The sequence below is a fragment of the Crassostrea angulata genome, chromosome 8 (assembly GCF_025612915.1).
Source record: "Crassostrea angulata isolate pt1a10 chromosome 8, ASM2561291v2, whole genome shotgun sequence".
Lineage (NCBI taxonomy): Eukaryota > Metazoa > Mollusca > Bivalvia > Ostreida > Ostreidae > Magallana > Magallana angulata.
The window spans coordinates 9,232,885-9,377,063 of record NC_069118.1 but is presented as its reverse complement, the minus strand read 5'-3'; the positions used below and the strand labels follow the sequence as shown (position 1 = coordinate 9,377,063).

General features: G+C 33.0%; 14 protein-coding genes and 1 long non-coding RNA gene across 25 annotated transcripts; 9 read left to right on the top strand and 6 right to left on the bottom strand.

The window, feature by feature from the left end:
* Positions 1-4,025: 4,025 nt before the first annotated feature.
* On the bottom strand, positions 4,026-7,927 carry LOC128157703 (uncharacterized). Its single transcript, XM_052820297.1, has 2 exons — positions 6,440-7,927; positions 4,026-4,194 (listed from the first exon to the last, which is right to left on the bottom strand). The coding sequence occupies exons 1-2, from the start codon at positions 7,696-7,698 to the stop codon at positions 4,155-4,157; spliced, it is 1,299 nt and encodes a 432-aa protein (XP_052676257.1). The 5' UTR covers positions 7,699-7,927; the 3' UTR covers positions 4,026-4,154.
* Positions 7,928-19,072: 11,145 nt separating this feature from the next.
* On the top strand, positions 19,073-26,048 carry LOC128159604 (actin-related protein 8-like). Its single transcript, XM_052822746.1, has 12 exons — positions 19,073-19,207; positions 19,501-19,665; positions 19,930-20,040; positions 20,417-20,521; positions 21,005-21,178; positions 22,704-22,814; positions 23,318-23,433; positions 23,669-23,822; positions 24,182-24,406; positions 24,636-24,894; positions 25,171-25,334; positions 25,677-26,048. The coding sequence occupies exons 1-12, from the start codon at positions 19,151-19,153 to the stop codon at positions 25,818-25,820; spliced, it is 1,785 nt and encodes a 594-aa protein (XP_052678706.1). The 5' UTR covers positions 19,073-19,150; the 3' UTR covers positions 25,821-26,048.
* A 790-nt stretch (positions 26,049-26,838) lies between these two features.
* LOC128159712 (18 kDa learning-associated protein of slug-like) lies at positions 26,839-29,661 on the bottom strand. The gene is made up of 3 exons (XM_052822896.1): positions 29,433-29,661; positions 29,069-29,113; positions 26,839-27,315 (listed from the first exon to the last, which is right to left on the bottom strand). The coding sequence occupies exons 1-3, from the start codon at positions 29,578-29,580 to the stop codon at positions 27,143-27,145; spliced, it is 366 nt and encodes a 121-aa protein (XP_052678856.1). The 5' UTR covers positions 29,581-29,661; the 3' UTR covers positions 26,839-27,142.
* Positions 29,662-29,889: 228 nt separating this feature from the next.
* LOC128159764 (uncharacterized) lies at positions 29,890-35,241 on the top strand. Of its 2 annotated transcripts, none has more exons than XM_052822948.1 (9): positions 29,890-29,951; positions 31,060-31,334; positions 31,483-31,527; positions 31,960-32,086; positions 32,710-32,820; positions 33,132-33,225; positions 33,695-33,830; positions 34,247-34,395; positions 34,769-35,241. In XM_052822948.1, the coding sequence occupies exons 2-9, from the start codon at positions 31,064-31,066 to the stop codon at positions 35,105-35,107; spliced, it is 1,272 nt and encodes a 423-aa protein (XP_052678908.1). In that variant the 5' UTR covers positions 29,890-29,951; positions 31,060-31,063; the 3' UTR covers positions 35,108-35,241. The 2 variants fall into 2 exon arrangements, with proteins under 2 accessions (XP_052678908.1, XP_052678909.1); XM_052822949.1 differs by having other exon boundaries at positions 29,901-29,929.
* Positions 35,242-36,698: 1,457 nt separating this feature from the next.
* On the top strand, positions 36,699-50,838 carry LOC128160083 (dystroglycan 1-like). The gene is made up of 4 exons (XM_052823347.1): positions 36,699-36,775; positions 45,356-45,554; positions 45,754-45,946; positions 47,109-50,838. Exons 2-4 carry the CDS (start codon positions 45,357-45,359, stop codon positions 48,185-48,187), a joined length of 1,470 nt encoding a protein of 489 aa, XP_052679307.1. The 5' UTR covers positions 36,699-36,775; position 45,356; the 3' UTR covers positions 48,188-50,838.
* Positions 40,605-44,727, top strand: LOC128160082 (serine/threonine-protein kinase PRP4 homolog). Its single transcript, XM_052823346.1, has 8 exons — positions 40,605-40,800; positions 40,959-41,075; positions 41,174-41,227; positions 41,341-42,363; positions 42,485-42,654; positions 43,515-43,579; positions 43,708-43,802; positions 44,290-44,727. The coding sequence occupies exons 1-8, from the start codon at positions 40,605-40,607 to the stop codon at positions 44,406-44,408; spliced, it is 1,839 nt and encodes a 612-aa protein (XP_052679306.1). The 3' UTR covers positions 44,409-44,727.
* A 5,283-nt stretch (positions 50,839-56,121) lies between the features above and the next one.
* LOC128159985 (galactoside alpha-(1,2)-fucosyltransferase 1-like) lies at positions 56,122-58,724 on the bottom strand. Its single transcript, XM_052823223.1, has 2 exons — positions 58,462-58,724; positions 56,122-57,594 (listed from the first exon to the last, which is right to left on the bottom strand). Exons 1-2 carry the CDS (start codon positions 58,487-58,489, stop codon positions 56,660-56,662), a joined length of 963 nt encoding a protein of 320 aa, XP_052679183.1. The 5' UTR covers positions 58,490-58,724; the 3' UTR covers positions 56,122-56,659.
* A 2,145-nt stretch (positions 58,725-60,869) lies between these two features.
* Positions 60,870-63,243, top strand: LOC128159247 (ATP-dependent DNA helicase RecQ-like). The gene is made up of 5 exons (XM_052822310.1): positions 60,870-61,197; positions 62,030-62,264; positions 62,364-62,707; positions 62,798-62,994; positions 63,238-63,243. Exons 1-5 carry the CDS (start codon positions 60,870-60,872, stop codon positions 63,241-63,243), a joined length of 1,110 nt encoding a protein of 369 aa, XP_052678270.1.
* LOC128161389 (uncharacterized) lies at positions 63,203-68,847 on the bottom strand. Of its 9 annotated transcripts, none has more exons than XM_052824674.1 (7): positions 68,731-68,847; positions 67,732-68,011; positions 66,617-67,624; positions 66,296-66,418; positions 65,457-65,626; positions 64,777-64,893; positions 63,203-64,453 (listed from the first exon to the last, which is right to left on the bottom strand). In XM_052824674.1, the coding sequence occupies exons 5-7, from the start codon at positions 65,565-65,567 to the stop codon at positions 63,428-63,430; spliced, it is 1,254 nt and encodes a 417-aa protein (XP_052680634.1). In that variant the 5' UTR covers positions 65,568-65,626; positions 66,296-66,418; positions 66,617-67,624; positions 67,732-68,011; positions 68,731-68,847; the 3' UTR covers positions 63,203-63,427. The 9 variants fall into 9 exon arrangements, with proteins under 9 accessions (XP_052680634.1, XP_052680635.1, XP_052680633.1 ...); XM_052824675.1 differs by having other exon boundaries at positions 67,750-68,011; XM_052824673.1 differs by having other exon boundaries at positions 66,617-68,011.
* A 7,433-nt stretch (positions 68,848-76,280) lies between these two features.
* Positions 76,281-84,997, bottom strand: LOC128159973 (GDP-fucose transporter 1-like). Its single transcript, XM_052823205.1, has 6 exons — positions 84,814-84,997; positions 79,804-79,864; positions 79,297-79,437; positions 78,749-78,865; positions 78,369-78,477; positions 76,281-77,898 (listed from the first exon to the last, which is right to left on the bottom strand). Exons 1-6 carry the CDS (start codon positions 84,885-84,887, stop codon positions 77,348-77,350), a joined length of 1,053 nt encoding a protein of 350 aa, XP_052679165.1. The 5' UTR covers positions 84,888-84,997; the 3' UTR covers positions 76,281-77,347.
* A 1,557-nt stretch (positions 84,998-86,554) lies between these two features.
* LOC128159922 (uncharacterized) lies at positions 86,555-89,409 on the bottom strand. The gene is made up of 2 exons (XM_052823149.1): positions 89,272-89,409; positions 86,555-88,479 (listed from the first exon to the last, which is right to left on the bottom strand). The coding sequence occupies exons 1-2, from the start codon at positions 89,340-89,342 to the stop codon at positions 87,309-87,311; spliced, it is 1,242 nt and encodes a 413-aa protein (XP_052679109.1). The 5' UTR covers positions 89,343-89,409; the 3' UTR covers positions 86,555-87,308.
* A 169-nt stretch (positions 89,410-89,578) lies between these two features.
* Positions 89,579-95,895, top strand: LOC128161371 (uncharacterized). Of its 2 annotated transcripts, none has more exons than XM_052824652.1 (7): positions 89,579-89,709; positions 89,902-90,029; positions 90,477-90,721; positions 90,887-91,046; positions 91,987-92,202; positions 92,730-92,874; positions 93,278-95,895. In XM_052824652.1, exons 2-7 carry the CDS (start codon positions 89,960-89,962, stop codon positions 93,528-93,530), a joined length of 1,089 nt encoding a protein of 362 aa, XP_052680612.1. In that variant the 5' UTR covers positions 89,579-89,709; positions 89,902-89,959; the 3' UTR covers positions 93,531-95,895. The 2 variants fall into 2 exon arrangements, with proteins under 2 accessions (XP_052680612.1, XP_052680610.1); XM_052824650.1 differs by having other exon boundaries at positions 89,586-89,687.
* Positions 95,896-97,908: 2,013 nt separating this feature from the next.
* On the top strand, positions 97,909-100,285 carry LOC128159838 (uncharacterized). Its single transcript, XM_052823041.1, has 3 exons — positions 97,909-98,048; positions 98,483-98,713; positions 99,624-100,285. Exons 2-3 carry the CDS (start codon positions 98,502-98,504, stop codon positions 99,811-99,813), a joined length of 402 nt encoding a protein of 133 aa, XP_052679001.1. The 5' UTR covers positions 97,909-98,048; positions 98,483-98,501; the 3' UTR covers positions 99,814-100,285.
* Positions 100,286-104,317: 4,032 nt separating this feature from the next.
* On the top strand, positions 104,318-121,020 carry LOC128159310 (ras-related protein Rab-43-like). Its single transcript, XM_052822366.1, has 4 exons — positions 104,318-104,603; positions 108,568-108,751; positions 111,877-112,022; positions 117,707-121,020. The coding sequence occupies exons 1-4, from the start codon at positions 104,406-104,408 to the stop codon at positions 117,818-117,820; spliced, it is 642 nt and encodes a 213-aa protein (XP_052678326.1). The 5' UTR covers positions 104,318-104,405; the 3' UTR covers positions 117,821-121,020.
* A 14,878-nt stretch (positions 121,021-135,898) lies between these two features.
* Positions 135,899-137,315, top strand: LOC128160171 (uncharacterized). The gene is made up of 2 exons (XR_008240246.1): positions 135,899-136,112; positions 136,324-137,315. It is a non-coding gene; the product is annotated as an uncharacterized LOC128160171 (long non-coding RNA).
* Positions 137,316-144,179: the final 6,864 nt, after the last annotated feature.

The following is a 144,179-nucleotide window of genomic DNA, read 5'->3' as shown; positions in this document are numbered from 1 at the left end:
GTGAGATAGTAGAATACAGTGTACATTGAAAACAAAAGTAGTCATGTCAGACTTAATGGTTCATCATTACAAGCACTGAAACACAGTATTGATATTTCAAAAAGATGATGGGTGGTCAACAAATTAGCCATTAGATATACCTTTTTAGATACGGTTTTTTAATGCTATAAACATTAATTTCGTGAAGAAAAAAGTAATTAATTTTAGCTTTAAATTTAAAACACTTTCCCATTTATAATTAAACAGAGCTCTTCTTCGTAAGGAGTCCCATATAGTTTATATATGGCAACGACCATCAAGCTCTCTTTAACCGTAGTAGTAAACCAGCAAACTTATGTCCTCGTGAACTTGTACGTGGTAATATGAAATCTTCGAGCATTTGTTCCAGTGATAAAGCACAGTTTGATATACCGGTATGGTACATGTTTACTAGTATATGACATTTTAGAAATGCGCTTTTGACGGGTGCAAAATGGGATGGTAGCAATAAAATACACTCTGTAAGTTAGGTGTTAAATTCTGCATTTACTACAGTAACTGTATTAATCCAAGTATCCATTTGAAAACTTTTTGACATTACAATATTCGCCATTTTGTTATCAGCTATCTACATTTTTGAAGAAACTGTAGAAAACCTATTGATAGTAAATCACTCTTTTGCCTTTGCTCGGAAAAAAAATAAATGTCTCCAAATAGAATTAAACACTGATACTATAAGTCTTCATGAACTTACCAGTAATTTTAATTGAGATATTTGATATGTTTGAACCCCAGTAATATCAAGCAATTTTATTCCATGTTTGTTCATTGATTAATGAACTACCAAGCAGGACTGAAGTTATTACCATCCAGGAAAATGCTTTCCAGGGCTCAGAAGACCTCCCAACAGCAATATTGTCTCATTTCCTCAGTGGGTAGAGGGGCGAATCTCTGGGAACATGCCACTTAAGTCAGTTCTCGAGAACCTGCTCCTGTTTTAAGTGAACCTGTGCATGTTCCAACTCAGAACGATTCCTTCCTTTGAGACACTCAAGACCAATACGTTTCTGCTCTTTTAACCTTTCAATCCATTTGTCAAGCTGAAATGACATAGAAGTTTGGATACAAAGCAGTTTCTCATTATTTGGTGATCCATAAAGGGGGTGCATTTTCCTATCATTGCATTGGCGGTATTAATTTTGATTTGAAATAAAAGAAGCAAATTTAGCACTTTGTACATTGAAGTTGATCTCAAAGGTAATAAATGGAGAACTAAAAACCTTATAACGGTATTTAATTGATTTGTAGGTTTTTGAATAATCCTTTTGAACATTTGAAAGACGATGTGGGCAAAGTTTAGGAAAAAGGCACTCAAGATAAAAGGAACCCCCCAAAATTACAGTTCACCACGTGAAGATAGTTATTTTTCTTTGTTCTTAAACTTACAATAAAAAAAATCTACCTCTCAATTGAAGTTTAGCCTTTTATTCTTTTTACGTTGTTTTGATATGATTTTGTTGTTACATCTGTTCATAAGTTGTGTCGAAACTCGTCAAACGAAGTTTTGTTCAACCTGATATGAATAATAGGCTGTGTATTTGTTTTAATTATATAATTGCAGGTGTTGTTGCTACTTAAGCAACACTCCTCGTTTAATAGCTTTATGCACGAAATAAAAAGATTACCATTTTCTTCCATGATTGTTTTGATACTTCGACTCTTGGAACACAGAAGAGTTTTGTTTGCAGATTTGAGTAAATTGTTTTGCATTTATTAATATTGTTTACATGCAACGCAGCAAAACTATGGACTTACAACTGCTTATGCTGAGAAGTTTCTGGTTTTTCTAACAGATTGCCAACGTTCGAGTATATCGTGTGTTTGGTATGTTTTCTTGTTTAGACATCCGACAAAACCTCGTTGTCAAATGTTCTATAAAATGTGCTAAAGCAAAATTTAATTAAATTTCAGATTTCTTTGAATACAAAGAAAATTTGACCATTTTATTAATGTTATTGAAAGAAAAGATGTAGGCTATACTATACATAAACATAATGTAATTTATTCTTACAGTTATGTAAAAATTACATCATTTTTAGAAATATTTTTGTAGAATTAGTCCTTCCATTATTATTACCATTGCTATGATGATAATAATTACATTTGTAACAGAAATATTATCTTTTATTGGTTTAAAATTTATCAATATTTATTGAATTTAAAATAATATCCTCATTCTTAATTAAATCTCTTAACGAATTCATTTCACAACATCTTGACGTTGCTACCTTTATTAATTTATTAATCAATCATTGGTTTCATGGATTTTTGGAGAAGGTTGGATTTTATATTTATCATTTACAAATTCTTTTCACTGATAATAAAAAATTTTAATGTTAAATTGACCAACTCATGTATCCTTTCAATTTTTCCATGTTTGATGGGTTTTTTTTTATTTTGCTGTTTGTGAGTTCTTTGTTTAGAGCTTTGAAGAAGGGTTTCAATGGATTACATGTACGTGTGAAAGTATTGTTTAAGTTTCTGTGGTTTTTTGTTTGTTTGGTTGGTTTTTTGTTCTTTTTTATATAAGCAAGACAAAGTAAGAGTGATTTTTTAAGATGATGAAACGCAGTTATAATGAGTCATTGGCCCTTGCGTTAAATGTTCATCAATGAATGAATATTTACCATACAATTGCTCTTAATATTTGTAGTTTACATCGTGAAATGGTAATAATTTTAATTTAATTTCACTATCTGACTTTGGTTTAAGACTGATTACCGATTCCGAGGCATTGTGAGTCTTCTGACTGTCCGTTCAACATCATGACTGCCTCGGCTTTCTGTGACCTGTTACATCTAACATATATTACTGATACAAGTATGTCTTTTTTTAAGAAGGAAGAGTGTGCTTTTAAAATTACTCTCTTCAAAATGTCAATATGTTTGTGCTAATTTACAATGATTTCGTTGTTAAAGCTAAAAATATTTAATTATTCGTTATATGTTGACAAAAACAAGAACTACACCTTGAAAATAACACGCAATGGACACTACAATGCTTGTTTTGAAAAACTGTGATTAAATGTTACTATTGAAAGTAATGAGATTTAAAATGGAAATAAACAATGCGTTTGTTACAAGTTCAAAAGGAACTTCATATATATATATATATATATATATATATATACATATATATATATATATATATATATATATATATATATATATATATATATATATATATATATATATATATATATATTTTCAAAGTATATGCATATTTTCATACAACCCGAAGTAACAATTTTTCGTACCCATTCCTTTGTTGTTATTTACATTACAGTCATGTGCATATTCAATAACGGAAAGAATTTTATTAATATTTACCTACATGGGTAAGTAATACGATATCACACTTTGTTGACAGTTTTTGCTATATTAATCGCAAAGCGGATTAATAGATAGGGTAAATTGTCTCGAGTTATCTTATACTCGCATAACAACGGTGAACACTAAATTCATTCCTTGTTATGATAACTCTTTACCATTGAGCCCAGAAGTATTATTCATTTAAATCTAAAAAATGATGTTGATTTATGAAAATTATATATCGTTTCGCGTGCGCCTCATATGACGTTGGCAAATTAGATAATTATATGTATGCAACCAAAAAATGCATTAAAAATGCATTGTATCCAGATTTAAAAAATAAAAACTATACAAGACTGACCATAAGAACCTTGTGTAATAGAATAATCTACAATCGGTATTCAATATGGTCCAATATGTATTATACTTGAAACTACAGATAATCTAATATGATGGAGTATGTAATTGGATTAACCGCGCATGCCCACAAGTTAATTTATATTACGTGTGTGATGGGCTTGCTATTTCTATTTTTTCACATTCACAAATATCTTTTCGGATTTATCACGTATGCATTGTATTTGTATGAACAAAATAACTACAAGTTTCTTGTATTTCTAACAATGGATACTTCGTCAATAGTTTGATTGAATCATATGAACATAAAAAGTTGACTTATAATAATAAGGCAATAAATTTATTTTCAATATCAACAAATATCAATAAATGCAAAAATAGAGATGAAGTTGCACTATGATAAAGTCTTTATGTTCATAGAATGAATTGATGCAACGTCCTGTGTTTTCATAAGCCACTTTGAACAAGAGAGGTTGTCGGGTAATTCCTGAAAATAAAATAAGTAGAGTAAGAAAAATCTGTTTATGATGTAAATCTGAACGGGACTGCATATAATCAAAGATAAAATTCCTATCATTGTATTTGTAAGGTATTTCTTTTCATCCTATAATCTGTCTTCTTTTGGTGTAAGTTATCTTCCTAGATTTTCGAAAGTTTATTGCTGTATTTAAGTGTTTATCAATAGTTTGTATACATTGTAGCACATAAAAGAACACGAAAAAAAGAAAATGGGGGAAAATGAGTTTAAAACAATTTATCTACGCACATTTGACAGAATAAAAAATAAAAATCACATAAACTTTTGTATATTTGCTATTTATAGCGACATTTTTAAATCGTGTAGTTTGTTTCTAACAGTTATGAAATGAACGAAATAGTTTTCTGACTATGTACTTTAATCAATCAAAGAATTCTATTAAAAAGATCTTTTTGTCTTACCTCTAATGCACGTACTTTTTGTCTTACCTCTAATGCACGTACTATAATTTACAATCAATTAAGTTTCGCTTTTCCATGTTCTTTGTCTCAATAAAAAATGTTTTAAAAAAATTTTATTCAGAAAAATGCTTCTACTTAGAGTTACCTAGTTTCTCTCTCAAACAAGATTTATTTGAATTATACAATTATGATTACCAAAAGTTGTTCTATATCTAATACTGTGTTACAACTAATCCTGTGTCAGCACGTGTGTATGGTGTTTGTAAACACACTGTAAGATTTTATCTACCGCTTAACACGGTCAAAGCAAGACTGCGACTCGTATCATCTATTATATTAGTTTTGTTTATGTTATGATATTTTGGTTGAAGGCCATATTTGGTATCCCGCTGGTATTTTGTTGGGTAATACTGATGTACCGAAACTTCAAAGGACTATGGCAGCGTAATTTTGCATGGATTGTTTTGTTTCTTAGAATCCATTAGTCTGTCCGCACAGTCAGGGGTAAAATTTTGTCTGATATGTTATTAATTGAATTTTTTAATCATAATCATAAAATTCATGGGTAAAAAAATATCAATTCAATACTTATATTCATATTTCGTTAAAGGTATCGCTCCTATGTAACAAGTGTGTTATGGAATTATTTTTATCATTTTCTCATATATTTGAAAGAACATTTGAAAAATAATATTTTTATCCCTTATATAATTTCAAGTTTTAATAAAAAAAACGATGCATGATCTTCCTTTCAAAGCTTTTAGGCATTGATAAAGTAAATAACGTTGAAGGAAAGCTGTGAAAAATGAAAAAAATAATAATAAAGGGAATCTACAAAAATTTAAAATTGCATTTTATCGGATAACAAAAAAAAATTCAATCATTAAAAATGAACAGTTCCCAAATGCATTTCATTTTAGAAAAGGATATTCCCTACATATATCATTTTTTGCGGGATATCGACATAAATGAATCGGTAGCGCATTGGGTGTCTGGGTGATTGAACTGGAAGAAATTTATCTTATCAGGCAGATTACTGAAATTTGTGTAACGGAACCGCATAGCTCTAGGACCCGGGGTGTCATTCCTGTCCCCTATAGTTACATAACATCAATGGTGTCCAAAACCCCTCGTAATCACTAACCACAAGTTACTTATTTATTATGATACTTCTTTAATAACAAAATGATACAAACATTTCAGTATTTCTTCATTATTTAAAGTTACTGAATTATATTTCTTTTATAATGCAATAAATTTATTATTTCATTAAGCAACATGAATATCATTTATGTACATCAATATACGTCACTATATAAGTTTTTTTTCTTATTTCTTACTTTAAGAATTTGATTTTCGGTATGGTTCAATTCTTCTCCAATTACTAGTAATATGTAGTTTCTTTAATTTAATACTTTTTAAACATATATGTATGTAATGTTGTTTTTATTTAGAAAACAAAATTTATATGAAAACATACAATACAGCTTATAAACATTTAATCAATGTCTTTTCATTTTTATATTTTATATTTTTCGTATTTTTTTTTTATTTTAATTGTATACAAATTGAGTAAGTTTTCATTAAGTTTATTCTTACTTTTATTTCAAACCCCCCCCCCCTAATATTTTTTTTTTACTTTCAAAACTTGATGATGAAAATAAATGCGAATATAGTTATTTAATACAAATGTGTTTACAACTTTTAATTTTTTTTTCCATATTTTTTTTTAGTTTAATGATATTTAACCGGGAGATTTCTTGAAGAACTATTATATTTTTCCGCAAACTTACCGAGACAGGGGTGAGTGGTAGACGGTCTGTGAGGACTGGTCCCCGTATCCCTGCCACTGGGCGGACGTATTGTTGTACATCCCCGTGTTACATCCGCCATTCTGTGCGGGATAGGTTCCATTCGGAACTCCATTGTGGTACCACTTCATGAAAGGATTGTTCATGCTCTGTCGCAATAGAGCTTCATCTAGTCTATATGCGCGGCGCTCAGCTTCTGTGTACGGTGAATAGATAGAGTTAAATGCGGTTGCGGAGGGTGAAAATGGGACACTTGGTGTGAGAGGGCTATATCCGTTAGTTAAATGATACATTCCTAACTCAACCTCCTTCTTCCTTCCACGTCTCCTGGACCTCCTACGTTGCCTGAAATCGCCCCGCATAAAGTCCTGTATGTTGGCGGGGTGTATGGCCCAGTAGTTGCCCTTCCCATCCTCGCACCTGCCCGCCTTGATGAAGCAGTCGTTCAGAGACAGGTTATGGCGTACACTGTTTCTCCAGCCCTGGCCACGGTTCTGGTAGTACGGATAGTTCTTCTCTATCCAGCTGTATATGGAACCCAAACTCAACCTTTTCTGTGATGATTCCAGGATGGATTTTGCAATGAGGGCAATGTAGGATAGGGCTGGTTTGACGTCCGCATTTCCTCGGGCTTTCTCGTCGTGGCCCTTTTCGGGATTTGTCTGGTCCACCGGTTCTATTTTGTCATCTTTTGATTCAGTTTTACTACCGCTGTCATTGTGGGTAAGATGAGTTTCGCTGCCTGGAATGTTTGTCTGTAGTCCTTGCATTTCCGGTTTGTACTCCACGGAATTCTCCAGCTTCACGTTATCCTCGTGACTTGAGTTCAAATCTGTCTCATGCATGAGTCGAGCACCATCTGTATCATACCGCGGGGTAATATCAAGTGAGCCAGTGGTCTGGTCCATAATATCGACTTTCGAAAGAATCTGCTCTCCGCCTCCCCGAGTTATTCCATACTCTGGAATTTCCTGCCGTCCTGTGGACATTTTGTAATAAGACGGACTCGAATTCGGAACGAAACCTGGATGGAAAATTGTTGTAGATTCTGCATAAGATGGAGGGTCTCTTGGAAGAAAATTTCCAGGCGATGAAACGTTGGAGAATAAGCCGTTGAAACAAGGATCGGATGTTTCTGAATAATGGCCATGGTGCAATTTGATTGTCGATCCGTCAAAGTTCGTGGAAGACCCATAGATCCCATTTTGAAAACAACCACTGTCATAATGTGCCGGTTGCATTCTGAAGCTTTGGTATATATCAAGAATCAACAAATATGATCACGAAGTTATTAAAAATATTTACGAGAAAACAAATCTTCTTCAGTCGTTTGTTTTTCTAAACATCCACCGCTCTGGGTAACACACAAATAAATCTACTTGGATTTCAAACTCCAAGCTAAACACTACAAAACTCAACCAAACATTTGTACGTTCTGCCAATATAACGGCCAGATCGCCTTATTTTATATTTCCTAGTACACCGGGTCGCTACCTAAATCGGCTCCATATTTGCGTGTCCACATTGAAAACGATATTCGCTACCAGAACGCCTTCTGATTGGTTGAAATTCGCCGTCGAGAGATTCACGAGATGTCACAAAAGAGCGGGAGGCGGGTACCTTGATATGGTTAAATTGTTTTTAAATTGATAATAGTTGTGAAGTATTTAGACTACGACTTAATAGACAAACAATCTATGATCCGTGGCTAATCATGATGCAGTCATCGATAAGAGTTTGTCAACAGAAGTTGATTGACTTATCGCGGCTTCTGGACGCCATAAGTACCCAGAATTATCTCCGCTTCAGTCAAGAATTTCACTGATTTTTATTTATTCTAGGGAAAAAATCTTTTTTAATTACCAAAGTAACATTTACTATCATACTAGTAGGAAAATTTACATTCATACTAGTAGCTATATTTATAGAAAAAAAACCCAGAAAAATATAGAGAGAAAGAAAGTTACCACTAGCATGTTGAGAATGGCATAGAAAAATATTAACCCTATATAAATATATTTGAAATTCTCTTTAAAGATCAAAACATTTAGAATAAAGGAGGTTGACTAGAATACATTTTAGAGTGTTTTTAAAGAAATGCTTGTTATAATAAAAAGTGTTGATTGCCAGTTGTCAATCAAATTAAAATTTCATTGGGATAGAGAGAAAGAGATGGAGAGAAGAGAGAGATTTCTTCACGTCTGTTGTCTAGACACATCATCTAAGGAACTGTGGGAAGATTCCTGTGAACACTGTGAACACGTATTGGGGCCATCCACGGACAACATCGCCAGCTTTGACGAGGACCCGGGGAATACCAGGTTTTATTTATATATCCAGGGTCCGCGCTTCTCTGTCCCGCTAAATAGCCCAAATCAAGGCACAATACAATCTAATGTAAACACAATGATTAACACAGAAAACAAATTAGGAGTTTTAGGATACCTTCTTAACTTTTTACAAAAGAGTTCGTAACGTTGTTCAAAGCAATGTTCGTTCGGCAGCATCACGATACCCAGCCCTTTATACTGTGTACTCTGGGAGAGTGGGGGGAGATGTTGGTTTTTATTTGGGGTTCGTTACACCGGGTTTGTCAATACTTACTTTTGGAAGAAGTAAGCGGATAGATTGGTTCAGATCAAAGATGACAGAAATGTGTGGGGATTTACATCTATTTTAAACGCATGTTCTAATTCTTCGTGTCTTTATACACCGTGGTCGTGGAAAGGGTTAACTTAAAAGCAAGACTCCAGACTACATTAAACAGTTTTTTCTGAAAAAAAAAATCAACTACAGCTTTAGAAAAAAAGTCTTGGACTTACAGATTATAATGGATTTTACAGAACAAAAGAATTTACGGCAAAATAAAAAAAAGAAGAAAATGTCGCTTTGGTTCCCTTATCAATGTACTTTAAATTTACCGCAATTTGCGATCAATGATGCTTGCCAATACTTGTGGAGAACACATGACGTTGGTTGCAGATTTCTTAGGTTGATTGCATGCACCTGATATTAAGATTTCTCTGCGTTTTCCCCTTACTCCACTTCTTTAACAAAAATGAATGCTCGTTTTTAATAATGAGTTTGCACGGCTGTCTTCCGAGGGAGGGACAGGCGTATTTTATCCTGATTTTTTTTATGGTGGTGGTTTGGGGGGGGGGGATTAGTTGAGGCTACTGTAAGTTTTATTGGAGTTGATAATCATAATACACATAAAGTATATCGTTATTTGCTAAATACGTCTAAATATGCTCTCCATGTCACGCTTACTATTGTTGCTGAATTCTTACTTCATTAGATCACAACAGGTAAATATGTAGGTGTGGACAAGGAAGTCATGGTAATTGAGGAAGTCCAGATTTATTTTTTTAAAGCGTAAAAGTAAAAATGGGAAAGAAACCCATTCCAAATAATCTTTTTATTGCGTTTGTTTATAAATACAATGTACTCGGAAAAAATATCGTAATAATTGAAAGACTCATATTAGAGCAGAACAATTACGAATTTTTTACGTACTTTGGACTGGGTCATTCTATCCACTAATTGTAGTTCTTTTGATAAAGGAGGCTGGACGTCAATAATTTACCGCTCAGATCTACCTTAAAATTTTGTGGTAATATGAAAATTCTAATCCTTAAGCTTTAAAATTCGAATTGTTTCTTTTGTCCTTATACAGAACTCTTGTTTCTAAGGAGATCAATACAGTCTTAAAATAACAACGATCGACCATCTATCTGTCTTTAAAAACAATGGTGAATGTGCAATTCATTCCATGTGTAGGACGGGATTTTTAAAAAAAATATATATTGTTACGAGTGGAAATCACGACTGAAATATGATAAAAAAAAATTTCCTTGGGAGCGGAAGAAAATTCCAAATCCAACTATTTAAAATTGAATTTTATATCTACTTGTACAACATGTCCTTTTGCTCCCCTTTTCTTTGTCTCTTAATCAAAATTCAAATCAATACAAGTATTGTACAGTACATATACGGGTTCACGTACAAAACAATTATGCAAAAGATTTCAAAATTCCTTTGACTTATTTTTTGAAAATTTAAAAGAATTGATTTGCATTTTTTTTTCATTTATCACATGACAAAAGAAATTAAATTTATTTTGATAAATGTCATTTAAAAAGTTGTTTAATTCTGTCATTTTTAAAAAAACGGTTTCTTAGTCCTTTATTTCGTAATTAATACGTATTTAGTTTCGGTAGTCTCCGTTATTATTTTTTTTTATTCTCTGACAATCGTGTTTATTCTATAAAAGAGATTTGCCGGGAAATGTTCGATTAATGAGACATTCGTTATAAAGCATTATTGGCAATTTTGTTTTGTTTTTTTTTTTTGTTTTTTGGTTGTTTTTTTTGTTTGTTTGGTTTTTTTTTTTTGGGGGGGGGGGGGTTGTTTGTTTGTTTTTGTTTGTTTGGTTGGTTTTTTTTTTTTGCTTTCTCTGTCCGCCAAGCACCATCGTGTTTTTGCTAGGAATGGACATAGAATAATTATTAAGGTGATGGTTTAATTTTTTATTTTAATATTGTTAAACTCGTGAAATTTGATTCGTATTGAAACGAATGCAAAATTCTTAACAAATTGTTTTCATCTTGTTTTCAATATATTAGTCTAGAAAAAATATTTATGTCTTTAGTGGCAAATATTGGTAAACCGGTCACTATTCTTGCAGCAAATACTCGTAAGTGTACTTGTTCCGGTTTTTCTGAGTCCCCGAATGAACACCCTCCCCAAACCTTATATTATTCCAAATGTGGTTTGATAAAGGATATGTAACTATGAGAGTGTGATTTGCTGTTTAAATCATATTTGAGTCTTTTCATTTGATTAAGCTTTTTGTGTGCTTTTGCTATTATAATATTAACGTTCTGTATGCGTGATTATTTTCGCCCCGTGTTATTTTCGCCCTTTTTCACTTGCAAACGGTTTCGTCCCATCTTGAATTCGCCCAGACAAAGATGAAAATAAAGATAGTTTGAGACATAGGAATTCGTCCATTCTAAAATTCGCCCGCTGACAATAAGGACGAAAGGGGCGATAATAAAACTGTCAATTTCATTCAGTCAATTCATGAATATGTAGACTTTCTATGAAGCCGAATAAGCTGATCTACGAATCGATCAAATAAAAGATTCTATCTATATAATGTAAAGACACTTGCAAAGCTATGTATACTTGGAACTAAACTATAGTATGAATGTTACATGTATTAACATCATTGATAAACTACATGAACATTTGGTCTGTTTAAATCATTTGTTTTGTGTTGCTTGTTTGTCTGTTTGATAGTTTTTAAGAAGGTCGTCTTCTTTTAAGGGGGAGGAGAGTCAGGGGGTCCTGTTCTAATTCTGTTTTCCTCTTTTCGTTTTTTGAGATAACTCTATTTAGATTATCAAACAAATAAAGTGTTTTCCTTCTATTATCTATTACTACACAAGTCAATATCTACAAACACATGTAGTTACATGTATTCATTTTTATTCACCAACGAAGAAAGACGTTGCATTTACTCAGCATCATTTAACCACGTGTACCCCGTCACATTTGGTGCATTGCAATTAAAAATCAAACCTTGCAGTATTGATCTTGAAAACCCAAAAGTGCAAGTTGAAAAACTCTACCATCTAAACTCTAATAATTTCTAATCAATTCCATATAGCCGTCCTTTAATTTTTATACCATATATGGATACACCTTGTTACCCTTATTTACAGATGCCCTTGATAATCTAGCTTAGAACTTTTGGTTGTTATTTATTATCAGATCCTCAGAAATTTTTTTCAGGGTGAAGGGGAGGGTGGGTAATCATAGTCTCAAGCTTATAAAACTCTTTGAAAATGCATTTTCTCAAGTTCATTTCCCGTGCGCTCTAGAAGCATATAAATGTATCTGGATCTTGAGTTAAGTTTTTTATATAGTTATGGTGCTTTGTGTTTATTTTGTTGCTGGTATAGATTGACCATGCCTTTTTTTAAGGGGTGGGGGTTAAATACATGTACCCGTTTTCAAAATCACTGTGAACGAAATCCTAGGAGAAGGTTAATTAAACCTTGACTAAATTGAATGTTGATCAACCTGAACAATAGATTTTTACTTTATTCCAATTGGTTAATTTATATGTTATTCTGCTATAAGAATTTGATATAAACTCTTTAAGAAGTCAACACATATATTACAGTGATTTTCATTTTTAAATAATTCTCAGACTTTAAAGTACATATTTTTGTAAAACATTTTTTTCCTGTAATTGTTTTGCTGAGTTTACATTGGGGTGATTGTTTATAGTCACAGTGGGAGAATATAATACAAAACAAACTTAAAAAACAATCACGGAAAAAAAAAGAAAGAAAGGAAAACATTTTCTGTGCCTTTTTGTCATTACACCAAGGATTCCAAAATCTTCTAAAAGTTAAGGTCGTACATTTCACCTGTTGTACACATTAATTAACAGTATGATTTAAATTCACAAATTTCTTCGTTCAAATACATGTTAAGTGTTTCAATAATTATTGCCATCCTATCAGCATAATTGAAACATTCATGTTAAAAGAAAACCATTACGTGGGAAGTTGGTCTATTTTTTTGACGGGCAATTACTGCGAAATTTTTTGGAGGATTCAATTGTGTGTAATAGTTCAGTGATTAGGTTAGACTATAACGGCAAGATCCAATGCAGTCTATTTCTCAGTTTTATTCGATATCGCAGAAAAAATTATTTATTTCAAAATAATTTGTTGATATAAAAAAGCAGTTGGAAAATAGTACAGAATTGTCATTAACACAATTATTCTTTATTTTAAAAAAATTGTATTCGTATCAAATCGTGTCGTTTAGTAAGTTGATAAATCTGAACGTGTTTTGCTTAATAAATAAATTCTTTTAATCAATGTAATTGTTTTATGGTTTTATTATATGCGTAAACAAATTTTCATTTGATATTCAACAGATAATCAATTCCTAAATAAAATCTTTAATTAGGTTTTATAAATATGTTTTTCTACTCATATATAAAATCTTTTTTTCTCATATTCTGAGCATAGTTTCTGTTTTGCAACTACGCATGAACGTTTCCTATATAACCAACTCTCCAGCGCGCAGATTTCACACAGATTTAAAAACCAAAATGCAGGAACAATTGCTTTACTCCGGTGCATCTCTGCAAAATGTAGTTAGATTACAAAATAACAAGAAAAATGAAACTTTTCTTCTAAAATGCACTCAACTTATAAGTACTTTTCCTCCCCGTAGAGTGCCTGATGGCGCCAAAGTGCTCGTTACAGAAGTCATGTTCATGGTTAAATTATTTATTTGTATCGTCGGCATTCTGGTCGGGATCAAAGTACTAATCCTATAATCCGGATTGGTCAAAGTGATGACGTAACTAAATCCGAAATCTCATTTAACATAGATCCGAAACAAAACATAGAAAATCGCCGTCTTATCCGCCGATATATTTTTTCCATTAAAACTGACCCGTAAATTCGTGTGTTTTGGGAAAAAATGTTGATATTTGCCGCTAATTGTTCAAACACCAGAATTTACTATCAGGCCTCGTCAAACTAAGTCATTTGCATACATCAGCAGCGGAAGACTTTGCAAAAACATGGAAAGATCGCAGCTGATAAACATTTATGTTGCTTCTTCGGCTGTCAACATTTCGGATCAATTTTTCTGAATCCTTTTAATACAAAGAGTCCAGTTTAGCTTTTTTCTGACATATTGTGTCGGTGGTTTTCCCTCACTTTCATGAAAAGCGTGTGAAAAAAATCTTTATAATCAAAGGTAACTTTTGGCTAAAACAATGGCTAAAATATTGAAAATCTACCTGAGTCCATGGAAACAATAAATCAAAAAGTATAAATATTATTTTTTTTTTTAAATATCCAAGGAAAACCTATCAATTCAAAAACAAAGCATAGTCATTATAATTTTTATTTTAAAATCATGACATTTTATACATTTTATCTAAACAAGAAAAAAGATTTTACTCTTTCTCCTGATAGAATTTTTTCTGTTCAAACATTTGCCATGCATTGATTTAATTACACTTAATATAGTAATGGCAAAAAACAAAAAAAACAATAAGATTTAATTTGATAACATCGATTAATGATATTTTTTAAGTAAAATTGTGCATAAATTAAACACAAAAAGGTTTGGAATTCTTCATCTAATATAAAATAAGAATTTTTTAAAAAATAATTCTTTAGCATTATAATTAATTTAAAAAATATTTAAACAAGACATTTTACAATCTGTTTACCTCCATATGTTTTTCGAATAATTTTAAATATTACTTTGTTTTTAAAAAAAAATGTGCAGCAAAAATATTTATATTTGAAAGTTTTTAATATAATATTTGCAAAGGCGCAAAGGTCATGTGGCTTTTTTTAAATTAAAATAAACAATTATTATTTCTATTTCTAAATTTAAAAAACTTGAATTTGTTTCAAAATATAAGATAGATTCATGACATTACAAACTAAAAACAATAACTTTATTTTTAATTGCACTATAGAGGGTACAGGTAAAAGTTTTTAAAGAATAAAACATTTTGTTACAAGTTATTTTTCATCTTGGAGCTTCATCGTATTTCATGTATAATTAACCATATGGATACATTTTGTTTTAATTCTTTACAAATAATTTCTAAAAGTCAAATAGAATAGTGAACTGGAGTGTTAATTTGATATATATGTTGATTTTGATGATGATGCAAGTAGTTTTATTAAAATCTTTTTGCAAGAACACTTTCACATGAATCTCTTCAACACACGCATGGCATTTTTTAATATCAATACTAACATTCTAAATATGACATATGTCACCAAAAGTCAAAGCAATCTTAAGAACTGCTTAACTATGCCACTATTCAATGACCTAAAATAGATATTTATCGATAACGTAGTGTACTCTTACATTACAGCACGAGGATCAAAATTTTGTTTCATCTTTTGAAGTGGAAAGTTGGAATTCTAGTTCTTACAACTTGAGTACTTTTTCAATAATGTGTGTACCAAATTTTCGAGTTCAAAGACATGCCACAAGAGAGTCTACACCTCATTGAGAGGTGTTACAATGGCGGTATTTTGCAAACGTGGGCTAATAGGCATCAATAAGCTTGTTTACTGCATTCTGACGAGTCGTGGGACCCCATTCTCTGTGGATCGGGTAGAAATCAGTCCGCGGCCAGACAAGTGCGTGTTGGAGCTTATACCAACAACTAAGCGTCCCCAGACAACGCAATCCACCTCGAGGGTCCCGCTACACACAGGCGAACGAGTCAGGGCTTTAGCGAGTCAAGTTGTAGACCCCTATGGTATTATCGCCAAAATCCCAACCAAAGGCTTCAAAGGGAAGCCAAGCAAAATTTTCGCCCGCACTGAAGTGCATTGATTTGAATAAACTTTTCTGTATGTTTTTCGATTACTCCACTCTTTGTAATATCAAAGTTTATCCACTTCTGTTTCAATTTTAGATGGCGTTTAAATTGTTCCCTTATCCCTGCAATGAAAATGAACCCTTTGCTTGTGGTGTGAAATATAATAGATTATTACTGAAGCATCCTTTTCATGAATGCAAATTGTATCAACTCATTGTGTAGGAATTTATTCATGAATACTTTGTTTTTATTAAGGTACTTATATGCAATATAGTCAATTCTTTGAAAAGATCTTTAAATTCGTGGATTTGAACATGTATATGAGGGACAGAGAGTATACATCTAACTGTACTCAGGATGTTAGGCAAAGTCATTCAAAACTATTTTATACTACTTATAGTAATTTACAATCGGCGGTTGATGTGACTTTTCTTTGTATAAACGTAAGATGGACCCTGGTCAGAATTTATTTTTATAGGCGCAGTGACAAAGAAAGACTTATGCCAAGTTCTGACTCATAGAGTTATCTTATTTGATGACATAAAATTTCAACACTTTTGAAATTATGCAAAATGTACAGATAGCAAAAGGTTAATCTATTCAATGAAATGAGATCTTTTTAAGCCGATCACATACTTCACTGCGCACCATATTATTTTTGAATATCTCTTGATAAATGTGTTTTCTTACTCATTATCTATCACCATTGATTATTGGCCATTGTGAAAAATCAAATGATAGGGAAATACATTTTTAAACCGATCAGTGAAGAATGTACAGGTGTTGCCATCTTGGAACAACCTTAGTTATGTGTTCGAAACGATATCAGATTGAACGGAAAATGTATCCCTGAATAATACTGATTAATACATGTACAATATAGTTTATTATACTCTCATATTAAATACTGAAATCTGATTGGTTTGTACGCAGTTTATAATCCGTTCTATTACCCTCAGAGTTAGCAACACACTTAGCAACGGGTAACGCAACGAATTGGTACATGCGCGTAAACTATGCGCGTACGGTTCGCCAAAGAATTCACGTCATTCATATATATAAGTAGTAAAGATTTCTTTAACATTAAGACATTCAGTATAATAAAATAAATAGTGCCCTTTTAGGAGGGTAAGAGTTGAAATTTCAACACTTACCCTCCTGAACGGGCACTATTTATAATAATATTGTTGTATGGTATTTGCGGCATGGCAAGGGCAAACTATCCCTTTTTACCTTTACTGTCAGTTTCAATATTCACGCGGGAAACTGTCTTGAACAAACTGTATTTATTGAAATATATAAACATCCACTGAGTATTTTCCCTTTATTTCTTTAAAATGTCGATTGTTGTTCATTCTATAAAAAATGTTGGTTTTTTTTTCAATTATATATGATAAAAAATGGTAATATTGTTAAATGATGCTTTGTTTTATTCTTTTTCAAATGTTTATTATACGCATATATGCGTGTGTTACTTTGTGATGGGTGAAAACTTTTAGCTATATTTACTGAGAACACGGAATTTACGGACTAACGGAAGACTTTCAAATACTTGTAGGAATTTTCATATTTGGAGGTTCTTCTTTTATACTCGCTTCATAATTTATGAAAAATTAGAAGAGGGGAGTAAATACATGTACAACAAAGATTTAAAAATTTTCTTTAAGTGTTCCATGCTGATTGTGAAGTAAGCGATCATTGCAAAAAAATTTTTATACATATAATCTGCTGACGGAGGTTATAGGTTTTTTAAATCTTCAAAACTCGCAATTTTTACATATTGCATGTACAAACCTGTATAAACCATAAAATGTTTTCTTTTGTGCTTCATGTGGGTCTTAAGTAATTAAGCTAGCATATGCAGAAAAAATACATTACCCGCGTTAGAGGTTATATTTTTTTCTGCAATGATACATATACATACAGTAGTTACATGTACGTTCATAGCCCGACTGAATCACCAACAAAAGCAATGTACTGTTTAAGTATTTACGTCTATCTTTGAATCCTATAATTAATAATCGATAAAAATGAGTTAAGATACGTTGATAATTAATATTTTCAATTAGAACTTTACACAGAAGGAAGAGCCAGTTTTCCATATATGTGAAGGTTACCATGGTGACTACAGCTACGTTGAAGTCTATGGTCAGTCCGTGCAGTTTAGAATATAGAATTTACAGATGAATTGATGTATTATAAACACAAAAGCGACAAGGTGTTGAGCGCCAAAGTGATAAGGAGGCAACAAGTCTTCAGCAATATACTATAGTCTGTCCCAAGTTATTGCTTTCATCAATTTTTGATGATTTTTACTGCATGATAAAAATACACATACCTGTGAAAGAAATGCAGTTGAAATCGATAAAAGGGAAGGAATATAGCCAAGATATCTTCATTGAACAATTATCATTTTTCAGTCATAAAAGTTCTCAGGAACGAAAACAAATTTTTTGCAGATATTTATAATGGAAAATGTTTACGTCTTTTCTCCATTCGGAAGTACTCGGGATACCTCACGCAATTTTTCAACGTTATCATCCGGGCTTCTTAATGGCTGATGCAATGCAAAATCCCCGTAGACTTTCTATTTTTGGATGCATGTGTATTGAAACCTGAAGCGGTAGAGGGGCGTTTGAAAACAGATTATCTGGACATTTTTCATATTTGTGGATAAACGTAGTTTCGGCACAAAGGTATTTATGATTATCAAAATATCAAGCAAAAAGTGGTGGAGGCAAAAACTCGGGACAGAGTATAATTCAAATGGATAAGTGTTGTTGATTTTTAAATAAGCATGGACTATTCACGCAAAAGTTTTGTAATTAAATATTAAGTTTATTAATTTATTTGACATTTCAAACAATTTTTAAATCTTCAAACGAGAGCGGCCATGTGCTTCGTGCCTGACAATAAAATAGGCTAAACGCACGGGCAATAAAAGTTAATTAATATAAATATATTGGATGTGCCTGAAAAAGAAACATGCACATACAGCCGGTATAATTTAGGGCCTATAGTACATAAAAATTCTTCCAGTGTCCGTGGTTGAATCTAACATTGCGTTCCTGTGCCATTGAAATCTAATTATAAAATCGATTGTAAAACATGAAAGATTTATTCGGACATAAAATAAACAGGACTATTTAGCGAATTTCAAGTTGTATAACAGTCGAATATCGAGTGAACGAGTTAATATCAATACAGCGTACTTTCAATTTTATATCGAAAGTAGAATGCCATGTTCCTGTCCGATTGACTATTTTGTTGTTGTCCATGTTGTTTAGATCTCTAAAATGCCCACTAACGCACAAAAGAGATTGTTCATTCAAAATCCAGAGCCTATTACAGAGGTAAGACATTTCCATGTGCTCTGCATTAGTGAAAATACATACTAAAATAAATGGTAATATTCGTGGAGACTAAACTGATTTCAGTTCTGGTGTGTCAGTGATATGTTAGACTGATATAAAGAAGACAGAGTCGGTTTGTTCAGATTAGTGCTTTTCTCAATTTCCTTGGTTTCTTTTCTAACTTAAGTTTTGTTTCAAGTCTAATTGTTTAAAATGAACGAGTTTGTATAGCAGTATACAGGTATAGGTATACAACTGAAACTTTGCATTAATTATCTGTAAATTTATTCCAGCCAGTCCAGACTTCAACCATAGTCATCATACACCCTGGGTCTCTAAATCTCCGGGTTGGCAGAGCATCAGACCCTCTCCCAGTAACGATACCTCAATGCGTGGCTAGGAAGCGGATCTCACGAACAAAGAACTCAACCTCACTCATTCTCAGACCAGAGTGTGTTGTAAGTTTCAAGCACATTGTATGGAGGTGATATTGTTATGACACTGTTCTAATATAAATATTGTTATGTATTGTAAATTTTCTGGGTAAATTGATGAAGATAACGAAGTGAATTTGTCTCTTTGTGTAGATCTTTTCAAAAAATTGGAAATGAAAGTGCAATTACCAAAAATTTATTTCCTGCTTGATACTTTGCTGAAATAATTGGCCAGCTTCATGAAATAAGATATGAGGTTTTAAAGTCAGGCGTTTTCTGTTCATCCAGCATTCAGAAGCCAAGCAGCAGTTTAAGGCTGGACTCAAACAGGCCGAGGATACTGTATCTACCAGGCCAACCTCCACCGGAGAATACAGGCAGACCTCATCCTATAAACAGGTCTGCTCAGACCTCACGTAAACTGATGTAACTAGGATAAATAAAGGACATTAGCGGTGTATGATGAGGCACAAACTCATTCAAAAATCAGTATTGTAAACTAATGCTCGCAGTTTCAGATGTAATGAATACACTCCTGTAAATTGTTTAGGATATCACTAGTGAGATTGAGCAATGCCATAGTAAGCTATAAAAAAATGAATTCATTTTTATTGCAATGTTTTACACTATTTACATAATTGCTTCAAAAACAAGTTAGAACAAATAAAACCTTAACACTTATTGGGAAAACATCAAAATTTGTACAATAATGTATGTAGTTGGAACATGAATTTCTAATGAGTTAAGATGAAAATTATCAGTATTTCTTTTGTAGTTGTACAATTTTAATCATGGGGTGAAAGGTCAGAGAACAGAGGTCATTTGTCAACAGACCTGGACAAAGACAGAGAACCAGCCAGCCATTATTGTGGGTCAAGAGGTCAGAGCAAATCAGATGTAGATGTGGCATATGTTGGTACAGTGGGAACTGTCATAATAATAAAAATAGATATATATTGTCTGCTAAAAATTATGTACATTCCAATTGAATTTGTTTGGATGAATTTATCTGTCATTTACAATACACATGTACATGAACTAGCATATCAGCTGGATAACTTCAAATGACATTTGAGCTTGAAAACTATTATTTTGAAAAACATATACTGGGGTGCGACCAGTTCTCGCCGAGTACCATTTCTCACCAGTACGTTGTGACTTCATTTTTCGTCTATAATTTTATGTGTTGATAAAATGACGTTACTGGCGAGAAATGGTACTGGCGAGAACTGGTTGCACACCAGTAGTGTATAATATAACTATGTGCTATTTGCTTAAGTTAATTTTTATCAGATTTTGCATTTACATCGATGCATTTATTATACAATTTGTGTTGGTTTCACAAATTAATATTTATTTTCAGGCTTTGTATGTAAAGCCCACAGACAATTACGACCTCCACTGGCCAATGAGGCGGGGCAGGCTTAACATCCACCCTGGGCCTGGGGGGACAGTGACAGCCGTGTTAGCCGATATAGAAACCATCTGGGCCACCGCCATACAGAAACACCTGGACATACCACTCAAAGATCTCAAGGTAAAAAACACAGGAATCACTCCAAGTAAATGTCAATCAGTGAGACGATTTTAATTTTGAGGTCACATACTGTAAATTCCTTATATTACACAAGTACTTTATTCCACAATCCCGCTGTTTTGTATCAAATTGCGAGAATATAAAATTTCCAACGCAGAACATTTATCCATATTTCTTATAGTTCCTAACTCTCCGAAAATAATGGCAAGGTTTTAAAATACGAAAGGGGTGCTTCTTGCGATTTTACGTAAATATAAATTCCTCGCATTTAATAAGGAATTTACAGTGCTGAGACAATTAAATGAAAGATTTCAATGAAATATCACACACTGATATATACCTTTGTCACGACAGCCGTCGTGACTGTTCAGTCAAACACAACAGAATTTGTTTTATATTTACAATTTTTATATAAAATAAAACCAAACAAATCTACATATTATAAACAATAAGATATTTAAGTTTTCTGATGTCCATAGTCTTCGTCACAGGCATGTAGAAGAGTAGTGGGTAGATATGGCATGGCGTGAGACAGTGGCAGACAGGTATAACCACGGCGATGGACTGCCAGAAACTGGATAGGGACCTTATTAAATTATACCAATAAACATATTTTGAGTTACATGATTAATATACCTTACATAAACATAGGCTAAGTCGCACGGACTTAAAATATAACATTATGGCAACAACAGCACGCCATACAATAGCACGAAACCACAGCGAATACGATCACTGCATAACGTTAAGAGTATCACACTACTTAACACAGAAAAACCACGTCAAAGCGATATACAAATACTACGTACTACACGGACAATATACAAGTACACCGAACTACACGGCAAAAATACAAGTATATCATGCATTTATATCGCAATATAAAGCACACACACTCGACACGTGACCACACAGGAACACGCGCGAGCAAGCACCTATGTTTAACAGTTCTACCTCGTAAAACCAGTATATCAAAAGTAACAAAAAATACTTAATATAAACTCCACAGTAATATAAAAAGACTGAGCCGTAGTTCAATTACAAAAGTATAAAATAGTTTAACTTACCCCTAATAGGAGAAAGGGCTACTCAAAACCTTAGCTGCTCATACCTGTCATGCGGAAAACGTGGCCACTGTCTGCCAGGTCTGCAATGCGGCAGTTTAAATAAAGTAATCGAACAATAGAAAAGAACTGACCAATACGTACTATAGCTGATACCGTGTCCAGAGAGGTACACTATGGGTAAAAAAAACCAGTTACACTGGAACGTATAAGAGGGTCCCTACAGGATACTAATATGTAAAGAAAAAATATAATACCGGTAGATACTGATTTGTGACAACCTTACTCAAAGCAAGGCAGAGGTAATGCAAGACCACTTAAAGAAATCAAATTATATTTTTAAAGTCATGCAATGACTGATTACCTTTTGCAATTATCTTGTGTATTATTCTTACAAGATCTCAAGGTCAAAGAACACAATGATATTTTTTCTGAATGAATGGTCTGATGACTGTTTTCAGATGTATAAGGCCATTCTGTTGATTCCTGATGTCTTTAACCACAAACACACAAAGCTGCTGGCCAACCTGTTACTGGAGAGACTGGGCTTTGGCAGTGCAATCCTACATCAGGTGTGTACATCTGTAACACTTTACCAAAGATTTTGTTGTGCCATCCTTCAATAGCTGTGCATGTCTTATGTTAATAATGGGTTCTCAACAGGAACAGTGATTGGCTCTAGTGAAACAATTTTTATAATACATTCACCCTTACTTACACATGTTATGAAATAGAACCATTTTAACAGGAGCTTGGACTTTGGGTAGTTGTGTCAAACAGCAATGTGATGTAGGTCTGTCTATTGCATTGTAGGCCACTCAGTCATGGCTCTTTGAAATCAACAAGATTTGTCTGGCTTTTGAGCTAATGCTACGCAATCGCTGTATATTTCGCTTGAAACCAGCGTCATTTTAACTTGTTTTGACCCAAGAATTAGATAGTTACATCCTACTGAAAGTCCAAGGTCTTGTTAAAATGGTTCTATTGCTTGCAATAACAAGGTTTATTATAATTATGCATTTTTATGCAAATACCAATACAGGTGGTGGACATTGACGGCTGTTTATTTTTGTAGGAGTCTGTCTGTGCGTCCTTTGGGTCAGGGGTAAGCAGTGCCTGTGTTGTAGATATTGGGGACCAGAAAACCAGTGTCTGTTGTGTAGAGGATGGAATATCTCACAGGAACACAAGGTGAGGGAACCAAACAATGTGTGTGCCATGATTCATGTCAAGGAAACCTTACATTAAGAAAAGAAATACAAGATAGGGAACCAGACAAGATTTTTGAATCATTCATTGTAAACTAGTCTTTTGAAGAAATACAGATAGTATACCCTTGTATTACAGATTTTACAAACTTTGAAATTGTTTTGATTTATAAATGTACAATGTAATTGTTTCGCTCTCTTCTCTATTTTTTAATCAGGGTGACGATGGACTATGGAGGCAGTGACATCACCAGGTGTTTCCACAATGTGATCCAGCGGTCAGGGATAAATCTACGAGAGCTGGATCTCCAGAACACTGTGGATTGTCTGTTACTGCAGGAGATGAAGGAGAACCACTGTAGTCTCGATCAGGTACAGTCCCACTTATCCATGTACTAAACTCGCGAATCTCTTCTGTTCTTTTATTTTTGGCATAAAAACTAATTTATTGTAGTGCTCTCCATAGACTTTTCACTTGAGAGGCCAAAATTATTAGGTTTTTATGGGAAATACAATGTATGAATACTAAATTTTTCATATGCAACAAATATTTTCAAAGCCGCAAATATTGTTAAGTTGAATATTTTGTCTTAGTGAATTGGCTTTTTTAGATTTATTATTCTAGAATCATACCAAAAGTGACTTTGTGTAAATTATTTGTTTCAACACAAATATAAATTGTTGTCAGCCAATTAGTTCTAATTGTTATGATGTTATTTATTTTGATTTAGGATGACTGGGGAGTAAAAGAGCACTCCATTTTGATAAAGAAGCCGGAGCAGCACATAGTGAAGTATCCCATCAAGCTTGGCGACGAGGGCATCATCACCTCCATGAGCTTCTTCATCCCTGACCTTTTGACCCTACATGGAGACTTGGCACATGTTCAAAAGAGAAGTGAGGGAGATCCAGAGGACCCTCATGATGAGTTCTATCTCAAGATGACCACAAGGGAGGTAATGACAATCTCAAGTTAGCATATTATAGTAAGACATGGAATATGAATAGTTTTAAACTTGACTCAATCCTTGATGCTTATACGACAGTGATATATAATGTTTGCCATGGTTTTGCATTACATGATCTTTTTACATGTATATTCGAATAGATATATAAATCTCGATTTAATTGTTTATTCATGTATTTAAAAAATTCTGAATTTTAGTTTTGCATCCTTCCTTTTAGACCAAGTTAGCAAAAAAGAAAGACAACTCAGATAACAAAGATGCCAACGAGAGCAACATAGGACAATTTGATGACTCGACCTTTCAACCCCAAATGGACGATGACTCAAACGACAACACAGAGTCCCTACAGGTGACGGACAATCAGAAAGGTGGGCGGGGCATGGAGATGGAGGAGGAGCCAGAGGCGGAGTCTGCAGACTCTGAGGTCCAGCTGATGGGGATAGACCAGGCCATCCTACACAGCATTGATAAATGTGGTCAGTGCATATACTGTATACATGTGAACATTTGGGATTTACACACTCTATTGTGATAGGAAATGAATTTTACTTCATTTTTCCTTTCATTTTTTTTTTTATCAATAATCATATGTAATTCCTGGTAGACTAGAAAAATAAGATGGCATTATAAGCCATTATGTTCTTTTGCTAGTTTAATAAAGTACCGTAGTCTTTTTCTAAGTAAAAGACTGACTTAGATTTTAACGTTTAACCTTGTCTTGTAAAATCTCATATTTTAAATTCTGATTTCAGACAATGATGAGACAAAGAAGAAGATGTACAGCTGTATTGTGGTGGTGGGGGGTGGGATGATGATGGAGGGGGCCCAGCAGTGGCTCCAGTACCGAGTGTGGGTGGGGATGCCTCCTCAGTACCGCCTCATGCTGGAAACCATGGACGTCCTCACCAGACCAAAGGTAAAGACTTGAATAACAACATGGTGAACTCAGTGGTATTGACATCGATAACTTCAATGAACTCAGTGGTTGAAGATACTTTTATGATATATTATTGTTTTAATTAGTAAGTCCACTAACTGGATCAATCTGTAGCTATCTATTGATTTTTTATAAAGTAATGTTCCATCTCAAATTAAACATTTTTAAGGTACCATTTTTGTGATTGCACACCATAAAGATTGATTGGGTTTGGTTACCGGTATGTGAATGAATATGAATGATAGTGAACCAAAAGTGTTGTGACCACATGCATTTCTAGATATTTTGTTTATACCATGCCACTTTTCCTTCATGACACAGGATCTGGATCCGCGCATGGTTTGCTGGAAAGGAGCAGCCATATTGGCTTGCTTGGACACCACCCAGGAGATGTGGATTACACAGAGAGAGTGGAAGCAATTCAGTGTCCGCATGCTGAGGGAGAGGGCACCGTTCATGTGGTGAAAGAGAAGGGCAGCAACCTTTCTAAAACAGTGTCACAAATCAAGAGATGTAGCTTTCTTTCTGCTTCCTATACGCCTCGAAGGAGAATATTGCATTGAGTGATTGACAATGAAAAATGGTGAATGTTCAGGGAAGGAAGACTTTGTAATGTGTTCATTAGTGAAATGTATATCACACCATGTGGTAAAAACCTATTGGAGCTGACTGGTGGTATACTAAATAGTTCTCAAAGTTGGAAAGACACAAAAGTATCCATGAAAATCATGAATTCTTTATATATGATAAATTTCCAAGTGCAGTGCACAACGTGGATTTTTTAACTGCATCCTGTACATAGAAACATTTTGTTTGATTGTCATATACATGTAGATGGTGGATTCTGAAAGGAATATCATGTCTTGAATTGCAATTCTAGAAATCCTTAGTTATTACTTTGTAATTGCAAACTGCAAACAGATTACTCTTATATATGTTTAAATAAACTCATAAATGAAATCTGGTTCATGATTGAAATTGCAAACATGACCTTGACCTTCCATCGTGTGATTTCAGATCAGGTTAATATAAATTTAACACATTGTTTAGTTCTTTACCCCCCACTGTTCCAAGTTCTAAAGTTTCTAGGAACAAAGGTTAGGAGTGGACGGTACGTTTCGTTTCTTAAAGGCAATGAGTGGACAGGAATGATTCAATATGCTGTTACCTTGACCTTTTCTGAAATGCATGAAAAGCCATGGACATGGTATTGAGCAACCATTTACATCAAGTATGGGCTTCTTAATTCATTTCTTTAAAGAAAGCTATGGACCAAACAAAAATTAAAATGAGTATAGGCCTATGAACCTAACATTCATTAAGTATATTCTTATCTGTCTTCTGTTAGATCATACAAAGCTGTAATGTGTATGAAATAAAAAAAGCGTGTTAATATGTACTTTGTTGACATCATGACCTCAGACAGATTTGCAACATTTTAAAGATGGTTACTTAGTTGGAATAATTGACATTGGTAACTAAGTATGTGAATTGAGTTGATTTATTGACAACAACAAAAAATAATAAACATGACTGACAGTCACCTAAGCTTGTGCTGACTCTTCTAAAATGTGATATAGTTCAATAAAGTACTGTACATAAGTTTAACAGTTTTCAATGATACAAGTTATAATGTCATCACGACTTTATAGTAGTTCAATGTAATAAAATCACTCTTCCTTGATCAACAATCTATAAGCATTTCTTCTGAGACTATCATCTAAAATCTCACTCTCATTTTAACATCTCTGTATTAATCACAAATTCACAATTGATTGTTTCTTCAATCATCGCTTCTTTTTGGACTTTTGTTTGTTGTCCTTTTTCTTAGCCATTCCTTGAAGTCTCTTTTTGTGTTTTTTGACCCGTCGTGAGTTCATCCACACTGGGTAGTGGCCGTTTTCATCTCTGAGTGTTTTGGGATCTCTGGATTTTTTGTCAACATCCATGCCATCTGAACCTAAATGTATGGTAATTGTTAAAACAAAGGCATTACACACAAACAACAAAAACCTAAATGTATGGTAATTGTTAAAACAAAGACATTACACACTAACAACAAAAACCTAACTGAAGGAGTGACACAGCTTTTGTTTTTTACTGCTAATGAAAAATAAATCTTTCCACTTCTCGATGTAAAGTTTCTATGGCATTTCTCCCAAATTTTAACTTTGGATCACTGACGCCACAGAGAAAACACTATGCTAGATGAAGACACTTGACTGACAATCACTGCCATATATACACAGAGACATAAATTCCTTGACAATTGCTAGTTTTTACTGAACCTCAGTAAACCAGCACCCCCTGTAAACCGGCCAATTTGTCCGGTCTGGCAGCCTGCCTTTAGAGAAGTTTCACTGTAATTGGAGACAAATTACAAACAACTCTCAGATCTACAGGACATCTCTTGTCATTTTGACAGTAAGCATAAGCAGGGGTGAAACATAAGACACTATGCATTCAATTATGGTATAAACTGTAGCAGGCAATTTGTGCCCATCATCTCCAGGACCACTACGCGGGGGTGTTAAGGAAGCATATGGAATCTGAGTTACATGTAATTCCGTGAAATCACAAATCTTAGTTATTATGTACATATTCAAATATATAAGCAACGAAACGTAGACCAAAAACAAATAAAAGATACTGAAGACAATTTTCGCCAGAAATTAGTTTGTATTACGTAGATTTACACATTGATGACGTCATGACTAAAAGTTGAATGCCGTGTGAATTTGATCGGAAAGCATTGTAAACAAATTCAAAATATAACTAATCTAAGAACTCTAATAAAGTATTGTGGTGTGATTTATTGAGAATTGAACATAAGAATACTGGGGGAGATGTTAGTTTCATCAATCATTCGCTAAAAGGTATGTAAATTTGTTTTTATTTCTCGGCCAGGCTTTCCTCTGTCGTTGTTTACGATATAAAAATCCTACTAGAACAACACTGCCCCGTGTATATTGAACTTGAAATTTTATACGTATCGTTAGTTTGATCAATGCTTAAATTGAAAAGTGCTGCTAGAATCCCATGTTGTGTGTTGTTTTAATGCAATTTGCCGTTTTCCGTGCAAACTTTATAAATGTTGGGAAGGTTTTACACCGGATGAATAACTTTTTAATAAGGAAATACATAGGATTCTAGCAGCGGTTTTGATTAAACGGGGATGTTTTGCCTTCACTTGGTATGTTTATTTTATTTTAGAAACCGCGGGGTAGTGTTGTTCTATCTCATTTTATGTTAAGGAATATACGTAAGCTATTTATAGTTGTCACGTGATAATGCACCAATGTGGCAGTGATGTACTACCCGATTTTATTGCACTGACATCTATTTTAAAGGATAATACTAAGTTTTTGATCTTATTCAAAATAATTATTTAATTTCACGATTTTGAATACAACAGTCAAAATAAGACGGCAAATTGCCCATATGCTTCCTTAACACCCCCGCGTACTCTTTGTGAGATTGCAGTAGGTCTTTGTTTCTCCACTACAGTAAAACAAGCTTTTAACGAAGTGCCAGGGACGATCAATTTTGCTTCGTTATAAGCGTAATTCATTATATCCGTCAAATTTACAACATGTAATAAAGTCATGGGGGAATGAAAATCACTTCGTTGAAAGTGTCAATTCATTATAAGCGTGTTCGCTATAACTGTGTTTTACTGTATTACTTTTAAATAAAATTAAATGAATTTTTACCTGATGGTTCACCAGCTGACTTTGCACTTCCAAGGGGTTCTGTCACTAAAATTATATAACACAATTTCATACAATTATAATGCAATTCATATTCAGATCCAATATGTAAATTTTAATACGTTTACACATACCTATAAGTTAAAATCAACTGAAATTAGTATACGGAAAAAATTCCAAGAAAGACACTTAATACCTCTTTTTACATGTTTTATCGATGAAAACGAGGATGTATGAAATATGTATATCAAAAAAGATATATAATAATAGATGGACAAGCTGAAAACATTTTTCTTTGAATGACTACCGTGTGTTCGCCGTCAACAGATCGTCAGGGTTTTGGGTTGTTTTTTGTTTTGTTTTTTACCTGTGTAGAGTTCTTTCATTTCGGTGTCTTTATCTTTTTCCGCTAGAGCCACCATCTCTTTTAATTTTTCAAGATCCTTTTTAGCATATCGTTCTCTCTTTATGTTTCTCAACATCCGTTTTCGCTTACTTCGGATACTTTTTGCCATTTCACTGATCTCAAAATACAGAAATTGTCAACAGTAAATTTTACACACGTGTTGTCAGTTTACAAGTAAGAATCTAGACCGCTAAAGCGTTTCAAAGATGTGTATAATTACAGAACATAACTAAAATCGGTTTCAAGCAGAAAAATAAAAATTATTGAAAATGGAATCGTTTTAAGGTATACGCATGTAAATTAATACTAAAAGTAATGTGTACAATAATAAAATGATTTTTTCTTTTTCTTTTAACGACAGTACATAAATAATTAAATATTCAGGTTCATCAATCGTTTGGTTCATTAGCCCGTACTGCAAGCGTTCAATTGACATTGAAAGAAAAAAAGAGAGCAAGGTTTGATAGCATTGCAGAGCAGGTAATACTAATAATTTTATATCCATGGAAGTAATGATGATGGCGATAAATTCTGATACAAATCCAATCTCAATACACAGCGTGACAATTAGAATGACACTTTTCTCTGTATAAAATAAAAAAAAAAAGTTTTCTGTCATGAATGGTCATTGCCCCAATTTAATCTCACAACACCTCGATAAATGGACAATGGCTCTAGATAAAACATGTACACAAATAACTTGAATACATGTCTGTGTCCAAAGGGGGGACGATGAACAGATTCATTGAAGAATCATTTTATTGTAAAATTTCAAAGACTGTCAATTTAGTTATTAAAAGGTACCGATATCAAACTTTTTGATTTAAAATATTTTATATACTTTTAAAGTTATCTTGAAATTATAATATCAGATTGTGCTTAACCCAACTTTTAAGAATTTAAACTGACATAAATCAGTCTTCAGCCAACTATTTATGTGATTTATTTAATCTGAGTCAACTTTAAAATGTAAGCAAGACATATACTGTATTTAAAGAAAAATAATGAGTGATATTTATTGCGTATTTCAGCAAACATGTAATACATAAAACTATCTAAGAGATTCTATTCATGCATTGTAATTAAAAGAATTTGGGGCTGAGTTGACTAAGGGCCGATTTATTGTGTTAATACCAAGAGTAAAATTGATTTACTTGCTGGTGAGTTTCCCTAAGTGTTAAATTCACTAGGTGCTACATTTTTCAGATAAGTTGTTTACACCAGCCAACTTCTCCCAGGCATACATTTTATCTAGCAATGTGTATTACATGTACCGTAACACAAAAGAAATGTTAAGATCTATCGGTATACACATTTTTTACCCACATGCATACTAGGATAAGATTCTTTTATTTTATATCATATCTTGTGTCATCTTTGCAAGCTAAGGGTTTTAAGTCCACTAACACTAAGCCCCCCCCCCCCCAAGTTTATGTTGACCGTAGAGGAAACTTTTGGCTTGCGAAGATGATCTTGAGTTGTAACTGTAGAACAGTTTAGTCAGCCATTACCAAATACGTATTTTCGTTATAATGTAAGTGATCCGTCAACTTAAGTTTATCATAACAGCTTTATTTTTTTTTCATAGATTTATGGCGTCACTGGGTAGAAAAACATGCAGACTCTTTGGTTGTTGTCACATTAAGAAAAGAGAGACAAAATTCTCACAGGATTTGATATGGAGCCTTTCTTCACGTAAAAGATATTTTCATGAGACCACAGGAGAAGTAAAGGACAAATCAAGAACGCAAAGACAGGACAATGTGTTACTGGATCTGATAAAGTACAATAATGATCTTGTCAGCAGTAGTGATCCATTCTACATGATGAATCATCTCTTGAAGAACAAATTGTTTGAGAATGGTAATCTCTCTCTCTCTCTCTCTCTCTCTCTCTCTCTCTCTCATGAAATATGTGTATATCAGGAGAATTCAATATTCTTCTCACGACTTGAACATTTTTTTTCTAAAACTGTGGCAAATGGCAGTACACCTAAATTTATTATGTTTAGAACACATTGTTGCCTTCAACAAGCCAGCAGGATTTCCAATGACTTGTAAGTACAAACAATATAACGGTATATGTATCACATTAACATTCTATTCTGCAAAATTATGTTAAAATATTAAGATATACAGTAAACCATACTAATTAAAACTCTGTGTTTTCGTCATTAAATTTTATTTTAAAAAAATATGCATTTAACCAGTTACCATTGCAAATTCTTATCTGTATGTTTATAAGGTTGCTTGTGGTTAAAATCAACCTATGCCTTACTGTCAAATTTTTTATCTTAAAAAATTCTTTAGATCATAGTGGTACATTAAAAATATGATGAAATTTAAGAATTCTATTTGAGAACATAGTATGGACTTCATTTTTTCAGATTATGACATCATAAAGTGTTTGTCTAATACCTATACAACTGTCATGATCTGTAAAAATATTTTCATAATAAAAGTACATTTGAAACTTTCCATTTTGATAGATAATCCCCCAAAGAATATAAGGAATTGTGACTTGGTTGACCGTGTTGTAAACTTGGATGGACTTTTACCAGAGTTAGCCGAGCGCTTGCTCTGTACCAAGCTCTATGTGGCTCTACCAATAGACAGGTGGGTGGTTCTACAAATAGTCAGAAAGGTGGCTCTACCAATAGACAGGTGGATGGCACTAGATTTAAGGAACACCAATTCAATTGAATTTCTCTGCTCATATTAACAGAAAATTTCAGGAATGTGACTGTGAATCCAGAGTGTTGATGAAGATTATCAGATTTATTCAGGTCTTTAGCTTAATTTAACCATTAGCATTTTATTAATGATTATAATGAATCCAATTGCCATCAATATTGACTAATATTTAATCTTAATGGGTAGTTGTGTCCTTTGGAATTATGAATTGTTTATGTTTAGTAACTGATTTTGTAAACAGGGAGGTTATTGCATGGAGGAAGTTTTGAATTGACTGATATGTATCACAAAATTCATCACCATTAGAATCATTTCAAAAAGAGTACTGGTATAGATCTAAAAAAGAAGAACATGCAGCATGCTCTGCAATAAACTATGAATAACTTGTTTGGTTCATTCTTTTTTGGCAAAAATGACCCATTTCACAAACATGTTGTTATTATGAAGAAATACCAAAGCTTTACCCTGCCAAAATATTCACATTAATGATATTCAACATTTCCAAAGCTTCAATCTAATGAGATATAAATCTTCTTTTTTTTTAGAATGTGCAGTGGTGTCCTGATTTTAACCAAGTCAGAGGATTATAAAGAGTTCCTTCAGAAGAGGTTTAACAGTCTTAAAACCACCAACCAGTACCTTTATCAGCACTGGGAGTAAGTAAGGGGTATTGTGGGGTTGTAGGGGGTGGGAAGGGGGGTGAGGCAAGGAATTCTTTATTTTTCCCCAAATTCTGTAAATTTCTAATTCAACCTGAGGAATCAATATCCGTGTAAAATCACAAAATCAATTATTTATATCAAATACCTTTGTTTGCAAGTATTGCCTATTTCCTTTCTATTTCATACAAAATAGCAGAATCATGGAATTTAGTACTTGCGTGAAATAAGAAATTTATAGTATATGATTTATATGTAGCAGGAGGATTATGCCTTCAGTCTTTGGTTTTATTTTCCATGTTCTACAGTGCTTTGTGTGTCGGTGTCCCTGACAAACTGCCAGCAGAGAAAGTGAAGCTTTACTACAACAAGGAAAAGTTCAGAGATATATACCTTCCACAAGTATGCAAAGCATCTCAGGGAAAAGTTATATCTGTTGAAATTTGATTTTTTTTTTGCCATTTTGGTGATCATATTTAGACTATAAAATAATAGAGGCAAAACTTAATCCTGTTAATGTGTAGCATGATAAATAAAAAATTAGATACGGTACATATTGTTGATTTATTCATTTTAAAAAAAACTTGCAACAAGCAAGAGAAACACAAACCCATATAAATGTTCACAAAAGTATGAGTTTTAATTTCTGATCAGTAATTACATAGAGAACTTGCAGAAATATGTGGGGTCCTTTATGTGAAAATATGTTTTTCATAAAATGAAAATTTAATTGAATTTACAGATCCAGGCTAAAAATGTTCTCTAACTAAACTTAGATTTCTTTCATTAAGTTTCATGTATCAACATATAACATGTTGTGACATAAAGTTATATCCGATATATATTTATGTTTTGTACATGTTTCTTACAGACAGTTTTCTGTACTCCCAGTATGAATACAAGAAAAAGGGGAAATGTGATGTACACATCGTTATCAGGGGAGATAATCACAAAAAATGAAGAGCGCGGAGCCAGGAGTAGCCATGTTAGGGTCTCTGTAACCTCAGGTATTGCTAATTCTTTTGTTGTTTTGGGTAAAGATATTCATGTTAATTTTGCTGTGAAAAAATTAATTTTATTGATCCCTTATGTCTCAACAAAATACACATATTTTCATTGATGCAGATGTTGTAAAGGGAGATAATAGTATACACCAGCTGGTGTTCAGTTTTCTTAGTATATTTATCTGATCTGACTTGCAACTTTAAGGAATTCTACTTAATATAATTATATACCAGAATAATAATAAAATAATAATATCAGAATATATTTATGATAATAAATATACCAGTTTTCTAACAGACGGAAGTGCAGCTCTTTAGTGCTTCTTCAGAACAGTTTCCAGTGAGCTACAATTCGGCAGTTGAACATGTACATAATTTCATTTCACCTTGGACTATAGTTGTTAAATGGATACTTTCAGCATCCAATCATGTGATTCCTGCATTCCTGAGCGAGAGTTTCGCCCCAATTCTGGGGGATCAGGAGTACTTCTGGAGAGCGGTGTCAGTCATGGGGGTCAAAATGTCAATACTCAAACAGATCCCCTCCTCAGGAATACCCAGGCCACAGGTAGTACAGGACTAAAGCTGTCAACTTCTTCACCCTGTAGTACAGGACTAAAGCTGTCAACTTCTTCACTACCAATAATTCACCTATCTATTGTATGCACACATAGTGTAAATGTAGCTAGATACATTTGTATTATTGCATGACTATACCATTTTTCAGAAATAAATAATAATAATCTCCACTGGATAAATTTATGTCTATTTATGTCAGATTTTATACATATGTACATGTAATACAGTCATGTATTTCTTGCTGATAGAACATGTATTATCTCAGAATTATTTTTGAATTTCACTGACTCTTCCTTTAAACTTCTACTTAAAAATGCATGTTAAACATGGTATTGGTATTATCTTAATTATATAATTTACAGGAACTTTCAAAAGGAATTCTACATAACCTTGGAATCAAGCAAGGACATGTACAGAATTTGCCGGTGTTTCTTCACAGATCTGCAGTTGATATTGTGTTTCCGAAAAACGATCAGCAAGAAAATTTCCAGATAAAGGCCCCACTACCCGACACTTTCCTCCTGGCGAAATATAAACTTCTAAAAGACAATCAGTCAGAGGCGGAGTGTATGGAACGGTTCGCTGGTGGCCATAGACTTAAATACAATCCTTCAGAGGAAGGAGGAACCACAGATGGAGAATTAGGATACAAGGAGTGGGAGAAAAATATCATAACCGATACATCAACAAAAGACTCTTGATAAAATAAAGTTGATATTGTTATTTTGTTCAGTATTATGGTTTGATTTTTGGGAGATGATTTTTAAGATCAATTTTTTGTATCGATCCTTGTGTTTGACAATGATTGAATAATCGGCAAAAAGAAAAGAGTTCTTTTCATGACTAGCTGTCATACTGTCTGTTTTTTTACAGTTAGATGGGGAAAAAAACATATTTGATCTTTGAAATCAAACGTATTAGATACCACCTATTTTGAGACTGATTGGTCACTACTGACATTGAACCATCTTTGAAAGTTTATTATAGAGTCTACGATCCATCTGGCGTCAAAGAATTTAAAACCCCTAAAAGTTTTTTCGACTTACTCTATGTTGCATGATAAGAGATGTTTAATATATATTCCAGTATCCTTGCTTTAAGGCTGCTATCCTTCTGACCATTGTAACTCCAATGTTGGTAGTGACCAATGGAAGGGCATTGTCAGACCCAGTATTGTAGACTCCTGGAATAGGAGATCAAGGTGAAAAATGGAAAATATCCAAAAACATGTATATTAATTTTATGCCCTGCAGGAGATCAAGCTAAATTAATATATAATATGAAAAAATATCAAAGAAAAACAAAATGAAATTGCTGTGGCCTTGACCTTTGACCTGGAAACTTGGTGGAAGGTCACTGCATACTCTTTACCCACAGCACTTATTTTTTGTGACAGTGTAAAGTACCGTAAAGGCAGGATAAGGTCAAGGAGAGTACTTATGGACATTGATTTTAATTTACATCTAGGCCTGCTATGACTTTCAATTCGGCTAGAAATGGTTCAAGGTCACTGCATACCCCTATCCCGGCAGTCGGTGGGAAAGTATACGCCAGATTGGGCTAAGGAGGGAATTTACAGTAATATCGGAAATACAAACGGACAGATTTATTTCTACAAGGTATCTGCAGAGCGGGGTCCTAATTAAAATATAATAAATAAATGCGTATACATAGCCCGAGACTCAAATATTAGCCATGCAGAGGGCTGGAGGCTGATAACGGGTATTATAAACAATGATATGGGGTTAAGTTAGCTGTATCGCATATATATGCAAACAACATGTATTTATTACTATAAGTGTATGAATGTAATAAATGTATCTACACGACAAATAATACAAAGATTTACCACCTAAGATAAATACAACATAAACATTTAATTATTTTTATATGTCTCTGATAGAACTGAAAGAATTTTTGATTATTTATAATAAGTCGTATAAAGGACTATTTTTTAAATCTCATTTATATTGCATGCATGTACATGACATTTAGATCAGTTTTACGATTTTTTTGGAGTCGTAATAACGACTTTTTATCTCGTTATATACTTTGGGGGGGGGGGGGGGAATCACTTTTAATTTATTATTTCTATTTTCAATGTTTTGAACATGCCTTAGATCCAATTTTGGAACAGATAAAAAGGCAAATAGATGAAGAAAAACATACATTAGTGACAAGATTCTAAAAAACTTCATTTATCATCCGTGTACTCGACGCATCCCTAATGACCACTGTAATACGGAAAATGAAAGACCGACATCATTTTTATTTTAGTAACCGAAAATAACCTCCCGTGGTGAGCTGCTGAAGCTGACAAAGAAACTGTTGTTTTCCCATTTTTTGCATCACCTCCGTCCTGTGCCCAGGTAAATTATAAGTTGTAGTTTGACGTAATATGTAACTTTTATTTGTGTATCCATGTTTTGTTAAGATGCAGTGTGCGCAAAGAACAATCTGAAGAACAATAGTCTGTCGATCATCACCCAGCAGGCATACGACGTTGTACCAACGTTGAAAATACGTTGATCATGGTTGACGACGTTGATCAACCAAAATACAACGTTGTGCGACGTTGAAGAAAAAGACGTTATCGACATGACAAATTTTCAACGTTAGTTAGACGTCAGATATTCTGACCAATATCGACCAAATTTCTCATACATATATTTATAAAATTGTATTTTTCATAATTTCGTGTAATTATTGAATTCTGTAATTTGTGGGCATAAAAAGTGAAAAAACATCATCAGTGATGGCAAAAAATCGCACATGTAAAGAATTTACATGTATGCGGAAAGCGCGCGATAGGCATTGATCTTGTAACCCCCCCCCCCCCCCCCCCCCCCCAAATATCTACACAGCTTGAAATGATTTAAGTAACTTTATGAATCATTTATATATATAGTGTTAATGAATAAAACTGTTGATAGTGAAATAAATTCAGTTATGGCGAAAGTTAGCGCATGTAAACAAATTATGCGGCAAGGTGCGCGATAGCCATTGATCTATTGCACATCCTCCATATCTGCTCAGCTTGAAAGCGCATGCTGGCCAGACAAGTATTAATTACTGGCGCGAACAAATTACCGCGCCAACTGAAACAAAGAACCAGTGTCCAGCTGGGGATAAGATATCCTAGCTGGGAAGCCATTTTGAACGCCATTCCAAACTTGAGACCGTGAGGAGCAGCATTTATAAATTCTACATCGACCTTTAATACAAGGACATTTTGGATTTCATCCTCTAAAATAGTAAAGTAAGTGTTTCTTTCAATTATATAATGCATGTTGTATAATGTTTTTATTTTTTTTCCAAGCTAGAAAAAAATGCTTAACCGCATGGCGCGTGCTTTTGAATTCACCACTAACGAACAGAGAATGCATGTAAAAATTGATCGATCTCTAACTTACATTAGTCTAATAATATCAAAGTATTGTTAGCCTTGAAAATGTCTTTAAGTTTTTGGTGTTTTTTGTGGTGTTTTTATTTTTATTTTTCACCACTAACGTTAGTAATGTTATGTACGATAGTTCACACGTATCACGAATGACTCTTTGGACGAGTTAACTAAGAGAATTTCCCATTTACGTACAAGTTTACAGAAGAGTGAAACTATAAATAGAATTGGGATTTTATTGTTGTCGTTGATCTTTGGTCTCCAACATAACGATGCAAGTTTTAATACTCAATAAGTGTACCCAGGCAACTGATCGAAGCCGTTTTGTAATACAGTATATAGAAAGTAATAATCTTATCTTTTACCTTCGATGGTCTTTAAAGGAAAACAATAAATCCTTTAACACTAACAGTCCATATTCAATTCACAGTATTGAAGACAGTACTTTAGGCCTAGTATATAAGTATTTATATTTGTAATGATTATGATGTTAATATTAACTCAAAGTGATGATATTATTTATAATGGTTAATCAATACAAACAATAGAAACAAAAACTAGCTGCACGTGCATGTATTTTTTTGTTCTATTTAAGACATGGCCTATCTCAGAAACTGGAGACGGTACAATACATTTGTTCATGCGCTTGCACAATCAAGCAGCAGTGAAAATGATGTTGAAAATCAACTGCAGGCAGTTGGGGGCCAGCAGACAACTCCTGAAAGGTACACCTCCTCTGTGCAGTCAGATTCTGGGGAAGATCAGCAACAGCAGCACATTAATGAACCAGCAGATTATGACAGTGATTCTTCCATGTCCGTTGTTTTAACAAGTGATGAAGATAATGAAAATGAGCCTGAGGAATGTTTACCATCACAAATTGCAGAATGGGCTACAAAGTTTAAATGCACTAGATCATGCATTAATCATATACTTGAAATTTTTAGAAAGCAAGGCCACAGAGTACCAAAAGATGCACGTACTTTACTTCAGACACCTCAAAGTATTGATATCATTAGAAAATGTGGTGGCAATTATTATTATTTTGGGCTGCTATCAGGACTTACGAAAACTGTGTCATTACATCCAAATCATTTTGAAGATGAAAACTCAATTAAACTTTCATTTAACATCGATGGAGTACCATTATTTAAGTCTTCCTCGGTACAATTTTGGCCAATCCTATGCAGTGTCGATAGTTTTGAACCATTTATTGTTGCTTTGTTCTGTGGAACAAAGAAACCAGACTCAGTTGAGGAGTATTTGCTGGACTTTGTTGAAGAACTTTGTAATGTTGAAAATACTGGGTTTCAATTGAATGATAAACATTTTGCTGTGATCATTGACTCATTTATTTGTGATGCTCCTGCAAGGTCATTTTTGAAATGTACTAAAGGACACAATGCATACTTTGGATGCGATAGATGCACAATTAAAGGTGTATGGCGTGGACGTGTTGTTTTTGAACAACCAGACGGCATGAATATGCCGGAAAAGAGAACTAAAGAAGATTTCAATGAATTGCAGTATACTGATTATCAATTAAAGAGGTCACCTTTAGTTGATATTGGTATCGATTGTATCAAATCGTTTCCGCTTGATTATATGCATCTTGTGTGTCTTGGTGTGATGAAAAGAATTTTGATGTTTTTAAAATCAGGACCACGAGAGTGCAAGCTATCCCATCTGCAAATAGAATTACTTTCGGACAAACTTGTTGCTCTGAATGGGAAAATGCCTCGAGAATTCGCAAGACAGCCACGTTCGCTTGAGGTTCTCGATCGATGGAAGGCAACAGAGTACAGGCAATGCATTCTATACACTGGCCCACTTATTTTCCGCAACATAATGCATGACCAAATGTATCAACATTTCCTAGCTCTAACGGTTGCCATGTCAATATTACTTGACTCCAGAGATGCTTCTAGGAATCACTACCTGAATTATGCAAAAGAATTGCTTGAATACTTTGTCAAGAAAGCACCCCAGATATACGGAGAGACATTTACTACCTACAACATTCACTCTCTTGTACACATAAGTGATGATGTTAAAAATTATGGTGTTTCACTAAATGAACTAAGTGCCTTTAGATTTGAAAACTATCTTCAAAAGTTAAAGAAATTTGTGAAGAAAGCACAAAATCCTTTTGCTCAAGTTGCTAAACGGTTGTTTGAACTGGAAAGAACTACTGTCAAACCATGGATGAATGTTTCAACAACCTATCTTTCCACAAAAAGAAAAGACAGTTGTTTACTTTTAAAAGATCAGTCGTTTGCATTTTTGCAAGAAAAAAGAGAAAATGGAGAATTGATATGCAAAGTTGTTTCACAACAGAGACTGGAAAATTTATTTATTAATCCATGTGAATCGAAATTAATAAATGTTGCCGTTGTGAAAAACACAACATTGCAGAGGCATGGACGGGAAAAAATAATCAGAAAGCATGACATAGATAGAAAAGTTGCATGTTTGCCTTATGATGGGAAATATGTGCTGTTTCCTTTGCTGCATGGAATTGAAAGGCAACATTAGGATAAGGTTGGTTTTTAGCACTATCAAGTATTGTAAAGAGAGATATATATTGCTAAATTAGTTCTACCGGTAATTGTAATTTCTTTAATACTGAATTGGTGACTTTATTATAAAATATATGTCAGATAATAATTTTTTTTTTAAACATTACAACTCAAAGAACTCTTTTCTTGTGACATTGATGACAAAAAACAAACTATGTTATTTATTGAAAAACATAATATGTTTAAGCATTTTGCTTAATTTTGAGTTTTTAAATTAAGATGGACAAGAAGTGGGTAAGAGCTGTGTGGAGAGAGGATGAAAAAGAGATGGAGCTTGCCATACCCAGTGTATGGGTTGAAGGAAATCGCATAAGATGGCCAAATACATCAAATGCAAAATCTGCACTCAAAGAATGCAAGAAACCTGCTGACAAATGGCTTTCATTTGATCTGATAAAGATCAAGTTTTCATCAGGTAACTTCTTAATTTATTGATAAGAAACCGAGTAATTTATGTTTGAAGATGTAAAAAATGTAGGGAAGTCAACAAAGTCAACAAAGAATTTTTTGTATACATTTCTCATCAAGTCAATTGTACCTTCTCTTCATGCATTGTTTCTCTTTTAAATAAAGACGACTATCGAGAATGTGAGGACTATGATGAGACGACAGCGGTGGAATCTGAGTGTGACTCAGAACCGGTAATGAAAAGGAAACCAAAAAAGAAGGTCATGAGTGACTTTATTATGGGTGAGCTTGCAATTTATCTACAAACTTGAAGATTCTTTTATTTGTTATTTACTTTGATATTTTGATTAATGAAATATATATAAATTTTGTTTAATTAGATTCTGCTGAAGACAATTCATCAATAAAAATGCAGAAGAAGTTACCTGTAGCAGGTTAGATATTGTTATGCAAATATATATCCAGATATAAAAGAGGACAATTTATTATGGTAATTCCTTTTTTTTTTTTGGAGCATTTTCCAACAATTTGATATATTATACTTCAGCACCAGTTATGCCGCCAAAACCACCCCAAAAAATCTCTTCTAAAAAAAACCAAGACCAGTCATCACTTCAGTCGTCCAGGTCTCGATCACCTTCACCTTCTACTAGAGATGAAATGGAAACCAGATGTAGCAGGTCTATTACACCAAGCAGGTCCTGGGCTAGTTCAAACAGTCGGGAGAGCTCGATGAATAGGTCGATGTCACCAAGAAGTCCCATTCGCTCAACACAAAGGTCCAGAATTTCAACATCCAGAAGTCCAATTCGCTCAACACAAAGGTCCAGAATTTCAACATCCAGAAGTCCAATTCGCTCAACACAAAGGTCCAGAATTTCAACATCCAGAAGTCCAATTCGCTCAACACAAAGGTCCAGAATTTCAACATCCAGAAGTCCAATTCGCTCAACACAAAGGCCCAGAATTTCAACATCCAGAAGTCCAATTCGCTCAACACAAAGGCCTAGAATTTCAACATCCAGAAGTCAAATTCGCTCAACACAAAGGCCAAGAATTTCAACACCCAGAAGTCCAATTCGCTCAACACAAAGGCCCAGAATTTCAACATCCAGAAGTCCAATTCGCTCAACACAAAGGCCCAGAATTTCAACATCCAGAAGTCCAATTCGCTCAACACAAAGGCCAAGAATTTCAACACCCAGAAGTCCAATTCGCTCAACACAAAGGCCAAGAATTTCAACATCCAGAAGTCCAATTCGCTCAACACAAAGGTCACGAATCTCAAGGTCCAGGAGTCCTGTTCACTCTTTGAACAGCTCAAGATTTTCAAGATCAAAAAGCAGAGACAGGCATCACAATAGGTCAAGGCACTCTATGTCACAAAGCAGTGAAAGGTCAACCCTGAGAAGAGAAAGCCCAAAAAGACTTAACAAAGGATCTGAACATTCCAGGAGCTATGATAGGCCTTGTAGCAGGTTAAGTGTAGAGAGCACCCCAACACTTCCATCTCTTTCTAAGCGAAAGCAGCATCAGTCCTCAACAGACTCCTTTCCCATGACCGAAGAAAGTGAGTACAGTTAGATGTGTTACAAATTTTCAATTCAAGGGACCTTTTATGAGACTAGAATTTTTGCTTATGATGCCTTGGGTGTTAAATGTTTAATACTTAGTTATATTCTGTTTCACAGGATTTCAGAGAAGAGTCCTCTACCTTCTTGTTGAAATAAGAGACCTTCTTAAGAGTCCAGTAACAACAGCTTCAAATACAGAAGACGTTGATCTTGTTACCATAGACTCAGAAGAAGGATTTGAAGCCTTAGACAGAAGACTTGAAAACAGGGACTTTAAAGCCAGCTTTGTAAGTAATTGAAAATAGATGTAAATTGTCATGTTTCGTGTAGAATTATGTTGTATTTTTATATACATACTATACATAATGGGCCTGCCTTATGTGCCAGCGGGCAAGAAGAGGTTAGGTGAGGTGAGGTGAATATACATAAACTCTAAATTCTTGATCAAATGAGGGTAATTATTCTTTAAGTTAAATCACAAGAAGTAACCCTCAAAGATTTTCTCTAACAGTCAGGAATTATTACAAAAAAAATTAAACCTTTGGTGCTGGACTCAGGTTTTTTATTCTCTTGATATGACACAAAATGACTGAAATGCAGAATTAAAATTAGAAATTGTGTATAGAATGAATATAATGTTCTCCTTTATTATACATTTGAGCATTGAATCATTATTTTATGAAAGATATTGTATCATAACAATAGCGGTGTGTGCATACAAATTTTCATAAATAACTAATGCGCATTATAAAATTTGTATGCACACACCGCTGCAGTTATGAGACTATATCTTTCAAAAAATAATGATTTAAAGCTTATATTTACATTTTTCTAACTTCTTGCTTTGTCTGCAAATGTGATTTATATGTCAAAATTTCTATTTTATTCTAAGGATAAATTCAAATTAATGGAATAGCCATTGTAACAGCCACAAGCGTGAACTTTGATTCTCGCTTGTGACGTTGCATTTTACAGCGTTCAAAGTTTGTTATGTCACGGTTAAACTCGTCATTTTAACCTTTGTGTTACGGTCTTATTACTTCAGTATCTTTTCACACACTTTACATGCAAAAAATATTTGGAATGTAAATTTATATATTGCAGTAACACTACAAAGTATGAATGAAAATGAACAATTGCATTTCAGAAATTCTTGCTTCAAAAGATTGGAGGTACAGATGGTACTGACCACATGAAGAAAGCAATGTTAAGGTAAATAAAGAATGATGTTACTGAATAATTAAAGATCATTTATTGAAAAAATCAATGTATGACATTGTATTCAGAGTGATATGAAATACTAAGTATTTGAAGTATGACATATTTCAATTTATTTTCAGAACTATGACAAACTCGTACATGGCTGGTCTAAACATGAAGGGAAAACGGGGAAAGAAAGCTTTTGGTTCCTCCCAACTCTACCTCCTTATAAAAGGTAAAATGTTTTCTGATTTTTACTACTGTCAAATTTCTCATTTGTAGTACATGTAGATTGAAACAATTAAAACATAATTTGATTAGTTGGTGCAGACGCAGAGTACTGTAGATTCCTCATTTTTCATGATTACTTCATTTTGCGATTCAATTATTTAATGCATCAAATTGCTAGAACACATAATTTTTATCATATATATTCATTAAATTTACACCTGCCAAAAATTAATAGGGAGATCATAAAATCCGCGAGATGTGCTTTTGGCAATTTTACATGGATATTAATTCCTTGTGTTTACAGTATACATCTATTTAAAAATGGTGTGTTATCTTTATGGCAATCTTATTGAAATTAGATCCCGTGATCTGCAAGGAAAAAGCCACTGGAGCAGATCAAAGGATCCAATTTTGGTTGAATTGTCTTTATGTAAAGAAAAAAATATATACAGAGGAACATATATTATAAAGCACCTTTATGTCTGTTTCAGAAACTGTATTGACATCTCATACACAGTATACAGAATCAAAATTCAATGAAGATTTGGCTAAATTCCTAAAATATGCCCCGGAGCGTGTGGGAGGAGGTGGAAGAAGGAGAAGAGATTGACTGTTTTTCACGTTCACTTGACCAGAACTAATGATTTTACTCTTTTTCATCTTCTTAAACTAATGTTTTTGTGAAAAGCTGGCTACCGATGTGAGCTAGGTTATCCATCAGTGATTTTAAGTGATACTTTCAATTTATTTAACTGTTTCTCTCTTGAATAAATTGATTAATGATATTTGTTCTGGTGTCATGTTGTTCATAAAATAATTTGAGGCAAAATGATTCACTGCAATTAGCGAAAAAAAATCAGTGTTCAAGGTCAAACAGTTGTAGCATTTCAACCAAATATCAACTAAATTTAAACGTTGTAACAACGTCAGAAGACGTTAAATCAACGTTGAAACAACGTCAGATATCAACATTGAATCAATGTCAAAATTTCAACGTCCATTCAACTTTCATATTCAACCAAAATTCAACGTCATTTCAACGTTGAGGCATGACGTTGTTTCAACGTTGAATCAACGTTGAAATGCCTGCTGGGGATCATCATCATTGATGTCAGATTAATGTCATTGAAGAAAAGAGTTTATGATCCTCATATTAAAGATGTTTACCTCATGAAAATCATAAATAATTTAAAAATCTTATTACTTTAAATTAGTTAATGGCTGAAAGTTGATGAACTCGCCAATTTTTACAGGGTTATGTTACCTCGGTTACTGTACATAGTCTGTCCCAAGTTTTTTATTTTTATTTTTTAAGTTTTTTTTAAGTAAAATAAACATATAAGTCAATGAAGTACAATTCAAATCAATAAAAGTGAAAAATCAAAAAAAAAATTATTGATGCATCATCAGCTTTTATGCAGAGATTTTCACAGGAACGAAAACCAATTTTATTTAATATGCCAGTGATGACCAAGGCTATGGTTTCTATTTGATGAAGTAGCGTGAAAGAAGGTAAATTTATGAGGTTGTGATTTAGTCCTTTCATTAATCTTTTAGAATGTGTGGGTGTTACGTAACTGCTTTGGTTCTTATGAGCATCCTGCAAATACAACTATCAAGCTCTGATCTTTTGGAACAAGACTCCATTGTTCTAACCCATTCCATGTCTGGATCTACTCCAAGGGAGCTAACTGGAAAAGTGGGACAGCACCTAAGATACTCTATTTTGATGCCAACTGGATTTCAAAGTTATCTGGTGATTTGAAAAGCAAATTGCATTTGATCCTATTATTAAGTTTGATAAAGTAAATAAAGTTCTGATTTTTTATACATATTTCTTTAATAAAAGTGCATTTTATTATGAAGTAAAATTATATAATAATACATGGTTGAATTAATCTGCGAAAACCACATTGCTACATGATAGTGTACAGGCAGTATCCTAAATTTTGTAGATGAATAACTCTAACCCAGAAGTCAGTATAAGGGAGGATGGTCTGATTGAAGTTCTCTCTGACAGTCCTGGAACAAGGACCATATCTGTATCCATAATAGACAACAGGAACTCTACCAGTCCCAATGCTACTGGACACTGTTCCAGTTTTCAAACCGATTTACTTATAGAAGTATTGAAGAATGAAACTACAGGTAAAGTGTGATGGCATGGAGTAAGTGCACACACAGGAAAGTTTGCAAGTATTTATTCTGGTACGTGTGAAAATTATGAATGATTGGAATAACAATTTAGAGAACAGAAAAGAGAATTAACCAAAGCTTGCATGACTGAAGCTATCAGTATTTCGAAATAAATTGTACTGCTACAAGTACATACAGTCAAACTTTGTTATCTCGAACTAGATGGGACTGTTCAAAAAATTAAAGATATCCGAGTATTTGAGATATCAAGAGTAAAATACTTAAAAAATAAGTAGTTGGGACTTAAAAATCATTTCGGCATGTATTTGAGATATCAGTGTTTGAGATATCGAAGTTCAAGTGTAATTACAAATCAATCATTTCATGTAGTACACATATTATATTTGATGCTTGGTTGATTTGTACTGATATATTTTACTTGGAATTGTTTGAAGTGTGTTTTAAACCATATATTACAAGTTAAATGAGCACGATTGTAATGATTGCATACAACTTGCCCTGAACACTATGGATTAAGTAATGTACATGTAAATCATTACCGTTAAACATTGATTCTTGCAGAGTGCTAAAGTCACAGTGCATGTTGCATGATGAGATTGGCTAACTGATGAAATGGCACCCAGAGTTTGAGTGCTGGTGTACTGGCATGCTGATGCTCATAAAATAAATGAGTGACACAGAAAGCACAAAGCATCAACTTCATAGGCGATGTAAGTAGAATTCTGTAAGTAGTTTTGCCTGTAGAATGAGTAATTTTATTGTTACCAGTCTTTATTACATGTACTTGTAGTTGCTTTTACTTGTATATGTATTACATGTACTTGAAAGATAATCAGATTTTTAATGAAAGTGTCTGTATGAATGTGGATGAAATATACCCTACATAAATGTGAACATTAAATTCACTGAATTTTGTAAATATACATGTACATCAGTAGATTGAAAACCTTTGATTGAGTAGAATTGACTATATTTGATTATGTAGATATCCATAAACGTGAAGTGAGTGGATATTCTTAAAATTGAGAAGTGTAGATATTGGTATAGTTGTTGATGATATCATTACAATTATGAGTAGGTATTTCCTCCTCTGATCAAAAGTATGAAATAGCATTATAACTGAAATTGGATGATGATGTTTTCTGTAATTTAGGTTCTTGTGGTAAGCCACCTGCTCTAAGGAAATCTTTAGACTTTATCACTCTCTCCTTGGGGAAAATATTCCGACAACAGCTGGACCCGGACTACTTTTATGATATTGAGGATGGGAATACAAGACAGCTATATGTTACCATGACAACAGGGTATGGAGACCCATTGCCTAGCAACCATTGGATACAGTTTGATTCAAATAACCAAGTAATCTATGGATTAGTTACGAATGAAACAGCCACACAGGAGGAGGTTTTGTTAGTAGTGGCCAAAGACTTGTGTGGGCAGTCTTCATATGATGCCATTGGAGTTGATATGTCTATTGATAGTTTTGATCACACCAAAGACAAGAAATATGAGTTAATGGTTCAGTTTTCAAGTGTCCCCACATGTCCAGTTGAAGATTTAAAAAACATGTTTGTGTTTGTTCAGGAACTTAAAAAATGGTTCAATGACAGTGGAGAAATATCCATAAAAGAGAGAGAGAACTGCAAATTATATTTGTTTATGGAAGATACGGAAGAAGAAGTGTCAATGGGAGCAGGTTCTGAGGAAAGAACTGCTATCTTTGATGACAAGGGAGAGAGTAGTACACAGTTTGAATGCTTCTTCCTGCCAAGTTTCCAAATCACCAGTGTTCATTTCATCAAGCTTAATACCTCTCCACTGGAAAAAGACTACGAATCTCCAACAGCTCACTACTCCTCAGACATCAACCACTGGCTGGAGATTGTCCTTCCTGTGGTCATCATTCTGTGCATCATTGTCATCATTGTCATTATTCTCTATGTCTACTACGCAAGGAAGAAAAAGCTGTACATCTTACGGTCCGAAAAGCCCACGTTTCTAGAGGAGAGGAGCCCGGTCATTTTCCAGACCGAGGTTCCAGTGGAGGACCCCACCCTCAACCCACGGGATCCCATCATTCTGTCCCACTTTGATGAGATTCCCTCGTCTGAGGCAGAGTTACTGGAACACAGGTCCCTCCCGTCCACCCCTGATTACACCCCTCCAACCTGTGAGCCCCCACCCTCCTACAGGCTCCCCCCACCCTACACCACCAGTCACCAGTACTGGTGAAAGTACACAGGACTTATACTGGAAAAGTGGTTACAATGTATTTACGCATGGGGAAATTTACAGTTGTTAGGCAATAAGCTTAAAACTGCAGAAAATACCCCCGCACATACGGTAAAAAAATCAAAACTTTAGTTTGGTAAATCATGCATCAGCTTATATAAGTTTAATACCCACGTGTATTATTTAACTCTAGGAAATGCGTACTTAATCACCAGTGTAAATAACCACTTTTTACAGTAGATTATAAACAGAGCTTTCAATTAGGGGGAGACAGGTGGCTAGTTTTCACAATTCCAATGATCAGAGCTAATCCCTTCAAACTTTATGGTAAAATCGCTAGTAACTGTTTGAAATAATTCTAAAAAAAGACTTTAAAATGAGTAACTCACTTTTTCATTTCAAAGTTATTAAGTACATGTACCCAGGATAAACACTGTATGCAAACATAAAGGTGTTGGTTGAATTCTAATATGTGACGTTAACACTTTTTTGCGACTGAAAACAAAACTACTCTACCTGTTGTCATGATTTATTTAATTTTTATATTATTATTATAATCATTAAATTATTTATTAGAATATATATTTTCTTGATAGATTTACATATATTTACATTAACCAATTACATCAGAAACCCCCTTTTCAGTAAAACTGAGATGAACCTTTACTCATAAGTGCAAATCTCTCCTTAGTACTAAAGGAATGCTTTCTTGGTTCAACAAGTAAAAAAAGAAAATGTTATCAAGATAATATTGTTTGTTTGCTTCAGGAATACATTTTAGTTCCATCAACGTGTGTATGAATTAATTGTAATACTCTTGATGTTGAAAACTATAATATATATTGAAAAATGCACATACAGTATGTACGTACAAATGTATGTACCTTTTAAGTTAAAAAGTTTCTATAAAAACAGATTTTTATGTCATGCTAGGATAAGTAAAAAATTTAGAATCTAATTTTATTTCAGTAGCAAATGTTTTGATATGAAATTTGTATATAATTTCCTTAATGAAATAGAGATGTTTTTATTCTATTTTGATAATATTATATAACAAAATCTAAATAATTACAAATGCCAATAATTTTTTTATGACATAATTGATGATGTCTTTTAAAATTACTCTCTATTTTTAGATAAGTTACGCTTACTGAACCTTAGCATGGCAATAAGCATAGATAAGCTGTCTGTCAGTAGATGTAGATTCTCTGTGAACTAATAATATGTGTATATCGCTACTAGTGGCATATTACTACATGTAACTGAAGGCAGTTATTTACCTGTAATTCTGTCAGTATTTTTCTGCTGTGGCAATCCCAATATTTTATTTTTAGACAGTGAATATAACTTTCGTTAACATTTGTAAGTTTCATTAATTTTTTTGGGCACAATGCTCTCTGCTTGTAAGCTGTGAAAGGATACAGTAAAACATGGTTACAGCAAACACGCTTTTAATAAATTTACACTTATAGAGAAGTGATTTTATTCCTCATGACTGTATTACATTTTGTAAACTTGATGGATATCATGAATTACGCTTATAACGAAGCAAAATCTCCCATTCCCGGTGCTTTGTCATAACCTTGTGTTACTGTACTTGGCTTAAAATGGGCCTTAACTCATGGATCAAACAGATATGTAACACTAGAAGCAAGATTATTACATAAGAACACAGCGTATCTGCTCTGCGGGAGGGTGCTAATCCAATCAAATAATCTTTAAAATGTATTTTGTGTTTGCTTTTGGATTATTTATATCATAACTCTGTGAAGAATCCAGGGATTTCTGAGGTGACTAGATACACAACGAACAAGAATATATAAAGCTCTTATAGCACCCTTGTGTTTCTGACTTTTTTCAGGATCCTTTTTAGTTTCCTGGGTCTTAAGTTGTCAAACAAGACTAAATTTATCAAAAATAAACTAGCCCAGACAGTAAGACTCTTTGAAGTTCTCTTAATGTAGGAAAGTTCATATGTTCTATCTATATGTAGTCAAGAGTAGAAATCTCCCATACATGATACGAAACTATTATATTCAGTGATGTACTCTAGTTAAAAACTTTTTGAGAGAATTCCATGTTAGGCCTTTAGATGTACATGTATGTACTGGGGAAATCGATATACCATTATCTTCAAACGACATATATCTTTCATGTTGGATATTCTCTTTGATACAAGTTCAAGGGTCTCTAACTGATGTTTTAAAAATTTATGATCCAGATTAAGTGTGGGTTTTGCTATTTTATTATGTTTGATAATGTGAAAGTGCATTATATTTGTAAAGTAGGAACACGTATTAAGCACAGAGTGCTTGGTCTCTAGCCCCCAAAGTGTAAGGAATAATGAGGTCAAGATTAAAGTTAAGGTCAAGGTCAGTGATTTACAAAACAAACAAATTGCTCTTGCCCATTTTATTTCTGTGTGAAGTGTGATGAAAAAATCTGTGAACAGTTTCTTTGAATGTGAGCTAAAGCAAAGTGTGATGAACAGAAGACAGATATTTTTTGCCCTGGATATTTATACTTACTCGAGCATAAAACTACTGGTACATGTATTGTGGTAGCTGTGATTGAATTACATACATATTTATTTAACTTCTCTGGTGAAGATAGTGTGATAGATTTTGATTGATGTATAGTAGAAGATTTATATTTTTAGGTCACCTGAGTCACTCAGGTGACCTATTGCAATTGGTCTTCGTCCGTCGTCGTGCGTCGTGCGTTAACAATTTTACATTTTTAACTTCTTCTTGAAAACTACCAGGCCATTCGTTACCATTTTTGGTGTGAAGCATCTCTATGGTAAGAAGAATCTAAATTGTGAAATTTATGGCTCTACCACCCCTGGGGTGCCACGGGCGGGGCCAAATATGCAAAAAAAGCCAAATTTTCAAAAATCTTCTTCTCTACTTCCACACAAGTGAGGAAAAAACTGAATGCATGGTTATGATGTCCATGAGGCCCTCTACCAAAATTGTGAAATTTATGGCCCCTGGGTCAGGGGTTCTGGCTCTAGGGTGGGGCCAATATGGCCATATAGTAAAAATGTATTAAATCTTAGAAGATCTTCTTCTCTACTCCCATATATATTTGTTAAAAACTAAATGCATGGTTATGATGTCCATGAAGCCCTCTACCTTAATTGTGAAATTCATGACCCCTGGGTCAGGGGTTCAGGCTCTAGGGTGGGGCCAATATGGCCAAATAGTCAAAATGTATTAAATCTTAAAAAAATCTTCTTCTCTACTATCATATATATTTGTTAAAAACTAAATGCATGATAATGATGTCCATGAAGCCCTCAACCTAAATTGTGAAATTCATGACCCCTCGGTCAGGGGTTCAGGCTTTAGGGTGGGGCCAATATGGCCATAAAGTAAAAATGTATTAAATCTTAGAAAATCTTCTTCTCTACTCCCATATATATTTGTTAAAAATTAAATGCATGGTTATGATGTCCATGAAGCCCTCTACTTTAATTGTGAAATTCATGACCCCTCGGTCAGGGGTTCAGGCTCTAGGGTGGGGCCGATATGGCCAAATAGTCAAAATGTATTAAATCTTAGAAAATCTTCTTCTCTACTCCCATATATATTTGTTAAAAACTAAATGCATGATTATGATGTCCATGAGGCTCTCTACTAAAATTGTGAAATTCATGACCCCTTTGTTAGGTGTTCATGCTCTAGGGTGGGGCCAATATGGCCATAAAGTAAAAATGATTTAAATCTTAAAAAATCTTCTTCTCTACTCCCACACATGTGGGCAAAAAACTGAATACATGGTTATGATATCCACAATCTCCTTTACCTAAATTGTGAAATTCATGGCCCCTGGGTCAGGGGTTCAGGACATGAGGGGGGGGGGGCAATATGGCAATAAAGTGTTAATGCATATAATGTTTAAAAATCTTCTTCTCTATTCTCACACATCTGTATAAAAAAACCGACTAATAATTATGTTTACCAGGAAGTCCTCTACTGAAATTTTAATTTTCATGTCCCCTGGGGTATGGGTTTTGACTCTAGGGCAGGGCTAAAATGGATGTATAGATGCTAATGCATATAACGTTAAAAAATTATCTTCTTTACTCCCACACACCTGAAAGGAAAACTAAATTCATTATTTTGTAGACCAGATCTTTTAGTTTTTCACCAAAATTATAGGTTTCACAGTTCTTTTTGAATTAAATGTGGTTGTCATTACAAATTTATAATTTTTCTACTCCAGTATGAAACCTAATTAATTAGATGCATATATGAGACTCCATGACAAGTTTGTGTATTGGATATATGCTACTCAGGTGACCGTTAAGGCCAATTGGCCTCTTGTTGTCAGTAGTAGTATTCAATTTGAATTAATTATTTAAATCTTGAATGAATGATCATTTTTAGTGTCGTATTGTTGTATTCGTATTGCATATATAATTATACCCAGCTTATTTACAAATCATTAGTTATGACCTGGATTGAGTTGTTTTTTTTTCAATCTTGGTCTCAAATTTTCGCTTTTAATATGTCTCTTTTATAAAAACCATAATGAGATCAAAGGAAGGTTACCCAAGTTTCATGGCTCTATAGTCAATGTTCCGGAATCATGATCATGTATCACATCTTGCTGAATTAAATTCATGTGAACATCCATATTTTTTGTAGAATGACTGACTGCACGTGCTAGTTAGGCACAGAAATTGCATTGTATTTTTTTGAGAAGCTGGGTGAAATAAATGATTAAATAATATAGAAAATGGTTTTGGATTTTGTTTTGCAAGTTTCAGTCTTTATTTTAATTACTGTCTTTTACGTCGTATTCCAAGGATTGGGTAAATGTAATTATGATATTACATTGTTCAGTGTCTTTGCCTGTGATAACACTACGTATCGATTTTGTACTATACAGTCCAATAAATTCATATGGCGTATAGTTGGGGCGAAAGCGTACAAATGCTGAAAATTATATGAATACAAGTAATAGAGAATCAATTTTTTTTTTAAATATTATGGGGTGATAATTTCGGTCATGGCGTTATCAAATCTATCGTAAAGCCCTTTGGACTTTATTGGATTTGATCACGCCCGGACCAAAATTATCGCCTCATGATACTCAAAGAATGATTCCTTATTCCTTAAATAAAGGAAATTTGATTTATTGAGTTTCAATGTAGTTATTTTCCAAATAGACACAACAGCTTTACCCCAGCTAAATTGGCTTCCTGGTTGCATTAATATAGCTGTTCTAATGTCTTATATTTCCTTCTTGTTTACAAATGCAGGGCCACGTCCATTCCGATCGACACCTTTGTCTCTAAGCAAAGTAGTTCAGCTCTCCTTACATAAACACGAGTGTTACAATAGTTTACAACCTTTATAATTCGTGTTGGGTATGATTTATTGGTATCCAAATACGACCGCTCCAAAGGAGAAGGTCTCAAAATAGTCAAACTTTTTCTTCAGCTCCTTTTTGGCGAGGTTAAACAACCTTTTTAAAGTAATATTGACTACCAACTACAAGAGGGTGTATTTTGAGCTGTTATATTTTCTACAAAGATCAAATCATTTTTGGGAGTTGATTTTAATCAACTCTCCTATGCAGTCACTCAGACAAACCGAAAGTGAAACAGTGTTTGGACCTCAGCACAAATCATTGCTGCTGACAAGATTTAGTTCTTGAAAATAATTGATGAATTCGATGTAATGTATGCTAAAGCATTGTTTTTCAAAGAAACCTATTTATAAATACCTTGAAAATAGTCAGATTTTAGATGGTATTAACAATTTAAATATTTTTTTGTAGTCGTGTGTATTCCTACGCCAGAGTTCAATATAGTCTCGTTCAACTCGACGCTCGGCGGTCTCCGTAAATCCTTGTCTGAGATTTACGGTGTCAGCCGAGTGTTTGGTTGAACGAGACTAGAGTTCAATATTGCTTGGATCCATACAATTTTCGAGAAATATTTCTATCACTGATACATAGTTTGATTGAATTAATTTTATCTTTAAATATTATTTAACATGATTCATATGGGGGTTTCCCGACATTCTTGTCGAAAAATTCATATTATAAAAATGTGCGTAATTCAAATTAGAAACTACATGTACTTGTCATAACATATCATTGGTTTTAAAATAAAATCAACTCCCGTCAGTTCTTCAGTACTTTGATTTTTTTACTTTCTATTAAAATCCTTCATTTTTTAAAAAGTTCTGCCCACAAAGTGGTAATGTTATTATTTACTCATTACAGATTAGTGGAAACAACAAAATATTTATTATGGATATGTTATTAATTGTCCATCAATAATCGTTTGTGTTTGGGTCTATATCACTTGCAATATTCACCTTTTGTATAGCTGTAGTTAAGAGGGCTGGGTTATTGTGTCCATTTTTAGACTAAATGGATCTCCTTAGGAAGAAGAGCACTGTATAAAGATGTAGGAAAACATTCAGGATTTTAAAGTTAAAATATATTTATCAGAATTAGTCTGTACAAAAAAATAGTTTATGGCCCAAAATATCATATCTAAAATTTCAAGGCAGATCTGCATGATGGGCATATAAAGGGCGTAGCTAGAACTATATAATATGTAGACTGTCAAAGAGGGTTACATGCAGGAGGGAGTAATTTTCCAAGATTTTTTTTTTTTTTTTGAGGGGGGGGGGGATAATATTATGCTTATCTGAGTACAATATTGTTATACATGTACGTGAAGACATTTTGGATTTCTCATAGTTTTTGTTAGCCCTGTATATAGATGAGTGGTATGAGTATCACAGATCGGAGCATATCAATATGTATAAATGTTCCACAGATCAAATACCATTGATAACTTTGAACATTCAATTTCGTGATAAATCAAATGCAGTGTCATGGTAAACATACATTTAGCACAACTTTTATTTTTGTTTGCTGTAGATAAAGTTTTTTTTTCATTGGTAATTGTCGAACTGATAAGACATGTGACTTTTAACGTGAAACAGCAGGAAAAGATCTTTTGCGGATTATGAACGAACTCATGTCTGTAAACTCCGAAACAATTTAAAAGCATATCAGTGAAGCTGATCTAATCAGGTTGACCACGAATGTATCACACCGGTAATCGGCCAATCAAAATGATGTAGTTCCATATATACTTCAGAATTATTTTTTTCCTTGACTGCATTTTTACATTTTCCTTTACTCAGTTTTAAAATTTGTTGTACCACTGAGTAGGATATTTCATGTATTTTGTTAGGTGATGATTTTTTTTCACAGGGACTACTTCTTTCAGGGCTCATGCAGCAGCTTCCTGTGGAGTGTGCAGTCTGTTTACATACAAATGGAAAACACGTGGTTTTGAGGGTAGACCTGTTTGGAGCTAGATATTTTGAGAAAATGCAGTATCGCTTGCCCTTTTTATGGTGTTAGCTGATGAGATAGGTAACAAATAACATTTCCTCCGAATATTTTGTCATGAAAAATACAAACTGATTTTTAAGAATTTTTTCCCCTCTATAGTGTTATATAGTGAAAACAATTACCGGTGTGATACCTATAATACAGTGTATAATGAAAGAAAATAAACACATGAAAATAGGGTTTTTAAAAACAATTGAAACATGAGACATGTTGTGGATGTTTGGAAATTAATGTGTTTAATTGATCCGAGCCTAACGAAGCTTCCCTAAGAGTCCTTAGAAGTCATGGGGATTTCTTCGCTCAATTTGCAATTCAAGCACTTAATTTTTTCTGCGATGAAGTTCTTGAACCATGCATACCCCCCCCCCCCCCTACACATACCCACACGTTTATGCAACGCTAGATAAGTTACCCCCACCCCACCCCCACCCCCCACTGCCATGAACGACTGTATATATAAATCATCTAAATTTATGCCATATTAATTATGATGTCACAGTTGAGTGTTATTTAAAAGAATGAAATTAAATCCTCATTCACACAATTTTCTGGTATGAAAGTCAACTGCTTATATTATCTTTTTTGGGATGGGGTGGGGTGTCAATGAAACACGTATGTATAAACCAATTTTTATGGTCACATCACGTATATAAACATATTTATTTTTTCATGGCACTTGGATATCCTATAATTTTCTATTCCAGTGCTTTCCTTTAATTTAGCAGTATATTATTGGCAAGATACATGTATATCAATAATGATTTTTAAAACTATTCCTAATTAGAAGCAGATTGAAATTTAACAAAATTCTGTTCTTTAAAAGCTAACACCATGTAATGATTGATGAATGATAAGATGGAATATAAATTATTTTCACCTTAGTAAGGACTTTGGTTCAAGATATAACCCCGAACTTTGTAGATTATCAGTCCTACATCGTAAGAACCCTTGGCACGTGGTCTTTTTATTTTATACAATATAGATCAAATTTAACAACAATACAGGCTCATAAACATATTATGCATAATTCTGTTTTGATGTGAAAGGGAAATGCTTTAATTTATAAATGATATAAGACTAATCCATAGGAATCCATCCAGGATAAATGTAATTACTGGGATCATTGTTGAAGTCTTTTGCATATCTAGAGCCAGGGGCGAACACCTGTTTATAGTACAGAGTTGTTCCTCTTGTCATCCATGCTGCCCACCAGCCGAATGTCCCCACCGACATGATGGTGTGATTGGTCAGTGACAGCAGCGCCATGTCCTCAGGCCCAGAATTCCCTGTCGAAATATATACGTTGGTTTTATTTCTCAACTCGTTCTTACTCCATTTGAGATCATCGGACGCTACAATGAAAAGAACTGTGGGATATAAGTTTTCAAAGTAGTTCATGGCGTTTAGGTAATAACTGATATTGGGTGTAATTTGGCCGTATTTGTTGACCGCTTTAGACGTGTAATCCCCCCGTCTGATGTGAACCCCGACCAACGTAGAGTTCTTGGAGCAACACGGAAAGTCTAAAGTACTCAGAATGTCATTCAACTGTTTGTTGGCTCTTCGTGCTATTGTATCCTGAAATCGAAAGATTTCTCGTAAGTTATTCTCGTACTGAATCCAATACTTCCAGGACTGAAAGTATCCATTGAATTTGGCACTTGTAAGAAATGGAACTTGGATGATACGATCATCGAACGAACACGGCCACCTCTCCGTGTAGGGTTTGACGGTACCACAAGATGCGTGGTTCTCACCGAGCACTTGCAACGTTGTCTTGTTAATCCTGAATACGTCACAGGGCAGCAAGTTATCGGATATAACCGGATATAGACCCTTGCTCATGGACACACTGTACAGGAAGGCGTACTGAAACATCAGGTTACCCAGTCGCCCGCGAAAACCAATGCACGCTATTGGCGTAGTTCTTATTTTCACATTGGTGTACGATTTTTTCTTGAACCGTTGGATAAAAACGAACAGACAAGCTGCCAATACAAGTATCCCTATCTCTGTAAGATAAATAGATACCATAAAATGCATATACATGTAGTTATATTGAATGCAAATGATAAATAAATCTTATGGCGGAAAAAAGACAATGTCATGTACATAAGTATGTGTCCTTTTAATATCTAGTGCATGGCCGTGCTATGAAATATCTAAGATTTGACATATTTTTTCAGTAAACTGTATTAGAAATGATATGTTCATAAAAATATCATGTCTGTAATTATTAATATACATGTAAGAATTAATATATGCGCCAAAGAATTTCGGTCAAACAATTTCCATCGTGTCTTATGGAGAGAATGAAATATTTCTTTTCAAGAGTTTGAGCCTTTGGATAAAGGGTATCCGTGCAGGGATTATAACTATCTCACTTCCGTTGCCTTATCACAATTTTTAGCATTCTGGGTTAAACTGTCCATTCTACATTATTGGCTACGGATTTAAAATAAAATTGCCGACACCATTTTTTTTATCCATTTCAATGAAAAAAAGTTAAACAAAATGAAGTTACGTTGCACCTTTCAAACGACTTCCCATAGATAAGAAAATCCTGGCGACCGATTAACTAATGTGATATTAACAGCCACTGATCAAATATTGAGTCTTTCAAGGCAAACAACGGTATCCTTTGTTTTACTTGGGCATGTAATGTTTTGTAGATCTCTTTCAAATTCTAGATCATGGATTTGACATTGTTTTTTTTTAATGAAAAAAAGGCGATATGGACATGAAAGTTTCTTTAAATAAATACATGTATGGTATGTACTAATAACAAGAAATCATCATGATCAAGATGCACTGTATAAAGCCTGACGTCACGTCCTTTAATTATTACTGGTAAAAAATACAGAAAATAAAGAACTCACTGATGATGTATCTCCATAGTTTCCGCATGTTGTATGAACACAGCACGAGTTTCCCCTTACATTATATGTTATTCTGCAGTACCGTGGTCGCGTACACACATGCAGGTGCCATCAGCTCATTCCGTTCTGATATCAGACACACGTTACCTCACCCTGTCCACAAACAACATAGTCGTACAAATCAAACACCGTCACTGATACCCAGATAGAGCGATGAGAAAAATGAAAGGGTGCGAAGGCGTCCTTAAATTTTAAGTGACAAAACGGGTATATAGCGACAATCAATTCTGCTGACTGGTATACGTACTAGAAATCGGAGTGGAATTCTCTTATAAGTAACAGATCTAAACAAATTGATTTTGAACACTTTATTTCCGTATATAGATCAGTATTTGTATGTACATGTATTTATTTAACATCAAACGCAATCACTATAACACGTAAACTTACAATGTAAACATTTATGAAGGAGTTTATGTTTTAATTTTGTGTTTCACTCACAGTTATTTAAATCATTATCAGTATTTATTTGATAATTTATTAAATTAATAAACGATTACTTTACAGGATGAGCCTAAACAGCTTTTGTTTGTTATTATCCGACTTTGAATTCAGGTATGCATACGCAATTAAACTTAAATCTGCGCAATTTCATTCAATTTTGGACAACAAGCGATATCATTATCACATAACAGAAAAGGCTGGCCTCATTTTTATCAGAAAACGATACAAGTACATTTTAATATATAGGTGGAAAATGAAATAAGTTCATCATCCACATAATAAATTACTCGTTAGTATTCTCGTATGTTTAAGATAACTTAAAAGAACTGTTTTTTTTAAATTAGAATTTATCTTCTTTCAATCACCGTAGCTCAAAAAGCTTCAGAAAGATGCATTTTGTAGGATTCTTACGCTATCAACAGGGATTACTTATTATAATACACTCTTTAAGGTGTGTTTGTATATATTTAAAAGGAAGAATTCATGTAACCTGGCATACAGGACGGCTTGTATCACTTTATGTAAAGCATATGTGTATATCTGTCCTCAGTAAATGAGATGTTTGAAATTAAAAGGGTCATGGCATTTTAACACAAGTTTTTGTTATTTTAAAAAAAAAATCCCAATGAAGTTCATGATTTTAAGCAAATGAAAAACGTGCATACCAGTGAATGAAATTCTTAAATAGGGACGTTCATATGGGTTTCAGGCTGTGTTTAAGCCTTCCGTCTTCTTAATCTCCTTGAGGTGCAACCCAAACTTAGGAACCACAAAGTCCAATAGTAGTTTCACAAGCAGTTTATTAAAGAGCGTGATCGTATAGGTTTGTCAAAGTTATAACATCAATGAGAAACTGTCCAAATTAAAGACCTATCAAATTCCAGCATCAAAATTATAAGCCCAAAAATTAAAGATCTCTTATTCAAATTATAATTTCACATCCAAATAAACTGTCTAACATCATTTCACAGGAGATTATATAACATTTACTTATGATTGACAGGTCTGACTAGTTCGGCTCATCTACGATCATTTAGTGTTCAAATTCCACAGTTATATTTTGTTTCTTATGGTGTTCCGATGGGGCCACCACGACCTTCGCACTTTCGCCTATAGGGCGAGGGCGAAGATGCGACGGCGAGGGGGTAAAAGTGCGAAGATGCGACGGCGAAGCGCAAAGATGCGAAGGCAAAAGTGCGAAGTTTCGAAGGCAATTTGGATATTTGTGCATGCATTCTACACCTGGTTGCATAACATTTAGGAATACTGTGCAGTGCTACAAGAGTCACAGAGTGCATTCTGTTAATTAGTTATCATTACCACAATCCATTGCATGCGCAGTATCTAGATATATATCAAAGTACTGAAAGTACTGATAGACGGAGGCATCATTTCGGAGGAAATTAAACTAATGAAATTTTATATGTTTTTTATTTATTTAAGGAAAAAAGCGCGCTTACCGCTAATCATGTTAGAATATTCGCGAAGCGGTTTAGTATTATGGCAATTTAAGGTCGCGAGGATATTTTTCAGGTTGACATTAGAGTTAGGTAGATAATAATAATATAATTAGTGTTGTTCTCATACTACCCATAGTCCTCTGCGTCTCCGCACACAGAGACACTACCATGTACCGCATAACGCATACCGAAAAGAGATAATGTACGTCCGCGATTACAACACGGACACTTTACGGAAAAAAATAAGTGCGTACATATCGGTCTTAATTCCATGTATTAAAACTCAAAAGATTGTACAAATAAGGTAGAAAATACTATTTACATAAGTATATTTTATAAAAAAGACAGGTCAATCATACAAAATTAGTGTTTTTAATGTACTTTCACTTCATTAATATTATACAAAACACGTGGGTTTTTTCTACTTTCACTTCAACGAAAACCATGGATTTCAACCGAATAACAAAAGCTAAACAAAAGATTGGGATCACGTACGAGTTAAAGCCAGAACAAATAACTGCACTTCGTGCTTTTATGGAGTCAAAGGACATTGTGTGTCTTCTTCCAACAGGATTTGGGAAAAGTATCATATTCCAGCTGATGCCCTTTCTTTCTGACGACCCCATGGCGTGTGTCCTTGTAATATCTCCTCTGAATGCCATCATGAAGGACCAGGTCAGAAAACTCTGTGAAAACGGGATTTCAGCCTGTTTTTTAGATATCACAGGGAGAGATGGTTCAACATACACGCTAAAACCTGCACTGGGGACAGGTTTGTAATTACCAATTTTGTTCTCATAAATGTCCAGACTTGGTATCAAAATAGTCATGTTTTTAAATCTACATGTTCATTATATATAAATATGTATTGATCAATTTTGAAGATTATACAGACAAATTTAGAAGAATGAGATTAGATTAGAAGAATTAGTCCTAGATTTTTTCAGCCAAATGTTGCAAGAATGTTACATTTTGTTAATTTCTAACAGATTAATTTTAACAGATTAATAAATCACCAACTCCCATTTCTAAAGTAATTCATTTCTAAAAAGTTTATTAGTGCATAATGCCTATTCACACCTTAATTCTTTGTTGTAAATAAATGTACATTACAGACTGCCTTAGTGTAATTGGTCAGCACACCTCATGCTCCTAGCAATTGCTTTTGGCTGGCTTTGAGGAAGTCCAGGTTCAAATCCTGGGGGCAGTCTGAAGTGCAACTTACAGCAAGAATTGCTTAAACTAAGAGGCCAAATATTTACTTATTCTATCAATTAAACCTGCATGTGTAACCTTAAATGCTAATGCACCCAGTTGTCCGATAAAACTTTATTTATGTCCGAGGGTTCCTCTGAACAGCTAAGCACCATATTCTCAAACTATTTTTTTAAGTATGATGGATGCATGATGAAAAGATTGATAAAGGACATCATAGGACAAAAACTATATGCCTCAAATTATTATCAACAATATTAAAGTACGATTGATATAACTTATGCAGTGCAATATTACACTTTGCCAGATTAAGCAATTTTTTGGCAATTTTTTGGTACAAAATACAGATAAGCAAACAAATATGAGCATATTAAGTTGTAATCCTGTAGATATTGAGGATGACGATGAGCAAGGTGACAATGATGATGACACTGCTGAAGACGTTGGGAATATACAGACGAAAGTCTCAATAGATGATGTGGCAGCGGGGAAATACCAGCTCATATATGCACATCCTGAGGCTTTCCTTTCTTCAAGAGAAGGAAGGAAAATTTTGCACAGCAAAATTTTGCATGATCATGTGTGTGGCATCTGTATAGATGAGGCCCACATGATACAAGAATGGTATGATATAAAGAAAGCATTTGCAAATCAGAAACTTATTTTCCTTTGGAATGCCTCTACACATGCTAAATTGTAAAGTTTACGTTAATTTTCTTTAAGGGGTGAGGACTTTCGGAAGGATTTTGCCCGAATTCAAGAATTGCTGGGCATTTTCCCAAGGGTACCTGTGTCCCTTTTTACAGCCACTGCTTCCCAATCAACTAAAGAGAACTTAGTTAAAAACCTTGGTTTAAGAGATCCTTTGTTTATTTCTAAAAACCCAGACAGACCAAACATTAAGTATTATAAGTATGACAGACTCCCGAGTGTAAGACAAGAGGACGATCTGGACAAAATTCTGGGAGACATTGCGACTGGTCTACAAGAGGACAGGAGACATTACCCTCTCACCTTCATCTATACTGATCTGGAATCAATTAGGTATGGATATAGGTTTTTGGAAAGTAAGTTAGGAGTCGAGTCTCCAGAGAATCGATGTTTTGCACAATACCATACTCATTACCCTGATAAAATGAAAAATTTCATCATATCAGAAATCAGCAAATCCGAGCCAGTTATTCGTGTAGTACTTGCCACTGTAGCCCTTGGCATTGGTTTACATGCTCCTGCTGTACGGAAGGTCATACACTTTAAATGTCCCACCAGCATTGAAAAGTACTTACAAGAAACTGGCCGCGCGGGACGAGATGGACTGCCAGCGGATGCTATTTTGTATGTCAATAAGACAGATGTAAGGACCAACAGGCCTGGCATGCAAAACTCAATGCGCCAATACTGCATAAGTACAGATACATGTTTGCGTTTTCAACTACTACAGCATTTGGACTACAAGCCAGTAGAGGGAACCAAAAAATGTAAATGTTGTAATGTGTGTGAAATTTTGTGCTGTTGCTCTGATTGTGAACTGTAACATGATGCAATATTAAAGTGACACAAGATTACCACTAAATCTTTATTAATGTACAAATTACAGTACTGATTGCCTTGATAACCTTAATTCATCCTTATCTTTCATGTCTCAAGTATGCAAATATAACATATTCAAGATTTAACAGGATTTTTAAGTTATATGGTAATATAAATTCAATTATTTGCTATAGAGTTTCAGATTAAAGTTAACATAATAAGTAGTTACACAAGAGGCCAATGGGCCTAAATGATCCTTACTGGTTGTAGTATTCAAGGTCAATGTTCTGACATCTTTTCAAGCGCTCAACTATTTTGAATAGATGGGAATGAAATTCTGAAGATATAGATGAGAATGGATTTTTCCTGAAACTATTGTAAAAATTCATCTTACGGTTGTCAATGACACTAAATGGGTCTATTCCACCTAATATTTGAACAAGAAATGTCACATCTTCCAAATTGTCTTTAGTACTGTGTTTTCCACTCCTTGATATGCACCGAATATTGCTCATATAATTTTCTACAGTTTCTGCTACAACAGGGGCTGCTGCAGATGCACGTTCCATAGCTTTGGTTGTTTTGTTTGCACCTAAACCTTTTATGACATCTTTAAGAACAAGAATGTTATTTTCTTGTTGCATGTCAGCTGGCTTATTTCCCCCCTTCTTTCCATGTGGGTTAACGAAACTACCAAGTCTAACTCTCATAGCTGTGAGTTTTGGCAGCATGACTTCTGTTTTGAGGATATAATCTATACACTCAACTGCATACTTGGACCGAACGGAATGACTGTAAAAGAAGGTAATCATTCTTTTTAAGTTAATGTTGGTTCTGAAAGGGTCCCCTTCTCGTATCCCATCTTGAAATTCACAAAAATGGATATACCACATAAGTAATTGTATGGAGTAGTTCTGCAAGTCATCTGTGGTTTCATGTGAATTAAATACTCTGTAAACTTCACCAGTTGACATTTTCAGGTCTACATAGCCATTTTTGCAGAGTTGTTCTCTGGGAATAATCACAGAAGTATCCTCAAAATCCAAGTGCACAGGAGGCAAACATCCTGGGTTATGAAATTCCATGAATATTTCATTCACAACTTCTTGAACAACCTTCCAAAAGAGAGGTTTTCTTGTTTTAACGTGAGTGTTTCGGATGTTTTCTGGCAGGTTTAAATTTGGAATGACAGGCTCACTCTCTAAGCTGTCCATTGAAAATTTCTTCATACATAGCTGAATAAGTAAGGCTTCACCAACTGTGTGTAGAAAGTCGCTGTGTGCCTAAAATAGATATCAAAAGTATTATAAAATATTATACATGTATCACAAACTCTGCCCACACTAGAGTTTGAACTCATGAATTTCACAATTTGATAAGGGCTCATTTCTTATATAAATCATGCAAATAAGATGCCTGATTAAAAGACTAATCAGTGAGGTCTTTGAAAATTCTGTTCCACTAAGCTTTTAGTCCCACTCGAGCTTTCGATAGGCAAGAATCATAAAACTCAGAATACTTGCTCAGCTTTAGCTATTTATTGATTCAAGAGAAAAATCTTGAAAGAATCAAATGTCGATGTCAATAAACAACACATGATACCTACCTGGAACCCTCCTTTTACTTGACCATTTACGTTGGTCCTCCTCAGCTGACATTTAAAGAAAGCCAAACTTCCTTCCTGTCGTGAAGTCTTTGGTGAAAAGAATCGTTTGAACAATTTCTACAGATAAAATTGTCACATTTAATCCTTTTTAAAATGTTAATTTTGTAGTACAATAGGCAAATATGAGTTTAAAGGGGCATGGTCATGATTTTGGTCAATTTTTCTGTTATCAATATTTACTATGCTTTAGAAATGTATTTCTAACGATCAAATGAAATTTGAGTGTCAGTCATAGAGTTATATGCAAGATACAAGGCTCACAATTATTTGTCATGTAAACAAGGCTCGTGCCTTGTTTTTGCTTACATAGTAAAATATCTTTTCAAGCTGACTTGTCTAGAATCTTCTTAATATTCACTTTAAGCATAAATAAATAGTTCCTAACGTTTTATAACACATTCATTTTAGGTCTAAAACTGGAATTTTTACTCCAACATTCAAAATGTAAACAAAAGCTTTGTTTACATAGCAAAGAATTGTAAGCTCTGTAACTCGCTTATAACTCAAATTTTGGTTGCCTATTAAAAATGCCTTACTGAAGCACTGTAAACATTAAAATCAGAAAAATAATTTTTGACCAAAATCATGACCATGCCCTTTTAAACAACAGTAGAACTAACCTCAATATAATCCTGTTCGACATGGAAGAGTTCTTCTACAACAGGATCAAATATTTCCATTCTTTCAGCTGCAGTGTGAGCCCCAGCAAGGAGATCTTTAGCCCCACTCATCCTTACTCTAACAAGCTGGTCTCCTCCAAGTGTTATTTTAACTGTTTCAAATTCATCTCCTAAATAAAAACATATTTGATTAAGAATTCATCAATACACAAATCAATGAAAATTTTCCAGCAATTGCACTAGATATTTGGCACCACAGATCTCCAAAATGTGTTTAAATTTTTTTTCTTACATAACCATTCAACAATACAATTAATACAATGAACAAAATAACTCATATAACTATAAAAGAACAATGATCAGAGAATCTAGTAAACATTTGTTCAAACGGTGTCAGTAATTATCATGTAAACCAACCTCTTAAAACAGCAACAAACATATTATAGAAAATATAAATCCATAAAAGAAAAAAAAAAAAAACGAATTAAATCATTAAAAGGTGTTTACGTCTTCCAGCTTTTTCATAAGAATTCATCAATTGTCTACTTAGTTCGTTTAATACCTCAATGCAACCACCATAATATTTGGGATCTTGAAGAATTATCTGAAAGGATTCATACTCGGCTTGATATGAAACTTAGTGGTTTACTACATGTTCACTTGTTGATTTTAAATGTGCTATCTCATAACATTTGTGTACAAGAAACATTAAACAACATCATGTATACACATATGTAAGTATATGTAAGTAACATACATGTATATAGGTTTTTTAAACAATAACTTTTTCCTCAAGACAAATTGATAATTATAGTATTGGAAAATCTTAAAAAGATTACCTTAAGGGGAAATATCTGTGACTTGCTTTCCATCTGCTGACTATACTGATGAGGAATGTGTGAAGGGATACATGGTTCCATCCATTTCATAGCTGGGAAATATTTAACTAAGGTTCGACCCACCTTGATCAAAAATTAAATGGAAATTATTGTAAATCTATGTTGTCCTCTAATATTATTAAAATAAGCAATACCGGTAATAAATTTTAGTTACACTGTACTCGTATGATAAAGATGAGATGAATACATTGAAAATCATTTTCTTACTTTTAAATTAACATCTGACTTACACACATTAAAAATGGATTGAGTATTACATACCATATAACCATACATTTCTTTTAACCTGCTCTCCTCTTCTGCACTGAGATAGAATACATCAAAATTAATTTCCTCTGGAGGTGTTAGTGTGGTGCTTTCTTCAAGATCTGTCAAATCTGCACGATCAGGGTAATAGGTAGATGCAGTGTAATGATAATGTTTATTACCTCCAGTAAGTCTAACATCTCTTGCTATGGTCATTCCATCAATATTATCAACTGTGACTTTCCCTCCTATTCCCATCTGAACACTTCGCACAATGCCTTCAGTGTTTAAATCTCCCATTTTGTCCAAAAATGTATATTTACTGTCTGCAGAAAGGGTTATACTAGTCTTGTTGAATATATCTAAGAGGTCATTGCCTGCGTGAAATCTAAGGGCAATGCAAGTGTTTATCTTCTGCATGGCACACAAATCTTTATTTCTCCTATTCATGGCCATAGCATACATCATAGCAATTGTGGAATTACAAGTATTAGTTCTCTGTTGATCAGCATGTAATGGAGATGCTAATGTCTGAAAAACTCTAAAAACAAATGGAAAACAGTTTTGAAATTCAAGCAGACATTTATGCAAAATATCCTCTGATTTTAAGGAAGATGGATCTTGTAATGTTCTCAGGACTGATGGACCAGGTTGAATGCTGAGAGAGCATAACTTGTCCGCAACGACTTCAGTCTCTAGCAAAATCAGTTTTTGAACTTCAGACAGTAATATTTTATTCTTGAAAATATCATCTGCGGAATAACACTGATCCTGGTGGTTTTTCTTGCAAAAGAGTTCTTGTTTAGCTCTTACTGAGTTTATATGTGCCATATCAACTGGTGATGCAAAACTTCCATAGTTATGATCTGATTGACACATGTCAGATTTCTTTACATCACTTTGTACATCAGTATCCAGTTCTAAAAAAAGTTTCTTTTTCTTCTTACAGTTGACTTTCCTGGCAGGTATATTCTCTTTATTGCTGGCATCACTGACATTCTCTTTTTTCGAAGAACTAGGAGTCTGAGAAAACGCCATTCGTTTTGTTGAACATGTTGAGGTTGATTTTCTATCAATAGCTTCATTCAATTTATTCTGAAATTCTACACAATTTTCTAAACGTCTCTTACATGTCAAGCATATCTTACACTCATGAATTGAGAACTGTGCATTGGAATCCATGTTTAAACATTTTCTTATGTCTTTCAAAATTGGGTTATTATCTGGGAGAGCTACATTAGTTACTATATTCCTTAATTTCCCTGATGGGGAACGTAGACATATGAAGCAGTGCGGTTCCGTTCTGAGAGACTGACTTCCTTCACATCTGAAAATTGTCTTGAGAGGGGTGTTGGTGTTGGCCATCTTGAGAGGACTGTTGGTGTTGGCCATCACGTATCATGAGTCAGTCTGAAATACATATATATGTTCTTGTTAAATTGGTTTGTTTTTTCATTAAAATATTAGGATAATGCATAATTAAAGCAATTGTAAATCTGCTATTAATGTTTCTTATGCAACTGCATGTATCATAATCATTTTATCTTTTGGAAATTTGCCTTTCACTGTCTACTTCTAATATGTTACAAGCAATAACGAAACTAGTTTTAGAGGAAATTCGAAATGAATCCCCTATCGACAGTTCAGATTGAAAATAAAGACATTGCTAACTTTTTTTTATATCAGCAGCTTGCTTGTAAATTAGAAAATTATCATATGAAAGATGTTAACCATCATTATCATCACCAACATTATGGGTGCTTTCCATTTAACCGGCATCGCCGGATTTGCCGGTGTTGCCTTCGTCGCCGATTGCTGGAACGCGCTTCGCCGGCGAGCGATTGTGGCAACGCAATATACCGTTACTGATTAGGAAACAATATGGCGTCGATGTTATCATATTCTACAAAACTAGTATTTCTAAAACTACAATTTGTCGTACTACATTGAAATACATTAAAACTGCAAATAGCCAACATTTTTGGATCAAATTTTAAGATAGGTATCAGTTTTAAGCTGCAATCGTCATCGTTGGATCATTGTGACGTTGCCAACCGTTCCATTAACGTCGCCGTTTCCCGATAACTTCGCCGGCGAGGCAACGTAAATGGAAAGCGCCCATAGTTTACCTATTTTGTTGTTTCATCACGTTCTTCTCGTACAAAAGTAGTTCGCGAGATTTGGGGAGAATAACATATCCCACAATGCCTGCATGGAAGAGTTTGGTTTGGTACAAACGAACTCTGGCGGAAGTTTTGGTTTGGTACAAACGAACTCTGGCGGAAGTTTGGTGTTGTTCTCTTATTTAAACCTTATAAGCTTGTTATATTACTACTTAAAGGTGTTTATTCTTTACAAAAAAAGGAAGAAGGAAATTATTTTGCATCACAAAACAACATGGGAAACTGTACATGTTATTTAATCCATACAACTCGAACTCGAAAAATACAATGCGGATATTATTTCCTGTGTATAGTGATTTGAAAACCCAAGATAGAAAACGGCATATATCCTAGAAGTTTCCACACCTGTTCAAGACAAAAGATAACCTCTAAATTGCAAACTACTTTGTCTAACTGTACAACACTCCCCCCCCCCCTCCTTTTCTATCTTGCAGAAGGGGTTTCTTGATTGATGAGTGTCGTCGATCCAGATATTCTCTTATTTTGATCGTTATGAGAGAGAGAGAGAGAGAGAGAGAGAGAGAGAAAGAGAGAGAGAGATAGTTTTAGGCGTATTTTTACATACATTCATTTGAAATATACTAATATTAAGTATTCATAAAATTAGTATCCAAAAAAGAATATAGTACATTGTGATTGAATCCACCATGCAGTTTCAGTCCAAGTCCACGTGTTACCCATGTTAATCAAATCAACGCGCGAGGTGCACCACGTGTTCCTTCGAAGATAAGGGAAACAGTTTCGTTCTAATAATTTTCATTTCAAGTAAGGAGAACAGAAGTATGCCTAACAATAAAGTATTCTACACTGTTTGTGATGTTTGATTTCAAGTAAAGAGAAAGGAAGCAGCCTATCAATGAAGTATTCTACACTGTTTGTGATGTTTTGATTTCTAGCAAAGAGAAAAAAGTATGTCTAACAATGAAGTGCATGCATGTATTCTACACTGTGTTTGTGATGTTTGATTTCAAGTAAATTAAGAGAAAGGAAGCATACTTAACAATGAAGTATTATACACTGTTTGTGATGTTTGATTTAAAGATTGATATACTGTGTTTGTGAAGTTTAATTCGTATACTTCTTTTTTCTCAACAGAAATCTCTCTCTCTCTCTCTCTCTCTCTCTCTCTCTCTCTCTCGTTAAGACTATGGACACAATAAACACATGAACTTAATTTTGCTATTTATTTTGAATTTGCGGAGAACTCAAGTTCAGTTATATGGTACCAGTTTTAATGATATACATTATGGCTATTGTTTGCATCATATAAAAGATATTTTGTCAATTCTTTCTAATTTTTTTTCACGCACGGCACTCTTATCAGCTTGTAAAATACACAAACTTCCCAAAACACTTGCGGTGGGGGGGGGGGGGGGGGGGCTGTAAAAAGAGATACTTCTCCGCAGGAAATTAATTGATAATATGCGAACGATAAACGACAGAGACAAAGAAGCACACCATGTTTATTCATTGAATCTTATAATTATTCATTATTTCGGCCACCGCTAGATGGTGCTTTTGGAATCCTCATTATTTGACGTCACGGGCAAGACAATTGCAGGTTGCACTACAGTATTAAATTCTACTATATATTCTTACCAAAATTGCACAACTTTACATACAGATTAAAAATTCAAAACGAACTTCTGGAAAAAATCCTCTTGACATCTTTTTAAACAACGCTTCATTTACAAGTTTCTAGCAAAATACACACGTGCATCCAGCAAGGCGTGCGACTTTGTTTACATCGAAGTTACACATGTGCTTGAAAATCAAGCCCGGGACTTTTCACCCCCCTCCAGAAACAACGCGCATCAAAAATTCAAATGACCTCGCATTATTACAAAACTGGGATAGTTAGACCTCTTACACATTGTTTTTCATCTCATACAAAAAATCAGCTCCTGTCTCGAGCGGAACCGCCCCGAATTCAAAGGAAAATTCGGGAATTATTTTGGCTCAGCCATGTTTTGACGTGAACCTTCAGTGAAATACTGTTATGACACCTGCAATATAACTCATTTTTTGTTATCGCAAAATCAACATTAATAAATTGATTAATACTCATTGTGTTGTGTGACTAAAAAAAAATTATGAAGATATCTACTCATTTCAGAAAGTTATGAGCGATTTTTAAACACCACGGTGTACACGGTGGCCACTGATTTATGAAAATATGATCAAAGTTATACTGTATGCATTTACACGGTGTTTTGATATTCAGTGATTTTTTGGTTTTAAATTGACAAGTGATGTATGAAAATGTATAAAATGACGCAAATTAATTAATATCATGTGGACCCCAGAAATTATGTCGGCCAAAAATTCAATGACCCTGCCTCTGGGGGGTGGGGTAGAGAAAACGTCATTATTTCATACAATTTATGAAAATGGTGAGAACCTTTGTCCAAAATAGCATGGTATTGTTCTAATCTAACTAACATGAGTGATACATCTCAGCTGTTTTCCGCTTTCGTATCAATATTTCTCAATTTTGGACATAAATTGAGCATTTCTTACTGTAACACAAGGGCCTAAACAACCGATTTTATTTGATATTCACACCCCGTAGAATATTTTGTTGTTTACGACGATGAATACTACATCGTATTTGATCTGCTAAAAAATTTCCGGACAGTTTAGACGGTCCGATCTACTATAAATGGCTCATTGTTTTGAGGCAGTAGAACATTTCAGAGGAAATCTGGGCTAATTTTGTATGCATCATTAAAAGCAAAATAAGCGTGCTGCTGGCTACAAAACCCCATTGTTTGTCATTTTTCGTCTAAACACACTGATTTAACACCTAAAACACAGGTAAAACAACTTTTAACATAGCAAACCCGTTTTCCTGCAGGTTGCACTACAGTATTAAATTCTACTATATATTCTTACCAAAATTGCACAACTTTACATACAGATTAAAAATTCAAAACGAACTTCTGGAAAAAATCCTCTTGACATCTTTTTAAACAACGCTTCATTTACAAGTTTCTAGCAAAATACACACGTGCATCCAGCAAGGCGTGCGACTTTGTTTACATCGAAGTTACACATGTGCTTGAAAATCAAGCCCGGGACTTTTCACCCCCCTCCAGAAACAACGCGCATCAAAAATTCAAATGACCTCGCATTATTACAAAACTGGGATAGTTAGACCTCTTACACATTGTTTTTCATCTCATACAAAAAATCAGCTCCTGTCTCGAGCGGAACCGCCCCGAATTCAAAGGAAAATTCGGGAATTATTTTGGCTCAGCCATGTTTTGACGTGAACCTTCAGTGAAATACTGTTATGACACCTACAATATACGGAGGCTGTTAAACAGCCTCCGTCTAATAAGTATCATATATAGGGACCAATTTGTAATACTAACAATTCAAGGTCATATCATGGCTATCTGGTTACATGTGCTAATCAAATCTGACTCCCCAAACGAATTTCAAATATGCTCGCATTTTTTAAGTATTTAATATATACTAGATGTAAGAAGCATATAACACCCCCCCCCCAACATTCTTAATTTGTAAAGAAAGGAGTAGTTTTTGGTATGATTGTATGTATGTTAATTTTGAGGGAAAAAACAATTATTCGACGATTTTGTTACTTAGTAGAGCATATTGACTGAGTATGTTGATCATTCACCACACATCAATTACATCATTCGTGTTTGGGGCAATGGCAAGGTTGTGTCGAGGTTGTCAATATGACAAACCGGTACAGGATAGAGTTGCATGCACAGTCTGTTTTGTTTGTGCGTGTGTGTGTTTGTGTGTGTGTGTGTGGGGGGGGGGGGGGGGGGGTAATGACCGTATTCTAGAAGAAACATGTCTCTTAATATATTTAAAACAACTTTGCACATTTTTATGCGGTTGGTGCATTCATCTGGCATCAAAAAACTTTTGAATTTCGAAAGTTGAAAGAACATTTGTCATAATTTAACCATACTAATGGCTTAATGTCATTTTCTCAAGATGTCTCATGTCCCCAGGTTTCAGCATTACTTTAGAAGGTTGTAATATTGGTCTCACAAATATAAAGATAAACTATATTGATTCTCGGACCTTTATCTAAGTACTGTAATAATGCATGGTGCATCGGCCATCTGTCGCGGTTAGAAATCGACGAATCATATCAATTAAAAAATGGACGTTATCTGCACGAGTCGGCAGCAGACCAAACCTTCCGTACATATTCTAGAAACAAGTAGATCCTGACCCCTGTCACCGTGTCTTTTTTATTTAATTAATACGGTTTTTTAGAAAAATTTTATTAGGTAACTTTTTAAATTAGTAATTACAGTTGGAGGTAAACGATGCTTCTTTCATACCTCTGACTTTTGAACTGTATATATATAATGATTGACCTTATGTACCATTTCATGGTTTGAGCGAATAAACTGAATTGAATTTCATATCCGAAAAAAAAGGTATTTATTGTTTAAGGGTTCTCGACACCCCGAGACTTTTCCTCTCTATGACAATAGGTCACAATGTGGCGATTTTAACCCATTGTAAAGCCATGTTTGGGTGTCTATATCTGAAGCGCAATGCGTACAACTTCGGTCTGCTGATATGCTTGTATGAATACTATTGGTACATTACTTAGATTTAGAACAAGCAACCACAAACATGATATACTGCCAGTTGAGTTAGGTAGATGGAACAGTATACATGTACCTAGAAATCAATGTTTTTGTAATTTATGTAAGAATTATAATCTACAATGTTTTAGGAATGCATTTCTAATGATCAAATGAAATTTGAGAGTCAGTCGTAGAGTTATAAGCAAGATACAGAGCTCACAATTATTTGTCATGTAAACAAGGCTTGTGCCCTGTTTTTGTGTTCATATATATATAGGATCAATAAACCCAAATAAAACAATCTTTTTTGAAACTGAATTGTCTATCTTCTTATTCATTTTGAGATTGAATAGACACATTTCCTATCCTTAAACACTCATTTTAGGTCTAAAACTGGAATTTTCACTTAAACATTCAAAATGTAAACAAAAGCTTTGTTTACATGTACATAGCAAAGAATTGTAAGCTCTGCAACTCATTTATAACACAACGAATGACTTTCAAATTTTAGTTGCCTATTAAAATACCATACTGATGCAATGTAAACATTAAAATCGGAAAAATAATTTTTGCCCCAAATCGTGACCATGCCCCTTTAATAACTTAAGTAAATTTACCGATAAGAGAGTCAACTCTCCAGGTTGATGTGTACAGTATACACTCAAGCTCTTTGTATAATATTGTCTGCATTGTATATTTTTTTCTATCTTATTAAATACAATCTGAGAATAAATGAACTGAAATTGATCCGCAGGTCCTCAGTTCAAATACGACAAGGATTTTTGCGAGTTGATGCAAATCCTCCATACCAACAAAAATTAATTTACAACCAACACAACAACCAAAAGTTAATCTTTGTCAGCCACATCAACCAAAACTTGATCTTAATCCCCAATATCAATTAAAAGTTGATCTAAATCTCCTACATCAATCACATGTTGACGCATCATTCAAGCTTTAATCTTTATCCTCCACATCGACTTAGAGTTGATTCAAATCTGTCACATCAACTAAAACTTTACTAAAATCCTACACATACCAAAACCAAAAGATGATTTTAATCCTCCATATTAACCAAAAGCTGATCTAAATCATCCACATCCACAAAAGGTTGATTTAAATAAACAAAAATGAGTTGATTTAAATCTTCCACGTCAACTAAAACTTTATTAAAATCCTACACATCCACCACAAGTTGATTTTAATCATCCACATCAAACCAAAGTTGATTCAAATCCTCAAAATGAATCAAAAGTTGACCTACTTTGTCATCAACACAATCTTGACCTGAATAGTCATCCAATAGTTGAACTACATAGAGTTGATCAACATCAACATATGAAAGTTTATCAGTCTTTTACATGCATTAAAAATTGATCTTAGTTTTTCTAACATTTTCCAAACAGTTTGGAATTAACAAAAAATTAACAAAGTGTGTTTGCAATTCAGTGTTTTTATTTTGTTGCCCACATCTGAACTATCAACATACAAAAAAATGTATGTTCACAATAAAGTGTTCATTATTCACGCTGGGTACTCAGATTTAATTGCATATAAATCTAGTACACAAACAATTTAAGAGACACTCGCCATTGTAATTTAAACGATACATAATATATTTCTGGAAAAAATATAATGGAAAACATAACACACATGCATCAAAATTGTATGCATATAAATTTTATAACTAAGTGTGTGAGATAATAAATCTAAATGATAGTTTCTTATAAGAAAAAAAAATGATTTTTATTACAAGCCTCAAAAATTACTTTTTTTAACTTCTGCAATGAATTTGAATTTAATATTACCGGTAAGTGAAATATGCATTTTGAATGCCAATGAACAAATGAAAACCTTTTGATTATACTTGTGTATGGTTTTTATGGTATATTTTTAGGAACAAGGGACACATTATCCAGGAATGACACCCAAACACAGGAACTAGTTCACTGGAATGTTAGTAGCGTAACAAAGTATACAAGAAATCTAATGCATTCTACATGTATTACATACATAAGTAATTATAAAAGAAAAGGGCAGTATAAGCTTCAAAAAGATTATTTTTTCTAGCAATGGGTATTAGTCCACATGGACAGAAAACCCTTGTCTGGCACAAAAACTATTAGCAATTTAACCCAAATGCCTACCAAAGAGTTTCTGAACTCAAAAGTGTAGACATCACTAATATTTAATATATAATACGAACTAAACAAGCAGGATTGTCAATTAAAAAATACTGTCAAATCATAACACAATTTAGCAAGATATACAAATGGGGTTCAGACCAAAAATAATTCAAACATTGCTGATACAAGTAGTTGAAAAACTTATCATTTAATATTTTTTTTGGCCTCAATGAACAATAATTGAAAACTGATAAAGACATGGGAACCCAGTACATGCTTTTTAAGTATTAAAACAAAGCAAAAAGATATTACTTTTCAACAATCTTGTGTCCCAATCATGGATAAACAAAAATCACACCATTTATAACCATCAGCTGTTGAGATGGAATGGACAACTTCCTGGATAAGACATTTTATATATCATACCGACATTACAGGTTAATTTTGGAACTCAAATTGCTGTCAGTGAATCATATTTTATGGTGTTAATCATCTGAAGCTGTCTGAATTTGAAAACATCTTAAACAGAAATTCATCAATCTTAGTAGTAACCCATTTAATAGATATATAACCCTACTGATTTAACACTTCTGTTAGATATACTATTCTCCCCTCTTCGCCCTTGTTGCCCGGGGGCAAATTTAAGACTGGGTGAATTCCTATATCTCTCTTGAAACACAACTTTATTTGGGTAAATTCAAGACGGGGTGAAACTGTTTGCAAGTGAAGAAGGTCGAAAATAACGTAGGGCGAAAACAACCTTGTACACAGTAACTGTGGTGAGGATCGATGTTCTGTCTAAACACGAAATCAAATGTTTGGTGAAATGTGATGTGATGAACAACAGATTTTTATATGACCAATGTCCATGAATCTATGTATCCCTAAACTGTGAAATTAACGAAATGAAAAATGATGCCCTCAAATAATAATGTAACCCACTTTATGCTAAGCATTATAAAAAGGTCCAAAATCCACAGAAACATATTTTAAATGTAGCATAGCAGTTCCTTTCATCAACACAGAAAAATGGAGCTTGGGAAATCTAAGCTTACATGTCTGCTTTACCCCAAATTTATGGAAAGTATTCTACTTTAATCACAGAGAATTAAAAATAATGTATACGTATAAAAACAACATTAATCTGTGGTAAACGGTCCTGGTTCATTCTATGCCAGGTTCACATTATCTTTAGCGTTTCGATAGAACACATGTACACAAGCTCTTTAGAATATTGAATCTGCTGTGAAAATACAACATCACTGATACCGATACAGCTTGAGATTGTACATGTATCTGTTAAATCTAGTAGCATCTTAAGAGCAACAGATCTAAAACTTGCATAAATCATATTGTAAACTGAAAGTGAGAAAAATGCAAAAATATTAATATTTTAATTCTATCAGGATCAAATTTTCAGGGGAAAAATCATGGAAATGTAATAAAATAAGCCGGTAGAGTACATGTATATAATACAAAGAGGTGACATCAGTCCCTCAACTTTTTGGAGACCCTCATCATATAAAGTGTATAACCATATACACAATACAAGAGATAAGTTGGAAAACCTGTTCATTTTTTAAAGATCTTAATCATAGTAACATCATTTATAAAATAATATGCAAGCAAACCCACTGCAAAACATTCATTAACAGTATGAGTTACAAAAATGGATTTCACATTTCAGGCAGTTTGAAAACAAATGTCTCGGAAACAAAATATAGCATAATTCATCAAAATCATAGTTAAAAGTTAAGTATATGATCCACATGGACTATAAATGGATAAATAAATAATAATATGTATTCATATAAAACAAATTTAATATGTACCCTATATTCAGATATGTCATCACTTTGATATTAACTCTCCATCGGAGTTGTCTTCCCCTTGCTCCATTTTCTGAGTAATTTTTGCCATGTCATTTTTATGTTGGGTTTTCATTTCCTGTCTACGAACTTCAGTATACGCCCCTGATCCGAACAGCACTACAAAGTTACTGGTCCACCACAGCACTGACTTGTGGTCCTGGTAATACACACAGGCAAGCACTGTCTGGGCGCACGCTTTGGCCGTTCCTGATATGTTGTGAGTGAGGGGAGAGGTCACCTGGATCTGTAATCCTGTTATGTAACCAATCGCAAATCCAAATACCCCTCCGATTGTCATAAAGGTCCAGAATGTTGTGTTCCCAAGCTTTGGGAAGCTCCAGACTTCTCCAAATTCTCCAAACACCAACATAAGGGGGAGAAACAGGAAGCAGGCATTGACATTATTGTAGAAGGTCAGTCGCCAGATGTTGTTGTCAACGACGGCGAGGACTTTCTTGGTGAAAATAGAGTTCAAGGCCACACAGGCACTGGCCATGACCCCAAAGAATACACCCATTACCGACAGGGAGCCTGCAAAATAAAGTAAATTCACTGGTGGTCTTCACAGAGTGTAAGATAATGAAAGGATGTTTCTATTATTCTATTATTTAGCTGTATATGCAGGACAAAGTTTGACTTGACGGAAAATTTCAAGTAAATTGAACTTTGAAAATTATTACAAAGAACTCTCTTAAATGTGAAAAATGCATAACAAATGATGCTTTTATGATGTTCACATTCAATTTTCTGTGTGATAAGTCATCTTAAATTCTCCTTATTTACATATAAGAAATTAACAGTCCTGAAAAACATCTATATAGTAATATCTTAATAGTTTAATTTCTACGGGCTGGTTAGGAAAAGTAATGAAAATATCATGATGAAAACTTTTTGATAAGCGATACTTTGTGATCTATAGATCCCTCTGTAATTTGTTTTCAATTTATATGTCTGTTAGTATTGAAGATACAGGTGTGCCTTTTCATAAAAATATTTTTTACCTGCCACCCCTTCTTGATCCACTCCCATAAAGAAGCCAGCGATGATGATCATACAGCAAACGATGGCCTTCAAAGAGGTGCTCTGCTGTAGCATTGTGTAGGAGAACACCTGTTGATTGAGACAAAGTCAGGGAAATGTAAAAGGACAAAACCCGCAACTACCAACAACTGTATTAACTGTATAATTACATCGATTTTTTTTTCAATGACAACACAATGACTGGAAAACATTGATTCTTGATGAGCATGATGAAGTATAAAACTTACAGTTAATTCCACTATCTGATTGTAGTCTGATTAGTGATATAGATATATATTTCATAAAAAATGGCTACACAACAAAATCAAATCATTTTTGGTCTTGAGAATAATGTACAAACCACATTGAAGACAGTTGTCAGGGACCGTCCTATGTAGTAAAATGCCACTCCTACATACTTCAGACAAAGGTTGTTGAACGAGATCATGCACGCAAACACTATGGACAGAGGGAGCACCTGCAAGTGCAAAATACTCTTACTGCTAAACATCAAACAGGTTTTCAAAATAAACATGTACATGCATATGGTCTGTTATATACTTTTCAGTTAGTGTTCATACTGTTAAAACTATAGACTTGTCTGTGCAAATTTTTCAACCATTTATTCACAGCATTATATACAATTTAGTCAGTTAAATAATTTGCGCAAGAAAAAGAATTCATTGAGGCAAAAATTGACACAGCTCGCACACTAAAATAATGAGTATCATTAATATAAATTGACATCTCAAAACATTGTCTAATTCTTGTTGGATTGCAGGTTTTTCACCATCCATAAACATCTACATTGCTGGATTTTATCTAAATATTTTCAACTTATCATCATAGTCCTATAACTAAAACTACATGTACAAGTTAGCTAGCTAGCTTTATATTCTTCATGCCTACCCCTTTTAAGATCTGTGTGTCAATCACAATTGAAGGAAATGAGATCTGGTTGGGGAAAGCCTTGGACAGAGCACTCAGGATGCAGCACAAGCCAACCGTGACCACACACTGGAACCAGGTGATAAACAAGGGGGCGTTCAGCTGGAACGAAAAATTCATGATAATTATTATAAGAGTAGTAATTTACAAGATCGTTTTATGTATTACTGGCAATATTTTTCTTATGAAGTGTTTTGTGTATAAGGTAACTTGACAGCTTTCAAATCCATTCAGTCTGTTCATATTCATACTCAAAATACATGAACTAGGTATGTACCAGCATTATATTCAAATTATTTATGTATAAGTAAGGTGTTTGTGTTTGGATCTTATAATTGTTTTTTAATGAATAACATTGAGCTACAAAAAGTTTTATCAATTTGAAAAATAAACATCTTTATGATGAGTCCTTAATACATATGTGAAATCCCCAGCATTGAAACTTTTGATGATTTTCATAAGTCTTACCTTTAAATCTTCACTGCTCAATAGATACTTGTTGAGAAATACCATAGAAATAGAAATAACCCTGAAATTTAAAAAAGTCATTCTAATAGAGTATGTACACTGTTGATGAAACAGTTAAAGGAATATACACCACCACTCACTATTATGCATAAAATTTATCTGACAAAAAATTATCAAATCAAACACATGGTGTTTGAAAGTGATTTAAGACTTCATAAACAATAGAAGCAAGGTTATTTTTTAGATATATTTAGTAGGCAATAGTAGCATTGCTATATGGACCATAGATAGCCTCAAAGGTTGGTAGTAGAGTAGCTGAAGAACAGTATGCCATTAATAGCAAGTTTTAACTTTTTGTGTTTAAATCAAAGTACTGAAGAACTGATGGGAGTTGATTTTATTGATTACTGTTCATTTTTAAATCAAAGATATGTAATTTCGCATAGCATGTGCAAGTAGTTTCTTAGCGCTATGTTTAAAGAATATTAGGCAATTTTATTCTTATATGAATTATCGGGCTTTTCCGACAAGAATTCCGGGCTATAGATCGATAACTCATTATGAATCATGCTGTGTAATATCAGAGAAAAAATCTTTGGTAATATTTAAAAATAGAATTAATGCAATCAACTTCTTAAGAATTCCAAGCTATAGACGGAAAACCCATAATGAATCAAGTTGTGTAATATTTAAAAATAGAATTAGTGCCATCAAATTCTATGTTGCATTATGTATCAGTAATCGAAATATTTCTGGAAAATTGTACCTAAGCAATATTGAACTCTGGCGAAGGAACAAATACGACAACAAAACATATCTAAATTGTTTGCAGCATTTAAAATCTGACTTAGTATTTATGAATAAGTTTCTTTAAAAAATAATGCTTCTGAATGCATTCCGAATTAATCAATCATTTTCAAGTACTTAAAAGTACAAAGTCTTGTCAGCAGTGGTGATTTGTGTTTAGGTCCAAGCACTGTTTCAAATCCGGTCAGCCAGAGAAACTGCATAGGAGAGTTGATTAAAATCAACTCCCAAAAACTGTAGTTCCACTACTCTCAGTAGAAATTTGACTCAACTTGATATTTGGACTGATACTTCATTCAATCTTGAAACAGTCCTTTATAATTCACCTCAGTCAATGATTCTTTGAAAATTCTGCCCAAATTTTGGTCACTTGTGACAGTTACAACTGTAATAGTGTTTTTGTTTCTCACACTCTTTAGTAAACTTTTCTCTATCACATATTAGGTCATTCAAACAGTTTATCTGGCTGGTGTGTTTGGCTTTTATTTAAAACTTAATCAGTATATCTTTTAAAACAAAAAAGGTTCCCTCAGATTTGTTTTTCTAAGAGAGTTTTACATCAATATGCAATTTTGCGCACATGCAGCATCAAAATTCTTGGGGATGATGAGCAAAAAATGAAACAACATCAAAACAAACACACCAACTGTATAAATTGTGGGCAAATCATTACAGTACCGATCAGACCAAATGTAACAGAAAGTAAACCCCAACTAAACCCTGGGTGTACTTTCTGGGTTTACTAAAGTGGACCCAGAATAAACCCAAAGTAAAGCCAGAGTGGACACTGTAAACCCGGTCAGAAGTATACCCCTGAAAGCAGATGCTATATGTGTATTCGGAATATACAAGGGCCAGGAATTACCGGTACAGGCAGTAGGATGGTAAGATAAGAGACGTGTCTGCTTCACACTTTAGTGTGTACAGCAACTTACAAGTAAACCCCGAGTGGACCCTATTGATTTTCAAAAAGTAAACCTCAAGTAAACCCCAAAAGGAAACTCCGGGTTTAGTTGGGGTTAACTCTGGTGTTAGCAGTCTAGACGGGACTCCCAAAACGGAGTTAACTCCCAAAACGGAGTCTTTGGCTCCATCATGCATTGCGGTAAAATGGCGTTTCTAATGTAAACAACGTGCGAGTTATGCCCCTTAGTTCTAAATAAATCGCTAAAATTGGCCAAAAACACGACAATTTAATTCCAAACTTTCAAAAACATTTCTAAACGTTTATGTGTCATATTAATGTCATATGTTCATAACCGTTTACTTGTATTACGTAAGATTAATTTTTAAAATGAAAAATTCACCCAAAACTTCAATCACGCACAACTATAACTGTTTTGAAAAAAAGTTAACGCTTGGATATGTTTATTTAACATTGTTTGTTAAAAGTATAGTCTCATTTTAATCTTTTTCATGCAAAATTATTTAATTATATTGAATAATTATGTATTTAACATGGCTTCCTAACATCGCAAATGCCGCGAGCGATTATTATTGTTTTGATGATAATTACCAGTTCAATTTAAAGAGTTATTGAATCTAGAGTGACAATTTGTTTCATTTTCTGGGCTTTCAAACAACCAATCCTATTTTTTAAATACCAAAAAGACGTTTTTAATCATCACTAGAGCAACCAGTTTTTGTTAGTAATCGAAGCTTTTTTCGTTTACGCACTTATCAATTAGTATGTTTGGTGATTTTAAATTGTAACACAATACGAAAGAAGTAAAATTTAATGCAATTTACCTTTTATTAACGATTAAATTCCATGAAAAACACAAAAATATCACTTTTTAAGCATCGTCCAAACGTCCAACTTCGAAGAGAAATAACTTTCTTAAGTGCAAATAAACCCCTATTTCGTGCAAATACGATCGATAGTAAATTATATCCTGGGTCTTTTAAAACATGTTAGAAGTCTGCCAACACATGCAGCACTTTGCAAGACGATTTCTTGTTGACCCCATGTTTTCATCGAAAAGTCGCCATATTTTGTACCAGTGCGCATGCGTAGACTCCCAAAACGGAGTCCAAAATGCTTGCAGAAATTCACTTCCGTTGACTCCGTTTTGGGAGTCCGTCTAGACTGGTTAGGTTGTGTCTCACTCTGATCGGTACTGTACAGAGGACACAAAAACAAATATCACGATTTAAACTGCAATGAGCAACCAAAGTTGGGGCAGAATTTCCTAACAAAAATTTTAAGCAACTGTCTCAAGTCATATGGGATATGAAGGTAGTGACATTGCAGAATACATGTATATAATTATGTACATAACCAGCATTAGCAGATTATGTAAAAAAATTACTGCAATGTCACAACCTTCATAACCCTCATGAATCACCAAAGAAAGCATTATTGCTTGTATGTACATCTTTCCATTAACAAGTCATTGTATTAATTGTAAAAGTAGGTAAAATTAACTAAATTAATGTTAATGTACTTAAATCAATGTTAGATAAAAGAAATAATCAAGTTGCCTGCTTATATGGGGATTCAAGTCTGATAATATTTATGGCTTTGTCACAAGTATTTTGTAAACTGAGCCCCATAGATCAGTAGCAAGGGTGTAGCTGGGAGAGCACATGCAAAATATTAAATCTGAATTTAATACACATCAATGGGTATCAGGATAAAACGTACCCAAGAGAAAACGTACCCAGGAGAAAACGTACCCAATCTCTAGGGTATGTTTTCTCCTGGAGAAAACGTACCCGGGTACGTTTTCTCCTGGAGAAAACGTACCCTATGAAAATCATAATTATACTGCTTAATAGTTTTTAATACTTTTAAATACTATTTTCATAATAAATATACAGAAATGTAAGAGTTTTATAGATATATGAATTTAATACTTTATAATTTGAAAGGGGTTTGGACATATTAAATAATTTTCAAATGCTACTTTTATGCATATTTCAATGCATAGATGTATAGAAATATATTCATTTTATGAATAAGATCTTTATAATAATTGTAGCAACTTTTATTTTAGTACGAAATAATTACCTGCCATAAAGTGTTATCAGTCTTCTTCTAATTATCCATTTAGCGGTAGCCTTACCAATTTGAGTTTCTCTATGCAAGATCCCCTGATTTTAATCATAGTGATAATCAATTAAATACCTGAGCAGTTAATTTATTATTATGTATAATATTATGTATTGCCTCCCCACGCAGGAGGTAGAGATATTCACTCTCCACACATTATACCGGTACATGTCAGTGGCGTCGGAAGCAAATTGACTGTTCAATGTTACATTTCGTAGTAGTTTCCATATATATGAATCAAACAAATATTCAAAAGACCTCAGTAGACTTGGTTTTATTAAGCAACTTTGTTCTATAGATAAATTTTAAAAAAAAATGTTAAAAATAACGCGATATCGACTTCTTGACATACTCATCATTTAGTTATCCAAATGAGATTGCAATAAAAACTTATTATTTAACGGTTTCGTTTATGGTGTATTAATTGTTGACTAATTAAACTGCCCAGGCCATGTCCGTGTATGTGTATGTTACAAACTATTGTCTTAATAATTTAAGTACATGACCATGGTGACTATGCATTTAAAAACTACAGCAACAAATGATACAAATGTTCATTGTATATTTTATTTTGTTTCATTTAAGAATATCTATGGAAACCATTATTTTCATAGGGTACGTTTTCTCTTGGAGAAAACGTACCCTATAAATTGGGTACGTTTTCTCCTTTGTACGTTTTCTCCTGGGTACGTTTTCTCCAGCATTCCATCAATGGCCATACAAGTAACTGTAGTACTGATCTATTGAAGGGCAAATTGACATGGTTTGGTGCAATATGACATAAGGGCTAAAGGTAAAATACTTCATTTAATTATTTACCTACTAAAATTTCGTCAAAACATATCAATGTGTCCTGCAATAGATCAGTACCGCAGTTACCGTGAAAGGGTCCATTTCCTTGCCACGGCCGCGCACGGATTTTTCCGGTCTCCTTGTATCGACGTATCCGGGTGTAATTTATAAAGTTCTCCCATGAAAGTTGTACATGTAATTAACAGTTCTCATACAAAAAATGCTTAATATAACAACACTTGAAAATGTCGTGCCTATGTTGCTTGCTTTATTGCATTCTTCGGTTACTGGAGATGTTCCTGTGATGATTTTTTGTTTTTGTTTTTTTTTTCCAGATGAATAAAAAGTACACGTACCAGTAGGCAGCCACAACAGACGCAATCTTAACAGACTTGGCGAAGAACGACTCCATTTTGTTCCTCCTTGTCATGCCCGACTGATTATAAAAAATCTTTTACAACTTCGTTAAAAACTCAAAACACTGCGTGATGTTGGTGATCATGCCACGACACTGCACATTTCAGAGAACCAGTTTAAAAACGGGGAACCGGTTTTAAATATATCGTACGTAAAATGTTCGCATGAATTCGTAAATGTTTATTCACTTTTTTCATACTTTTTTTTATAATAAGCGCTAAAAATCTATTATAACAATAAATCTGATATAAATATAAATTGATAATAAAAAATATTTAAACAAACTAATGTTACAAAACAAAAGGCTCCTAGGCCTCAACAGTCACCTTGATTTTTTTAATGCCTAGCATAATTTAAAATTGCTTCAAAAAGTTATTTCATTTGTAGCCTGAAAAAATTCAATATTTAATTGAAAAGGGGTTGGGAAGACATGAGTTCTTGCTGTATATCAATATAGATTATTACATGTCACAGATTATCCTTTATGAACCTGAGAGTCATTATTTTCGTGGAGGTGCTAACTCTTGATTACTGTAACAACGCTGTTATACCTGCTATGTGCTGAGAGTAATGTTTTTATAGCTATGGTTTTTATATTCATTTATTTTCACCAACTGCATGAACTTCTCTTAAATAGCACCAGAACCCCTGATCCAAGGGTCAAATTTCAAAATTCTCGCAGCTATGCTAGAGATTAATCCTTGCTCATAACAGCAAAGTAACTGGCTTGCAAGATGAGTATACCAAGAATAAGCAAAATCTAAAATTCAGCTAACAAGGGCAGAGACAATACAAAAAAAGATGCCAGCTATAGAGCACTTTACACATGTACAACGTCATTAATGCCCACAAAAGGTTCATGATATTTTGAGCCAGCATCTGTCTTGTGGTTGCTGGTGTAACAGTGGTCAGTTATTTCCCTCTTAAATCATCCCAGACTATCACGAGATACTAGAGATCATAATCAATAAAGAACAGCAACAATTATTCAGATGTTAAAATGGCTTTAGATTTATTTTATGATACGATATTTAATGAATGAAAACAAATAACAAAATAATTTAAGTAAAGAACAAAATGCTAGGGAAATGTAGTGGATTACTAATGATATTTACCTATGATAGATTTGGCGATTCGAATTTAATGAAGTAAATATTAATAAGAACCTCTGGACGACAATAAATAAATAAAAAAGGAGACAAACTCCTACAGATGTCTGTGACGAACGAAGAAAAACTACCGAATGCTCCAGGGAGCAGAGGAAATGTCCGGTTCCCAGACGATAGCACCAGTTGTCAATGACATCCGCAACTTCATCCAACACGAACCAAGAGACCATATAACTCTAAATAAAAAATACAACTCCACTACACTGGCAAAACACATACTGAGACGATCAATAGAGGCTTCCCCAACACAATATCTTTGAACTTCTAGGGCCATAAACTTCTGTCACAATTTGATACAGAGCTAGCTCCTTTGTCTGCTAATTTTAGTGCTTGGGAGAGAAGAATTGTAAAGCTTGCAATCAGACTGATTCTCTGCCAACTTAATATAAGGCCCCTAGCATGGAATATTATTTTGTATTTTAGCGACATGGACGGTTATACAATTTTAAAGTTAATCCTTTCAACAATGAGAGAATAAACTGCACAACTATTGTCATGGATGTCAATTTATTCAGGGTGTACAATAATTTTAAAATGTTAATAAAAAATTGTCAATAAATCACTGATCATCTTCACTAGCCAGTAATTTAACGATCTGCTCTTATCATCTCCAAACCTGGCAGATTTGGTACAAGTTTCATAGCCTTTGATAAGGGCTTACTACCAGATATTAATAAATGAAATCACATCCGTTTCAATTACACATTGTTTACACATTCACCCTTCTTGCACTTGGTCGAAGGTACAGGCACGTAGCATCACTTTATTGCACAAAAAAGATTTTTCTGAAATTTACGTACAAAAAAAAGAATTAAGATGGAGTTGCCCTCACCCCTTTTTTGGGATTGGAAATAAGGAAATAAACAATGAAATTGAAGTTAAAGGTATACTTGACCCCCACTTTCAAAAACAATGCTACGTGCCTGAGGTAAAACACTTTTTGATTGGATGCAATGGTTAGTCAGTGTCAGATCAAATATAAATAGCTGATGACATGAAACTTTTACTAAATCCTCACAGAGTTGAACAGGGGAGGAGCAGATTGTAAAACCTTGGATTGAGAAGATGATCAATTTAATTCTGATCAACTCATATTGTTTTTACTGACCATATGTACTAAGATTAACTATGAAGAAAGTTCACATTGGTGAATTCTTACACTCATTTTAGGATCGTATACCATGTATTAAATTGTCATGTTGTTTAGCATCAAGGAATGTTCTGACAGCAAGCACTATGATAGACCATGCCTTCACTGTATTCAGTCAATGCATGAATACATCTGTATAGTTTGTGATCAACCTGTTGATTTCCTGTACAACTTTCTGTACATCTGCTTCACTGTCTCCTCTTACGTGAATTTTACTATGTGTTTTTTGAAACTTAAACTCCAATTTTCTTTCCTCGTCTCCTTTAAAATGCAGTCTTATGTTTTTGAGAGAATCATCTTTCTCAATCCAAGAACGAAGCAGAGAGAGTCCAGAGGTGTTCATCACATTTGAAAATTTAACATAAGTACTGCTTGGGGGAAATACAACCATTTCATGTGCTTGTCTATGATACTGCTCTACTTCTTGTTGTATCAGCTGAATCAACAGGCCTTTAACATCTTCCACCGAATGTTGACATTTGGATCTGATGTCATAATATGCATAAATTTCCTCTTCAGAGGTTCTATCCTGGTTCCAACAAAGGGATACTATGGGTTTATTATCTCCATACTTTTTATCCAACACTAAAGGTATTTGTTCCAAGAAAGAAAATATATCAAAATCCTTTGGCAAATTCTCCGGAACCAACAGTTTTCCTTTTGAATAACTTCTCAAATGCTTAAAAGTTTGCATGACTAATTGGTAAAGAAGTTTATAACCTTCTTCTACTTCATGCTCAGAATGTGCATAGACAGTCATTTGTTTTGGTTTGACTCCCCGAGCTGAGAATGATATTCGAGTATTAGTTTTATCTTCTATGGCTCTGATTTTGTAATGACCATCAGCCACTAAGGCTTGAATCATTATAAAAGATGGAGAGTTTCTCTCAAATGGTATTACCAATTTCCGCTTGAAAGAGTGTACCTGAACACCAGTTTTTATTGTTGTTTCGAGCCATTCTCTTACAGGCCCTAGTGCATTTTCAGCCCTTTCTTTTTCAATGGAATGTACATATAAACATATTTTGTCCTCCTTTGTGCTTACACTGTATCCACAACCAGTCTTCAATGATAGAGCGGGAAGCCCTCTCATAATAAAGGCGATCACATGTTCATTGACTGCCGGGATGTTTGTCCTCACCTTCAACACTTCTCTCTCTATTTCCCTCACAAACTTTGAAGGCATTTTAATGTCTATTTCTCTCATTTGTCGTCTATTACGTAATGTTGTGGAATGGTTGTAAACCTTTGGAGCTTCTATGAAACATTTTAGCCCTTCTAGACTCCTAAAAGTAAAAAAAATAAAATAGCATAATTGGATTAAAAAATAATTCTGAACTCAACAAAGTATATATAAACATAGTATATTCTTAATAGATAATTTCTACCCACCACAGGAACCCATTGGTTTTCTATCCACTGAACTGCTTATCAATAAGTGTAAGGGATTGGAAACTTGGGTTCAAATGATGTTAATTATGAACCCAGAACTGGCTTAGCTTATTTTGGTAATCAGATGATCGATTCTGGATGTTCAGGACCCAGATTTTTTTGGACCCCCCCCCTTTTTTTTAATATAAAAAACCCTTGAATAATGTCATTCATCAAGCTTACCCGAATCTCAGCTGAGACCTCATTTGTAGTATCTGACATATCCATTCAAACCTAAAACTGTGCATTTATTAAAAGGTACCTGAGACTTGAATCCAATTTTCTTTTTGGCTTGAATTGTTCATGAAGCAAGATTAACAATTTGTTGTGTAAATCATTTAAACTCATATATATATATATATACGTTTGTAAATCATAAATTCACATACTAGTACTTGCAATCGAGTGATTTAAATCTATTGACATATTACCTATGTATAATGTTTTCAAGATCAAATATTACTTTATACCAGTTTTATTCACCTTACTCTGTTCATGAAAGAAATTGTCAATGGATAGTATGATGATGCGGGCCTGTCAAGCTGGAAACTATCAAGACATCGTACACACAGGCGCTTCTTTATGTATTAAACAAGCGCTTGTGGTCGTACATGTATTTAATTTTATGCGATACAATAAATCCTTACCTTTGGAATAACTGTGATTCCTTCAAAGTCTTTGAAAAATGAGGTACATATCTACACCAGAAGATGGACATCTCGACGGTAAACTGTTAAATGACGGTTTCATGGAGTAACATGCCGTCTCTGAATGTGAAAGTAGATTGTTATAAAGTGAAAATAGGTTTCTATAATCGGGGTACCAGTTTAAAAAGTTGGTAATTTGATTTTTAATGAAAAAAGTTTAGATAAGCTGTGAAAATTATGATTAATGAATAATAAAATGTTTATACAATAATAATATCAAAATTAATGGTGTTTTATTTCAATAATTAAAACTTTTTCCGGAATATAGATGGCGCACCAATCTGTTGATGATGCTGAGTAAAAGTTAAGAAATTTTATGCATCGTTTTTTGTGGGGCAGCATATGAAGCCAGAGAGGTACATTCAGTATTTCTATATAGTAAGTGGTTATATTGGCGTGCTGAATTTGTACGGGACATTTCGTTAATGATTTGGTGAATAAATGAAGAAGTCTTTATCGTCGATTTATTCAGTACAGCGGGCGGTCCGATGTTTGCTCTCTTGACTCATCGTAAGCCCATGTACTTAAAAAACAAACAAATCATTTTCACCTTTTTTGACGTCTTTTCAGCTATGGGTCCGGAGAGTTTGTTATAGATGGTCCATTTTATAACCCATGTGTCACCAGAATGACGGTCTTCTACCTGATTGTTCTTACTCTCCTCCCTGTCAGCTGCTATGGACAGACCCAGCAGATCAGTAAGTAAACAGATTTATCAAAATAGATTGAAAATTAAACAAATGAATTTTGGTTGACTGCTTCGACAAATTAATTGCTGTAACTCCTATTTCAATTCAATTTTTATTGTAGATGCACAGACAGATCAGAGAGAGTAAAATAGATATTTCTTGACAATAACATTATTATGAATTATTCAATAAAAGTCTTTATAAAATTTAAGAAGATTAAATTTAATAAGAGTTTGACCAATGATTTCATTACATTCTACCTAGTATGTATTTGAAACACATATTCCTGAATGCCAGATTTAAATATACCCGTTAGTTTCAGTTAAATCTGTCAGAAAAATCAAAGCAAAATTTGAATATCAGCAATATGTGTTTCTCATGATTTTATGCGGCAAATTCCTCATGTTTAATTAGGAATCTACACTATATATTCATTTGCTTATTTTCTTCCCTAAGTGTTCACTCACAGAAGGAGCTGTCGACGTCCCCATCATTATCAGGCAGAGAGTCATTACTTGGTGAGAGCCAAGGGGCCGCTACCCGCCAGACATTGCAACATGACGTTTGCTGAATCAGAATGGAGTGCCAATTCACCAGATCAACAATGCTATTCTCTCTGTATCAAACTCATCAATGCATCCATGACTAGTTGTGATTTTAAAATGACATACTATGATGGAATAGGGGACCCCAAACCTAGGGTTTGTAAACTGGAAATATTAGAAATGCATGGTATAGAAAGATTGTATTTTGGTTCATTAAAAGACTATAGAGCTACTTAAAACATCAAACTCTTGCACAAATGTATTCTCAGCTGAAAGTTGATAGGTCACAAAGCTCTGTAAAAATTGTCAATTTATTTACAGACCTTCAACTGCAAGAGTTATCCTCCCTCGTTATGGTGCTCCAGCCACATGGAGGTAACTGTGGAGTTGCGTGAGTTGGATAGTTATGACAGACGTGGAGTTGATGGGTATGACCTTACTTTGGAGATTAAGCCTTACTGTCATCAGCCAGCAAGTACAGGTATATACTCTCTGGTGGCTTAGTCAACATACAAATTGCCAGATATATCATCTATCACAGATGTCTGATATCTGAGTCACCACAAACATTGCCTGATATCTCAGCCACTGCAGACATAGTCTGATATACCAGCTACCACAACCATTGTCTGATATTGCAGTCACCACATACATTGTCTGATATCTCAGTCACTGCAGACAATGTCTGATATCTCAGTCTTTACATACTTTGATATCTCAGTCACCACAGACATCTGATATCCCAGCCTTGTCTGATATCTCGGTGTCCGATATTTCAGCCACTGAAGACATTGTCTGATATCTCAGTCTTTACAAACTTTGTTTAATATCTCAGTCACCACAGAAATTGTTTGATTTCTCAGCCTTGTCTGATATCACGGTCACCACAGACATTGTCCGATATCTTAGCCACTGAAGACATTGTCTGATATACCAGCCACCACAGGAATTGTCTGATATCGCAGTCACAACATACATTGATATCTCAGTCACCGCAGACATTGTCTGATATCTCAGGCTTACAGACATTGTCTGATATCTCAGCCATCACAGACATTGTCTGATATCTCAGTCACCACAAATTCATTGTCTGACATCTCTGCCATCACAGACATTGTCTGATATCTCAGTCTCGTTATATCTCGATCATCACAGACAATTTCTGATATCTCAGCCTTGTTGAATATTTCAGTCATGCAAGGCATTGTCTGATATCTAGGTCACACATAATTGTTACATGCATTCACAAACAGAGTTATTCCAATAAATTCTGCGCTTTCTCTGAACAAAAAAATGCTATGGGAGTTTCTGTGTCTAAATGTCATAAAAAAATAGGTATTATTCAAAATCAACTCTGTACAACTTGATTTGATTTGCATAACTTTATAGCCTTAAGGTAGTATTATATGATGTGTTTTTAGTACCTGGGGATGCTTACCTGGACCATTACCTGCGTAAAGAGAAGCGTGACCGTGACACCATCATCATAGCTGGCTCCCTGGTCAGCACGATCTGCTTCCTGTTCGTCATTTTTTGGCTTGTCTATTGCTGCTGGAAACGACAAACCCCACGGGAGAGCTACCAAAGGTCGACAACTCCACTGTCTCATCAGAACAGCTTCAAATCATCAGGCTCAGGTAAAACTGTCTAATGATTGTACAGGTAAAATATCCAACTCTGTACATGTAGGGGAAACTACACAATAATTTATCCTTGTACTGATTGCAAATGATTCTTTTCAGGGATCTCTTTTGGTATATATTTGAAAACCTATAATCTGTTTTGCATGCCTGTATATAGAGTAAAATAATAGACACAACAGGTTCTATGTGTTAATGAATGATTTGTGTGCATTTAAAATTACCTAAAAGAAAATTTCAATTCCATATAAATGATTTTTTTTTAAAATAGATTGTTATTCAAATATACATTTTACTGTAGCATAGAAAACAAGATGCCATTATTTTGTCATATTTTAATTTAATGGGCTTTTCACATTAAATCTGTTAAGTTCTGATTACCTGTATAATCTAAGGCCTATAAAAGGATGATTTTGTAGCACATGTTAACAGTTTATTCTCAAACTGCTATATATCTACATATACCATTGCTTTGTAAACTTCTTCGATACACCAACTTAACAAATCTGCATTATTGATTACAGGACGGAAAGGTCCAGGGACATCCCACTCATCCAATGGAGACCGAACAGAGGCCAAGAACTGGTACCCAATGACCACGAGGTCTCCCCCCAAATACCAGCCCCCTGTGTACAGCAGCCAGGGCTGGGACGCTCCGGCCGACAACAGGTATATAGGGGTCACATCATCTACCTCCTAGTCAGATACTTGAATTGTAGATCATTTCTTTTTCATTGCAGAGATTAAGGATGATGCAATACATGACACTTTTGAAAACTATCATAGTATAACTGTGCTATTTCAAAAACACAAACAAGTGTCATTTGCAAGTGTCATAGGTGACACTTTTAATATTTTGTGTATTCAAATATACAGTTATAAATAATGTATGGATGACCCAATTCAGTGCTCTATGATTCATGGAGACATTATTTTTTAATAAACAATTCTCTAAAATTTATCACTGGAAGTTTTTGTGCAGTCTAATTTATCATAGGTATGACTACTTCGAATTCAATGTATGTAAACAGATGCAGCCCATTTCAATCTAGTCCTATTCTTTTGATTTTAGCAGATACACCGAGCTTCCAGGAACTTCCTATTCTCCTCAAAGGGGCCCAACTCAAGGCTTCCATTTGAGGCAGTTTTCCCAAGGAGAACCATATAATCCACTGGCTCCAATAAGAGAACAACCTCCCATGTACAAACTGACCTTTGAGGTCACAGAGCGATCACATGACCCAGGAATGCCATTCCGAGGACCACCCCCTCTCCCTCCCCGTCCAAATACAGTCCAGCGTCCATCCAAACAGTACTACATTTAGTTGTGTACTAAGAAAGCAGTATTGTATTTAATTGTTAACTAGAGAGTCATTAGAATTCACAGGGGCTAATACTGTGGAATCACTAGATTTCGTGGTGGCTCAATTTTCGTGGAATTCGTGGGTAGGTACCTCTCATCCACGAATTAACATCCCCCATGAATTATTAAATTCTGGCTATAAAGTCTTTCCTTTTGTAGGTATACAAAAATTCACAAAATTATGTCCCAACGAACCTGTAAATTTTTAATATTCCACGAAAATTGGCCCCCACAAATTTTAATGATTCCACAGCATTTCTTGATTGCCAATACTTTATATGTATGTGGAATGTTATTTCATGGATTCACTTGAGTAAGAGATAAGGTATTTTTTATTTGTTTAATATGTTTTTCTTACAGGAATTCTTTATTGAGGGCACCATTTTAAATTCATGAAAATTTAGCTGCTATGAATTCTAATGATTCCACAGTAATTAGATGTGTCTACTGAATGAAAATTTATAAAAATTTATGAATATTTATGTAATTTTTACACTTTTATGCGTTACATATTTTTAGTCTTTATTTTTTGGTACAATGATCTTTGAAAAATTTCTATATTATGAATGCATTTGCCTATATGATGACAAAAAAGAAATTTTATTATTAAAACTATTTTTTCTGTTAGTATTTTATAATTATGCATAAATGACAAAACAATTATGCAAATTACTAAAGTTTAAGGTGGCTCACTACACCTTGAAATTGTTTCTCAAATCAGCAGAAAATTTCTTGATTTTGATAGATTGAATAATGAATTAGAAGTATTTAAGTAAAATAGGTGAGAAATGTGCAATTTTGGATAAAAAATTATATTTTTAAAACTTTAATTCAGTTAATGTGAGCAAAAGACCCACGCGGATTCAAACTCTGACATGATGTGCAATTTTACATTTAAATCACCATCTTGTGACAAAATGTCTTAAAAAGTAAAAGTTTAAATCTTGTGAGGTGCCTTAATATATGTCATATTTACATCCCAATGTTTATTCTTTCATGAACAGTATTTAATCTAACTAACATGCATTATGGTATTCTTCTCTATCGCTTTTATCTGTTTTATCTTTATCTGCAGAATATTCTTAAATTGAAAAAAAATAATAGCATCAAGAATTTTAAATGCAATGCAAGTTAGTACAGATTGTATATTGATACATATAGTTTTTTAATGTTTTGATATGCAATTAAGACCAGTGTGTTCAACTATTTATGATGTCTGTTAACATTGCACTGAATGATATGTCCAACAGTTACAAGATGTGTATTTTATATACCGGTATTTAGCACGCAACATTTGTTTTTTGGATGAATTTCTGTCTAAGGTCATGAAATCATAAGAGGGTTGATTATCAAGGTCAAGATATGTGTTCAAAGTTTCATTCTTTATTATCAAATACTGTTCATTTACTGAACTGGTATATATTAATTAGTGCAATGCTATGAAATGGTACATTTAGTCATTAGTTTGCCATTAAATCCGTATTGATATATTACGGTATTGCCTTTAATGCCTTGTGTGATCAAGCTATGATGGAAATGAAATATTCATCTTGGAAAACAGAACTGATCTGTGATTTTATAAAAACTACATGTAGACTATGCAAGTGTGTACAATAAGTGCCTTAAACAACATTTAGAGGTTGTCACAAATATAAGTACATGTTAGTAAGGTTTAAAACTAATACTTTGTTGTTTTACTGATTATTAATGATGTTGTGATTTGTTGTGGTCTTTTAAGGAGAGACTAATACTTTAGAGAAGTTATTAACCTCTCTCTGTTGTGTGTACCAGATATAGTTATATCTAGAACCTGTTATCATGGTTTCATCATTATTTGTTAAGCACCAATTTTTGGGAATTTTGTCACAGTAAGACACATGACAGTACATATACATGTCCATGTACTAAATCCACTTGTCAAAAAATAATCAAACATCGAGGAATACGGTATTTAAGAAATCACTGTACATGTACAGGTACTGTTAATATGTACAATACGGCGTACTGCCATATGATACTCAATCATACTTTGTCGTACCAAATTTGTATCCATTAATGAATGCTTAAAAGACTGTGATTCATCCATTGTTTTAGCTCAAGAATAAATTATTATCTTATAATGCTAAATAGATTAAACTATATATTACGATGATTAAAAAATAATGCATTGTTGTGTTTTGAATACTACAATTAAACTAAACACATTTAGTTTACTCTTAAGCAAGTTTTTTTTAGTTCATAATCTTCCCATATGTCTTTCTGGCTTTGAATAATATACACTTTTAAAGCAGCAGGAGGGCCTGCTTAAGAATTTTCTAGTTTTGGGTCCAGTTATCTATACAGTACAATCATTTTTGATTATTGCAATCTATTTTTAGCATACTTTACATACTTCAACTAATTCACAAATAAGCACATTAATCCAAGCTCCCCTATTTACCCGCTAGTAGTTGTTGAATCATAGAGTTATTTAGTAGTATGTACTTAATCTAGTGGACATAGAGCAGGATGAAAGGTGCTAAATATGATTAAGTTCTAAGTTCATTTACAGTATTTTTGTCAATATATCTTTAAATTATTTTGTAAACAATGTAAGAGTGTATTTTTGCTTGATGTACATCTTTAAAGATGAAATTAAATATTTTTTGGTAAAATAACATCATTGTTAATATTTTGACTATAACAGTAGAGAAAGATGTTCATGTATTACACAGAATATGTTATCTATACAGTGTGCTTGCATTGAAGTGGAAATTAAGGAGGAGTTAACTCTGACCACCAGTATCTAAGTGAACAGTTCGATCCCTTACACACTGTTAGTAGACTTTGATTAGAGTGATATATGATATATATACATACGGGTTTTCTATAGTTGTTTTTTTGCCTTCTTTTTATTTGCTTATTATAAACCATGTACATTTTATGGATTTTTTGACTGTTTTTCTTCGTTTCTCAAAAATGAGTCATTAGTTGATACATGTACACACATATATACGGTATCCCATGTATGTTTTGTTTTATTTACTGACTTTATAATTTCATATATGCTCCATATTATATATTAGATCACAGAATGTTTAAATGCCAGTCTCCCTATGCACCTTTTACCTACATTATGAATTAATAATCTCATAGAACTTGCTCGTTTCTTGCTAGACACAGCTATCTTTATCTGTTGCTGTACAACACACCTATTTTAGGAGTCTTTTTTCACACGGTGAACCAAGAAAATCTTACGAAACCATTATCAGATTATTTGAAATTAGTAGTATGTTCATAATTTACACATGTTTATAATTATTTTGTTGAGCAAATCAAAATGTAGGGACCATATTTCATGTATAGACATTACAGATTCATTGTGACATACTCTATACAGACTTTGACAGTGTTAGCTAGGAGTGATATTTCTGTCGTCATAGATATTTATAGACTGGATTTTATTGTGTGCAATGTGTTCTAACAGTCCCGTGTGCCAAACCTACCTGCTTTTATATAACTTACATGTGATTTTATTTGCTCTCAGTGATTAAATAAATTGTATTATATGTAAAGTTTGTTTATTTTTGGTTCTTCATGTGCCGAGGGGGCATTCTTAAATGTAAACTCGTGAGAATTAAACATGGAACTGCCCCAAACCAACCCACCCCTGAAAAACCATGACCCCATTAGTACAGCATGCTGCAGGTACCGATGTAAGCTGATGTAAGCTGTGCGACGAAAAGCTACAGAAAACCATCTTTGCTCTCAAACCTCTGGAGAGTTGGAGTCTGTCGTAAATACCAGTTAATGTTTTTAATATGGGATAGGGATGTTAAGGGTAGATCTTCTATAGGGAAAAGTCATGGATCCGCGTCTTTTCTCTATCTTGATTATGTATTGTTTCACTAGTGATTGGTTACCATGGAAATCTAAGATTAAGTAACTAGGTACATGTACTATCGGCCCTTACAACAAATATTCGGTATGTCTATTATTCCAGGTAACTTTGCATGTGCACCATTTAACAGCTAAGTGGAAACGCCTGAGAAGGGTTGCTAGAACATGAAATAAATTTGTATTAAAATACCGGACTTACAATTATTTATTTCAGTCGAAATTATGTAACTACATGTACATGTATATTCAGAACGATCACAGCTTTTAACTTTCTGGCTTTTGATTTACGCTTCAGCTAGCACATTGAAATATGTCATGACTTTCTTAATACTGTGCATAAATGTATCTAAAATGTGGTTTTGGGATTTTAAATCCTTCTGAAAATTTAAACCCATAATGATCAGTAAAGTTTCAGAAAGTAAACAACATTGATAATTGATCACCCCTGGCCCTCTTGTTGATCCGCCTCCCCTTCCCCGGAGATCCGCCCCGTGGCACAATTGTTATCAGCGGGGTCTGATACGGGCGTTGTGTACACACTGACAGCGGCGTGGTAGATCTAGAGAAGGACTCTCGGCAGTCGCCCTCCCCAAACAATCAGGTAACAAACATTTATCTTTATATGTTGTATTGCTCACTGAACTGCCAAAAGGTGGAGTTTGGAGAAGTAACGAACTATATCGCTCATTTTGGAAAATAGCGTAAAAATCAGTATATTGACAGCTACAGTGTAGAAAGCGCGCGAAAATGTTTATCTAAGTAGGTCAATGTATGGGAAACGGTCCATTTCCTGTATGCAGATTATTAGAATTTTTCTACTTCACTGTTTCAATATGCAAGTGTTTAGGATAATAATTTACATTTTACTCAACTTACTACATCACTACAGTGCATGTATAACAGAAATAAGTAACAAGATTTCAACCTAAACCTGCTAGACACACTTTACATCAAGTCATCGGGTTTATTGCGTTGAGAGGTGACGCTCTTTAATAGCCACAGAAAATGACACAAATTTATACTGTATTTTTTTAGTTGAACTCTGTAGTTGACTATGGTCCTCGGAGCTGTCGTGGGCATCGTGTCCTCCCAGGTGCTGGGGGCACTGTGGTACTCCCCCAGGGTGCTGGGTAACGCCTGGATGAGGGTCACATACCCGGGGAAGACGGAGGAGGAAGTTCGTGCTGCCAACAACTGCTCCAAGGCGATGCCGGTAGCCATGGTCTCGTACGCTCTTCTCGGCTTCTTGATCAACTTTGCATTGGGGTAGGTAACTTATGCAATGTGTAATTAGTCCTTCAGTTGATTAGGTAGTTCTTAAATAATAGTATGATTTCTAAATGAATGCATAATTGGACGTATACATATCTATATTCGTGATATTGACGAAAAGGGGTTTCTTTCACGCAACCAAGCAGACATCGCTATTGCCCCATATTATAATAAGTTCTATCAAAAGACCTGGAGTTGAACCAGTGTCTTTAAAAATATTCTTTTAATGCTTAAAACACGCAAATTGGTTTTTTAAAGCTAGTACAAGAATACATGTACATGAGTTTTGCATTCTGTTAACAAATTAGTAATTTTTTTCTTTAAATTAAAATAATACAGAGTGCGCGTGAGACGAAAGCCATTAAATATCTAAACGATGTGATTTTTATTTTTAAAATAGATACCTTCAAGTTTTTACCAATTTTTATTTCCACATTCGTTTGCCCTGTATAAATTTGTTGCCTTTTCTAAAAAAAAGAATGGGTCTAATATGAGACCCTTAAACAAATTCGGTAAACAAGTTGACGTTGTAATCGATGCTGTTTTATGGTAATGTTTACAAATTATGCATAAAAAGTGTTGAAAATAAGATATATTTACATATAATATGCTATTTGAATAAAGAAATAACATCATCGATTTATCCGGAAAACTCATAATTGCGCTGAAAATTTAATTTAACCATGTTGATTATTAAATTTACAGTCAAAAAGTTATACATGTGTATATATAATATATATTTGTAAATATTTTGATTAGCAGGGCAAAAAAATTCTAAACCATCGTCATTGAACATTATTAATGCGTATATAAATACCCCCCAAAAATGGGTCCAGTGATTTAGAATTTTAAACAGTGTGATTAAATATAAAATAAAAATAATTTTTTGATTTTTTTTCTACAGGCCATTGTTAAAGTCTGGATCATGTGTTGACGCGATCGTGAGGGGCGTATTGATCTCCATGGTAGTGACCTTGATTGACGTCGCACATTGCATGTTTTCTGCTCGTCCATTGGTCGGATTTGTAATTGACCACGCCTATGATGTGTTTGTCATTACGTTGATGTGTATCTGCATTGCTACCATTGGATGAAATTGATGTTTCAGTTGTGGACTAGTTGATGTAAATGAGTTTGAAGTTACGAATTATATAGAAGAGAAGTGCATTCTTTTTGAAAAAAGTAGTTTAAAAGAAAAGTAATCAATGTTACTGTATATTAGAAAATAACAATAGATACATGTTAACTTCAGAGTAGGAAGGCCATAATCATTTTAATTATTACTTTGTTTTTATCCTTTCTCGGTGAAAACACGCTCGAATCACAAAAACTGTGTCCTGTGTTCATTTATTTTTTTTAAACCAGTCATACTTTTTATTTATTTTTTTAGAATTTGTTTTTGTTTTTAGTTTTTGATTGTGTTACTTCCTCTTTTACTTAATACATGTATGTTAATATTGACCTCTGTTATTCATTCAACAATTATATTGTCGATCTTTAGCTTATCCCAGGGCCATTGCAGACGGATAGGAAGGTTCAAATTTCAATAAAGACTTTTTGTTTTAATTTGGTTTTGTTTGAATTTTTTGTCCCGCTGGTTCTGATGAAGACGAAAGTAACAAATTGACGTGTACATGGTGTAGGCAGACGATGAGACAGGCTGACGCACAGCAGGGACAAACAACTCACGTAAGCGTTCAGCTCAGGTGAGCTGAAACGTAAAGGGTTTGTTCCTTTGCAGAGTCACACTAATACCAAATATTTTGTACATGCTACCAAACGTTGTGTGATATTTTTTTGGTACTTTTTAGACGGTGGCTATAAATAGCCACGGTCTATTGCTACGGTCCTGACCGGAAGAGTATTTCTCACGGGGACCCTAGCGGATAACGAACGATAACTCGGTTAGGTACATGTATGCAGCGCTATACAGACAATGTTTTATCTACGTGTCGATTTCAGTATGAAAACTAATTTTAATCTTATCAGATATTTTAAGCATTATAGCTGCAAATTATTTTGTACATACATTTAAATAATGTATGAAATTGTGTTTTATTTTAAATGAGCCGTTACCCTATCTGCTTACGCGGTATTAATAATGTAAGCACCAACTGCCAGTTTTGACGTTTAACTCTGTATCAGGACTGCATAAACTATATCACTGCGATAATTGGTCAAGAGATCTCACAATAATTGCTTCTTGTTTTTTTATGATATAAATAATTGTCAGAAACACACTATTTAAACTGGTTTGCCATTTCATATTTCAGCAATTATACTTCATCGATAAATTCAGCCATTTTCAACGCATTAGTTTTAGTTGAGCAGTATATTTTTTGTTATTGTAGCTTATTCCAAAGAATTCACAACAGATACTGACAATGAATATTACATAAATTCCATTTTATTGAACTTCAACCGATCAATGGCACAGTTTCTTCTACAAGTGCGCATGTGTTTTCAAACACACAAAAAACTTTAAATTTACGATACAAATGTGTTAAATTTTCGACCGACCTGTGATTTACAATGTACCTTATTTTGTACCTCACTCAGTCTGTAGAAACATTAATTTTATTACAGGCACCTCAATATTCATCAGACAATATTTCCTGGAGATGTTGACGCTTTACTTGCTGCTGACTTTCTCTCAAACACGCTAATCGACGTCAGATTGTAAAATTCACGTTCAAATCGAGTCGCCATTTTAAATGTTTATAAACTACATTTTACGATGTTTTAAAGATTTTTAGTTCAGATTTTTTTTACATATGCTGTAAAACGTCTTATGGATTTCACGGCGTGTCAGCTCGTGTATCTCTAATTTGCAGCAAACTCTAGCTTTTTTTGAGAAAAAAACATGCGATATTCCATATACATTTATGATACATTGTGAACGGCAATGTAAGATATAATATTTTGTTAACTAAACAGTTTCTGTCGAATTTTTTCACAATGAACTAAAAAACGTAATTCGATGAGCGAAGTACAAATAGTGACTTTAATTCATATGCGCCCGTCCCTGCTAAATGTTTTAGAGAATCTTTTCTTTGGTTTGGGGGCATTTTTTCACTAACAGATAACATTATTTACATATGTACGTAAACATCGCCCCGTTTGTTCTCAAATAATTTTTAACTCGCGAGTACAACTCTATTATGAACTTTCTTCGACATTTGTTTCCAAGTGTTAGCATCATTTTGTCAACATGCATTTACAAATAGGCGGGCCTACATAAATGCGCCAGTTTGTTGCGACTCGCAATTGAAATACACGTCGGTTAGAAAGTGTCATCACTTAACGCAATGCTACATCGGCCGTAGCGTATACATCCATGCTATATTTGCGATAAATAATGAAACATGAAGGCAACAAAATGTGCTTCATTGATGACTGTAGAATTCTGCTGAGCTACAGAAATATAGCTTGCTGGGATTTGCGAACCCTAGATCTATTGTCTAGTACATGCAAAGAATAAAATCAAAGAAGATGGGTGAATAAGGCGTGTAAAATGCCCATATGAGGAATGATTAGATACGGCAAAATTAAAATATCATTAAATCTGATACTTTTTTAAAAAAAATAATGAAAAACAATGTATATTTAACGTAACATCGGGTTGTAATCTTTAAATATTTTAAATACTTGCAATATATTGATTTAAACTGGCGTATGCGTGTCAAAACCTCCTAATCGTGTAATTTTTAAAACTTCAATGCATTTTCTTTCATAGAGTGGGTCTGAGCTCAATATTTTTTTTACAGTCTAAATGTGGTTTAATGGAATTTAAACCGATTGTACTCAACAAAAATGTGGAGAGATGACCCACTACAGTTCAAAAATGTCATTTTGTAGCTCAACAATTGAACGTTTTAGAAATATTATACAAGTCCGTAAATTCGTGGTCATAGTCTCATATAGCATTTAAACAACGAACTTTGTTGTGAATGAAATGGCTCAGTGGTTAGAGCACCAGCCATTAGGAAACTTTATAGAACTCGGGTTTTTAGGTTGTGGGTTCGATACCACCAAAACTTAAAGATTTATTATTTTTTTCTTATCTTTTTGAAATATTTTAAACTGAATATAGTTAGAAATTACCATTTTGTAAACTTGTATAATAACATATCAAATATATTTGATTGAAAAAATGCTAAATTTGAAATTGTATTTTACGACTAAACCAAAAGGGCAGTTGCGCCATCTTATCCCCCCATCTTCTTTATATTCACAGCTGTACGGTCAGGAAAACGTGCGTTCAGCTTGAATTTTGTTTGTTTGGTGTTTTTAAAAACTTATTTTGTATAAATAATCAATATTTATTGTAAGTTTACTAGAAAAGTTTAATGTAGCAAGTAATTTATGCGTGTTAAAGTGTACTGAGAAGCAATAAAATATACATGTGACTTTCCCGAATTCATTCAAATGATTTGAATAAATCTATAGCTAAATACAATAGAACAATTAAATGTTTAAAACGTTGATTAATGAAACTGCCGCGACCGAATGTTGTATGATATTTTTTAAAATTTTCATTCACTTTCGTTGTGAGCAAATGGAAATGGAAATAATCCACCAAAGTCGAAGATAAAATATTGATTTACTCTTCTGTTTCATGATGACGTGCATTCCAAAAGCAATACCAGTTTCATCAAATAGGTTCTTGTAAACCCATTCCGTTTTCTTTACACCTAAATGTATTTACTGACTATGAGATGTGATGATCCACAAGACTGCAACTTTTTCCCCGTGAAGAAAATGAGGAAAAATGCTGTCGAGAGGGACAATTAACATACTATATGTATGCCCAAACAGTTAGTAAAAATAAGTATTTTATCATACCAAAGCTTTATTTGTTCTCGTTACTTTGAGAAATCTACAATATATTTAAAGCACAATAGTCCAATCCACTCTTTTCAAAACTTGTTCCCCTTTGCGGGGTCAACCCAAAGGTCAAAAGGGAAAAAACCTGCTTCAAACAATCAAATATTTGGGCGTACTGTGATGAATCAACTGATATAGATACAAACATATTGATACAAAATATAGATACAAACTTCTATACGACAAAGACTACTGTGATAAATCTTTTGGTTTTTCCCAAAAGATGACGACCAGGAGACACAGCATCTACAAGTGTAGAGTGAGATCACAGCTACGATTTCCACAGAATTATCCATGTAGGCAACTCACGACCAGTTGTGCGAGTAAGCGTTAAGTATTAATACATGTATGCGATACTGGCCGCGGTTTTCGACAAAAATTATTATCATACATCACTCATTGTTACATGTAATATGCCGCTTTCAAACGACGCCACCGTCTAACAGTACTTTCAGTACTTTGATTTCTTACTGTGGATCCCTATTTCATACAAGGTGGAGAGGGATTTCAATGTCTTTGGCAAAGTTAGGACAAAACCCTTATAGGTCTATTACTTAGGCTAATACTTAGCGGATCACTATAAAGGGTTTTCAACGAAGGTGAACATAACTTTTGGAAAGTGTTGATTCAAACTATACTGATAAACTGATTCAACTAAGTACGATTGGAAACCGTTTTTAAGAACGAAGTAGTCTTTGCACGAGTTGACTGACACTTCTCCACTCAACCACTTCCGGTTTACGTTTTCACAACAAAAACACGACACAGATGATCTCATTGACACACATCAGCTGACTAGATGGGACCGTATCCAGGAACAAACTCGGACGACACATTTGACTATCTTTTTAAGATTGTGTTAATTGGGGACGCCGGAGTTGGAAAGACTTGCGTTGTACAGAGGTTCAAGTCGGGAACATACGTCGAGAAACATGGATCGACCATTGGGGTGGACTTTACCATGAAGACGTTACAGATTGATGGGAAGCTGATAAAGGTACCCACAAGTAGTCCAACCTAATGTGTATCAAATAAAAGTACCCTCTCTCTAGTTTCGTTTCAAACTTTCAAGATTTCAAATTCATAAGAGGGGGAAGAGATCGTATGTATACTTTCATTTTGCAGTGAATATTGTAAATAAATCTCTTGTACATTGAAGCTGCAGATATGTAGCTCTATGGAAAAACTCAGGTTGACATTATGTAGAGCTAAAGTTCTTCATATGCTAAAATTTGGAAAAAACTTTATTTTTAGCTCACCGAGACGAAGTCGGGGGGAGCTTATGCTATACCCTCGGCGTCGGCGTCGGCGTCGGCGTCCGGACCTGGTTAAAGTTTTTGTTGCAGGTCCTGTATCTAACTTATTACTTGTCCTATCTTCACCAAACTTGCATGAATGATGCATCTGGACCTACTAATGGACTTGAGAGACTTGGATGCTGAATCTGGGCCATGAATTTCAGATGCTGGAGGAGGTTAAGGTGTTTGGAGCAGGTTAAAGTTTTTGTTGCAGGTGCCCTTTGATAGCCATTTCTAAGTTACTACTGGTCCAAACTTCACCAAACTTGCATAGATGGTGTGTCTTATGATACTGATGCACCTGACAGGCTTGAATGCTGAATCTGAGCCATAGGTTTCGGATGCTGGATGAGGTTAAGGTTTTTAGAGCTGGTTAAAGTTTTTGGAGCAGGTGCCCTCTGATGATTATATCTTACTTACTACTGGTCCTTACTTCACCAAACTTGCATGGATGGTGTGTCTTATGATACTTTTGCACCTGACAGGCTTGAATGCTGAATCTGAGCCGAAGGTTTCGGATGCTAGATGAAGTTAGGTTTTTCGAGCAGGTTAAAGTTTTTGTTGCAGGTGCCCTTTGATAGCCATTTCTAAGTTACTACTGGTCCCAACTTCACCAAACTTGCATAGATGGTGCGTCTTATGATACTGATGCACCTGACAGGCTTGAATGCTGAATCTGAGCCATAGGTTTCGGATGCTGGATGAGGTTAAGGTTTTAAGAGCTGGTTAAAGTTTTTAGAGCAGGTGCCCTCTGATGATCATATCTTAGTTATTACTGGTCCTAACTTTACCAAACTTACATGGATGGTGTGTCTTATGATACTGATGCACCTGACAGGCTTGAATGCTGAATCTGAGCCATAGGTTTCGGATGCTGGATGAGGTTTAGTTTTTTTGGAACAGTTCACATGTTTAATATATGTAGGTAATAGCACTATTTCAAACTTGCATATATGATCTAACTATAATATAAATGAATGGCAGAGGTAGCTTCAGATGCAGAGCCTGATCTCCATTATCAAGGATGCTAAAAAATATATCTTAGTTATTTCTGGTCCTAACTTCACCAAACTTGCAAGGATGGTGCGTCTTACGATACTGATGCACCTGACAGGCATGAATGCTGAATCTGAGCCATAGGTTTCGGATGCTGGATGAGGTTAAGGTTTTAAGAGCTGGTTAAAGTTTTTAGAGCAGGTGCCCTCTGATGATTATATCTTAGTTATTACTGGTCCTTACATCACCAAACTTGCAGGGATGATGCATCTCATGATACTGATGCATCTGACAGGCTTGAATGCTGAATCTGAGCCATAGGTTTCGGATGCTGGATGAGGTTTAGTTTTTTAGAACAGGTTACATGTTTTATAGATAATAGCTTGCATAATTGATTTAACTATAATATAAATGAATTGCAGAGGTAGCTTCAGATGCAGAGCCTGATCTCCATTATCAAGGATGCTAAAAATTCTCCTACCTCACTCAAACCTGCTTGATAGATGTGTTTGTTGTTAAATGATTTAACATGATTCCTATGATATAGTATTCTATGATATGATACACTATTGTTTTATATGATACAATGTAATATCATACATTATATTGTAAAAAGTTATATGATATGATATGATATTGTATCAATTTTTTTGTACATTATTATATGATATTGTATTATGATATTGTTATGTATAGTATTGTATATTATTATACAGTATTGTAGAATATGATATTGTATAATATATTATTTTATCGAATGATATTGTTTCATATTATATTGCATATATGATATTGTATCATATGATACGATATTGTATATTATAATTATAGCATATCGTATGATACAATATTGTATAATATGATATTGGTTTATATAATATATTGTTATATAATACATGAAATTGTATTATATGATATTATAAGATATCATATAATATGATATTGTATAATATGATATTGTATCATATGATATGATATTGTATAAAATGATATTGTATTATATAATATCGTACTGTATCAGATGATATTGTATCATATGATATGAAACAATGTTTATCAAATTATATTGTATCATATGATACAATATTGTGTATCAAATATGATACAATATCATACAATACAAAATTATACTATATTATACAATATAATACCATATGTTACAATATTGTGATGTATTATGTGATATGATATAGTATCAAATAATGCTATATTGTATTTATATTAGATATTATGATATTGTATTATGTGATTAAATACAATAATGTATAACACGATACAATGTCATATTATATGTTACAAAATCATATTGCATCAATATTTATTACAGTATTATATTGTATTAAATGATATATATTGTAAGTATCATTGGATGCAATATCATATTTTATATTATTGTATTGATAAACATTGTATCTTATAATAATGTATGAAATGAACATAGGATTATCATACAATTTTTTTACATATGATATACGATATTGTGTCAAAACAGTATCCATGAATATCCAAGATCATTAACTATGATTTTCATATCATATGATAAAGGTGGTTTTAAAGGTGATGCCTCATAAAGTTGATGCCTCGTCTCGGTGAGCTTTGTAATCTGTGATTACCTATGTTTGTATATAATGATAATAATGTATTCTGTCCCTTTTTTGAATAAGTAGTAAATACACATACATCATACATGTCAGTGAAAAAATAATTGAAATCATTTCTTCTTTCATCTTTTTTCCTCTTATTTATAATTTAATTACCATAAGGAATTCAGAAGAATGAAAATGAAATTTCTTTTGGGTACATAACAAATTTTATCCATTAGAAATCCTCATGACCCCTTTGCCCAATTTCGAAAATATATCATTTGGATACTTTTCATTTTGTTTGCAATACAAAATACTGATAGAATTTTTGTGTGGGTCTGTGTCAATTTAAACAAGAAGTGGTAGAGGGTGTGTTTCAAAACAGAAAAATGGACTTTTTTCATTCACATGGTTGGCAGTGGTGAATGACTGTTGTTTGGGCACAAAGGTATTTATGATTTTCAAAATATTAAGCAGAAAGTGGTTGAAACTTAAACTTGGGACAAAGTTAATTGCATTCTGGGAAAATATGTGTAGCGTGTACTTCCAACAAATCATTCAGACATTTGACAAAGTTGTTATCACTAAAATTAATTGCCTCAGACTTTCTCTTGAAGACAGACCTAGGAAAGTGATCCATATTTTAAAAATTCATTTGTAAATTGAGAGACCCCTTTTACAAAACATGACAACAAGTCACACTGGTTCCCCTCATGTGGCTTGTTAGAGTATTTATGAGAAATTTATAAACAAGTTAAGTGATTTCAGTTGAAATAAAATGTCAGAAGAATATTTTTATATTAAGTACCAAGTTATTTGCACACTATGAGTAAGGAATTTAGATTGATCAGGCCAAAACTAATGCAAACTTATTTATATCATAAATTGTAAAATTTTGGTATGTGATGAACTAACGTGGCTTGGTATAATTATTCAAACCAAGTTTTCCCATTAGCTAAAGATCTGCAGCTAAATCTAATGGATACCAAGTTTTGAAAAGCCAAAGGAGTAACGTAGACTAATGCAAGAAAATTTATGATGTCATTAACTATTTATCTATAACATGTCTAATTATATGTTTCAGCTCCAGATCTGGGATACTGCCGGTCAAGAGAGGTTTCGAACCATCACCCAAAGCTACTACCGTAGTGCCAATGGTGTTATCATTGCTTATGACATCACCAAAAAGGGGTCCTTTGAAAGTGTGCCTCGATGGATCGAAGATGTAAAAAGATATGCGGGACCAAACATTGTGCAGTGTATAATAGGTGATTACTCTTATATAAAGTGGAAACCACTTACTGGGAGAACTTGCGTTACTTCCTCAATGCTTTAAAGATCATGTGGCACTTAATATGACAAATGAATTTTCATCCTATCATGTTTATCTTATAGATATTTGCTCACTCTCTAAAACTTGCAATACTACTAGCCGTGTAATTTAAATGCCTTGTGAGTTATCAGATTTTAGGAATGATTTTACTTTTAAAGTAATATGTTTTACGGTGCGACCGTTGGGGCGAGCACAGCATGTGATCAAACAATGAATTATAATAAATTAATAAAATAAAATTAACAACGTGAAATTTGAATGCCAAAAAATAAAACATACCTATTTTTCAGTAAATTTTCATTATTCATAGTTTATAAGATTTGTTATAATTCATTTATTTATATGTAGAACAATAGTTTAATCTCAGATACAATGTTGTTAAATAATAAAGATTTTAATATATAAATATTCATTGCACTACATCTCCTCTTTTAAAGTGATTGTGATTATGATTGATTGATTGATTTCCCCCTTTTTTTTTGCAGTAGACATTTTTTCTTAAACTTACATATAAAACTTGACTCATCATAGAGCTCCCCCCATGCTAAAATTTTTTTCATTTTTGTCAATTTATACATAGAAAATCGACTTACCATGGATTTGCCCCTCCACTTAAAAAAAAATAATTAATGTTTAATTTTATTTTTAATTTACGCTTAAAAATATTTGCTTATCATGTTAAAAGAACATGGTGTTGTCCCCCCCCCCCCCCCCCCCCCCCCCCCCCCCCCCCCCCCCCCCCCCCCCCCCCGCATGTAATAAATGGAAGTGAAAATAAAGAAACCATTGAACTGCTAAATAGCTGAAGGACTAGAATTTTCATGATTTATTTTTCTTTTTGCTTGCAAAGATTTTTTGGATGAGGCTGCCATCCACCCACCCACCCCCTTTAAAAAAAGGCGCTGCTACGTATATAACGTTACGTTTCAGGAAATTACCGTAATTATAGTGAATAAAATATTTGTGAGCATTCATCCAAATTAGTGCAATTTACAACTGTTTCCTGTATCTGAAGAAATGTCCTTATTCGTCAGCTGTTCTTTATCTTAGCCTTTGCAAGATTTTAAGAGGATTTTGGTCATTTCAGCAGATTTACAATAACTTCAATTAGAGTAATTTCCCCTTATCAGTGCTTATTGTGACGTCAAAGCTGACGTTGGTTAAGTGTCGTCTTACTCTTTAAAACTCCCCTGAGAAATAAAAGTATGCGAAGTATACTGTCTTATTTACTTAAAAAGCATGATGTTCTTAAAATTACACATCTTATAAGCTTTTCAAAGGTTTTACACTTTGTACTTTGATTCTCGGGAGAACGTGATGTTGGAACGTGAGGTTGGAAACCATTGGTTCTATGAATTGTGGGTCAAAATTTACTGACTCCGAAAAAATATATCGGATCAATGTGTAAACGTTTGTGACGTCACACGATTATTTTTGATTGAAAGTGTACTGAGGTGAACTTTAGAGGTAACATTGACTGTATGTAGCTTACATCGTTATTGTTTTTACTGTCTAAATTTGTCTTGCTGATTCTCGTAGATCTCGCTATAAAGTACTAAGTCATGTAAGATTAACATACATGTGAAACTAGGGGGCTTGATCAAGTAATTCATTGATGGATGAAAGTATATAAAACTTTGAATGACTGTAAAAATGTGTACCAGTTGTATATATTAATTTCATTTTCTTTTTTTCAAAGTATGCTTTTCTTTGTTGTATCTATGAAAGTTGAATTTTTTTTTACCAAATTAGAATAAATTTCAGAAGTAAAATGATTTTGAAACAACAAGAGCAGTACCCTGCTGTAAGCAAATTAATGGTTGACTTGCTTTAATAGTTTGGTGAATCAATTGAAAAAAAGGAACATCCATAAAATTGGATAACACAGTATTATTTAGGAGACAGTTTTCTTCTCTAGATTACAATATATATTTGGTATGCAAATATTAATTAAAGCACAAACAAAATTAGACTTAACAATACACTATGATGTCTTCTATATAATAATGATTGAAGTCAAGACTCAAAGTTCAATTCAATGAAACGATTTTGTGTATACTGTGTCCTAGCTGTAGATTTAATTGTCAGATAAAAAGTACACATAAATGTAAATTTTATGTATTGCTCAATTTCCTTTTCTATTATGTAAGCAGGATGGAAACTTACACTTTTACATGTTCTTAAACAGAGAAAAAGATGAAAATGATTTATTGATTCATATTTCAAGGAAATAGAAATAACAACAAAATCAATCGTCCAAATGATTTTCAGTGTATACAGGTGTAAGTAATTCAGCATTTGTAAAAGATATTATTTATGGTTCTTAATTTACTTTCTTACAAGTTTACAAGAGTTAGTGTTCTTTACCTTGCTTCCTTGGTCCTTGATAAGAGCAAGAATATTTCACATGTCCTGAAGAAGCACATATTTTCGTTGGGTCAAAATTTTGTTGTTTTTTAACAAAATAAAATTCCATTAGCATGTAATTTCGTCATATGGTAACTCTTTTGTATTCATTATCACTTTGGTTAAAAATTCTTCATGGATTTAAATTCCTTGATTTAAAATGCAAACGAAACTAACAAAATTAAATACTTCAACAAATATTTCTACTTCTACAGCATTAAACTGGTTTTATTTACTGTGGAATCATTAGAATTCGTGGTGGCTCAATTTTCGTGGTATTCGTGGGTAGCCCTCGCCCACGAATTTACATCCTCAATGAAAACTAATTATAAAAGGTTTGATTTACCTACTGAGACTAAAAACTGAATCATTGACGAAATTAGATCCCCACGAATAAGCAAAAAAACAATAATCCACGAAAATTGGCCCCCACGAAATTAAATGATTCCACAGTATGTAATGAAAATTGATAACTTTGTTTTTGAGGTCCTAAAACAATTTCCCAATGCATGAAATTAAAACCCAACAAGTACATGTACAATGCCCAGGAATGAAGATTCGTTATCTATCAAAATTCAATTTTGCATTATATAAATTATCATAATATTATTTTAATTTGTTAATTGATGAATGATAATATATTCATAATTTAAGGAAACAAGAAAGATATGGAGCACCTGCGGGAGGTGAATTTATCAGAGGCCAAAGCTTTTGCTCAGCATCATGGGATGGTTGATGCCATAGAAACCAGTGCTAAAGAAAACACTAATATAGAAGAACTCTTTATGGAAATGGCGAAGGTAAATTATGTTTCACAATACACAGGAAAGTAACCATCTGTTGATAAGACTTGATGTGCATGGATGTATTAATAATATAAAATAGTGCTTGAAAGTCTTTCTAGAAAATATTTTTAACTAAATAATTTAATTTGAATTTCAAACAAAGTAAGCACTGTGATGAATATATTTATATATAGTACCATGCAGTTGTGAGTCATTTTGCAAAAAAGCATAGACTGACTGTATTTTATGATACATGAATCTCAGAATCTGTAATATACAACAAAACATCAAAGATAAGAATGAAGAGGAAAATCCACCCAAAACCATTTATTTATAAAGGGAAAAAAATGCAATTTTCAACATACAGCAAAACTCGGTTATAACGAAGTCACTGGGACCTAAGAAATTTCTTCGTTATATCCGTAATTCGTTATAACCGTATAAGAAATTCGGTAAATTTACATAGCTGGGGATCCAAGATGACTACGCTATATCCGTAAATTCGCAATATCCGTGTTCGTACTAAACGGGTTTTACTGTATTTAATTCGAGTAAAAGGGGATCTGATTGGTTATCAAGCCTGATGTAAATTTCCATTTGCCCTGCTGAAGCTGGGGGTAAATAAAGTGACATCACAATGCAATGATAATAGACTATAGTGATGTGATGTAACAGTGTGTATAGATTTATTTGATATCTGACATAATTATCATAAAAACAGTAAATAACATCATCAGGTACCATTACATACTTGCTGCACTGCCTAAATTTTCTCGTTTTCATGAATTTGATGGCTCCTTCCCATTTTTTAGAAAGAAATCTCTGTAGTGTTGAAATAAATGTAATTTCCCTAACAAGCTATACAAATAATGTGGAGTTTGATAATTGATTGCTTAAAGTACAAGATACCCATCAAAGAGAGTTACAAAATGAGAATAGAGAGAAAAGGACAAAAATCCCATATTTTTTTTATGAACATGATGAAAAATGGTGAACTTGAATCACAACGTTTTATTAAATAATAAACTTAATACTCATTAAGTTCAGGAATTTTTTTAAAAGCATAACTTTTGATTAATTCTGAAGTAAATGAAACTTTTTTGTTGCATTTTTAAATTATTATTTTTGCTCAGTGTTATATAAAATGCACTAAAAAATCTGTAATGTGAAATAAATGGGAAAAAATGATCGAACTTGCACACAATCTAAAATATATTGTTGACTTAACAATAATTGTTGTTTATTATTATTTTGTGGTAAATTATGGTGATTTGTTTGTAATCTGCAGAGGTTAGTTTTTTATGGCTTTGGAACAACATGGATATATTCACTTGAAATTTCGAAAGCGTGACTGTTCTATAAGTCATAAGATATGAAAATGACTTGCACAGGCATGCATGTATCTTTAATAGCCATTAAATCCTCCAGGTGTAAACTCTTTGGAATATTGGTATTTTATTGATAAATGCTTTAGTATGAAACGCCTTAGATAATCTTGAAGTTCATAATATGATGACACTTTAACATTGCATGCTGATACTTCAACATAACATGCTGATACTTTAACATTACATGATGGTACTTAAATTTAACATTATGTGCTGATACTTCAACATTACATGCTGATACTTTAACATTACGTGCTGATACTTCAACCTTTAACATTACATTCTGATACTTCAACATTACGTGATTGTACTTTAACATTACATGCTGATACTTCAACATTACATGCTGATACTTTAACATTACAAGATGCTACTTTAACATTATGTGCTGATACTTTATCATTACTTGCTGATACTTCATTATATGATGTTACTTCACTATGCAGTGGTTCTAAAAATAGGGAAGCGTCACCTTGGGATCGACATACGCTAAAACTCAAATCACATGGATGTCTGTAAAGGTTGCACAACACTATTTATTTTTACTATATATTCTTACCAAAATTACGCAACTTTAGATACGGGTAGCAAGTTTAAAACAAACTTCTGGGTAAATTCCTCTTTACAACTTTTAAAACAATTGTTCCTAACCAATTTAGTAGCAAAAAACACACAGCCATCCACAAAGGCACGAGAGTTTGTTTACATCAAAGTTACACATGTGCTCGTAAATCATGTCCGAGCCCTTTCACACCCCTGCCTAAACAACTGGCATCAAAAATTCAAGTGACCTCGTATTTTTACAAAGGTGGGAAAATCAGGCATTTTACATGTTGTTTTTTTATCTCAAAAAAAAGTACAGTCCCTGTCGCTGGCGAAGGGGAACTCGGGAATTATTTTCACTCAGCCATGTTTTGACGTGAACCTTCGAAAAAATAGTGTTGTGATACCTTAAAGTTTTTAACACTGGGCCCTCCCAATAAATGATGCTATATGTGCGTGAGGGACTTTTAAAGGAATCAGAGTACAAGCAATCAACCAGTAGATCCCAGTGCAGGCTTTTAGCGTAAGCATCATTTAGTTAGAGGGACACAGACCTACCACTCAATCTCGACAAGTAAATTTTAAAAAAAGAGGGGGGGGGGGGTCAGTTGCCCCATATTTTAAAATATTTGATCTATTAATCTACATATGATTGAATTTCTATATTTACATATATGTGTTTTCACCTTGTTTAAAAAAAATGAAATGTTCAGTTCGTAAAAATGTTATTTTATATTATGTAAGTTTCCACAAAAAGCATGTCGGTTAAAAGGAGAGTAATTAAAATGAGCTTGGCTTATATTGCTTAATCTCAGTAACCTAATGCATCTGCATAAATACATGTAAAAAAAAAAGGCTGGAACTGAAGAAGTACATAGTACACTACAGCTCATAAGAGAGGATCTCTACTGAATAAAAATAATGGCGGAACATACAATTTGTTTGGGTGCAATGTATTACGATAACCACACATACAGCTTATAAGATCATGGCCCCATTCATCCAAAGGATAAAACATTGCTTTGCTGTTGAATCTGATTTTAGCAGTAACTGTACTGTTGAACAAATCAGTGCTTACATTGTCCACTCCTACATATGGATACAGGGAGAGCCCATCAATCAAGTCCAATCGAACATGAATGACAGAATTCTGTTTGGGTGCTATTAATATTTTTAGCTGTCCGCTCTGACTGAGCGCCAAAAGCTAGATTGGATTCTGAATGCACATTTTAGACCAAATTAAAATCCCCTAAGGGATTTTTCATACCTCCTGATTTTTATGCGCTGAGCTCCAATGGTCTCACCATGCAGCCATTTAAAAAAAAAAATTAAAATGACCCTTTTAAAAGACAACACTTAATCAAACAGTAGCATTTGTTGAGTAACTTGATGTAACCTAGTCTCAGTGGGCCTTAAAATTTAAGTCCTATCTGATCAATCTCTGAAACAGAAAAACAGCCCAGTGTTAAAACTTTACAGGCATCCAGGTGCATGTTCTGAGTTTTAGCGTGTTTTGATCCCAAGGTGACACTTCCCTATTTTTAGAACCACTGCATAGTGAAGTATCATCATGTAATGAAGTATCAGCATGTAATGTTGAAGTATCAGCATGTAATGTTAAAGTAGCATCATGTAATGTTAAACTATCAGGTGAGCATGTAATGTTGAAGTATCAGCACGCAATGTACCATCACATAATGTTGAGGTATCAGCATGTAATGTTAAAGTAGCATCATGTAATGTTTAATTATCAGCAAGTAATGTTTAAGTATCATCATATTATGAAGATTATCTACATAAGGTAGTTGAGGCATTCCATACTTTAGTGTCTACGAAACAGTTCGCTACAATATCTGTATGCTAGAATTAAAATAAACTCTTATTAACTATTAAAATTTCATTCATTAGTTGCATGTAAGAAAAGTTAAATAAATTGCCTAAATCTAGAACTAGTAGGCCAGAATTAATACTTCTTTATATTCATTTTCATTTTTGTTCTTGAATTGCTATATGTTTTTTGAGGGTATTTTTTGCAAATCAAAATTTATATTCTTCAGTATTCAGATACTGAACTCTATTTTTTAATGATTTGAAGAAATTATTTAAATACTTTTTTATATCTGTGTTTAACTACATTTGCATTTTTATTTTTACATGCATCCTAATCAAGTTTTGAGAAAAAAATGAATTGAATTTGGAAGCATTATAATTTATAAATGTGAAACTGATATTCACTTCCAGTCCTACATGTAATTAGTCGGAACATGTACTTCACCTTTGGGACATACCCTACAAATTTGAAATCCACTGTCAGTCTCTCACATGCTAAATGAATGTGGGCTAAATACATCTTTAATCTCAATTCATTGATAAGAAACCAAGCTCTTTAAGTTATAAAGTTACAGTTTTTAGGGATAGTGTGGAAAGTATTAAACAGTTAATGGACAGATTGACATCATACAAGGTTAAACGAAACACCTCAAGCATTACGATTCGTTCTTTACACTAAGGTACGATGCATTTCTCACGTTGTTTTAATTGTATTTTGTGGTATTAATAATGAAGAGTGGTAGGAAATACCATTTACGTAGAATATATTGTTTTATTCGGATGCAAAAGAGAGGAATACATATGCTTTAAAAAAAATTATCATTCGACATAGAATTAATGAGAAATCATATACTAACAATTCATACACTAAGATTAGAATTATATTTTTTCTTCTTTTCTATTGATCGTATACGCTTGCTGTTTTTGAAAAAAAAAGTTTTTCATGACATGCATAGTTCGGATTTTTTAATCACTTTTCACAGAAATAAATTTTTAAAAACGTCCTACTCTTTAAAAAAAAAAACAATTTTCAAAAGTAAATGAAAAGTAAAGACAAATTTTTCTTGAAGTGTTATTCATAATAAAGGTAATGTAAAAATTAGAAAGGAACCCCTTTAAGCAATGATTACGAAACCTTTCAATTTTGCATATCATTCTGTTGATAACGTGGCAGTCTTGATGATGTTGAGTCATTGAAAGTTTATTTCTTATCAAATCTTGTAAGTGCAAAAAATTTTAACAAATTACTGTGGTTTCATTAATATTCAAGCTTATCAATTTTCGTGGATACAGTGAATATCACAGTTTCAAGGATACGTAAATTCGAGACCGATGACCATATCAATACAAAATCTTAATAGAAATTGCACTTCAATGAACATTGAATTTCGTGGATCAACTTAACAACGAAATCCACGAAAATTGGTATTCAACGAATATTGATAAAACCACAGTAGTTGGTAGATCCATATACGTTTTGTTTTATTAATATAATAAACATACCTAGTTTATTATTAATTGATCAAGTATCACCTTGGCTGACTCAAATTTTATCAGAGAAAGACATTTATGGTAGCCTCATTACTCTCTGGGGGTTGTATAAAGTAAAAGAATCAAAATCTTGTTGTGGAGTATTCGTTGAAAACTCACAAAAGATTAAACAGACCGTACATATATTTTAAATCTATTCACAACGTTGTTGAATTTGAAAGATCAAGAGTACGTCACTACCTAATACTTGAAAAAGGATAAATTATTGAACTGGAATCAAACAGTTGACTTATTTTTGATAATTCAATCTATCTATGGAGGTAAACTTAAACTCTGAGCAATTTTCTTGACTGTTTGGAAGTTGCACATCAGAATGTTGCAATCTGTTGCTTTAGTATTGCTATTATCTTGCAATATAACTCAATAAACTTTCAATTTTCTTCCAAGGAATTGAAGAAAAAATATGGCGGAGATTCTGGCATCGAGAACACTACTTCCTCCAGTAAAATTCAGCTGAATTCTCGAAGTGTTGGGGGAGGTTTCAACTGCTGTGGAAGCTAGTATGAAATCTACAGACTACATTGATTGAACCGATGCGTAATATGAATAGTGCTAACACTGATGAGTACTGTTGATAGCCATAATTTGTGCAATTGACTGTATTTTAGATGAAAATGTCTGATTGATGATGTATGCGTTATTTTGGGGAAGGATTTCATGTGCACAATTTCCTGTTTGTTCTAAGTTGTTGTGAATGTGTTTGGCTGATATTCGAGTGTAAATCTGTTCATTCCAAAACAATTGAATGATTTTTTTGTTAAGGAAATTTGGTATGAGGAGTATTGCTTTGACAGGTTTTTTTTTCATTTCATTGTATTGATGTTTCTTTCATTGAATTTCATTAATTACGATCAATTTCAAGAAACGAAAAAACTAATATGGCTTTTTTGTTAAATAACTCATCAAATGTATGTTATTTTTACGGAGTTAACGCATAATTAAATACAACACAAAATTTTTCACCCATGAAATTGGTGTAGGAATTTGAAAAAAATATTACTAATGTATGACAGGTACGTTTGAGAGAATTTTGTGGAAGAGTTTTTTCTACAAGCGTTTATATATTGTAATCTTTAATAAGAACAATGCAATTTTAGAAAACTCCATAAATTATAAGCATGCCCACGTATTATTTTACTTTCAAATGTTAATGAAATATAATTCAGAAATGCTGATTACCTTCACGAGATAATATTTTTTTCCCTTTGTATTTTTCCTGTAAAACGAGAGTAAGACTATGAGTAAGTATATACACAACCACATATAAATATTAATTTATCAAATTAACTCACTTTTCTTCACATCTTATAATATTATAGAAAGCTATTAAATAAAAATTTCTGTGTATTAATTCATAAAAAGATCGATATGTAAACGTAAGCAGCCAAATTCTTTCTTATTTTTTTATGACAGTTTAAATAAAATAGATTTGAACTTTACTTAATTTATAAGCCAGAAACGATTATTCACTGTACAAAGGACAACAACTATTCGTTTCACTTATTATATTTGATTTTTTAAAGATCTTTACCGTAAGATAGGTTAAAGATATAATTTTTATGAAGTTTCCGGCACGATGTTCAATTTCCTTAAGACTTCTGTCAATTAAATTAATAGAAAACTTATTTAAAGTGAATTTCATCATAATTCAGATATTCGTTTTTGCAATCAGGAAATATCAAGCTTTGACTATTTGATAACTCAAAATGACTAAAATACTAATTTTAACAAACGTTAAATATTCATTTTAAAAATTTATTAACAGAGATTTTAGAATATTTCCTCTTGACTGAAAACTACATTGAAAATAAATGGGAAGTATATTCAATTCGTTGTAATACTGTGGTTTCATTAATATTCAAGGCTATCAATTTTTGTGGATTAAGTGAAAAACACAGTTTCAAGGATACGTAAATTCGTGGCCAATGACCGTATCAATACAAAATATAAGTAGAAATTGCAGTTCAATGAATATTTAATTTCAAGGAAAAACTTAGCAACGAAATCAACGAAAATTGGTATTCAACGAATATTGATGAAACCAGAGTATCGCAAAAACGCAATATTTGCCTTATAACTCAGGTTGCTGTGTTTATATTATCTATACTATTTTAAACAGTTCTATGTATTGAATATTTTATACTTGGGTAGTATTTAAATGGAGTGTTTATATATACACGAAAAAGACTTCACATGACACATTGGTTGAAAAGCTGACCATTTACAATCGTTTTTTTTTATTGACTGAACTTTTTCATGCGATTTCTCGGTTAATTCAAATACCTGCTGTTATATATATATATATATATATATATATATATATATATATATATATATATATATATATATATATATATATATATATATATATATATATTCATATGTTGTATTTAAATGAGTTATGTATTACTAGAAGTCGTGTTGTATTTTTGTTTTATATATTATGAAAGATTTTTGAAAACGGAAAGATGCACTCTTATGCACCTCGATGATAAGGAAATATCAGTGTTACTATTGAAAAGATTATCTTTGATTTTCTAGAACCAACCACTTAAATATTACTTAGTTACAAAAGATTACTTTTATGCATGAAAGTCAAATGGTTTAATTATTTACTTACTCTTACAACACCCTGGTTTTTGAAAAGAGTGTTAATAAAGTGCATTAAATGTCAGTATCTAATTAAGGTTTTATTTTGGAAGTAATGTCTTGGGTGTGAATTGTGTTTTTTCAGTGCTTTTCTCTTTAGTGTTTGTAGATAGCAATAAATTAAAAAGGGGGAAAACTGTTTCCCGCCTTCAAAACTGATTATGTAAATTTACTGTAAGTCCTCAAGATTTAATTTAATCTGATCATTTTTGGCTATCCAATTACACGTTTGTCATGGTGTCTTTAATCTTTGATTATATATGATGACAGTTAAAGATCTATGTTTTTCTATTTACATTATATGTAAACAATACTGAAGGCTACTTCTTTATATTTAGAGCTTGACTCATGTAAAGATTACGTATCTTGAATTGTTTACCTGGATTTTGAGAGCTTTCATTCCCTCTTTTTATTTATCTCTGACCTACAGTTGTGCTGTACAAGATCTTATATAGATAGAAATGAAATGTGCTCTCTTTTAAATGAATTTTATCATTTATGTATTTACTATTTATCTCAGTGTATTGAATGTCCGATAATATATGTTTATTACAAGTAATGATGTTCTGCCTCTTGAAATTTGGTAATTATTATATCAGATTTTTTGTGATCTTTTTAATTGGAATTAACGATAAAATTTTATAGGAGTCGCTAACTTTTTAAAAATGTACCAGTAATAGATTATTTACTTAGTATACAACAAATCAATGAAATCCGGGTTGTTCGTATAGTTACACATTGATTTAAATGAAGGTTTTAAAAGCATATTTTTTTAAAATAAACTTTCTTCAGAAACAGGGATCATCTTAAACAGAATTTGATCTTTTATTATGGATAGCACATTCTTACCATTCGTTTTTATGGCCATTTTTAACTTCATTTGGTGTCGAGTGTAACATTGCTTGCTTTATTGGAAGTTATTTTTGATTATTTTCTTTCTAAAAGAATATCATTGTGAGTGGGTGAAGCAATTGATGTTGATCACAATACACAATATTCTGTTCTTACTTTTGTCATACAGTTTTTGTTTATTAAAATGCTTTTACGGTCAATGCAACGATTTCTTCTTTTTTTGTGATCAAAATATCCTCATAAGGTGACCGCTTCATGTAAAGATGGTTAGAAATTCTAGAATACAATAAATAACATGCTTCTTTAAAAACAAATGATTATAATCATAGTAATTATGGACTTGTCATTAAGAAGGGATCAAATGAACATAACATTTTCTCATTTCTCTACTATTATGGGTTCTTGCACTAAATATGGCAATTTTAATGTGTGCAAATTTTGAGTGTGAAGAATTGCGGCATTATTTGATTTATTGGAATAATAAATGAAACTCTTGCTACTAAAAAACCCAAATAATTTTCGTTTTAACGAAACTTTTATGTAATTTTCCTCATTTACATTACAGAAAACTCATGAAAGACAATTTTGGGGGTTTTTTTAACAATGAAAAATTGAAAAACTCATAATTTTTTTCTAATACGATTTACTTTGCATTCCAGTTTTCTTTAATATTAGAACTGGACATCGTCTTTTTTCGGGAAACTGATACAGATATAAACTCTTATTATTGTTTAAAATATTTACTCATTTTGTTTTGAAATTTTCTTGGTTATTTTTTTATGATCAGTCAGTAATATGCCGTTTAACAATATACATCACTGGACTTATTAGTAGATAACTAAAGTATTGTGTAAAGTTATTTTTTTTAACCTTTTATGAATGCATCGTAACACAGAACGATTTACTAACTCTTAACTGTTGGAAATAATATATGTTCTTTTACTTACTTGTGTCAAAATTTTTTTATTTTTCTCTTAATTTTAAAAAAGGTCTCCTTAGTCATTGCCAGTTTATATATATATATATATATATATATATATATATATATATATATATATATATATATATATATATATATATATATATATAAAATCAAATTTAAACGCTAAAATGAAACTTTTCAATGCCTAAGAAAAGTTCATAAATTATCAAATCCTATCTCAAAATGTTAAGTAGGTTAATCTGTTGACCACCTATCCTCCTTAATTCTTTTTTTGGGCATAAATTTGTTCTATAATTTTTTTTCTATTACTGTTGCAATACTTGATTAAAGATAACCCAGGCACTGCGTTTGTTCAGATTTCAAATATTTCTATTATGTATTATCTAATTTATCATATTAACATAATCCAATTATCCAGTTTCTTCCCAATGGTAAATTGCTAATAAACAATCAGAAATCGCTTTGAAGCTGTTTAGTATTATTTTCTAGGGAAAAAAAACAATTTCTTATCTAAAAAAAACACAGATGATATAACTTTAGGCTGGATGGTTGCAGTATGATTTTAATCTATATGTACCTCCATGAAAGGAACTTGTTCATTTAGAAAACAATGAAAAGGCGCTGAGATGATTTTTGAAATAACTTTCATTTAGACATAAAATTTTTTTTTTTATTTTTGAAATGAAAAAATTACAATAACAAACTGTCAACCATCTAAAAAATCCATAAAACGAAGTACAAATTCAAAGCAGAGCAACAAGTACCTCTAAAAAGATAGAGGTAGGATTAGGTCCCAAGGAGAAGTGAGCATCCTCTGCTGACCGGTCACTCCCGCCGTGTGCTCTTTGTCGTAATCGAAAAAAAAAATCCGGAAAAGTCCGTAGACAATTAGGTGATTAATTATGGTCTAACAATTAGTATAAAAACGTCAGTCAGCATGCAACCCAGTGGATTGTATTTCTGACAAGGTCGTTGTATCGACCATAGAACTTACGAAAAGATGACTTCAAACGAGACTTTGATAGTCCTGTTTTATCAACTTGTTTGTCAGTAGCTTGCCTCGCCTTAGAAACTGTTCATACGAAGAGCATGCCCGTGTGTATCGAATTAACTGAGAGACAAATACACTATATGCAGGTGATGAAGATATATTGCTACATAAGTAAGGAAATTGACTATAGAAAAATTGAAGTCATCGCGTTTATCATTAAGTTTTGTTGCTAGGTTACCATCAATGTCCATTTCCTGTAAAATACTGTTACAGATGACACAGACTCTGAGGTTTCTTTTATTTCAAGTTCACTGGAATATATCTATATCGAGTCGACGTAGGTATGGAAATAACAATTGTTAATTAATAATACGTCGTCGATATACCTGAATGTTGAGTTGAAGGCCACAGCGAGTGATTTATTTTTTTCACGTACAAGTTTTAGAATAAATTCTGCTTCATAAGAGTACAAAAATAAGTCTGCTAACAATGGGGCACAATTGGTACCCATGGGAATTCCAACAGATTGTTAGAAGACTTAATTTCCAAAGAATACATAGATGTTGTCTATCAGAAACTCAAGCATATTTTTAATGTTAACTTCAGAAAACTTGTGTGTGCAATCAATAAAAAATTATGTTAAATAATTTGTTATTTGTTTAAAATGTCTAACAAAGCCATTTGCCACAACGCTGTTCCTACATTTTAACTTCAGAGTACTTTTGTGTGCAATCAGAATGGTTTTTAACAAAATATTTTTTTAGATTTCCAATGACAAGGTAAGCATTTTTACGACTTCCATTTTTATTGAATAAACAACTGTCGATGATGTGAAAAAGCCTAGATTTTAATTTGTCATAAGGAATGGTTGTATAAAGCTTTAAAAAATAGTACGTTTTGATGCTTTTGATTTGCAAATTAGTAAGAATTTGTTACCTCAAAGTTTCTAATAATTCTTAAGAGTTGTTTAGTATCCACATCTGATTCACACCTTTTCTGGAGTATGTTGTTGTACAGTACTCTTGAAGTTTCTCCTTCACTACTGTAAGAATTTTAGTAAGGAGTAAAGAGAGAGGTTTGGTAGAACATTTACTGGAACCTGTTATATATCTCTCTTTGTAAGGACTTTTGTAAAGCTTTGGAATCCAGTACAAATAAGGTAAATCAAATTCATTTTGTTTAATTTTGAAAGCAACACTAATTTCCAAGCAAGAAGGAGATCATTTTGGTATATATAACGAGGACATTTCCTATTTAGCTGTTTTATTCATATTATAACTATACTTTTGAAAAAAAAATGAATTAGGTTGTTATTTCATTTTTTTTAAATCCTGAATTTTTTGCGTTTAAAGAAGATTTCACTGAGCAGAACAAAAGAAAAGGAAATAATTGATACATTACTTGCTTAAAAGATTTAGTAACGAAAATGTTTATATACATTTAGTAAATTTTAATCAATAAAAAGCTTTCTTTTGTGCCTCATTTTGGTATGAAGGTAGCTAGCATTGCCTAAAAGCACATACAATACTTTAAGCAATTATTTTAAAAACATTTTCTAATGTTTGAAAGCAACACTAATTTCAAAGCAAGAATGAGATCATTTATGTATATATAACAGAGTAAATTTATATGTAGCTGTTTTATTCAATTTATTACGGTACTTTGGAAATAAAAATAAAAGTTAAATCTAAGGGAAAAATACAAAACAGGAGCAGAGTAAACACGGACCCCTAAAAATTTAGAGGTAGGGTTGGGTGCCATGGAGGAATGAGCATTCTCTGCTGACCGGTCACACCCGTCGTGTGTTCTTTGTCGAAATCGGGAAAACGGGAAAAACTGTAGACAATTGGGTGATTAATTATGGTCTAACAATATATGTTGTGTCCCACAAAAATGAATAAACTTTTTAAGTATACCAATCTACCGTTTTCTCCCTAAAAGAAAAAAATGTAAAGATGTATAAAAATAGAATATATCTAGCTGAGTTATGATTATCTAATTTACAGGCAACATACATATTCATATTACAGTTACTTTTATGTGGTTTTATCAAATTTAAATACATCTAATATTCGGTCATTAATTTAAAATTCAATTAAAAAAAATAAAAAAGTAAGCTAAACGCAATGATTCATATATGATTTTGGTTGTTATTTCATTTCAAAATTAAAAATCAGGTATTTTTTGCGTTAACAAAAATGATTTTATTGAGCGGAACGAAAAAAAATTAATTGATCAAATACTTGCCTAATAGATTCAGTAACTAATAATTTCATATAGTAATATTTAATCAATAAAAAGCTATTTTTGTGTTTTATATGGGTATGAAAGTAGCCAGTGTAGCAAAAAGTACATGTACTTTAATTTGCAATGCTAGCTAACTTCTTAGCCTGCAAGATACACCAAAGAAAGCATTTTATTGTTTTTATTCAATCTACATTTCATCTATTTTATCGATTACGTTTAGCAAAAAAAAAAAAGTGAATAAAATCAAGTAAACTATTATTGTTGTTGATTTATACGTTACAAAGATAGAATAACCAATTTTTAATATCTGTAAAGGTTGCCACTGGTACCCATTGTCTATTTGGAAGTCTTTGGTCAGAGGTCAGAAAACAAGACCGTGTAAGTCCCGAGAGTTCATGCTCTCTATGTAGCTTTATTCTCAATCGATCAATAAATACTAAAAATCTATGCATACCACGCAGCAAAAGTAAAATAAGACAGAACGAGTTCTTAATTATATAGCTACTTCAGTCAATGCTGAGATTTCAAACAAATAAACAAAGGTTCCAAGAAGTTTATAAAGTTAAAAAAAAAATGCGTATATGCATACACCGGCAGCTAGGTCAAGCTTTCGAATGCGTAGGATGCATGTAAGAATTACAATCAATTTCCGTAAGAAATAGAGTGAGCATACTTATAGTGGGTGTAAATATTTGTATAAAAATAATGAAAACATGTATAATCGTCCCAACTATTTGTTGCAAAATAAGTTAAAATGTATAAGACATCGTGAAAATAAAGAGGTAAAAAAGCCTATGAAAATTCTAAATAAATCAATCTTGTTTATTTAAAAACAATCAATTGGAAGGATAATTACATGATCCCTTTTTATTAAAGTTTAATCATTATTAAGATAGATATACTCCTAGGATAAAGGGTGAAAGTGTTGATTTTTTTTTAAGATTCGTTAGCTCCCATTTTGAGTAAAGTTATGCCTGTATGCTCCAAAATCATAATATCTTTATTTCATGAAATTTCAAGACAATTTTTTTCTGAGTATTATACATTAAATAACCAAATTACATTTTAAAAAATTCAAGATGTTTTGATTCAATGCATTGCTGAAAAATAGACCAAATCCACAGATAAGATTAGCATTCGTTATAATGCAATTTGCCAAACAGCTCAAAACTTTGAACAGATAGATTCAGGCGTAAATCGATCATAACAAAACCTCAGCTACGCATGGGTTACATTTTTCTTCCTCTTGTTATACTGTGGTTTCAACAATATTGGTTGAATACCAATTTTCGTGGACTTTGTTGTTAAGTTGATCCATGAAAATAAATGTTCATTAAAGAGCAACTTCTATTAACATTTTGTATTGATAGGGTCATTGGCCACGGATTTACGTATCCTGGAAACTGTGATTTTCATTAAATCCATGAAAATTGATACCAACGAATATAAATGAAACCACAGCACCAGGAAAAAAACTATTAAATAGCGGGGTTCAAAACTACATTATAATTATCTCTTTTTAAATCAGGAAACTTTAAGATTGTTAACCAAACAATGACATGTTTGTTATATGTGGATATGCTTGGACAACTTGTATAAAACCATATAACAAATATAATTAAAGCTGTAACTCCAGGTAAAGATATAACATACATAAATTTAGTTTCCTCTCAATTATATGTTTACATTAGCTCATCAGGCAAATTTTATTTAAGATGGTCACGAAGTCATGACTCTTCCCGCTGCGACCGACAGGAAGAAAATCTCAACACGAGATCTAGATATGTTATAGCGACATCTGGATCAAGAGTAATAAAATTAAATCTTCTTTGCAAGGCTAAACTCTCTTTTCGAAGTTTTATTGAATATTTTCTTGCACCATACCTACATGAAGGCAAATAAACCAGTTATATTTTGTATGAGAGAAAAAAATTATGCACTCCCACCCCTCCAGATAAGCTTTTTTTCATGCTATTTACTATTAGATCAGAGTTCTTAATAGTATATTTTCATTATTTTATTTAATATTTAGTGTTTTAAATCAGCAAATGATTTCGATCTTTGAAAGCAACTTCAGAGCTCTGTATGTCCAATGCCTTTAGCAATTGAAATTTCATCAACAGACTAATTTGATATTATATGATACATATAAGTAATAAAGAAAGGATGAATTTACTTTTGTTACCTAAATATCCAATCATTTCAAAATGGGCCTAAACTCACAGTCTATATTGAATTCAATTCATGTCCGATGATACATATATTTGCTTCGAGAGAAAGCCGCAGGGAAGAATTTTGCACTTTTAAAGCTATTCTTAGTATTGAAAAGTCATTATTGCATACAAATTCTGTGTCAAAGATGTTGATCCTCATAAGAATGATCAACTATTTTCGAGCAGTGTAGAACGATGTCATGATAAAAGCTTAGACTTGGGTCTGGTATGCTATGCATAAAATGATAAAAACTTTATTTTTGGCGTCAAAAAGTGCAAAAACGTCTTGTTAATAAATATAATTAATGTCTTTGTAAAGAAGAATATGTCTGTAATGAACTTTAAAATGTCTTTATAAATAATTAATAATTAAATCAATTACAAATTTAACAATTTACTTTTAATTCATTTTTAATAAGCGCCATTACTTTGTCAGTTCTGTAAAGAGGACTGGGTATTGCTTCTGTTTATCACTGTTTATTACACAAGTGATTTTGCTTAACGGTGATTTTTTATGTATGTAAACCCAAATCTGTAAACGTTGAATAAATTTTTGGGTTTTCTTTTTTTTGTAACTAAACATTTTAATAACGAGGGTTATTAGATTTCTTTTTGAAAGGGCTAGATAGCCGTGGTCATTTAAAGCTTTATTTACCTCCTTTTGACGAGGAGATCAATATAAAGATACATATTTTTTCTAAATTAAAGGTATTTTTTTACTAAATGATGGCAAAACATATCATGTGCATTCAAAAGTTAAAGACAGATCTGAAGGTTAATTGGTTGACAACCCAGCCTCCTTAAAACTTTTTGTTCTTTAGTATTACTCTTTTATTTCAATAAATTGTTTTGTTAGTTATTTGCATACTAGAATTCTTCTTCTTACAACTGGAGAAATTCCAAAATAAGACGAAATAAAATTTTGTAGAATATGAAGCGTCATAAAAGTTCAGTAAGGTTTCGTCAAATGCAAAAGTTTTACGTACAAATAATTATACATTGATAAATAATGTGACAGTTCTTCGTTTAGAAAATGTTTGTCATTAAAAGTACCCAGGTGAGCGTGTAAACTTTTGAATGAAAAGTTAATGTTAAGTAATTTGTGATCTATTTGAAATGTCTAGCAAAGCCATTTGCCACTACACTGTTCCTACATGTGCTGAAAGTATGATTGTTATCTTATGATCACGTTAATATGAGAATATAATATATGTATATAATTCTTATGAATGCAATTTACCTATATAAATAGTTCAACAAAGTTCGACACGTGTATTCATATCAAAGGTCTAATCTATTTGTATCTCATTCACCTAAACGACAGATATATGTTCTTGATAGGTGTATATACATTCCAGACTATACAAGAAGCAAACACTTCACTTCTTTTTTTAAAAAAATAAGTTGGCTAATGATCGGTTTTGACATAAATTCCTATGAATTTGAATGTGAGAAAAAAACAAAACATCTTTTAAAACAACACAACTGTTAAGAGGTTTTACCACAAACAGATATATGACATAAAAAATTGTGTAGCAAATGAAAAAATATGCACACTGTCCATAACACCACATGCAGAGATTAACAGAAACTTTAAAAAACTTCGTTTATACGTCTTTATATCTTAATATCTTATTTAAATAATTGACTTAAAATTGGGAGAATATATATGGTATATGGTTTAAAATTTGAAACTAAAATCAATAAATAAATGATTTGAATGTCGAATAAAATGAAAACTCTTCCTAATTCGTATAAAGACATGAAAAATGAAAGAGAATAAATGAAAATTTCGTTTATAAATGTTAAACATGTTAAATGAAGAGGTTGAGAAAAAAGCCCACCAAATCGAAAATTAAATAAGATTTGCAAATCATTTATGTTTAGGCTCACGGCGAGTGTGACCAGTCAGCAGAGGATGCTCACTCCTCCTAGGTACCTGATCCTGCCTCTGTGGTTTTCCACAGGTCCGTGACTGCTCTGCTCTGGACTATTGATTGAATACTAAATTGTCCACGGATTTTTCTCCGTTTTTCCCGATGATGATATCACCCCCAAATAACGTCATATTTCCCGATAATGGGCGCACGGCGGGTGTGACCGGTCAGCAGAGGATGCTTACTCTTTCTAGGCACCTGATACTACCTCTTTCTATTTGGAGGTCCGTGTTGCCCAGCTTTTGATTTGTATTTCGTTTTATGAACAGTTTGTTATTGTCATATTTTCATTTCAAAACTTTGTTCAAATCTACCCACTTACACACTAACTAAAAACCATTCAAGTTTTCATATTAATGTAATTTTTAAATAAATATAAATCATGTGCCAAACTTAATAATGAAGACGGGAAAAGAGGGATTTCCTACACGGAAACGTCAAGATAACACCTTGTCTTCACACTTGTTGTTGACAGAAACATGTACAAAGTATGAAGATAAGTCAGGTAATGTTACATTGGGCATAACTTATGTGAAGATAAGTTAAAAGTGCATAAAGGTAACGCGAATATATAAACTGAAGTCACATGCAAGTCATCCGTGGTTCAAATGCTCCGAATTGTCAGAACTTGGTAGAAATAGTTTATACAATAATTGCCGACCATATATCAATCTTGACTGAATTAAAATGATCCAAATAAACATATGATAATATTTACTCAATGTTTACAAATATACAAGAACTTCCTGGGATAAAAAGATTCATTTAAGGCCTTTGATATTCTTGTTTTACAAAAGTACTGTATATAAATCTTTGTATTAGAACGTATTCTGCAAAACATCGTTAACTTAAAAGATCTTATTTTTATTAGACGTTAAATATAACATCGTTTTAAAAAGTAATTATGGAATAAATCATAATTGGAAAATCACAGTCATTAGAAAATACTGTTAACCAACTTTATTTCGCCTAAAACTGGTTTCGGGCGATTTATTTTAGCGATTTTAATGTAGATTATCTAAAATATATAACGGAAAAGACACTTGAGGACCGGTTCGCGGGGAGAAATATTCGCGATTGTGGGAGATTCGCGAACTTTGCGAAAATTTCTCGCTCGCCAAAAAGTAAGTTAATAGTGAAGGTTGTTAAACAAAATTTGATATTGTTTTCTTTTTCTACGTTTTTTTCCCTTCTTTTTCAATATTATGACAAAGCACTACTTAATGTTAAATTAAGAAAAAGTTTCTTTGAAACCTGAATGTAAGCTTTGTATTTTAAGAGAAGATTATAAAACATTAAGATCATAATAATTCGTTGTTCAGGGTTCATATTGCAAACAAACTTTAAACCAACAGAGATACAAGATCAACGTTCAATATACAAATATAGACGACAGCACTAGCTAAAAGAATATATTTCAATGATCTTTATTTATCTTTATATAGACTTTGCTTCCCTTTTAAAACGATTTCGAAACGATATTTCAGTGTACAAATATGATATTTTATTACTTGTGGTTTATTTATTAACTAAGATTTTAATTAGAATAATAAACAAAACTTTTTTTTTTAATTGATTCGATAAAAACATTTTTTTAAAGACATATATCCTTTTATTGGTTTTTGTTAAATTAAAAAGAAATTAGATAAATTTTTTGAATTATGGAAAGAAACATTTAAGAAAATTTGCATTTTAAACAGACCATGAAATAACCGTGACAATTTCCTTATTTTCACATAACGATAACGTTATATTTCCTTCCCAGCAACTATTTATTTTATGTGACATTCCCTAGTAACATCCTTTTGAGAAAGACAAAGATAAGTGCGACTGAATATCTATTTCACAAATTTAACAAATGTGGCGTATAGATTCCATAACAAACATCCTCTAAATTTCTCAACTCTGTCGGAATAGGCATTTCATTACATAAACACGCCTCTGCTCGACATTTTAAATCATTACATTGTATGAACAGGACAATTTTTACCTATAACTATTAATAGGTAGTATTATTATATCAGGTGAGTTTGAATGTGTATATTTTGTTTTGGGTTGGTCGAACCCTTTTCATGTTTTACTGAGGTTAATTATATTTGTACATTCATGTTGTTGTTGAGTAGGAGAATATTCAAAACATATATTTCTGATACACCATTGATTTATTCAAAAGGTCAGCATCATGCAATGTACTCAATAGATATTTTTACTCTATGCTTTGATAGTATCGACTTGACCTTTAAGGCATTTCTATTTACTAATTGATGTTCTAATGTAACAATGACGTCATTACACAAGTGTTTCTGACAGTATTAGCAACTATAGCAGGATTTTGATTTCTTCTAAAAGATGCATATTAATTAAAGTTTCAGCCGGTCAAACTGAAATTTAGGCCACAAATTTCTCTTATTTCAATTCAAGGATGTGTAATACAGATGAAATTGTTTAGCAATAGCGCAAATATTAATTTGTTTCAAAGAATATATGATTAAAACACCAATATTAATGAAGTGAAACCTTTTTTCTCTTTTCAAGAAATACACTTCTTATGGTTTAAAAAGATAATTATTGCAAGTAAATAACCATATACATGGGTGTTTTTTAATGAAAAAAATATTTTAATTTATATTTAAAACGAGATCCTGTTTTAGTGTGTAAGTATTATTTTTATATAAATATTACATTAAATATAGGTTCTAAACAATTATACATTTCTGCTAAATAAAATCTTTCCTCAAAACAAATTTTATTCACGGTCTTGGTCTCATAAAAGCACAACAAAATTATCTGAAACTAGCAAAGTAACTGTTATCTCAGCATTATGATATTATTTAATTAAATTTAATTAAATCTTACTCAAAAGTATTATTGGGAAAATCATAACCTTCTCCTTACGGTATACGCTTACTCAGAATAAAAAAAAATTCCACTGATGATTATGAAAAACCATCTATTGTGTGTTAAAGACCTATCATGGTACTACTATTTTTCACTTTCAAAAGAGTAGGTAAATGACTTTTTGAGACAATGGCCATTGAATATTTTTTGAGAAAAGTCCGTAAAATTTTACAGTATGATTAAAGTTTTCTTAATTGTGAAAATAATACAAATTGCTAAACTCTTTTAAGAATGAAATACAGTTAAGAAATGGCAGTGACACTAAACAGACACAAAGCATTAAGTTCTCATTCACAATTTTTATAAATATTCCAGTCCGAATTTCCTCTATTAGTTTTCAAATTCCTACTGTTTTTGATTCAATTTTACAACAAAAAACTGAATGATGATAATACTAAAACATTTATAGCATTAAACTAGGTAAAATGGCCTTACTCTGCAGACATAATAGTTATATGTGGTCAATGATCAAAATTTTGAGATATGGTGTCTTTTATCGTTTTTAACGTTTTTCAATACTTTTGTAGTGCGTGCCACTCGGATATCTGAACGAAAAACTGAGATAAAACCAGCAGAAAATATGCAAAACTATGTTGACTAAAAAATAAAATCTTAACTTTGATTATTACAGTACTACCAAAAATATTTCAGGGAAAATCAAAATCTGAAAATTTTAGTCCGAATTTACTCTGTTTCGCTTAAAGCCCAACTTTGTTTGAGCCTTATTCCATAATATAGTGAAAATATCAAATGGTTTGACAATAATAATTCATTTCATGAATATTTTTAGTGTTTAGAACAAATTTTCTAATGACATTGAACTTTATAACAATCCGAATTTGAGAACTCAAACCCTGAGTAAACAACGTCCTTAAGCGCACTCGATATTCAACTTAAATGTAGCTCGATACCAACAACAGTATTACACATGATCTTACCCGTCTAATTGTAATTTACATATAACAGAAATAGTAAATTCTTCATAAAGTTTCTCCTGTCAATAGACCCCGAGCCATTGGAGCATATATTTGTTGACTTTTGTTTAGTAAAAGTAATTTGAAATTGAATTGGAGAAACGGATGATTTTATCTTTGATGGAAAAATATTGTGACAAATATTGAATCCAATATCTTGAAAGCATGATATAATAGGTGTATTCATAGACTAGAAGAAAAGTAAAACATTCTATTTACAAAACAAAATATCCTGCATAGTAAAATTAATACTGAACATCAAGGCTAGATGCAAATTTCATGAAGACATCTTTCACCAAAGTACTGTTTGTATAAAAAAAATGCAATTATTATATGTTTGATGCATATAGGAAAGTTATATTTCAATGTTTATAATATTCATCACCATCTGTATTTTCTCCTGTTAGGTTATTTTGTATCTTAATTTTTTTCCTTCATATAAGAACAACTTTTTCAATTATACGATCAAACAAATAGTAGGCATTGCAAATATAGACTTATGAAATGTGGCGAAAACGAACAGTGCTCTAAATCAAAAGCCCGAAGGAAATATACAAAACAGGAGCAGAAGTGTTATGCGCAATATATACCGTGGTATGTGAATGAGTGAAAGTTCAATAAAAATGTATTTTTGTAATTACTCTCAAATAGTATTACGTAAACTTATTAGGATAAGTGATATTGCCGTTAACCATATATTAGCCGTTCGCCGTTGGACCTTAGCTTTGGTTTATGAAAATATTATTAAATCCTTAATTCCAAAAAGAAAAACATAAACAAAAATTATTGAAATGATTGACAAAAACTTTGTTCAAAAGAAACAAAGCATTTGAAACCTTTTTTCCCAAATATTTTAATAAAAATGCGCCGTTGAAAATTTATCTGGATAAGCCTTGTTTACATATAAAAATCGCTTGTAAAATTAAATGAAGAATTAAATAAAAGATTTCTTATTAAAAAATAAAAACGCAGCTGTATAAAAATTAAAAAGCCCAAGAATTTCTTACCGTCTGCAGATTTTAATTCCCTTCAAGATTATAATCGATTAGATAGATTCTTAATTGTGTAAATCTACCTGGCATTCATTTTTAAGTTATCTTTTTTTAAACAATCTGTTTATTTCTTGTGCCAGACTACAAGGTCATACTCGTGACAAAACAATTGCCTTTTCTATATTTAATTCTCATATTTTTCCGGGGTTTTGAAAAACTGTTTTAAGTGATGAACTTTATTCATGCATAGATTTAGTGGAGTTGCTCACTTTAAGAGAAATATATTCCTAATTCGGAATAAAATTAAATACTTAAACGAAGAAAATAATTAGGAAAGGTGAACAAATATCAAATTAAGTTATTTTTGTATGATTTTAAAATGGTTATTATTTTTTCGGAAATGTCTAAAATTTCGTATACATTAATTTTTCTATTATGAAAATTTATAATTATAGTTCAAAGAAAATCTTTTCTCAAATGGTTAAAAAAAATTTTTTTTAATTTAAGGAAAAGGGAATCATTCTTTGAGTATTATGAGATGATAATTTCGGTCAGGGTGTGATCAAATCAATTTAAGCCCTAATGGCTTTAAGAAATATTTGATTTTTGTTTTGATTTTTTCAGACATTTTTGTTGTAAATACATTGTTCATGACACAAACAACTAAAAAAAAGATACAGTCTTTATACGTCTTTAATGACAAGTATGTGTTGTATGTACACCTATTTTTATTAATCTTTTGCAAACATATTAAATTGAAGCAATATTCATTCCAAATGACCTATGGTGATAACGAACAGTATTCAAAATCAAAAATCCAACCTCAAAACAGGATTAGGGCAAACACAGACCTCTAAAAATTGAAGAAGGATCCGGTTCTCTTTGTCGTATTCGAGAAAATGATGATAAAATCAGTAGACAATTAGGTGATTAATTATGGTCCAACAATAAGTATAAAAAACGAAAGTCAGCATGTGATCTAGTAGAAGATTGTTTTTGCTGACAAGTCGTTGTATCGATTATAGAACTTACAAAAAGATTACTTCAATCAAGATTGTTGATAGTCCTGCTTTATCAATTTGTTTGTCAGAAGCTTGCCTCGCAAACGTAGAGCATACCCTTACGTATCGAATTAACTGAGGGACAAAAACTACATATACAGGTAATTAAGGTATATTGCTACGTAAGGAAGGAAGGTTGACTGTTGAAAAATTAAAGTCATCACGTTTATCATAAAGTTTTGTAGTTGGTTACCATCAATGTCCAGTAAAATATCCAAATATGAAACATATGACGCTGACTCTGTGAATTTTTTTTTATTTCAATTTAACTGGAATATATCGAGTTATTGTCACTATGTGAATAGCATTGTTTATTGATAATACGTCGTCGGTATACCTGACTTTTGGGTTGAGGGTCACAATCGATATCTCTAAAATATATTAGTAATTTCATTGTTATATCTCTATTTTTCTATCGATCTATCTAGCTATCTGTCTATTTTGAATAGGACGCACCTTTAAACAAAAAATAAAAAGATTGCCCTAAGGCATTCAATCCTTTTGAAATATAATAATTAATTGGTCATTTAAAAAATCAGGTGATATAATATGTAGTCAATTTGGTTTGCAAAATACAAACATTGTGATTACGTCTTCTAACTTCTTTAATTAACATTTACAAGCAGGTGATTCGTGAATATTCATTACATCTATATTTATAACGTTTTAATGTCTATACACCACAAACTATTTTCTATCTGAACTTTTTTAATTGGATAAATCAAGGCCACCTTTACAAATTCCGTTTAATATCTTGTATCAATGAAAAGGGTTCCTTCTCTAGTTATCTGGAAGTGGACTATGTAAATATCTGTACGCAAAGACTAGTTGTAACCCTTATGAATTTAAAGGTTAGTGCAGAAAAGTTAAATGTTTCTGATTGGTCGGTTCCGATTTCTCGGAGATAAAAAGGCCATCTGAAGTGAAGGTAGAGTATTTTGATCAGATGCCCCATGTTTGTTGTATTTATAAATTAGATAGGAAAATATGTGATCACATGAATCTGGTTATAATTTTCTGTGCATCAATTTTATAGGTAAGTTAACTTTTTTTTTATATATATAAAACTCATATCAGTCATTATAAAATGAGAAAGAAAAGTGGTTCACTATTTTCTCTGCAAATAATTCTAACTTTTCCATAAAAGAGACAAATGTACTTTATTTCTGCTTAAAACAGCCTTTTTATAATTGATGACAATTTGCAGATAAATAAACAAAATTTTCTTATATTATCATTTTTTGTAGCTCTCCTAGAAAAATGTTGTTGGAAAGATACAGCGGGATTTTAGTTTTAATTGTATCAGTTTTCATCATGACAACAGCAAGTAGATGTCGAAAACGCCCAGTTCGAGAGATAATTCAACATAGAAATTGTATTCAGAAAACTGTCATTAACTTTGCCTGTGAAGGTTCATGTGACAACAGACTGTCAAATATTCTCAGTGCTGAGAGTGCAACGCAATCCTGTCAAATATCTGCTAGTCAACAGCGGTTTGTGCGTCTCAGATGTTTCGAAAATGGAGATTTAACTCAAATGAAATCCCGACAAATAGCCGTATCTGTAGTGACCGGCTGTTCTTGTAGTGCAATATCTGGACCTTCAGCAAGTAATAGCACTTCTCAGCTAGTCGCAGGCATTAACAGACCCGCCCATGCGACGAGACGGTCGAGATTCCAAAGCCTTTTGCAAAGACTTGCAATGGGACGGCACCGTGGAAGACACAGACTCCAGGGGAACTCTGAATCATGATCTTGACGTTTAATTGTCAACTTTATATAATACGGGTGTACAAATAATGAATCTCTATCAACTTCATAACTTTTTTATTAGAACAACAACAATGCATCAATTCTTATGAACAAACGGTTCACGTTGTTCACAGAAAAAAACATTTTTTGCCACAAAATTGACTGCTTACGAGTGTTATTGCACGAGTTTACAGTTTTACGTGGTACTTTTGTCTTATTACTCAATATGCATATGTATATAGACATGATCTTTTTTTATTTATAAATCTTAGGAAACGTCTTACAATTATAAATTTTGAACTCATGCGATGGGATGAAATTTCTTACTGTTCAATATTTATGATTTATATATCTATATCAGTGTTGGCAGTATGTCTCAATATTTCAACCCAAATATATGTTACCATTTTGTTGTTATGAATCCATTTTATATTGGTTATCGTTGCTTGAAGGTTATGTGTTGATTAAAGCTGTATTAAAAAATCATAGTATGTTTTATTGTCCGACATTTACTTTATCCGAGCCACGCTTTAGCCACTATTTGAATCTAAGGATACACCGAATAGCACCGTATATTGGGAATTATTAGGAACAAATACCCCTTAATCGTTCAACATTACCAGGAATGTTTGGTACCTTGCAGATAGAGGAATAATCTAAATTTTACAAACAAGACAAATAAGACGCACCTTAAAATTTAACTCATAAGGAGCGGAAAAGAATATTTATTTGGATTTTATAATATGGAATCTTTAGAATTCATGATGGATTAATTTTCGTTGAATTCGTTAGTAGCCCCCCGCCACGAATTGACATCCTCGATCGAGGAAAACAAATTTTGAAAGAGTAAGTTATCTCACTGAAAACCGACGTATCAGTGAAATCATAATGCCATGGATAAACCAAAACAAAAAAACAAAAAACAAAAAAAAAAAATCCCAAAAACCCATAATCCAAGATTACCCCCACCCCCCGATGTACATAATTCGACGGTATTAGTGGATCAACCTCGAAGTGATTATAACTGTTTCCTGTATGTTCCTATATGTACTGTAAATCCGGTAATTTTCGCGGTTATCTAGCTTTCTGAAAGAAACTTTTTTAATCGCAAAAAATGACTGATGCAAATTAAAAATGTTCCTCATTTTCCAGATTCTCGCAAATTGTGTGACGGGTAAAAAAACCCGGATATAGGTTATAAAGTTCAAACTCTTGAGTCAGATGTTTGCCGAGTTCAAGGATCCTAATGTTGTGAGCACCGTATATCGTAAATGGGGGGGAAAAAATCAACACCTGAGCATGTATAAAAGACCTGAGCTAAAATGTGTCATATCATGCCATTTGGACTGACACCAAAGTACAGGTGTTTCCTCCTCGGCATTTTCCGCAATTTGAATTTCTGTCATAATTTGTATGACTTCAGTCAATAAAGTACATGTGCATTGTACTTGGCTTTGGACCCTGACAAATTCTGTTCGGAATTTGCTCAAATCATTTGTGTATCGATCGGAACACTGAAGTCATGCGTAGCATAAATGAACTTTTCTAATTAAGTTAATTGATTTGTGAATTGTTTGTTTTAGCAATTAATAATAGCGTTTGTTTTCCCAACCCAAGTACTTTAATTTTGGATGAACTGTAAATATTTATCTTTTATTTTCAACTAAGGTTAACAAGTCAAAAGAGCATGCAATAGTTTTAATTAAGAATCGTTTCATAGTTCAATACCAAGTAAATATTTGCACCTCTACATCCTACTCTTTAAAAATATTGAGTCCAAATTCCAAGTTTAGTTCAAATTTCGGACTGATTTAAAAGTTTGAGACATGCTGATTGACAGATGACTTAGTTGCACTAACAGAAACTGACTTCAAGACCCAAACCAAGAGCTTACATCACATATGACAAAAATCTGAAACAAAAATCAAATGAAACCACTGATTCGACCACATTTCACATTAATTAACAAATATTATGTTTTTTTCACACCAGGGGCACGATAAAGTATGTATATGTATGTATACGAGGTCTTCGACGAAATTTACTTTTGTTTGATGCCATATTTATATATAGGTTGTTTTTCAAGACTTTTCCGAGAAAAATTGGTTCAGTAGGTCGTAATAAAAAAAGAAGAAGCATTTGTGCAAATATAGTGGCAACATCACCACCAACACACATCACACACTCAAATAGATTGAAAACATATCTGATGTAAATCTTCTTTTTAAAAGCTTGCTCAAATCTTATTTTAAATACGTAATGTTTTAGTGAACATGACAGTTTGGAAAATTCATTCCCTTGACTTCACACACAATAATTTTTTTTCCAATCCCTGAAAATTAAGTCGGTCTGTCTTTTATATCTGACGATGGGATTTTGATAATATTTTATTGAAACGATCAAATTTAAATTAAAAAGAAAAAGTTATTCTACAAATAATATTGCGTACTACATGTATATTATTTGTCCAAGTCTATTAGATTTGTTATTTCTTTAATAAACACATGTCATTGAGTTAATTACAAAATCCTGGGATTTTAATAAATTCAGTATACATTTAAATAATATGTATGTGACAAGCTCAATCACCGCTCCTTCCAATAGAAAGCATTTCTCGGACGTGAAAATGAAATTCGTTGTTTTTATTAGCATCACATGTATGATTTAATAGGAGAGTGAAGTAATTTGTCACAGAAGATTTTTATAAACTAAAGCTGTTAAAAAAATAGACGGAATGTTCAAGTATTTAGGTGTAAACAAACTTTTTTCTTTTCCCTCTCAAAAATGGCACAAAAATACTTGAAATATGAGATTTGCATGTATGAGTGGGTCAATTTAAGGTCATTCAATTAATAAAGTGAGAACTCCCCAAAATCATGAATCCATTAAAAAAGTTTCATGTCAATCTTTTTTTCTTTCAGACGTTTAATCAGTTTTCATATTTCGAGACATACATTTTTGGATTTTGCAAGTCGTCGTTTCATTAAAAAACTATCGGAATCTGTTGGAATTATTATGGATGGTATGCAAAACTTGAGCCATTTTTTATAATATGGCTGCTATTTACTTACATTACAGACACTGCTATGTCACAGATGTCAAACATCACCTTGGTGTACTAAGGTATTATATAACTTAACTTAAAAAAGAATTATGTAATAACTGTTTTTCTTTTACACGTCCTGCACACATTGCATGAAGTTTTTAATTCCATGTCTAGAATATCAGATTGACATTGCAATCGTATGTCTACTTTCTTAAATTCATCGTATCAGACAATACCACAATCAGGGATTATGTAAATTGCAACATCTTTCGGTACATCATGCCGACGTATGTTTGTCTCATAAATCTCAATTTGAATTATAATTGCTTTTCATTTTGCAAATAAGCCATGTAACAGGAATCATTTTACATAAATAATTTTGACCCCTGTAGCCTCAATAATTCACAACTCCATTCATATACCACCTGCAAAGTGTGCCATCTATATCTTACTCAACGTCAAATTAGGAATTAATATTCTCTGAATATAAGAATATTTCGGGGCTGCAATCATACCAAATAAATTCTGGGCGCTTTATCAGTATTGAGTTCTTGAAGTGTCGACAGATTTGACTTTTTATCACAGAAAGATCTAAATTAAGTCAATTGGATTCTCTATATAGATTCCTGTACACATCCACGTGTTGCATTTAGAACTACCTGTTTGTTTGTTTTGTAATCTTCAACAAACAGTTGATCCAATCCGGTGTGTTGACCGTTAATTCCGCATGGTGACAGTTGGACGAGAGTTTTACCGACACGATGCCACATCAGTTCAATGTCATTATCATAAGGTCTCCTCATTCACAAGTCTCGGGACGAGAGCAAACGTGAGTGCGGTGCGGTTATGTACACAGTCAAATGTTTACGGTCCAAACAAATGACCCTCCTTTTTGACTTAAACATTCTCTCTACCAAAACGAAATATGAATTTGCGTAATATTATACACATGAAATACTTTTAAAAAAAGTAATTCTAGTTCTTACCTTGCTACATTCATTTCACAAGATCATTTGGGGATATTTTTTTAGCTCTGCATTGATGTAAACTCAAAACATTAAAACACACAAGGTCATGACCTAAAAAAAGATGACCGCTGATCAACCAAGAACTCTTTATGAGAAAAAACGAAATAAGTAAAAGCATTTATCTCTATTCATTAAAATAAATTAAGCATATTTATTATAATTATGATATGTCATTATAAATTCAATATTGCTAATATCACTTAATGTGTACCTAATGAAATAGAACCATTATAACAGGAGCTTGGACTTTGGGTAGTTGTGTCAAACAGCAATATCACGTATGCCTGTCTATTTCATTGCTGCCCACTCAGTGAAAGCTCATTGAAATCAACACGATTTGTCTGGCATCTGAGCTAAGACTACGCAATCGGTGCATATTTCACTTGAATCCAGCATCATTTTTAACATGTTTTGACGCAAGAAATGATAGCTACGTCCTACGGAAAGTCCAAGGCCTTGTAATAATGGTTCTACATACACCAGTCCAGTTTTTACTAGTTTTATACACAGTGTTTGTGTACACATGATTGTATGTTATACGCAAACAATATGAGTCTGTCTATGCAAAAGATTATCGACATCTGTATCTTTATTTCATTAAAAATTAGAAATTATCTACCAAATCTTAACATTGAATTTTCTTTGTTTATGTCAATATATCGCTCTTGAGACAACTTATTAAAAAACAGACTTTATAAAAAAAATTCTAAATAAGTGCATGTTCATTTATACGCAGAATTGATATAAAAATTGAGGAACTGTAAGATATTCTTGTATGCTAATTACTGTGCTTGAAGTTTTTGTACACTTTGTTTAGTCCTATAGATAAAAGATAAAAAAATTAAAAATAAAGCAATACACTGAGAGAGAGAGAGAGAGAGAGAGAGAGAGAGAGAGAGAGAGAGAGAGAGAGAGAGAGAGAGCTCTATAGTAACAAGTGTCACTCTCAAACTTGAAAAAAGAGAGATTTCATTTTACATAATTATATTTCATAAGAAAAAAAGCCAGCCCAAAGAGACCAAAAGAGACCAAGTGCAGGTACATTTATATACGATGTTTTCTAATATTACAAGGTCACTTGTGTCAACAACGTGTTAATTCACTTGATTTGCATCCATTACACAAGTATACTCTTATACATGTAGATATGACAGAGGTATCGGGACAAGTGTAGCAAACTGTAAATGCTCTTTTAAAACCAGACTCTGAATAGATACCAGAAATCTAGTCCGATCCCAATTCTTTTGCAATAGTATTTTGACATTATTTTCCTGTTAATACTGTTTTTCAAAAGAATGCACGTAAATGTATAACAGTTAAATTTCAGTTATTTAAAGCTGACATGAACTTAAAGCATTTGGTCGCCATATTAGTTTTGATCGCTCCTCATCTGCCACTGGGGTATATAAACCAGTCGAGAAAGTTATGGTCAGTTGCTTTCCGATCGAAACATTCAGGCTGCACGGACTTCTAAATGCATGAACTACACACTGTAGTAAAATGTATCCGTATCATATTGCACAGTACTGTCTTACTTCGCAAGCACATCGAACACGTATGTCGTTCATACTGAGTGCAAAGCATCGCATATATTAACCCCGGCGGCAATTCATCCAAGACAGAAGATTTGTGATAGTAAATCTAAGAAAGTAACACCGTGACATCGTATTCATCGGTTTCTACAAAAAAATCTCCGTTTCTAAAATCCAAGTAGTCATTACACGATCTGACACAGTGTGTGGTTTGCGCATGTGCGACGTTATAACAGACACAGGGAAACGTTTAGCAACTATTGAGGATTATCTGGATTTCAGTCTGTCTTGTTTTGTCGTTCATTTGAGATTCCTTACCAGTGCAGTGGTTGTCATATTATTTTTGTTCAAAACGCGTTTCTCCGTCCAATGTTACGTGTTCGGGTGAATGGAATATACCTGAAAGTGGTGAAGCATGAATAATACTATCGGTCTTATATAGGGGGTGGTTTGTGTTGAGCAGAACAATAGAAACTGACAACTTATATGGCGGTAGTCGGAGATATAAGGGAAATAATGCGTATTTATGAATCCATGTCAGCTTTAATTAAGTCATCGTTGTAAAATAGGACATTGCCGTTTGATATGCAGCTGGATTTCCCATCACAAGCAAACATGTATTCTTAGTTTTCAAGCAAAACAAACGCTTTTTGATAAAAAGCAACTGAACAATCCCTAAACATATATAAGACTTGCTCTGTTTTAATAATTTTTTTCCTCCTAGCAGGTCATCTTGTTTTCAAAACATTATTTTACCCTTGTTCTTTCTTCATTTGTGAATCGGTAAAATATATTGACATGCTGTTTGAAGCCAACATTTGTCAATACAAAATTTACGTAATGTTGTAAGTTTTGTATTTACTGCCATTAAATACAAAATGTACAACTGTTTCATGAAAATAGTTTAATATTTACTGCGTTTGGTAGATTCCAAATTAACAACATTACATTTAAATCAATTTAGATATTATATTGTTCTATACAAAATATTGCAACTTTTAGATTACTTGTGTCATTGGCCGATATCCTATTTGGACTTACCTGTATGAGATTACCTGAAAACAGACAGAATATTTCCATTGTGGTATTTATCGCGTAAGGATGTTTGCAACTAATCTCGCAAAGTCAAAAATAGAAGACTCAAATCTATACATAGAATCTTTAGATATGAAGCACTACATTTAGAATTTCTATACCAAACTAGACAAATGACTCATAATGTAAAACGAGTTTTATCTTAGTGGGGCGGGGGATTGGGTTTTGATGAACACGTTCAACTATTTCATGATATTCGAGGGAGAAACATGTGAATAAAAGGAAGCGAATATGCTCTCCTAATGTAATACATAAAACATTAATTTTTACAATGTTGAGATTAAAGTGACAGAAGGACAGTGCGATATTAGCATTGACATATTTTTAATGAATTGTCGGTATCCTATGTATTAGAGTGTATTAGAGTATATTTGTGTAAATTTGAATTTGAATATCTACCGCAGCGGCTCATATACTTTATACTAGTAATTAGTTTTTTTCTTCGAAATTATGACTAACTCTATTTATTCAATGTTTCTGTGTTGCTCTTACTGAATTGTTTACAGAATTTAAAAGTATTTTCGTCACGTAAGCAACTGTCTTCCATTTAAAAACTATTTTTCTTTGGAAAACAAACCCCCTATTTTCTAAAAATAGTTTTGGTTTAAAAAAAAGAGGGTTTCAAGTTACCTAAAGAATATCATTACAAAA

What these genes read in the sequence shown, in the direction of transcription:
- LOC128159973 (XM_052823205.1), bottom strand. Translation starts at nt 84,887, where the DNA reads ATGACAAGGAGGAACAAAATGGAGTCGTTCTTCGCCAAGTCTGTTAAG. An exon ending in ACACACAGATCTTAAAAGGG is followed by an intron (nt 78,866 to 79,296) that starts GTAGGCATGAAG and finishes TTGCACTTGCAG; the next exon opens with GTGCTCCCTCTGTCCATAGT. An exon ending in GGATCAAGAAGGGGTGGCAG is followed by an intron (nt 77,899 to 78,368) that starts GTAAAAAATATT and finishes TTTATTTTGCAG; the next exon opens with GCTCCCTGTCGGTAATGGGT.
- LOC128159604 (XM_052822746.1), top strand. Translation starts at nt 19,151, where the DNA reads ATGCCCACTAACGCACAAAAGAGATTGTTCATTCAAAATCCAGAGCCT. An exon ending in CCATTATTGTGGGTCAAGAG is followed by an intron (nt 20,522 to 21,004) that starts GTCAGAGCAAAT and finishes ATTTATTTTCAG; the next exon opens with GCTTTGTATGTAAAGCCCAC. An exon ending in GCAGTGCAATCCTACATCAG is followed by an intron (nt 22,815 to 23,317) that starts GTGTGTACATCT and finishes TTATTTTTGTAG; the next exon opens with GAGTCTGTCTGTGCGTCCTT.
- LOC128159985 (XM_052823223.1), bottom strand. Translation starts at nt 58,489, where the DNA reads ATGCGGAAACTATGGAGATACATCATCA. An exon ending in ACTATGGAGATACATCATCA is followed by an intron (nt 57,595 to 58,461) that starts GTGAGTTCTTTA and finishes TTTATCTTACAG; the next exon opens with AGATAGGGATACTTGTATTG.
- LOC128159922 (XM_052823149.1), bottom strand. Translation starts at nt 89,342, where the DNA reads ATGTCCATCTTCTGGTGTAGATATGTACCTCATTTTTCAAAGACTTTG. An exon ending in GAATCACAGTTATTCCAAAG is followed by an intron (nt 88,480 to 89,271) that starts GTAAGGATTTAT and finishes TTTTACTTTTAG; the next exon opens with GAGTCTAGAAGGGCTAAAAT.
- LOC128159247 (XM_052822310.1), top strand. Translation starts at nt 60,870, where the DNA reads ATGGATTTCAACCGAATAACAAAAGCTAAACAAAAGATTGGGATCACG. An exon ending in AAAACCTGCACTGGGGACAG is followed by an intron (nt 61,198 to 62,029) that starts GTTTGTAATTAC and finishes GTAATCCTGTAG; the next exon opens with ATATTGAGGATGACGATGAG. An exon ending in TGGATATAGGTTTTTGGAAA is followed by an intron (nt 62,708 to 62,797) that starts GTAAGTTAGGAG and finishes TCATCATATCAG; the next exon opens with AAATCAGCAAATCCGAGCCA.
- LOC128161371 (XM_052824650.1), top strand. An exon ending in TCATCAGCCAGCAAGTACAG is followed by an intron (nt 91,047 to 91,986) that starts GTATATACTCTC and finishes ATGTGTTTTTAG; the next exon opens with TACCTGGGGATGCTTACCTG. An exon ending in CTTCAAATCATCAGGCTCAG is followed by an intron (nt 92,203 to 92,729) that starts GTAAAACTGTCT and finishes TATTGATTACAG; the next exon opens with GACGGAAAGGTCCAGGGACA.
- LOC128161389 (XM_052824670.1), bottom strand. Translation starts at nt 67,993, where the DNA reads ATGGCCAACACCAACAGTCCTCTCAAGATGGCCAACACCAACACCCCT. An exon ending in AAGAAATGTATGGTTATATG is followed by an intron (nt 66,419 to 66,616) that starts GTATGTAATACT and finishes TTTTTGATCAAG; the next exon opens with GTGGGTCGAACCTTAGTTAA. An exon ending in CACAGATATTTCCCCTTAAG is followed by an intron (nt 63,963 to 66,295) that starts GTAATCTTTTTA and finishes CTTCTTTTACAG; the next exon opens with TCATTCCGTTCGGTCCAAGT.
- LOC128160082 (XM_052823346.1), top strand. Translation starts at nt 40,605, where the DNA reads ATGGACAAGAAGTGGGTAAGAGCTGTGTGGAGAGAGGATGAAAAAGAG. An exon ending in CATGAGTGACTTTATTATGG is followed by an intron (nt 41,076 to 41,173) that starts GTGAGCTTGCAA and finishes TTGTTTAATTAG; the next exon opens with ATTCTGCTGAAGACAATTCA. An exon ending in CTTTCCCATGACCGAAGAAA is followed by an intron (nt 42,364 to 42,484) that starts GTGAGTACAGTT and finishes TCTGTTTCACAG; the next exon opens with GATTTCAGAGAAGAGTCCTC.
- LOC128159764 (XM_052822948.1), top strand. Translation starts at nt 31,064, where the DNA reads ATGGCGTCACTGGGTAGAAAAACATGCAGACTCTTTGGTTGTTGTCAC. An exon ending in GAACAAATTGTTTGAGAATG is followed by an intron (nt 31,335 to 31,482) that starts GTAATCTCTCTC and finishes TATTATGTTTAG; the next exon opens with AACACATTGTTGCCTTCAAC. An exon ending in GTGGCTCTACCAATAGACAG is followed by an intron (nt 32,087 to 32,709) that starts GTGGGTGGTTCT and finishes CTTTTTTTTTAG; the next exon opens with AATGTGCAGTGGTGTCCTGA.
- LOC128157703 (XM_052820297.1), bottom strand. Translation starts at nt 7,698, where the DNA reads ATGCAACCGGCACATTATGACAGTGGTTGTTTTCAAAATGGGATCTAT. An exon ending in TACCACTCACCCCTGTCTCG is followed by an intron (nt 4,195 to 6,439) that starts GTAAGTTTGCGG and finishes TTTTATTTTCAG; the next exon opens with GAATTACCCGACAACCTCTC.
- LOC128159838 (XM_052823041.1), top strand. Translation starts at nt 98,502, where the DNA reads ATGGTCCTCGGAGCTGTCGTGGGCATCGTGTCCTCCCAGGTGCTGGGG. An exon ending in TTGATCAACTTTGCATTGGG is followed by an intron (nt 98,714 to 99,623) that starts GTAGGTAACTTA and finishes TTTTTTCTACAG; the next exon opens with GCCATTGTTAAAGTCTGGAT.
- LOC128159712 (XM_052822896.1), bottom strand. Translation starts at nt 29,580, where the DNA reads ATGGCAAAAAGTATCCGAAGTAAGCGAAAACGGATGTTGAGAAACATA. An exon ending in AATGAAAGAACTCTACACAG is followed by an intron (nt 29,114 to 29,432) that starts GTAAAAAACAAA and finishes ATATAATTTTAG; the next exon opens with TGACAGAACCCCTTGGAAGT. An exon ending in GTCAGCTGGTGAACCATCAG is followed by an intron (nt 27,316 to 29,068) that starts GTAAAAATTCAT and finishes CCATACATTTAG; the next exon opens with GTTCAGATGGCATGGATGTT.
- LOC128159310 (XM_052822366.1), top strand. Translation starts at nt 104,406, where the DNA reads ATGGGACCGTATCCAGGAACAAACTCGGACGACACATTTGACTATCTT. An exon ending in TTGATGGGAAGCTGATAAAG is followed by an intron (nt 104,604 to 108,567) that starts GTACCCACAAGT and finishes TATATGTTTCAG; the next exon opens with CTCCAGATCTGGGATACTGC. An exon ending in TCTTTATGGAAATGGCGAAG is followed by an intron (nt 112,023 to 117,706) that starts GTAAATTATGTT and finishes TTTTCTTCCAAG; the next exon opens with GAATTGAAGAAAAAATATGG.
- LOC128160083 (XM_052823347.1), top strand. Translation starts at nt 45,357, where the DNA reads ATGTGTGGGTGTTACGTAACTGCTTTGGTTCTTATGAGCATCCTGCAA. An exon ending in CTGGATTTCAAAGTTATCTG is followed by an intron (nt 45,555 to 45,753) that starts GTGATTTGAAAA and finishes TAAATTTTGTAG; the next exon opens with ATGAATAACTCTAACCCAGA. An exon ending in ATTGAAGAATGAAACTACAG is followed by an intron (nt 45,947 to 47,108) that starts GTAAAGTGTGAT and finishes TCTGTAATTTAG; the next exon opens with GTTCTTGTGGTAAGCCACCT.